Source organism: Rhopalosiphum padi, chromosome 2 (assembly GCF_020882245.1).
Source record: "Rhopalosiphum padi isolate XX-2018 chromosome 2, ASM2088224v1, whole genome shotgun sequence".
Lineage (NCBI taxonomy): Eukaryota > Metazoa > Arthropoda > Insecta > Hemiptera > Aphididae > Rhopalosiphum > Rhopalosiphum padi.
Window position 1 is genome coordinate 8534006 of NC_083598.1, and position 130889 is coordinate 8664894.

At 25.4% G+C, this 130889-nt stretch overlaps 17 protein-coding genes across 22 annotated transcripts; 7 read left to right on the forward strand and 10 right to left on the reverse strand.

Annotated features, from left to right (window-relative positions):
• Positions 1-5214: 5214 nt before the first annotated feature.
• On the reverse strand, positions 5215-7212 carry LOC132920153 (uncharacterized). The gene is made up of 3 exons (XM_060982318.1): positions 6689-7212; positions 6479-6595; positions 5215-6064 (listed from the first exon to the last, which is right to left on the reverse strand). The coding sequence occupies exons 1-3, from the start codon at positions 6971-6973 to the stop codon at positions 5786-5788; spliced, it is 681 nt and encodes a 226-aa protein (XP_060838301.1). The 5' UTR covers positions 6974-7212; the 3' UTR covers positions 5215-5785.
• Positions 7213-7356: 144 nt separating this feature from the next.
• LOC132920152 (SH3 domain-containing protein Dlish) lies at positions 7357-11546 on the reverse strand. Its single transcript, XM_060982317.1, has 7 exons — positions 11246-11546; positions 10884-11101; positions 10065-10281; positions 9844-9986; positions 9467-9656; positions 9240-9394; positions 7357-9164 (listed from the first exon to the last, which is right to left on the reverse strand). The coding sequence occupies exons 1-7, from the start codon at positions 11292-11294 to the stop codon at positions 9000-9002; spliced, it is 1137 nt and encodes a 378-aa protein (XP_060838300.1). The 5' UTR covers positions 11295-11546; the 3' UTR covers positions 7357-8999.
• A 193-nt stretch (positions 11547-11739) lies between these two features.
• On the forward strand, positions 11740-13473 carry LOC132920154 (protein transport protein Sec61 subunit gamma). Its single transcript, XM_060982319.1, has 4 exons — positions 11740-11901; positions 11967-12079; positions 12146-12248; positions 13187-13473. Exons 2-4 carry the CDS (start codon positions 11986-11988, stop codon positions 13194-13196), a joined length of 207 nt encoding a protein of 68 aa, XP_060838302.1. The 5' UTR covers positions 11740-11901; positions 11967-11985; the 3' UTR covers positions 13197-13473.
• LOC132920151 (CDK5 regulatory subunit-associated protein 3) lies at positions 12888-16247 on the reverse strand. Its single transcript, XM_060982315.1, has 10 exons — positions 15990-16247; positions 15719-15893; positions 15409-15647; positions 15044-15311; positions 14895-14986; positions 14778-14831; positions 14562-14708; positions 14301-14494; positions 13759-13930; positions 12888-13653 (listed from the first exon to the last, which is right to left on the reverse strand). The coding sequence occupies exons 1-10, from the start codon at positions 15990-15992 to the stop codon at positions 13579-13581; spliced, it is 1419 nt and encodes a 472-aa protein (XP_060838298.1). The 5' UTR covers positions 15993-16247; the 3' UTR covers positions 12888-13578.
• A 9099-nt stretch (positions 16248-25346) lies between these two features.
• LOC132922249 (uncharacterized) lies at positions 25347-28298 on the forward strand. The gene is made up of 4 exons (XM_060985662.1): positions 25347-25907; positions 25982-26124; positions 27358-27542; positions 27620-28298. Exons 1-4 carry the CDS (start codon positions 25604-25606, stop codon positions 28047-28049), a joined length of 1062 nt encoding a protein of 353 aa, XP_060841645.1. The 5' UTR covers positions 25347-25603; the 3' UTR covers positions 28050-28298.
• Positions 28299-33367: 5069 nt separating this feature from the next.
• LOC132921296 (PXMP2/4 family protein 4-like) lies at positions 33368-37680 on the forward strand. Its single transcript, XM_060984244.1, has 4 exons — positions 33368-33433; positions 34811-36065; positions 36153-36284; positions 37389-37680. The coding sequence occupies exons 2-4, from the start codon at positions 35808-35810 to the stop codon at positions 37551-37553; spliced, it is 555 nt and encodes a 184-aa protein (XP_060840227.1). The 5' UTR covers positions 33368-33433; positions 34811-35807; the 3' UTR covers positions 37554-37680.
• Positions 37564-41595, reverse strand: LOC132921295 (glutamate-rich WD repeat-containing protein 1). Its single transcript, XM_060984243.1, has 8 exons — positions 41182-41595; positions 40970-41103; positions 40702-40851; positions 40058-40310; positions 39819-39987; positions 39572-39740; positions 39338-39505; positions 37564-37827 (listed from the first exon to the last, which is right to left on the reverse strand). The coding sequence occupies exons 1-8, from the start codon at positions 41372-41374 to the stop codon at positions 37690-37692; spliced, it is 1374 nt and encodes a 457-aa protein (XP_060840226.1). The 5' UTR covers positions 41375-41595; the 3' UTR covers positions 37564-37689.
• A 203-nt stretch (positions 41596-41798) lies between these two features.
• LOC132919467 (histone deacetylase complex subunit SAP18) lies at positions 41799-45003 on the forward strand. 2 transcript variants are annotated; one of them, XM_060981105.1, is made up of 5 exons: positions 41799-42053; positions 42121-42227; positions 42384-42578; positions 43988-44067; positions 44201-44241. In XM_060981105.1, exons 1-5 carry the CDS (start codon positions 41997-41999, stop codon positions 44224-44226), a joined length of 465 nt encoding a protein of 154 aa, XP_060837088.1. In that variant the 5' UTR covers positions 41799-41996; the 3' UTR covers positions 44227-44241. The 2 variants fall into 2 exon arrangements, with proteins under 2 accessions (XP_060837088.1, XP_060837087.1); XM_060981104.1 differs by lacking the exon at positions 44201-44241 and adding an exon at positions 44733-45003 and having other exon boundaries at positions 41800-42053.
• Positions 45004-46814: 1811 nt separating this feature from the next.
• LOC132919468 (E3 ubiquitin-protein ligase Bre1) lies at positions 46815-55456 on the reverse strand. Its single transcript, XM_060981106.1, is given in 22 exon segments — positions 46815-46929; positions 46931-46975; positions 46978-47013; positions 47015-47092; positions 47094-47147; positions 47506-47600; positions 47682-47874; positions 47943-48134; positions 48193-48306; positions 48366-48389; positions 48391-48520; positions 48727-48938; positions 48996-49175; positions 49586-49843; positions 50087-50260; positions 51251-51376; positions 51764-52000; positions 52113-52234; positions 52918-53106; positions 53187-53373; positions 53460-53642; positions 55317-55456. Coding segments are annotated over 21 exon segments (2865 nt in total). The 5' UTR covers positions 53607-53642; positions 55317-55456; the 3' UTR covers positions 46815-46857.
• Positions 55457-55591: 135 nt separating this feature from the next.
• Positions 55592-60016, forward strand: LOC132919469 (guanine nucleotide-binding protein subunit alpha homolog). 4 transcript variants are annotated; one of them, XM_060981110.1, is made up of 7 exons: positions 55592-55741; positions 55972-56306; positions 56368-56627; positions 56700-56917; positions 59346-59512; positions 59636-59665; positions 59758-59892. In XM_060981110.1, coding segments are annotated over exons 2-7 (948 nt in total). In that variant the 5' UTR covers positions 55592-55741; positions 55972-56035; the 3' UTR covers positions 59760-59892. The 4 variants fall into 4 exon arrangements, with proteins under 4 accessions (XP_060837093.1, XP_060837090.1, XP_060837091.1 ...); XM_060981107.1 differs by lacking the exon at positions 59636-59665 and having other exon boundaries at positions 59758-60016; XM_060981108.1 differs by lacking the exon at positions 59636-59665 and having other exon boundaries at positions 55592-55719; positions 59758-60016.
• An 808-nt stretch (positions 60017-60824) lies between these two features.
• Positions 60825-64533, reverse strand: LOC132919470 (josephin-2). The gene is made up of 4 exons (XM_060981111.1): positions 64254-64533; positions 63957-64174; positions 61309-61489; positions 60825-61230 (listed from the first exon to the last, which is right to left on the reverse strand). Exons 1-4 carry the CDS (start codon positions 64290-64292, stop codon positions 61075-61077), a joined length of 594 nt encoding a protein of 197 aa, XP_060837094.1. The 5' UTR covers positions 64293-64533; the 3' UTR covers positions 60825-61074.
• Positions 64534-70841: 6308 nt separating this feature from the next.
• LOC132921534 (organic cation transporter protein) lies at positions 70842-84659 on the reverse strand. The gene is made up of 10 exons (XM_060984603.1): positions 84374-84659; positions 76547-76658; positions 75758-75923; positions 75426-75529; positions 73013-73170; positions 72752-72920; positions 71957-72202; positions 71546-71760; positions 71295-71482; positions 70842-71192 (listed from the first exon to the last, which is right to left on the reverse strand). Exons 1-10 carry the CDS (start codon positions 84414-84416, stop codon positions 70965-70967), a joined length of 1629 nt encoding a protein of 542 aa, XP_060840586.1. The 5' UTR covers positions 84417-84659; the 3' UTR covers positions 70842-70964.
• Positions 84660-93384: 8725 nt separating this feature from the next.
• On the forward strand, positions 93385-96522 carry LOC132918899 (probable inactive peptidyl-prolyl cis-trans isomerase-like 6). The gene is made up of 7 exons (XM_060980250.1): positions 93385-93474; positions 93534-93629; positions 93711-93893; positions 95330-95392; positions 95462-95588; positions 95658-95823; positions 95889-96522. Exons 1-7 carry the CDS (start codon positions 93409-93411, stop codon positions 96520-96522), a joined length of 1335 nt encoding a protein of 444 aa, XP_060836233.1. The 5' UTR covers positions 93385-93408.
• Positions 96523-104623: 8101 nt separating this feature from the next.
• On the reverse strand, positions 104624-108458 carry LOC132919414 (uncharacterized). The gene has a single exon (XM_060981002.1). It carries the CDS (start codon positions 108019-108021, stop codon positions 105889-105891), a length of 2133 nt encoding a protein of 710 aa, XP_060836985.1. The 5' UTR covers positions 108022-108458; the 3' UTR covers positions 104624-105888.
• A 316-nt stretch (positions 108459-108774) lies between these two features.
• Positions 108775-113655, forward strand: LOC132919415 (uncharacterized). Its single transcript, XM_060981003.1, has 14 exons — positions 108775-109156; positions 109405-109619; positions 109696-109814; positions 109867-110042; positions 110121-110224; positions 110300-110448; positions 110518-110659; positions 110729-110820; positions 110882-111018; positions 111605-111652; positions 111714-111932; positions 111995-112177; positions 112241-112462; positions 112961-113655. The coding sequence occupies exons 1-13, from the start codon at positions 109027-109029 to the stop codon at positions 112408-112410; spliced, it is 1884 nt and encodes a 627-aa protein (XP_060836986.1). The 5' UTR covers positions 108775-109026; the 3' UTR covers positions 112411-112462; positions 112961-113655.
• On the reverse strand, positions 112282-116095 carry LOC132919417 (zinc finger CCHC-type and RNA-binding motif-containing protein 1-like). Of its 2 annotated transcripts, XM_060981005.1 has the most exons (6): positions 115752-116095; positions 113208-113319; positions 112911-113129; positions 112699-112836; positions 112504-112643; positions 112282-112378 (listed from the first exon to the last, which is right to left on the reverse strand). In XM_060981005.1, the coding sequence occupies exons 1-5, from the start codon at positions 115859-115861 to the stop codon at positions 112536-112538; spliced, it is 687 nt and encodes a 228-aa protein (XP_060836988.1). In that variant the 5' UTR covers positions 115862-116095; the 3' UTR covers positions 112282-112378; positions 112504-112535. The 2 variants fall into 2 exon arrangements, with proteins under 2 accessions (XP_060836988.1, XP_060836987.1); XM_060981004.1 differs by lacking the exon at positions 112282-112378 and having other exon boundaries at positions 112435-112643.
• A 1794-nt stretch (positions 116096-117889) lies between these two features.
• LOC132921784 (ubiquitin-protein ligase E3B) lies at positions 117890-125322 on the reverse strand. Its single transcript, XM_060984988.1, has 19 exons — positions 125192-125322; positions 124962-125117; positions 124756-124887; positions 124221-124551; positions 123963-124151; positions 123682-123876; positions 122929-123215; positions 122718-122863; positions 122485-122656; positions 122294-122412; positions 122044-122222; positions 121833-121981; positions 121633-121769; positions 121407-121570; positions 121085-121347; positions 120160-120289; positions 119935-120099; positions 119751-119862; positions 117890-119677 (listed from the first exon to the last, which is right to left on the reverse strand). Exons 2-19 carry the CDS (start codon positions 125114-125116, stop codon positions 119505-119507), a joined length of 3198 nt encoding a protein of 1065 aa, XP_060840971.1. The 5' UTR covers position 125117; positions 125192-125322; the 3' UTR covers positions 117890-119504.
• Between the last annotated feature and the right edge of the window lie 5567 nt (positions 125323-130889).

Consider the following 130889-nt stretch of genomic DNA (forward strand, 5'->3'; position numbering starts at 1 on the left):
ATGCGTATTTGATGATATAGTATACTCTCAAAAAAATTCATGGGAACACCACTGTATTAACTGTAAAATACACATGTTATTATGTTAAATATACTTAAGTAGGTTTAAAAGATTCTTGTTTTTCTTTAATTATTTTTCTTTTTCTCGGTTACCTATTTTAAAAAGTAGGTACTGTGAATTTTTTAGTTTTAACTCATTGGCCTTCCAAAAAACAATTAGATCCAATTTGTAAACTTTCCACAATCGAAGTTTAAAATTATAACACTTTTATTACTTCAAAAGGTGATGATGACAGAAAAAACAACACATTGTAAAATTAATACCTACATTCATCGCTTCGTTCAGCATCTAAAATTATAGATCTTCGTTAATTATTGCTACATCCTACATATATAACAATATAACATCGATATCATGATTTTATTATTTTTAAGAAAAAATCAAAATTATCCTAACTGGAATGAAAAAAATAAAAATAAATATTATATACCATTATTATTAGCAAATGATAATAAATATATAATTATAATTATAAGTAATAATATTGTATATATTTTTTAGAAAAAATTATTGAATATTTCTGTAAATTTAAGTTGTGATCTCTGTAAAAAAAAAAAGTATTTTCTATACTATACAGTATACATTTTAGTTTAATAAATTCTCCGCTGCATAAAATTACTCGTATTTTCAAGTTATGTAAAAAAATATATACTAGGGTATTTAAGTACCTATACTATTACTACATTTTTAATAAAATTCTAATATAATAAAATTATGAATACATTTCTATAATCTAAATTTTAAATTAAAAATATACCATGTCTGCATTGTGTTATTTCCGTCTTACAAAGTTACAAACGTATATAACATGGCAAATTTTACGTTCACAATAATTCAATTTTAACGAAACAAACTATGAACATTTTAAAATAGTATATATTTTATAAATTTCATAACGTTCAGAACTTGCTTTAAAATGTAATATCAATAAAAGCTTCTGGTATGCCCCAGATCAATGGTTTTCAACCTGTGCGTCGCGGCTCCCAGGGGCGTCGTCGGTTATTATTAAAAGAGCTGCGTCTGTACTATAAACTAAAAATAAAATTGTAAACAATTTTTTTTATTATTATTATTAATCGTATGGGAGCTGTAAATTTGATTCCAAAATCAAAAGGAGCCGTGGACCCAAAAAGATTAAAAACCACTGCCCTAGATAATAATCTTACCTTTAATTTTATAGTAGGTATGTATATTAGACTGGGTACATTATAATTTATAATTCACTCTAATCTTAAAAATAACAGAGTAAAATAGATTATTGTAAACGTAACACTTACATGTTATACGATAGAGACAACACTGCAGTGGGTATAGAAAGGGTATTTAAAGATTAATTAGAAACGATATATTTATATATATATATATTTTTTTTTTATAGCAGCCGTATCTATCACAAGAGAACTCATTTTTATACATGGCACCTTAAGTGGTGTAGTCTAGAATTAATCAAGGTGAGGAAGGATTTCAAACAAATGTAGGCAAAATATAAAGGCATATGTAAATGTTTAATACTATAGCCCTTTCATACAAAACCAAAAAAACCGGGGACGTCGCTCAGCTGTATTATCTACAAGGTATTATTCCTTTTTCCAACAATAAGCATTAAAAATCTTTACAACACTGATAGATAATCAAAATCATCTGAACACATTGTTTAAAAACTTTAATAGGACTCATGTCCGTATATTTAAATAAAATAAATAAAAAATAAAAATAAAACAATCAGTGGCGTATTTGCAGAAAAGGAGATATGGAATAAAGATCACAGCGCACATGCCGTTTTTTTACAATTTGCATCCCAGAGAAATATATGTTTATGGACAAGTATTAAAAAAAAAAACTAAAACTAAAACTAAGCTTATTTCCTCCCAATTTTACGATCATAATTATATTGATTTATAAAATATTAAAATTATTAATTTTATATGTTTTGTTTGGAATTATGACACGAATTATTTAATTTGTGTTCTTATACAGTTGTACAATATCAGTATATAAGGGGAGACTAGGGGAACTATACGGTCAGTGGGTAATACCGGTCACCTCATTACCTAATAAACCACTGCATCTAAATTATGTTGACTATACAATGATTAACTAAGTTAGTTAATCATGGACTACGCATACGTTAATAATGATTACGAAACCTTATTTTTATCAGAACGATAAATTTCATTGATGTTATATTATAATCCAGTATTTTCTATTGGTATTAGTTTTCAGTAATTATCTATGAAGACTACTTTTAATTTAAATAGTTTGATTCAGTTGAATTTTTTAAAAACTATTTTATCTTTATATTTTTGCATGTTTTTATGTATGATTAGTATTCCCCGAGGGTAAGAGCAATACCGGTCATTTGCATTAAAAATAATTAAATATAACCTTATGTTTTAAAAATCTGAAGCTGTGACATAATGTAGGTATAGTCAATATTATGCTTATGGCGCTTATGCATCCACGAATAAATACATTAATTGTAATACCGTAACATTTAGAGTTAGAGTCTTAGAATCTGAGATATAATAATTCTTGCGTATAACTTCATCGTAGTTCCCCCAGTCTCCCCTATACCTATACACTGCAATAGTCACTGCTAATTTAATAATATACCTACTTTTAGCTAGGTAATTACAAAATGTACGATAATTTATATGTAATATTTTTATTTCAAGTATCATGAAAAATTTAATAAATTGTATTATAATGATTTTTAATTTTATTTTATTTCAGGCTTAATGTTTGCCTATATGCTAAAAATGTATAGATATATATTCAGATTAATTATAAAAATGTTGATAATGTAGGGAAATTGCAACGGCCGACGATACGACGTATTGCTGTATTAGATTATGTCTTCACTCATCACGCCTCAAAAATCGTTAAAATATTGCATTATAGATATGTTCTGTTATCTAGGTGTATATCAAGTACACATATTAAATTATGCTTCATTTCTGTTGCCAACCGGATTCCCAGTCATATCCCCACTTAATAATACCGTTATAGTGTTGTCAGCTTTAATAAAATATCACTATGCAGATCCAGTTACTCAGTAAATATATACTTATAGATACACAAATATACACTATACACCTGTATGTAATTGAAAATTAGTGTTTAGAACTTGAAAATAAATCATTAAAATATTATAAGCTAAAAGCCATTTTGTGAAACCGGTAAAAAACTTTTATAATTCAGAATTTTCAAACCTATCGAACAATGTTGAGGGAAGGGGCTGTATGAAGATGAAGTTGGCCTCCGGAAATAGTTTTTTAGCTAATATCTAAGTATATATTTACATAAAGTCCATTAGAATTTAAAATGTAGGTGCTATGTTGTTACTATGTAATATGTTGAGTTCACACTAAAATATATAGGTTTTAATGAATACGTGTACCTACTTGCTTAATACTATATATCTACAAATCTACAATACGGGGTGAACTATTCTATTTAACGTAAGACCGCACTTATTATTTCGGAAAATACTAACGTTTTTGAAAATATTTTTTTTACAATTATTTATCAGTATCATTTATAAAGTTCACTCTTTTGAATGACAAATACTATAAATATACATTTATAGTTTCATTTTCATATTCTGAATCAGAATTATTATAGGAGTATTTAGTTCTATAAAAATCAAATTTTGGATAAGTATTATAGGCAGCGGCGTAGCCAAGGGGGGACTAAAGGGACTATAGCCCTACCCCCCATTGGCCGTATTTTTTATATTGTTTTGAAATATTAGATTCTGAACGGAGTGAGGAATGTATTGATTTTACAATAATGTATGTTTTTTTTTTTATTTTTGTGTCTGTCATCAGGTTTTGGAGTAGAAATAATGCTTTGATTTTTGACTTCAGCTCCTCTTTGAAAAAGAAAATTAATGTACTTGGGGAGTCAAAAGTAAAAAATGTCCAGTAGTTTTCAAAAGCCTAAAAAATTAAAGTATAACGGGAATTTTTACGCATAATCAGTTTTCGAAAAAATCGATTTTTTTATTTTACTGTAACTCAAAAACGAATCATTGTAAATACTTGAAATTTTCACCAAGTCTTTATATTAATGTTATCTATTTAAGATTAAATGTTCAAAATATTTTGACTTTTTTTAAGTTTAGAATATAGGCAATTGAAATTATTGATTTTTTGAAGTTTTTTTTAAATGCGAATAAAAACAATTTGGCAATCCAAAAAATCTTTAAATTTAATAGAAGGTTTATTATAAGTTGTACTTATCGTAATAAAAAAAAATCAATATTGTTAGTCACAATTTTTGTTTATAAGCATTTAAAGTTCAAATTTTTACGAAATACGTATGTCAAAATCGCGAAAATTTGCAAGGAATTTTTAAATTGAAAATTCATAACATTTTTGTGATTTATATCTAATTTTAAAAAACTCAATACAAGGTTCTCTATAACATTTTCTTCAAATAACTGTAAAAAAAAAAAAACTCCTGCGTCAATATAGAAAAAAATTTATGAGCTTATGAAATTTATTTTTTTACAAAATCAAGTAAAATAATGATATATTACAATTTAAATATAAGTAATACTACTATAATATATCCTACTATTATCCTAGACTGACAAATCATCTCCATTCAGAATCGTTTTTCGTATACAATGATACCTGCCATGTGTTCAAATTTAACACATCTATTAAAGTGACTTACTCTCCATCTCTACTATACAGCAGAGCGACAACCAATTGCCCACCTTTTTTAAATTTAAATATGGAAATTGTCTTACAAATTGTAATTATTTAAAATATTAAATAACTAAAGGCAAATCAACATCAATATGTTATCAGTATTTTTGTTGTTGTTTTTGATTTTCAATTACAAGTTAAAATTATTCCCCCCCCCCCACCCAATAAAAAAAATCCTGGCTACGCCTCTGGTTATAGGTACTTATTGTAACAGTTATAACTCGTAACTAATGAACTACTGAGTACTGATCATAAAATGAGTTTATATGTAACCGAAATACTCCTGCAATTAATTTCAATTTTGGAATAAGGAATTAAAAACGTATAATATTGTCTTTACAAAAATGATTGTCTGGCATTAAATGAATCAACTATAATATTACAAGAATTATAATTTATGATTAAAAAACTATATGCGTATAGCTCGTAACCTAACCGCTATTTAGGCAACAACGTACCTATACACGTCCTATTGACACACTTGTTAATTATATTATTATATACTTAATACTTATACATAGAATATAAACAAAGCAATACACCATGCCATATTAAGAATTATCTACACTTAAATTTACGGCATTGTAAAATTATAACTATAATAAAGCCAGAAAGCCTATAAAGGCTTTAAACTAAACAATTTTTATGATTTTTTTCACCATCATCATATTTGCCACATCCCCGGAAATATTATAAGATATACTATATTCTATAACACTTACTACCTATCTTAACATAATTTATATAATTAGGTATCAAATTAAAATTAATTTAAAATGTTCTGTCCAAAGCAATTACCTATTCCTCTCAAAACACGCCGTTGTATATTATTATAGATAGAAGTATAAAAATATAGAATACAGATATTTATACACAGTAAAATAGTTATTATTTAATATATTACGATCAATAATATTTTTGTAAAGTAAAACGCTAAAAACCGGATTTTGAACAGAAATGTCACCACGTAGACACTAGACAATATTACTTATAATATGTGATTCGCATCACCTAAACGAATTCAATTTAATAATTTTCACACAGTCGTTATGTTTTTCAACGCAATGCTTCGCATTCCCTTTGACTCGCTGCCAGTCAGACACATTCCATGAAAGCCATTTGTGAGACGGACCGCGTCTACTCTCCTTTACCTGACGCTGCATATGGTGTATGATTGGTGACAGGCGACAAAGAAGCAATTGAACACACGGCAAGCCAGACGCCAACTGTTCGATCAACAGATCTGGTAACATTTCGTTTGTTGCATCATCCATCATCGATTTGATCTGAAATCGAGTTAAATATATTACAGGTATCTACAACATACAGGCGCAACTGGAAACAAAATATTGGAGCTGTTGAAGGGATCAGAGTTATGAAATTTTTAAAAAGCTGACTAGCTGAGACCAGCCTTTAAATATTTGTGTATAATTATTAATCAATTAAACATTTGTAACCATTTGGGAAACTCGGGGGCAGGCGCGCAGCCAAGGGGCGAGGGGGTGTTACAGGTGTAGTAACAACATTAATTTTGTCATTTAATTTTGAATAACACCCCTTTGAAATTCCTAGCTACGCGCCTGCTTGGGGGTACTACCATACCTAGTTGCGCCACTTAATGCTACTACAATAGAACAGATTTAATATATTGGTTACAATTTTGTAGTAAAAGTGAAAATAATAAGTTATAGTGTTCATACATATGGATTATTCATAATCCAGTCGATTGGACGGCCATCGGGAAAAATCTTCATTTTTTGGCTAGTAGCAGTAGTAGCTCTATAGTTGGTTGTTCCGTAATCAGAAACAGTTAAAACCTAAATAATCATTATATATAATGTATAAATATTATATTTGTATAAAAAACTATTGTCATTCCATATAATCCATAACACATAAAGATAACTTACAATTTGTGTCAGAAGCACCAATCCGTTTACTATAATAGTTTTTAGAGCATTGGAGCCATATCCGATAACTCCTGAAGCTGCACGAATCAACAGAGTTAACATGTTAGATTTTGTTTCAACTTTATTATCAACAATTGATCGACCCACTAGGTTAGCCACAAGTACAGACATTTGTTTCCAATCTTGACACTTATCTATGTTTTTATTTGAAGACAAACATTGAAATTCACTGACTGTACATTTGAGGATAATTAATAAGACACACGTTTTAAATAAAAATTGCATAATATATTCTTGCAATTATTTTAGTAAATTTCAATAAAAAAAAACTCAAGTATCTGAAAATTATATTAAAAGCATAAAAAATACAACTCTGACCATATGTCAATGCATAAATGAGGAATACTGTACATTTCTAGCTATTTGTTACATCCAATTATTTAAATCACCAAACCATATGAACAGTTATAATTCATAAAATATTTAACACTGTCAACTAATTATGATGTTCTTAAGTTCATAACACTATTTATTAAAAAAATAAATACAAATAATTTTTACATAGTTTTTGTTCTTGACAACTGTAATAATTTTTTTGGTTTAATAATAAAATAAATATTTAAAAATACATTCATTCCTGAAATGTACTATAAAAATAAAATTGCAAATTAATGTCAATAATATTTATTGTATACATTTAATGTGTATCAAAATATAATATAATATAAAAGTGATTTAGAGCAATACAGTCTTAATAAACTATTAAAGTACAATGGCAGTATGGCACAATATCAAAATGGACGGATTTGAACATATTAACCACTATTTTTTGTCTTATAAAATCGATTGTTGTGGACTATAAATCATCACAGATACATTTATTTATTTATACATTAAAAACAGTTAAAAATACTTTTAACCAGATAATTGATACAAATTAAGCAATGAAGTAATACAAAATTGGTTATACATATTATAATACTTAGTTTTTTATAATATATAACATAAAAAGCTTATAACTATTAATCCTATTGAATGGCATAATACAATAAATGTTTCCAACATTGACTTCATACAAAAACGGTTGTAATCATTAGAAAACCTATATTCAAACTAAAAATATACATAATTATTTTGTTAACAAAGTGAAAAAATATCAAGTGATATATAGTTATTTAAGATCTTGTTGCACAAAAATATAATAAATAAATGTATTGTTATTACTTTCTATAATTTTGATTTAACAATAAAATATCACATTAAAAATTATTAAGTATTTTTTTTATACAACTTAGTTAGTAAAATATTATTTTTGATTCTACAAAATTATAATTTTTTTCATTTAAAGTGCATTATTATTACAAAAATAATGTAATAAGTATGCACCATCTTATTTGAATAATAATTTCTCTAATAGAAATGTTGAAATTAAAAATATAATAGAAGTAAAAACTTTATAGTATTATTAAACATTTTAAATTCAGCTAAGAATTTTCAATTAATAAAACTAGCACATAGACTATAAAAAATGAAAAACATACAAATACAACTTTTGTTTTAGTTTTTTAAGACATTTAAGTCTCTTATGTATTTTTAGATAGTAAAATTCTGATAACTCAAATCTTGTCGAGATAACTTTTGATAACCTAAATAATAAGTCTTCAAAAAATCTTTTACACCGCAATTAGGAAAGAATATAGAAGGTTTCTGTATTCTGACCTTTTTTATTGATATATTTCATCGTTTAACTTCAACTACCATTACATTATATAATTTTTAATCACAAATGATTTTAAATAAAGGGAAGTGAAGTTTTGTGGATATTGCTTATTAACCATTTCCCTTAATCTACTTATTATATAAGTCAAAGTTAGAGCATATTATTCAAGTGTCATTTACAAGGGTAATTTAAAGTTTAAGTTACTCATTAAGATAAGATTAACAATATTTTAAATAATTTTAGTTTTATACATAACCTTTTTAAGGATTTAACTTTAAGTCTTATTTTTATTATTCATATCAATAAAACAAATCAGATTCATACTTTATAATGTTACTATTATAAAAATTTAAGTATTCTATTATTATTATAAAACTATATTAATTTGTCTAAATATTTATCATTACCAATCCCATTATCCTACAAAATATCACAGTTATTAGTTTTGAAAGATCATCGAAGGTATAAGAAGAATAGTAAACAGAAATAAAGGAGTTATGATCAGCTTACATAATATTATTGGGCTCTTATTTGATACTTAAAATAGTACTTTTATACAGAAATTATCCAACAATATCAGCTGTAATATATTTACAAACTGGTCATAGCAGGTGGATGAGCATATGCTTTAGGTATGAAACCATATTTTCTTGTTTTGGGAGCATAGGTCCATAACCACCCTTCAACCATTTGATTGTCAAGATCTGCATATATCCATTCACCACGCTTAACTGACAAATCATCTGGGGCTTGAGGCTATGAAAAATTAATAAATTGATAAGAATTGAGCAAACCAAATGTTAGTTTAAAAATAAATGAATTAAAACATACCTTATAATCATAAAGCATTACCATTTCAGTACCATGAATTGCTGGATCATCATCAGCCACGCAAGAGTTTTTACGAGGCCGTGCTCGTGTAACCGGAGGTAGTCCCGTATTAGTAGTACCAGCACATTGATTATTATTCATTTGATTTATATGCCCTATTCAACATGACTATTATAATATTGCAACACGATAAATCATAATTCATTAACATTATTTAAATTATGTACCTTGTATTATATCAGCTGGATATACAAACCCACTAGGAACAAAACCTTCCTGTCCATCACTGCGAATAATCCAATACCAATCAGGGTCTTCTCTGTTTAATACAGTCACAAATTCACCTCTCTCGACACTTACATCATTTTCATCTCTTGCTATGAAAGTGTATAACACAATGTAACGCCCTGCAGGATCCTAAATATTTGTTAAAGAAAGTATATCATATTTAATTTAATTTAATTATAAAAAATTAATGTAATAATAATTTTTGTATTTCACAGTAATACCATGTTACAAATAATTGCATTCTTAGATCTACTCATTTCTAAATGATCAAAGATTATTTTAATACTTAAATTAAAATAGATTATATTTAAGTTACTTTAAAAAATGGTCGAATCTCAGGATGTGAAGATGCACTTAATAAAGATGCTCTAGAGCTACTAATATTCTGTTTATTTTGATTTTTATGATCTTGAGTTTTATTTCCAAAACTTTCACAATCAGATAAATCACCACAATTGCCTAATAAAACAATTAAATAAGTATGAAAATAATAAATTATGTCTTAAAAATAATATTTTAAATGTCAATTACACAAACCATGTTTTTGTTGCTCATTGATTTCAACTTCAATAACAGTTTCAGTTGGCGTAGCAGCTGGCGCACGTGGTAATTTCTTTTTGACATTATTTAAAGCTATTTCACCAAGTTGTGAATTATAAGGTGTACAGTACGAATGAGGTATAAATCCTTCTTGACGACTGTCTTCAGCAATTACATATACCCAGTCATTCTCTCGGTATAGAATGTTAACCACCTAGAAAATAATAAATAATTTTTGTTTAAAGAAAGGATGAAAAAATGATTATAAATTTATAACATTTTACTACATAATATTTTAAATAAAAATTAAAAAAATATTGTTTATTAGTTATTTATACCTATTTGAGTAACATTTGAATATTTTAGTTAAAAATAGAGAAATAGTATATATTATAATTTAAAACAACTAAATCAAAAATATTAAAGGTATAAGAAAATTTTTTTATTATTATAAAAATAAATAAATATATAACTAATACAATTAATATGTTATTCTAATAAACATAATTAAACATTAAAATGTTTTTATAAAAATAAAAAGATAATATTTCAAATCTAAAATGAGTAAGTAGTTCACTAATGTGATCAGGAAAATGATTAAACTAATTAAGTATTTAGTTACTATAATTATTTAAGCTAGTGCTACCTACTTACTTCATAAATCAGAAACGCAGAGTATTTAATCTTTATTAACTAACTTAATACTTTTTAACTTATTAAAAACTAAAATGTAGTTATTGGTCCTCAAATATTAATATATTATTTGTAGTAAATATACAATTAACATCATAATACTTGTACAGTTAATATTCTTACCTGGCCTCGTTTCACAGTCAGCTCATCATCTACACAAGGTGTAAAATCGTGAAGTACAACCATTTTGCTATCAGGCGACAAACCATTTTCTTTCTCGATCCCGACACGTACTAGTGTTTCTATGGATGCACTACCAGTAATACGTCCCATGCCGGGAACCGGTCCATTAGCATTGGTTCCTCGTAACACCTCTTTGTCCAAGTCACTAGTAGAGCCACCTGCAAACAGCAATTAAAACACATATACATAAATATACTAAGAAAAATAAGCCAAAGGGCCCCAGTGAAAAGGATTAATTATGTTGTAGGTGGTGGTGGTGTAGAAAGGGTAGGATGGGTAAGTATTGTTCATCACCATCATACTTTTTTTCTTCTTGCCTCGGCGTATTCTCACGGGACACAGAAAAGCCATTATTGTTTATTGGCCACCACGCATGCTAATCGTGTACGGATTTATCGTGTAGTTGATCTCCTGAGATGTAAATCTGTTTTTCCGGCTCAGGAAAACCATATAAACACGGAAGAAAACGCAGAGCAGAAGCTTAACCAGCCAACTGGTGTCAATTATTTATTGACAATCAATCATCATTATTATTATCCGAAGGCGGCGGCGGCGGTGGCGGTCGAACAGGTTTCCGGAATGGTGATAATTATTAGTATGACCTGGGAATTGAAAGAGCTTAAGCTGCTGGTACAGCTGGACGGCGTATCAGCATTCAGCACTTATGTACGCCCCAAGGATGTTACGAACGCTTAGCCGCCAATTACATATAAGTAGTCTTTGGTTTTTAGTGTTCCAACGCTAACGATGACGTTGCATCGATCTTATGTTTACGTACACCGTTATTGATAAGAACAATCAAAACGTGTCACTACTCATTAATAAGTAAAATCCAACGAGTAATGTGAAACGATCAACGTAGCACATATTACATTGTAAACTCTTCGTGAAACGACCCCATTTATTCACATTTCACTTCTAGAATTCTCTTAGTTACTGTCACTTGCCGTTCTCATAAGTATACTAAACGCAGGTATATGATTGTTGTCCAGTATACTAACAGAAGTTTTGTTTAATTCACAGAGTACACGCAGAAAAAAATATGGATCAAGTTACAAAAGTGTTGGAACCCGGACGTCAGTTTTCCAAAGACTCAGTTAGACTGGTAAAAAGATGTACTAAACCTGACCGAAAAGGTAAAGGCGATTTTTATTCCATTCAATTGCTCTTAGTGCTTTACGTAACTAACTTTTATTTTACAGAGTTTCAAAAAATTGCAATTGCTACGGCCATTGGTTTTTGTATTATGGGTTTCATCGGTTTCTTTGTTAAACTTATTCACATACCCATCAACAATATCATTGTGTAAGTACTACTTCAAAGAATTATTCACAGTTAATTTTACATTATTATGGGTTTTTCTATTATTAAGTTAAAAAAAGCTCGCATACCTGTGATAATTTGTTATTGACCATTTGATTTCATTTAGATAATGAAAATTCCCTACAATATCGAATAGTAAAATAATGTTATTCAATATCTGCATGGGTCTTATTTGTTTTACTTATGTACAACATAATAAGTTTGCGTTCAGTAGAAATTCATTTTTTGTTATTAATTCAAATTTTATATTGACCTATTATTAAATTTAAATGTGAGAATATTATCAATGTTCTCTTTGTTTTTTTATATCTAAGTGAATTTATAAAATGTAAAGTATTAAACTGCTTTACTTTAAAATTGAAATCCAAAAAAAAGAATTATTCTAACTTTAAATTTATAGGCTAATTAAAACTAACACAAACTAAATTTTACTGAAGACTGACTCAGATTTATTAAGCTGTACGTTTGGAAGATTGAAACAATATATGTGTGTATCACATGCTCTTAATATGTATTTGTATAATAAACATGAATTAGATAGGATCATATTAAGATTTTCTCACATTTTTAGGAATTATATATATTTATATTGTTTACAATTATCAATAAATTAGAACTAGATTTGTATTATAAACCAATGTATTTATTTTTAATGAACTATCAATTAATTATTAACTAGTTTAAATCATAATTATAATTTACCCAACTTAATTTAAATTATTAGTCTGAAAATAGAGAAAAGCGAGGAATAATTTTATTTTAATGAATGCATGAAAATTAAAAATAAATAGGTATACTAACAAAGATGTTATAAATAATTATTTATTTGTTTTAGTTGTAATATATGTTAATAAAAATTATAAATATTAATATAATATTTATTACATTTCATTAATTGTTTTTTAAAATTTTTTTTACAGAGGATCATGAAGTATTAACAATTCAACTTCTCTATTTCCTGAAAACAACCCTTTTTTGATGATAAGATGTGTATAGTTCACAATTTTGTTTTTATACTGTGTATTAAATATTTGTGAACATCATTTGTGTTTCCCTTGTTCATTTTAGTACATAGAATTTATATATTTATTTAATGTTTCTAAATATGAATTTTAGCATAATTTATAATAATGTAATTGGCATGTAAAAATAAAATACTTTATTATGAACAATAAAATTTAAAAAAAAAAACATTTTCCCACTTAAATTTGTCTTACTAATTGTATAATGTAAATAGCTAAACGCTAAATAAACCATGCGTGTAACATGCATCACTTTACAACTTGCAGTTGTTTTAGTGACTTAATTATTATTAAGAACCAAATATTGAAGTTCCGATTATGTACACTGGACGGTTTTTATACTTCTTTGATATATCAAATTCAATCTGAAATAAGCATATAAAGAATAAATAATTCAAAAATAACTGAAGATTATAATATGGTAAAACAAATTGTTAAAGAAATAACAATTTATTTTTACTAAAAATTACTTCAGTTATTAGTTGTTTGTTTTTTTGTTGAATCAACTTCAGCTTTGGAACCAGTTGATCATATTCTTCAGCCAACTCTTTTTTTTTATTAGAAACGGCAATTTGAGAATTTATCATTTTTTCAATATTGCTGACTTTTTGAAGAAACATTGATTCTAGTTTATTAAGATATCTGATGGCATAAAATAAATGATTATATATATTAAAATCAAATACATAGCATAAAAAACAGGACCATACTTAATAATTTCCTATCTATAGGGGGAAGAAAATAAATTGAATTAATTTAAAAATAACTACTAATATTATACTAAAAAATAATGAAAATAAAAAATTTTAATTTTATTTTCTTCCTTGATTGACTGGAAATTTTTTTATTACATCATTGTAATAATAAATTAATGATAAGGTTAAATCACTTGATGTTTATTTGACTAAGTCATTTATGCTAATAAGATAACATTATTAAGAAAATTGCTACTCGAGGGCAAAAACGCACCACACAAATATAGCCTTAGTGGTAGATAATACATTAAATTTACCTTGGTGAATGTTTAATTTGCTGCAAATGTTGCACAACTGGATCATTAAGCTTTTGTTTCACTACTTTTATAACGTCCAACATAGACGCAATCTCAGGTTTAGATTCGTTAATTTCTCCACCAGAATGGACTGATAATGCAGAGTTTGTTTCATTTGATAATTCAAGCAATCGCATACTTAAAAATGATTCTAACTATAATACAATAGTATTAATATAATCCTATTACATGATAAAATTTTTTTAATTTGTGGTATCTTACTTCTAAAATATCATTCATAAATTCATTTTTTGTTTTAAAATTATCTAACAAAGTCAAAGCTTCATTGCCTCTGGCAATACTACCATCAGCTTGTAAATTTTCAACTACTATTCCACTTTCTTCTAGAGAAATACCATAATCAATATCCTAAATACACAAAAATTAAATATAATTTTTAAAAAGTTATGAAAAAATTAATTCATACAAATTGCAAACCTCAGATGGGTTCTCTAAGTCACCCCAATCGATTTCTTCATCAGCAGTTGTATCCTATAAATTCAATAATCTTAAAACCTTAATTCTTAATTTTTACACAAGCACAAGATTGCATACTTTAATATCTTCTTCGATTGTTAATACAGATTCTTCAATCTTACTTGGTTTTTCTCCATATAAATATTCATAATACGTAGTATTACCATTGTCTGAAAGTATAAACTATTAGATCACAATCAAACAATTAAAAAGAAAACAATAATTACTCAAAATATATTGAAGCATTGTTAAATTAATGTCTGAACCTAGAATATTTGCTACAAATAAAGAAAAATATGTATTGGCTTTCTTTAAATTTTTTACATGTTCCATAACATCATCGTAAACTTTTTGAAGTTCACATAGCCGTCCTATAAGAGTACGTTTAAAACTGCAGTTGTCATCAACAATAGAGAACTGTTTCCGCAATGTTTCCAAATCTTTTTTACATGTTTGAATAGATTTAGTGTAATCTTCAATCTTTTTATCACAATCCTATATGATATCCATAAATATAAAAATAAAATAATTAACTTGTTACTTAAAAACATTAAAATATCATATTGATAATTGCAAAATTGTAATTATTTACAGTTTGTCCAGACTGTAATTTAACTATTTGCTTCTTGACTGCAGGTATATGATATTTGATGTTTTGTACAAGAAGATCACAAGCCTCAGCCAGATAAACATTGTCTTTTAAATACAATTTTTCGATTTCTAACCAATCTTTCATCCTCTGTGAGCCATATGAGCCAAACAAATTTTTTGTATCTGCTTCAGTTTCTCTTAATATTTCAATTATACGTTTACAATAGAAATAATTAATATCTAAAAAAAATAATAACAGAATTTATAAATAATTACCTAAGATTTACAAAAATCTCAGTTTAAGTACTTACATGCCCCGGACAACAATTGTACAATCTCATTGTTTTCGGGCATATCTTGTATAGCTACATTGATTTTCTGTCTTATGGGTTGTATATGTGAATGCCAATCTTTTTTACAGTGTTTTCTGCTCATTAGCCATTCACTTAGTTTTTGAGCATGGATTTCAATTGGAATATTACTATCCTAATTGTACATAAAATAAGTATGTAATTAATTCAAAGCTTAGTAAGTAGGTCCAAAAACAATTGTTAACTATAATTTTAAAATTTGTTCACTCACCATATTTTCTGAGTTTAAAAACAACAATAGTATTTAATTATTTCAAGTTTGTAGGTCAAATTGTAAAATGAAAGGAGTAAGGACTAGAATAATTTATGATAACGTTTCAAAACTCAGACCACAAATGGATTAAATTTAAGATATACTTCCATTTGCCATCTGATACAAGTGGTGAACACTGAACTGCTGACTTGTCAGAGGCTCAGTGAGCAGTGAGCTAGTGAGCACGATTTAAGATACTATCTTAAATCGTGGCAGTGTGTCATAGAGTGTTGTCAGCACAAGATTTCTTATCAGTATTACTACATCGGTGAACGGTCACATAGATCCCTCGACAGCTAGATCTCGGTGACTAACTGACGCAAGAGGATCCAATTGATGCGAGATTAAAATGACGCATAAGGATCTAATTGACGGGGGATTAAAATAATCATAAGGATTTTACAAATTAATCAATTTTGTAATTAGTATTATTAATTTTTAATTATCATTTACGTTATTACATCGTAGTAACACTAGTATAACAGTTGTTATCTAGCATAATCCATATAACTTTTGTTTAATAGACAATTAAAAAATATTTTCTATTATAACCTAATGTTTTAATAATACACGCATAAATTATTTCATAAATAAAGCTTTCATAATGTTAGGTTTCGTTTATACATCTATTACAAAATTAAAATGTAGTAACTGAAGTTACTGAACATTTCAATTCTCAGTTAAAATAGCCATAACTCATGTCTGGTCACCATCTTATGTTTTTTTTATATTAATCAGAATAGTACCTATATAGTAACTATTAATACAACTATATAACTATAGCTACTATTATATAATTATTATTGCTTAAAAGTTTTAACTTAATTCATATTCTCACTCCCAGTCTCAGAGGTTAGTCGTAAGTCCAGTGGCGCCGATCTATATTTCATGTTAGGGGAAAAAATGCTGGTGTTAGACCCACCTACTAAAAAAATGTTTAGTTAGTTACGTTCGAATGGTACTATATTTATTTCTAACTATATACATACAAGATACTGCATAACAAACTATTTTTGATTATCACCCACCCACGCATAAATATTTCTGGGGAATTTTCTCCAGTTCATACTCGTGTTCGGCGCTACTGTTAGTACATATACCAAACTTGAATATTGACAAAACTGTATATTTTAACGAAAAATAACGATTATATAGGTATAATTATCTACTTTGTTTTAAGTTATTACAAAAATATTATTTAAAGACACCAATTCGTGTATTATTATTTAACACTAATAGAGAAGTATTCAAAATATTATAATGTAGATTAGATTTAAACTGTTTATGCCATAAATTTATTAACACCTGCAGTGGCGGCTCGTCAGGAGTCTTTGAGATGGCGGACTCACCATAAAAAAACGGTAGTAAACCAATAAAAAAGTTTGAAGAAAATTGTAGTACCTATAATTTAATATTTTTTTCTATTTGGAAAATAATTATGATGGTTTTCGATATTAATATTGATTATTGATAATATTATAATATTTTTACATTAATAATGAGAAGACGGGTGTCATTCAATAATAATACGGGCGAAAAATATCGATAACAACAACTAATTTATGCGATGCCAATGGCAGAAACTTTGAAAGAGTCTAGTCTCAATGTCCTGCACAACATTTATACAATATCTACCCCGCCCTCCGCCTTGCATATAAAATTTGTATAAGTACACAATTGAGTCTCTCGAACGGCAGACTCCGAATAAATTTAAATGTCTGGCTAATAATAATATTACAACATAATAATACAGTATATAATCTATGGATATGGATCTATCATTAATATTAATCTATCATCTATGGTAATCATCAATCTTCGCTGTTCGTCGGAGACGATTGACGGTTGTAATAATTTTAACGGAGAAAAAAATAGACGTACAAATCGTTAAACCGTACTTTAATATATATAATATTTTACACGCATATGCCGTTCTGTTCAGCTTATTTTTATGAAATATCTCAATATATCTGCAATTCGAAACGTGGTAAAGACGGTCGAGGAAAGGTGTTCCAGGGTCGGCGATGTGGTTACTGAACGTGTGGACATTAAATATGACACAACTAAGTTTCACAAAAAAAATCGACGTTTACGTGAGTTTAATTTTCTATACTTTTAGAGCTTTAATTTACTTTTTTAGACATAAAATAAATACATACTTATTGCACCGGACAATCTGCTACACGCCGGGTGACGTATACGTATGCATATTTTATTCCCGAACGCACGGTGCATAAAATACGCGAGACCAAAAATACATAATCGTCATATTAATATATTACAAGACCCATTTTATATAATAACTTATATTTATATTAATTGTATGAATAGCATTTTTCATTTTTAACTGGCCGAGTACTTGACTAATATAAGTTTTTTTTATCCCTAACAAAAATAAAAAGTTTTCTGAAAAGACGCATTAATATTTTTTTTATAATTGTCTGAATTTTGAATTTTTATGACATTATTAGATATTCATTTCATATTTCTGTGATAACTATTTCTGCTCAACCGATTTTTGTTTTTTTGTAGTAATTTAAAAACGAATAACTGTAGTTATTTGAAAATTTCACCAAATGTTAATGTTTGCATTTCTTATACATGTTATAATTTTCAAAATATTTTTATCATACACTTATAATAAAAAATAACAATAGCATAATACCATAAATAGATGCATTTATTATATATAGATATATAAATATCGCAAATTATCTGAGCATATTAGTTAAAACGTATCGATTAATTTTAAAAACAGTAAAAATAGTATGAGTATGTATTATTCCTAAACAGGACGGTACCGAAACGGAAATGATATGTGACTACTATACGTGTATAACGAGTTGAATGTGAATAACTGTTTGTATTTAGAAATTAATTTTATTAATTTTATAAGTCCTTATTTATTATATGTAATAGATTATAATCCTTTAACTATTTAGTATGTAATATCAGTTTAATGATTAAACTTTTAAATATTTTTAAAATTATTAATCATTTAGTTCTGGCAGTTCTGCCAAACCGTATAAAACCGTTAATAACCGTTATAAAATTATAATTTAAAAAAAAATTCAGGATAATATACAATTATTATGATTTTACGTATGAAATTAATTAGATACCAAAAGTTTCGTAGGCAAGAATAATGAATCCTATAAAATCACAGAGTTCTATAAAAAAAAAATTATTATTATATTTATCATCCATGGCAAACAACAATCGTTGTCATTTGTAGAAGACGATTAACAATTCTAATAATTTTATTGAACAGTCGTCAAACAACATCCATGTACATAACAAGTACTCTCATTTTCATAAAATATTTCAATAATTCCATTCCGAAACGTAAAGAAGACAAATGAAGAAATAAACTAGATATTTCTTAGGTGGCTGTGCACGTTTGAACTTTTATGGCACAGCTTGATTTCGCCGAAAAGCGTCGAAGGATACTTACGTAGGTTAATTTTCCTATAATTTTAGGGTAGTAATAAATTTCATTTTTATACTTTAAATAAATATTTATTGACTTGTAAAAGCTGCCACCCCGATTACTTAGAACTATATTTTATTTCCGATAGCCGACAACCGGCGGGTTATTGTATACGACCCGTTTTAAATTCTTAAACAATGAAATCTTTTTTTTAATATTTTATTATTTTAAAGTTCTAGATAATATTTTTTTCATAGTAAATAATTTAAGAAAATAAAATTTTTATTTTTGTCTGGTCCGCAAACTGTTTTTAATTTGTGAATATGGCATGAGAGTTCTAAAAGGTTAAAGTTAAAAAATAGCCAAGAATAAAATAAATTCGTAATTATACCTTGGATCTATTGACGTAGCAATGAATCTATATTAATTTTAAAATTATTTAGTTTTTTTTTTATCTGTTATGAATTCTTGTAGCAAATATGATATATTTAGTACTTTGGGTGATTAATAGTAAAATAACATAAAAAAAGTTTAGATCTTGTCATAATATCGGAAAAACTGAAATCATTACGCTATATACTTGTATAATTTCAACAAAATTAATTCATTTACTAAGTTTTAATTCAAAAATTCTAATCATAGAATGTTGAACATTTTACCAACTGTCTACAATTCTACATTATGATTTCCTATACATTGTATAATTATAAAAACATTTTAACAATTTTAAATAATTAATTTTTTTTTTTTTTTTTAAGCCGATATAAATTATTGATATCAAATATGATTTAAAATGTAATACAATGTTCCTCATCAGTCACTAAATTACTGCAATAAAAAATGTATTGTCACGATATTATATTTTTATAAACGTTTAAAATCAAAATTTTGTCTAAATCTATACAATTTTTAAATTATTTTTTCATCAGATATTTACATAATATTGTCTTTTTATATACAAATTTAATATACTAATTCTCATTAGTTTTTTTTAAATATAACAAATATAAAAGGTTTACTGGAAAGTCACATTATTTTTTATGACTATTTGAAGTTCAGTATTATACTTATAACTTATTAAATGTTTATTATACACCCACCCTAAAAATAAATATTTTTTCTCAAATAATTTTTATATTTTGTTATAGTTCAAAAACGAATAATCTTAGATACTTAAAACTTTAATTAAATTTTTATGAGAGTATTTCTTACAAATGGTATTTTTTCAAAATATTTTGAAATTATGTATATTTACAATATTTTGTTATTATTTAAAACATTATTTGTAGGGACATAAAAGTTTTTTGTACATGTTATACTATACGTACACAATGATATTTTTTACATACGTAGATTAATCTTAAGATATTTATTCAAATTATTTTACGAAAGGGTTGTACCTATTAACTCAAAAGTATATAACAAGAATATAATACGGTATAAATTATATTTATTATTTATAGAATATTATAATAATAATTATGATAAATGCAATGTTTACGGAAAAAATGTAGCTTGTCAAACTTTACACAAAAAAAAAATACTTAGCAATATCAAACAACATATAATATTATAAGTCATAATACATCAAAATTATACTTATTAATGAAGGTTGATTGACTGTCTCTTTCAAATTCAAATTTCACACACTAATTACAGTAATAAACTTAATCACTAATGTATAAAGCAACACTATAATAATTACTTCTTTATCTTTAATTTAATGTAATATTTGATTATTTTGTAAAATGGTACTGAAAATTGAATTCCTCAAAGCATTGACTAGGTACTATTTGTTACATAAAACCATAATAAAGGAAATATATGAATTTGTTTCTATTATGATAGGTGTCTTCAGATATATATATATGTAAGTTTACATGTAAGAATAAGTTAAAGCACTGCGCGATTAAAACCAAAAAAATGCAGAAATAATAACTCAGAAACATAACGATATTGATCATAATTCTTTTTTTTAAATATATATAATAATATAATTATTTTTGTTTAGTTCACTATTTTTATAGATTAAATTAAATAATTTGTAATCATCTTCATTAGAATAAAATATTAATACTTTGCAATATCTATAAAGATTTGGTCTATAGTTTATATGTTTCAATTTTACGTTAATATGTCAAACAGCTAAAATAGAAAAATAGATCGTATAATATCACAAAGAGTTCTATAAAAAATGGTTTTTTTTCAGATAATATACTGTACTACGGTTTTAGGTGTTCTTTTTATTTTAATAATACGTTGATAAATTACCAATTTTTTCAATTTTGTTTTGTTATCACAAAGCTAGTTCGTCTTTGTGTATGTTTAAATTTATATTTTTTTATATTTATTGTGCTGTTTAACTTTCTTATAAAAGAGATTGAGAAATTAAAAAGGTGGCCACCGAACAGAAAGTTAAACTGCAATATACTATAATCTTTTTAGTTCATGTTTACATTTTTAACTGATAAATTATGAATATAAAATTTCAAATTAATTTAAATTCAAAAATAAAAGAACACCAACATAGATTTCTTAAACATTAAAATTTTACTATAAATTTAAATTACATTTAATCAGCACATTAGTTGAAGTTTTATAGGAACCGAACATTTGGCTGGATCACCGATCATGGACTACCCACCGACGGAGAATTTGTCATTGAGCTGAAGGAAAATGTGTCAGCACTCGGCTTCGTTTCAACCCGGAGGAAGATTGGCAGCATCAATAAGAAGCTCATCTTAATTTAGTTGTCCCCCCTTTACGCATTAGCGCTCATCTCTCATCCACTCATCCAACACATTGACTATCGCCGGCCGGCAACACACATATAATATACACATTACCCGTTTTATATTATATAGTATTATTAATATCCACATAATTTAAGTTATTATATATTTTTTTTTATTATTTGAATGCATTCATATGATCAGTGGCGTATTTAGGAAATTTAGGATAAGGGCAACACATATTTTGCCGCCTCCCCCCCCATTAAAAAAAAATTTAAAAACTTCTACGCCGCGCAATAGTGGTCAAACTGTTAATACCATAGAATACCATGTTATATAAATACTATAGTATTTTATACCTCTATGGCACACATTTGTTGTGAAAATTATTAATTATTGACGTCACTGCGCCAGTACTCATAAAGTACGAAATAAAAATTTGCCGCCCCTCTAAATCTTTAAAAATTTGCCGTTCTGGACAACTGGACCCAAAGCCCCTACCTAAATACGCCCCTGCATATAATGCGTTCTCGCTTACGATGTGAATTAGGCCTACTGGGGACACCACAATAAAAAAACGCGCCTCGTGTAATACCTCATAAAGTTATTAAACAATACGGACAATGTTATAATGTTTTAATGTTGTTGTACGTCGTTTAATAATAAAGGTGGTGTGGAAAATTACCTAACACTGTTATTCTTATCTTATAGTAGTTACCTTGCATACATTTTTTTTTATTAAATACCAATTAAATAATTATTTATATCAAGAAATGAGAAATATTATAAACTTATAAATTAGTCCAATATAAATTTAACATTAAAGGAATAAGTGGCCACACAATGCTTGTAAATAAGTATAGTCACCCTGTTAGGTTAATGGTTAGGTTTTAATGTACTTACCTATTATAATAAATAGGTATTTGAGCAAGTTCTTTTAAAAATTATATATAAGTTCTACATTAACATAATCGATAATTCATATATCGTGTACCTATATTAGAATATAATGAAACGTTACTACTTATTTAAAACATCGAATCTAATATCATAATTAATGGAATTAGAGATTTTACTAACGCCATGTAACTTACTTATACTTCATACTATTTCATAATATTTTTAAAATTTAAATTGTTATTTAAGTATTTTTTTTAGACAATTTTTTTAAATTACCGCTGATTTCTGGGTACCTAAATGACGTGGGAGATTATAGTTAATATGGAATCTAAATTTTCTTTGAGGTTCTAAATGTCCAATGGGATCCAGTTGACGTACGTGAATCTACTTGTCGCGGGATCTAGGTGATACGTAACCTACTACATCTAGTAGTTTCCAAATAAAAAGCATAGAATAACATCATTACCATGGTTGTAGGGTACTCAGTGTGCACACAGAATAGATATATAATAGCAATATTATGCTGTATTTTTTGAAATAGAGGTTTCTTTCGTTCATTCAAAATTTAACCGATTTCAAATTTGTTTTTTCTCCATATATAATATTAATATATACATGTAAGTGTTAACACTGATAAATGTCTTGTATAGTATTATTAATATCTATGTATAAACTATTATATTATTAGATGATAAGGAGGGGGGACCTGATTATGATGTACCTACTATTTTATATTTATATATTAAGTTCAGTTTATTAGTTTTATATTATTATTAGTTATATTATGTATATACAACTGTACAACACATCGCTACTAAAATAACAAATAATATCTATATAAAATTAATATTTATGTATTAATAACTAAACCACTAAGCACTAGTATAACTACATTTATATTAATTATGACATTAGTGATCAGTATCATAACGTTTATTCAAAATCTAACATTTATAAGTAGGTAATAGTATTAATAATATAATATTATGCTAACCTATGCATGTGGATGAATCTATACGTTATATAGTTAATTTTCAACAATGAAATTGCAATGATATCGTAGGCTAATGGATAGGGCGCTGAAATAGATAGGTAGGATTGTAGGCATAAAAAAACAATCAAATCATCAGCCGTGGGTCGATACCAGAAGACGCTTGAATCTTTTTTTTTTTTAGCAATGTCGCGGTAAACATTTATTGTAGTTCGTCGTCCGGTTAAAAATAAATATAGTACCATTCGAACATAAACATAAACATAAACTAAACATTTTTTTAGCAGGTGGGTCTAACACCAGCATTTTTTCCCCATAACATGAAATATAGATAGTATAGAGTATATTATACTCTTTAATAGTTCTATACTAGGTACATATTTTGATATTTTGTGCACAATGTTTTAGTCAGATAAATAAATAAATAAAAATTATGTAGTGCTACATAAATATTTTTAATTTTATTTCACTATTATGACAAATACAATTTTAATGATCTGCACGAATATAATGATAGAGTTAAATATAATATACATAAATTTAAAATTTTACTATGCCCCTAAAAAGTTTCCCGTCGAGCCGGGGCTCGTTTGGATCGCCCCGTGCGCACGCCTATGTCTAGATCGATCTACAAACATATATAATCCTAAACTCAGCAATTAATATTAGAATTAATAATATAATTTACAACACTAATCCATGAATACGTCTAATCCAGTGTTGCATAAAAAATGTATTAAATTAAATGGTACACAAAAATTTAATGGACCAATCATGGGCCACTAAATCGTGTTAAGGGTCCACTATTTTTTTTTTTCCGTGACTTATTTTTCCTGTAGATTTTTTTTCTTGGCCTTTCTTTTTGTGGCTTTTTTTTCTGACTACCATCAAGGGCGCCTATCTGTTAAAGCCTAGGGGGGTGACAATCATAATCATAAGCAAATTTTAGTAATATTATCATTAAAAAAATTAATTCATTATTTATAACTAAAAAAATAACAATAATTGTTCTATTCTGGGGGGGAATGACATGTCACTCCCTTGTACCCCCTAATGGTCGCCCTTGACTACCATTGTTATTCATAGTCAATACTCAATATTATATTCGATAAAATATTAAAATTATTAATGTTATTATTATATTAAGGGACTAACATATGCAACTTATATGCGCAATATTAGATAGGCAACCACTACATTATTTTAGGACTATGGAAATGATATTCCACAGAATAACATGATTCTTCATTCTTATCTGTTATCATTATTATGCCAAGTTTATTTTTTACAACGTAAAATTGTAATTTATTAGTTTCATCATATTCATAGTTCATAGTTCATACTTCATACTGATGTCTGATTACTGCATAGTGCATGACTGATACTGAATCCTGAAGGCATAATAAAATACAGAATAATTCTGTGGCATAACTAACTCAATTAACAGTTGACATAGTCGGGCAGTTCAGTTTTTGATTTTGTGCATTCTATTAAATTGTGTTACCATTAACTCATTAACATGAATTCCGCCTCAACAGCTCGAGTAAAAGAGAAGATTCGTTATGATATAGATATCCATCGTCAACTAAACAAACAAATACTTATGAATTCGAGACGAGGAATTAAAATCGAGGATGAACATTTAAATAATGAGTTGACTGTTGAAGACATGCAAAATATGGCATTAGAAATTAAACGTGGAAAACAAATTACTGTCAAACAATTAAAATTGTTACAAAATGGTTTCCTGGATTACTTAGACTTTATTGTATTGTTTTACAATGTTCAAGGGGCCGTTGATTCCTTACTTCATCTTGCCTCTAGTAAATTAATATAATTATTATTTTAATATATTTGTTTTTATACATCTACTAAGTATAACTTTATTTAATTCCAGATAAAAATGAAGAAATACAGTTAGCAGCAATTCAATGTTTTTGTAACATGGGCTTAGGAGATAGAGAAGTATGTTCCAAATTGACAAAATTAGTTGCACCATACTTGATGATGTACATCAATCATTTGAATTTTAATATATCAGTAAGTTAATGACTTAATTATTTAAATTTTAAATATTAAAAAAATAATAAACTCCTGATTATTCATGGACTATGGTTATCTGTGAAATTACATATAACATTATTACAGTAAATATGTACAATGTACAATTTACACTGAAAGGATCTTAAAATAAATTAATTGGAGAGGAGGTAATATTAAAAATTGCAGACTAGATTTTTAAATGTCTAAGAAATTTACCAAGTGCTTTCTTAAAGTCTGATATTGCTGTTGAGTGAGATGTTTACGTACTATATTACATTGCAATATTGCAAATAGGTTTAACAAATCATTACGATAGGTTTAAAGCTATGTAATATTATATATTTTGTTTATTACTCATTTAGTCATTTATAATAATTATAGTATATTTTATTTCAGTTTGTGTTTTTAGTTATTTAAGGAATAACTTTTCCATAGATAATTAAGAGTCTATGGTATATGGTGATTTCATTAATTTGTATTTTATAACATTTAATTAACCCATTAGTTTTTCCACTTTAAATTGTTTAAATATATTTAAATAAATAAAATGATAAATATTTAATTTAAAACAATAATTATATTAATTGTAATGTTAAATGTTGAAAAAAAATAACTAGTGTTTCTATGACTCAGCTCTGAACTTTTAATATTATATATACAGAGTGTCCCGTGAGCATTTACTCATTGCGATATCCCCTGAAATAATAGAGATATCATAATTCTAGTTTTTTAATAAGATTCACAGAGACAAGAACTACAAATATTTCATGTTTTAACTATTTTCAAAATAATTTAAGATAGCCATTTCGTAGAATTCATTTTTCTGAAAATATTGACCTTTCAACATTTTAATTTTATTAATCTCCAGATTTTTAATATTTTTTCTAGTTTAAAAAAAAAAATGGAAAATTATTTTATACGATAGTGGTGTCATTGTATCAAACATATAACCCGTGTGCTAGTAGTAGACTTTTAGAAACTAGAATGAAATATTTCAATATTTGTAGTTCTTGTCTCTTATTAAAAACCAGAATTATGATATCTCCTTTATTTCAGGAGATATCGCAATGGGTAAAACCTCACGGGACACTGTATTATGCATTTTTAGTATTCTTATTAAATATTAATTTTAATTTTCCTTCAGTAAACATTTTATTTTCAAATTTATTTTTTACATTAAGGTTATTTATTTTTTTATATAATTATTAATTAATTAATTTTATGTTTTAGGCTATGTCTATCTGGACTCTAGGGAATTTGAGTGATTCTAGTCCAGATGCATGTAAATTGCTTCAAAATCAAAATTTCTTTGGTACACTGGTTGATCGCTTACAAAATTCAACCTGTGATCGAATCATTTTTGATACCTTTTATACCTTAAGACTTTTTCTTAAAACCTACATGCAATATTTACCGTAAGTAAAAATCATTTGAAAATTAAAACTATTATGTATAATATATTGTATAAAACTATTTTTTTTTATGTTATTAGGATTGATGATTTAAATAAATTGCTACATGTATGTTATAAACGATTGAGTACATGGAAAGATTCATTTTGGATAGTGTATCAAATTTCTTGTTGTCAAGACTCTGCCTTGAAAGATTCAAAATGTATAGATCATTTATTGCACGCCTTACATGAAGATATCATTGATATAACATGTTTAGTGCCTATTTTAAGAACATTCAGTAATATTATAGCTAAGGATTCAACTAATTCTTCAGCGCTTACTTTTCTTATTGGATTAAAAATCGAAGTAGGATCTATAATAAGAAATATTTTAATTAATAATAGAAATATCAATTTAAATGAGGAATGTGCTTGGTTGTTAGGTAATGCTTTTAAGGCAGTAGGATTAAATGAGTCTAATTTAACAGATAGAACCTTTGATAAAGTTTGCAATTATCTTTTGATATAAATTTGTATGTATCACAAAATGTCTATAAATATGAATTATGTATTGATTTAATTTTTTTTAATATTTAACTTTTTATACATGGTATGTTAGTTTATATATATTTTTATTTTTTATTTTTAAAACTACAATGTAATATTATGCATACATTTTATTTTATATGACTTTTTAATGTTTAATCTAGTTATAATACACTACTATTTGTAAATTGTTGCCGTTTGCAAAATAAAATAAATTATGACAATATATAAATTACAGTTTCAATGAAAAATATAAGATATGGTTAAAATCAAACTATTTTACTGAAGTCTGAAATCATAATTTACTTAAATTATTGAAAGATGATACTATTTTAATACTTATACCCTAAACTATATGGCTAGAAAAATTCTTGCCAAAACGCAGAAGTTGATAGGTAAAGTAAGCAGTGTCGCAACTATTGTTTGTGCAAGGTATGCAAACTCACGAGTCTCCAGGATCTAGCTCTAAAGGGCCCCTAAAACAAAAATCTAAAATTGAAAATTGTTTTTCAATATTTATTTTGCTTTTTTGCGCTGCGAATATTTTTTGATTTTATGTTGTTGCTTTTAAATTAAATTAGTTGTATGCATAATTATTAAGTAGAGATAAATAGTATGCAAATGCCAAACACTAAAATATAATAATACTAAGCATTTTATAATATGCATTAATAGATCTGTTGTATACATAGGCGTGTGCATACCTGAATTTTGGGGGGTGCCTACAATTTTTTTGGGCCCTTTCTTAACATGACATGTACATATTTTAATAAATTATAATATACGAATAAATATTTATTACATTATATCACATATTAATCAGTGGTATTACTAGTAGGTACCAAGTAATACAATATTTCTTTAGATAGTTGGATCTAAAATCTATTTTCAAGATAATTACAATATTTATTTATTATTTTTACTTTTGTAGTCAATAACATAATTATAGTAAGTTTTATCACGCAAATTTAAAATATTTTACGTTGTATTATTTTTTTTATCCCAAAACATGATTTTTTTTACAACATTTTAGAAAAAATATCATTTTTATTCTAGTAATATTAGTTAAAATAGGGACCCATATATTATATGCTTTAGGACTTCAATTTTAGGGCTTCAATAACATGTCGGGGGGTGCCCAGGCACACTTGGAATCCCCCGTGCGCACGCCTATGGTTGTATAAGGGTAACAATAATCGAGATCATATCATTGTTTCGTTTTTATGGAAACTCGATTTTACACATTTTGCAACGAGTGTAGCGAGTTGTTACAATAATGGTTATTTATATTCAGTTTTGTTTTAATTCTATGTTAATCTTATAGGCTATGATGTTAGCATCTAGTATAATATTATATATTTATAGTTAATAAATAAAAATTATTATTTATTTTATAAATAACGAAAATAATATTTTAATTTTTTTTAAGTGGCTTTTAATTAAACCTTAACTCTACAAAATATCATGCTTGTATTTAATTTAGAGATAATTTATGAAAATAGTTTTATTATAAAGTTTCACATTAATAATATAATAACTATAGTAAATATATATTCAATAATAAGGTAAATTTCTTGTTTAATTAGTATGATCTCTGAAACCGGAGAGCCGATTTTGTTGTTTGGGGTCTTGTTAGATTCATATTGGCTAGGAGAAGTGCAGTGAAGATTTTCAGAACTTTATCTTTTATAGTAAATTCACTACTGAGCTTCAAAAAAAATTATAACACATTTTATTGGTCGTTTTTTATGTTTTTACAGCTTTATAGCTTTGTAGTGAGTTAACCATTGAAGATAAAGTTCTGAAAATCTTCATAGCACTTCTCCTAGACAATGTGAATCTAACAAGACCCCAAATAACAAAATCCGTTCTTCAGTTTCGGTAATCTACCACGCTAAATGAAAATCTATCTAACCTAACCTAACTGAAAAATTATATAATTTTTTTTGAAAATTTTTATTCCCAAATTTTGTATCTACTTTATAATCCCTTTTTAATGAGCTTTCAACCAAGAAAAGTTAAAAGATAGAAACTTTGAGACTGTTCATGACGACGTTTTTGTGAATTCAAATCATTATACCACTAGGGTGTGATATCGGATCCCTCTCATTAATATTTTATGTTAAAGCTAGCTTAATTATCCACCTATTCATTACAACTGAGTTACATTTTTATCATTTTCCATAAAATCTTAAAGTTTTAAAAATTCAGACTTTTTTCATTTCAATTACCATACTTACTTGATTAAAAATCAATAAAGTAATTAATTATTCATCTGACATACCTAATTAAAAAATTAGAAAATATATTAATATCTTGGAATCATAATTAATCAACGTCTGAAATGCAATACTCACATAGCAAGTTTTATTATTTCAGCTCAATATTACTTCTATTGTAACGAGCTTACAAGTTGCAATTCTCACAGAACTTGGACAAACATACAATATATTATCATTTGTGACAATGATATTTTAAAAGTGTTGCCAAAATTTTAATGTATGAATAACAATCGAGATTATTGTATTCAACTACTGTCTATTTCAATTTATCCAACATGAGTAGGTAGTAAACAAGTATAATATGAGAATCATATTATGTGGTTTTATCAGACTTGGGTAAAAAAACTTTATAATAATAGTATTCCCAAGTATTTGGAATACTTCATAAAAAGTATATAAAAGTTTAAATTACATCTTTGGATGTTATGGTAAGAATGTAAGATTATGGATATAAACTATACTCTATAGGTTCTAGTATATTTTGTAAAACATTAGGCGTCAGTAATACGTCTTGATTGTTCGACGTGAATACGCAATACTTTAAGGAAATTTAATAATTAGGTAACTAAAAATAATTGACTTTTTATAATATATTTAATATCTATTTGAAATTTTAAAGTTAACTGCATTTAACGTTTTTTGTCGTGTCGTATACTATTCGATATGATATCTATATAATTTATTTATTTAAATATATATTTATTTATAAAATGTCGTTTTTTTCCTAGATTCAATAAATATAATATAAGTAGGGTTGCTACCTCTACGGGTTTCAAATTTATTTTACACATAAATATAGGAGTTACGGGTTTTGTGAATTTAATCTCCGGGTCGTCGAAAATTACTAATTAGTACTATTTATATAATTATATATATTTTGTCGATGAGCATGATTTTCATACACCATAAAAGATAGGATAAAATTGGTGACCATTTTTTTTTTGCTTATCGTCTCATCTCCGGATTTGCAATCTTTCAAAGGTGGTAACCCTAAATATATGTCTGTTATTTAAATTTCTCCCAATTTTTAGACACAATTTATAGGTATATACAAATAATAAGTATCTGCGACTTCGCCAATACATTGGAATCTGCCTCAGTACTGTTATAGTAGTCATGAAATGGTGAACAAGGCCGAGTTATAATTATAATTATTACTTACTGTAAATATTATATTATTACCTACTTGAAAATTAAATTTTTTTTTTTTTTTTAATAAATTATTCTAACTCTTAATGACAAGAATATAAACTATTGGTAAATTTAATAGACGAAAATTTAATTGTAAGTTCTTTTTTGGCACACTATTTATTAAAATTGTTTTATATTGGCAAATATTAAAACATTTATTTAGTTTTGAAATAAATTATTGTGCCTCTATTTTATATTGGCTAATGCCAAATTTGCTTTTAAAATTAGCTTTGTAAGTGTAAAACAGTAAAATTTTATATTTTCTGATTTCCAACGAAGGTCGTGTCTATAGGAAGTATTTTAGTTTTTAGCAATAAATAATATTAGGTTATCATGATTTCAAAAGATATTAAATATTAATAGACTAAAAGTATTATCACAGATTAGATTAAAATTAGAATTTAATCTATTCCGTGGTATTATTACCTAGTACTACACAGATGTCTATTTATCTCAAGGCTCAAAACATGGTCGACTTTTTAAGCATGACGATGATATGATGCTTTTTTTAATGGGTAATGGAAATTTGAAGTTAACTAGGTACAATATCTATTTTTGATCCCAATTACCAAACCTGACTATATATAATGTAGAGATTTTGTATTTCTTTGAGAAGGTACATAACTTATTGATCTGTATTAGGTAGGTAAGTCTATATTAGGTAAGTATACTATATTACTACCTATTCATAAACACATTTCACATGATGTATTTTATATAAAACAATAAATGATAATTCACCAAATAAACTCTCTTCTTTTTTCTCCTAATAACGAATTTATTCAAACAAGGATTTCTGAAATTTGTATGTTTAGAATCTAACACGTGGTACACATAATATTAGGTATTAAAAATAAAAATTTCCCAGTACTTAATTACTATAGAGTTCCGTCAAAATGTATGGTTATAAGAAATGTGCAGTGAGCATAAAAAGGTCGAGAACCACTAGTTTAGACCATACTTTTAAATACTTAGAGTTTAATAGATTCCCTGAGTTTACTGCGTGAGGTACTTAAGTCATATATAATATAATAGTATAATTATATTATAATATTATAATGCGTGAGGTACTGAGGTGTAGCGATAAACTGATATCAATCGATAGCAATCATCATATCCAAGCACCTACAAAAAGAAAAATAATTAGGTAATATTACTCTGTCCAAGTTGTAGGGGCCTCATTATACCACTGTCCAGGGTCTCAAAACGGTTAAAGACGGCCTTGATCATATCTATATTTTTTCCCTGCATATTGTTCAATAACTTAAATTATTAAAAATTTTGATTTCAAAGTTCAAATGAGTATAGCTTTTTAGTTATTAGAAAGTCATAACTCGTTATACCCGCATACGTATTGTCACTTGTCATTATCTTGGAAACGTATAACATGGACAATTTAACGTTCAGAAGAATTTGTTTTACTCTGTTATTATGTTTATTGTTTAAGAGGACGTTATACACGCATATGTAGTCTCTGTCTCATTAATGTAGATCATAGCAAATTTGCGTTCAGCAGAACACATTTTGTGATGTTAGTTTTAATATTAGAGTAAATTTACCTGTTATCAAATTTAAAGGTAAGAATATTATCTAGAAAATGTCTTATGCGTTTATTGATATTATCATTTTTAAGTGAGTTATAGCCAAGGTTTATAGATTATAGAGTTATAGCTATGTAAAATATTACAACTTCAAAATATTCATAACTCACTTTAAAATTAATATATCAACAAAATCATATGACATTTCCTTGATAATATTCTTACCTTTAAATTTGATAATAGGTAAATTTACTCTAATATTAAAGCTAACATCACAAAATGTGTTCTGCTGAACGCAAATTTGCAATGATCTACAATATTCTACATTAATGAGACAGAGACAACACATGCAAGTATAATGTCCTCTTAATATTAGAGTAAATTGACCTATTATCAAGTTGAAAATATTAAATTTTATGGTGACAAAACCTCATTCCTATAAGTTGTAGTAATTTACTATAAAATCGGTGTAATTGTAAGTAATTTATTAATCCGGTAGGTATAACCAACACATCAGTGGCGAATCTAAGATTTCTCTTTTTCTTTTTTTTTCTTTTTTTTGGGGGGGAGGCAACATTTTTCATATTATTATTATTATATTCATATCATAACATAATATTCAGGATGTGATTTTAGGCAGGCGTGGATCTAGAGGTGGGGGGGTGCTAGGGTGAATCAAATTTCATTCAACATCAACTGTCATTGCATTCAAATTTAACACATCCATCATAATGACTTAATTTCCACCTCTACTATACAGCAGAGCGATACCCACTTGCTCACCTTTTTTTTTAAAGTTGTTACTCATATTGAAAATGTTCATCCTTTTGATAATTTGAATATTAAACACTAAAGCAGATTAATTTTAAGAACTAAAAATAGGCCTTGCCTTCAGGATGGAGTATACAGAATACGAGACCTTAACCTTAGCACCTCCCATGAAAAAATCCTAGATCCATCACTGATTTTAGGCTATACATATATAATATAAATTGTCAAGACGCTAGCGAAGCAGGACCCTCAGCCCCCTTGAATTCCACTACAATACATATTACAGGGCGATTCACAAAATAGCAAACTTTCATCACATTGTTTCCTTTAATAATGAATTTAAGCTTTTTCTCTAATAAAAAATCAACTATAATACAATAACTAACTGAATTACCTGGCTTAGTTTTGTAGTTTTGCTTTTTCTCTAAATGATTTTTAAATCAATACCCAGAAGATAATTTGGAACATCTCCGTGAAAAAAAATTAGTAAAAAGTTAAATAATGTCATCACAAAATTGGAACATCAAAAAGGCCTGTTCTTTTGTATATAATATAAAGATAAATAGTACCTAAGTTTATCGTATTTTTAATTTTATCATATAATTTACCGATAATTTAAAAACGGATCTAGTATATTTTTATAACATCAATAATGATTTAATGTAGTCAATGTTGAATGTAGGTATAATTTAATAAAATAATAGAAAGAAAATGGTGTTGACAATTTTGTCTGATTTAAAGTTGAGGTAAATGATACATTTCCGCAGTCACCCATCTGATGCCACACTTATAATACTGAAGTATAAGTATAATACTTTATAAATAAATTATCAATAAAAATAAATAACGGATAGGTTGAGTTTAAATAATTAGAAATAATTAAAATAGTATCTAAGCATGATCTATAAATATAATATTCATATAAAATATATTATTTTTCAATAATTTTTTTATTTCAGAGATGATAGGTAATTTGATTTCAACTGATGGATGGTAATATTGATTATTTATTTACTATAATACTGTATACCTATTCGTATCATAAACTATAAGAACTTAAACTTGGTCAAAGCCATTAGATATGTCAAGGAAACTTGAGGTAGCAATAAACAGGCTTCGCATTGGCCATTTACAAATATTGCACAGATTCCAAACGAACAAAGAAGACCCACCCTTCATGCGGAGTCCAACTGACTATTAAAAATATCCTAATGGAATGCATCACATACAAGTAGTTAAGGGAAAAGGCTATCCTACAGAGTAAATGTCCACATCATTTAGAAATTCTCCGGACTAATTCACATCAATAGTCGACTTCATATTCTCAAACCTATAATAAATACATTTTAAAATTAATTAATTATTTATGTAACAAAATTTTTAAATTTATATTCTTCTATGTACGAGTATTTTATATTATGTATATTTCTTTTGTAAATCCCAATGGCCTTTGATCACGATAAACGTATGCTTTTAAGTAAACGTTGTTTATAATTAATATTATTCTGAATGGTTTCATCAACACGACAACACGTATCCTTTGTTATTGTTCATTGAACACTCATGCTTATTGCGGCATCGTGTACCTATGTATTAAATTATGATTGAAAAAAAATTTTTAAAAAGATATTTTATTATTTTATGCATAGACGCGTGGTTTCTGAATACTATTATACGTTTTTTCGTACCTAAACAATTTTTCCATTTTTAAAATTAAAAATAAATAATCAATAACACAGTATGTACCTATTTAATAAAACTTGTATAGTTGTATACGTACAATTTTGGCAATGGTCAGTTTCAAGGTTTGTTCAAGATCGCCCAATTTTGTAATTGGCAACCGCAATCATATCTATAAATAATAACACGCATAAAAATAATGAGAATCTCCTAACCGTCATGCAGTCACAGCTCACATTGTTGTAGGTCCCGCGTGAAAAATAACTATCTTCAAAAATGACGACCGTCTTCGCCCGAATAGTAAAGTTTTCAATCACCTACCCAGTTACTAGGGGAATGGTTTCGTATGCAGTGATATGGCCAACCGGATGTATAATACAGCAATTGGCTTTTGGAGATGACAAATTTGACTTTGCTAGAGCAGCTCGGTTTGGACTGTTTGGAGCATTTTATGTGGCCCCAACTTTGAATGCATGGCTAACTGTTGCACGTTACTTATATCCAAAGAATGATCTCCGTAGCGCAATCATTAAAGTGAGCTAACAAGATTCAACACCAACACCAAACAAACATTTAAAGAAATAAAATTATACAAATAATGTTGAAATTAATATTTATCAGGCACTTTTGGAGCAAGTAACATACTCACCGTGTGCAATGGTGAGCTTTTATTTTGGTATGTCTTTACTGGAAGGGAAGACGGTCGAGGAAGCAAAAAAAGAAGTAGAAAAAAAATTTTTACCAACATATCAGGTACAAATTTTATGATATTTGTTAATGATACCAAAAAAATAATATACCCCTAAACAATCAAATTTTAGTTAAAAATAAAAATTTAAGATTAGTAATTATAATAATTTGAGATTAATTTTGGGAACATTTTTTTTTAATTCATCACAAAAACAATGTTTAACTGAAAATCGTATAAACACTAAAAACGCCAGTTTGAAGTTATATGAAGGCGTTCCTGTATTATCTATACAACTATACCTATTAGTGATCTAAAATACAATTTTATTTATTTTACCGATATTAGTAGAAACTCGATTAACCGTCACAGTCAAGACCATGACTATTAACTGAAATTTTTTAATAGACGTGTATAATTTACAAGTGGATTATAATTTATTATTACACAATTAGGTTAAAATAAACATATTATAAAACATATATACTAAAAAAAATAATCTGTCATCTCCTTTTATTTCTATAAAGATCAAGCTTTTTGAGCGACGTTTTGTCGCTTTAACTGTTTTTTTTTCTTTGATGATAAAGGATAACAAAGAATAACGGTTAAACGAGTTTCTATTGTACCAGAATATGTACTACAGTATTTATAATAGCAATAGAATCTATAATTTCAACTATTTTTCTATGGTTTATTATAATTTATAGATATTAAGATATATGTACTTAAAATAATTTACGTTGTACAATTTTAATTATAACCATAAATATCTAGTTCAAATTCTATGAGATGGTAAGTTGCCACTTTTGTCGATTTAAATAAAATCAATAATCAATTTAGTTCTATAACATCAAAATTGTTTAGATTTATACATAAATAGTGATAATGAATTCACTAGATATAACTAAATTCTGTACAGTGTAAAACATCAACAAACAATTTCAAAATCAAACAACAAGTGACTATACAATTTTAGCCATTTTACCAAAAAATTATAATAACTTCAATTAGTTAATAGTTATCAATTGCTTATATATTTTTAGTTTTTAAAAAATGAACTTCTTTTTTTGTTGCTTTTTTATTATGGTTTTGTCTTATTTAAAAAATTATATTGATTAATGTCATTATATTATGTTGTTACAACTCTATTTTATAATATTATAAAACAGGTGGGCGTAGCAGTTTGGCCTTTACTACAAGTATTCAATTATACAATGATTCCAGAAAAAAATAGGATTCCATTTGTTAGTCTATGCAGTCTAGCTTGGAGTTCATTTTTAGCATACATGAATCACTGTAGTGTGAAAAAGGAAAACACGTTAACCATCAAATAAAGAAACAGAATCATTCCAAATACATATATATTATCATAAATATAAATTGTGTGTATTATGTTTATTATATGTTAAAAAAATTATTGTAAAATAGAAGCAAATACTAAATATATTTTTATCTGTTATACATTTTTTTTTATATACTTATGGTTCTAAAAACATTGAAACCAGTTTGTGCAGTACTAATAAGAACTCCAGTAATTTGAGGATGCCAATGAAGTTCTTTGATGTGTTCCTGTCCTTGGTGAATAAACAAAAGCTGTGGTGGAATTTCCTAGATAAAATAATTGAATATATAATACACCAAATATAATTCATAGTAGAACCTGCTAAATAATTAGTTAATTAGATTTAGAATGTTTACAACTTAAATAGTCCCCAAGGGTTATTTATCATTTATAACCATTAAGTGTTAACAGCATATTGATCATTCTATCAATGGTCTGGGCCTCATCTGCCTCGGCAATACTAAAACTGCCTAAGACTTGTTTACTTATGTCATTATAAAATGTTATAAGTAGGGAACGGATTTTATTGTAATAAAAAAATTAATATATGTATCAATTTTTCTTGAAATATAGAATAAAAAATCCAAAATAGGTACACTTAAAAATGTATTGAAAATTACAAAAAATAAATATTTCAGAACTTTAAATATTAAATAAAAGTAATATAAATGATGTAGGTATATACAATTATGAATATTATTCCCCAAAATAAAGCAATGAGAAACAACATATTGTTGTAGGTTTTGTAAATAAAAAATTACGACCGTTTGGTCGGAGAATACTTTTGTATTGGCTAAAAGACCGTTTAATATCAAAAGATGTGATAGGGGCATAATTCTTATTCACTAAATCAGAAGGAGTGAATTCAATTTATCTCTGTCAAAAATTACATATCTTGTCGTTTTAGACGAAGCAGATGATATTTACGTCGGCAAAAATCAATGAAAAAATCAAAAATGACTAAAATATGGACTTATTTACCAAATATATATAAACATGTATTTATACCTAAATATGTAAAATAAATTTGGGTTTATTTCAATTAAAATGATCTAAATTGTACACATTTTTTTATCAGATTTAAAATATCTCATTCCAATAAAAAAAGCATTTACAATAAAATCCATTCCCTAGTTATAATAAGTAATAATAAAGGAAAGAAGATGAATAGCTTTTAATTTATATTATTATTCTGTTTAATGGATTTGAATATATATATTTGGACTCGATGCAAAAATCAAAATGGCCCTGCTCTTTCCCATAAAAAATCAGTATTCTAGAAAGACATTTTTCTTTTCACTCTCGTAATCAACAGGCAGGCCTTTCAGCCAATTCATATTGCCAGCAATATTTCATTTACACTACTGATTCTTTTGGCACCTAATAAGTAATAATTACTTTACTTGGTAAAAAACTAAGTATTTTGATAATAGAACCTTTACTAATTATCAGTGAATTTTATTTTATATAAAGAAAAATAAAAATAATTGAAAATTATGTTTTTCAGGAATCAAAATAAAAAGGAATATATTAATAAATTTAATACTTGTACGAGTATGTATGGTTATTAAATGTTTTTTTTTTAAAATTAATTTGTTGCATTAAATAGGTCTAATATACTGGAATACTTTAGATTTATAGGTCTTTTTTTATAGAATAGTAATACCTGTTTACAAGGTCTGCACACTTTTATGGTATAAATATAATATAATACTATGTTAATTATTAAAATAAACATTATATTATATTAATTTTTAATTAATTTAGTTTATTTACTTTTATGTCATCTTGATCATTGGTAGTATCCCTTTCGACAGCTAAATCCCAAATTGCTATTTGATCATCATCACCACCAGAAGCAAACACAGAACTATCATCTGGACTCCATTCGACTGTTGTAATAGCACTAGTGTGATGTTTGAATACAGCTAGTTCCTTATCTTTCTAATTTAATGATTTATTATTAGAATTATATTACTTATGTGTCATAATAAATATAAAATTATATACTTTAAATTGTCTTAAGTCCCAAATCATAAGTTTTCCATCATCACCACCAGAAACAATTAATGGATCTTTTTTATTCCAATTTATGACATTAATATCATTATCATGAGCGTCAGCAATTGTCAACATATTGGCTTTGTTTGGTGCTAACCGTGTATCCCATATTCTTAGTCTGTTAAATAATAAAAAAATATTTAGCTGTAGGATCATTTACACTGTTGGTAACATAAAATATAATATATTTATTTACGATCTGTCTACAGAACAAGAAGCAAGCACATTAACTTCATTTGGAGACCATTGTAAATCCTCAACAGATTCTTTATGCCCCCCTAATGAATGTAAATTAACAACCCAACCACTTTCACTTGGTTTCCATGTATGAATATTTCCTTTGCAATCACCACTAGCTAAAAATCCTGATAAAAAAAGAAAAAAATCAATTTAGTATTTATTCAATATTATCAAAGATAAAAATTTAAATAATACCTGGAGACTTTGAAGACCAATCTAAAGCAAAACCTTCATCTCTATGTCCAGAGTATGAATATAAAGGTTTATGTTCAGACATTAATCTCTTGGGAGCAGCTTTACCAAACTTTTTTTTCTTTTCTTCACTTCCAATTTTACGATTTCTATTAGCTTTTTCGACTTCTTTCAATTTACTATTTAAATCATAAATATTGACAATACCTCTTTCTGACCATACAGCTGCAAATACTTTGTCATCAACTGTAGTATTCTAGTAAAGATAAATTTTATAAATTTTATAGAGAATATGATTAAAAAGATCGGTTTGTGATATTTTATATGAATATTATGTTAAACCATTTAAGTAGAAGGTTCAGAATATAAAGGATGTCGATCGAGGTAGAAATAGAGGAATAGAGTAGGTTATGTACCTTTAGTTTACTTTAAGTGTCAAAAAAATAAATATATTTTGTAATTGTTCATTGTTGGTAAATAGCTATTATGCTTAAAATAAACTTTACAGTGCAGTCTAATAAATATTTGCTGACTATGTGTTAATACTATATACTACATTATTTTAATAATATAGTGTACCTATGATATAATTATCACAACCCATGCCGTTAAATGTTAAAATATATATAAAAATGTGGGTAATTTACCCTAATTCGATTAACAGTGCCCAAATGAGGAATTGAAGATATCTGTAACACAGGTTGATCATTAGATTCATCGTCACTACTGTCAGACTCAACATCTGAATCATCCGATGAACTACTTTCATCGTTTTTAATTGCATTTAAGTTGGATAGCTAAAACAAACAATTATAGCATATTATAATAAATCAAATTTTCTAACAAAACACTTATAATAATTTATACAGTGTTTAAATTTAAATTTTAGAGATATTGAGAAAAGTACGTACGTACCTTCATAACAAACACACAATTGTCTTTGGGTTTTTCTGCTTGGCTTCCGGCAACCAAATACATAGAGTGTGGAAAATCACTACGGCCACAGCCCAAGTCGTCAACAATTACGTCAAAACTCAAACATGGCAAACCTAATAGTCATCATGGAAAATAGATCATTTAAAACAATAAGGATGGTATTTAACAAATTAAACAACGCCCAAATGTACCGGAATCGATGTCATGCAGCATGTGGTAGGCAGATGGATCGAATACCAAAGACTCGTCTTCCTGCATCTGATGACCAGGCAAGTAAACTTGTCGTGGTTCTTTTTTATTAACTATGCCAGACGATTCGCCGCCTTCGTCGTTTTCATCTTCAACAACCATTTCTCCTTCACTTTCATGCTCCGATTCAGACATTTTAAAAGTAACTGTTTTTACAACGTTGTTCCGACCGAAGAAAATTAAATACCAAAACTAGTCACCACAACTCACTTTGCTTACTAGTTACTATAGAGTATAGGGATTAGAATTCGAACTAATCGTTATTCGTTGTACGCTGAATGTCAGGTCTAGTGAATAGTGAATAATGAATATTGACATTTGACATGTGTTATCGTTTAAACCATGCGGACACGCGGTAGCTCGTATAATCAAAAATTACACTATCAAGTATCAATCTACATTATCAGTTCACTGAATTTATTCAGTTTAGCCATCCCTAGAAAAATTATATTGACTTTGGAACAACTATTTTGTGATATTTTATTTTGGCCTTGACGCAACACTGTACTCAAAATGTTTTGATATTTAATGTTTGTAATATGAATGTTGTATATAATACAAATAGTATAGAATATAGATTAGAAATTAGAATTAAATTCCATATTTCATAGTCCATACAGTAAAAATAAAGACTAAAATTCACGTCTTGATAAATTAATTCAGGTTTTGTGTTTTAATTTTTTTTTTGAGAATTTCAAGTAAATATTTATTGATATATGACATTTTAGTACTTAAGTTTACGCTTGATACAATAGAAATGGCCGCAGTTGAATCACTTGTAAAAGTCGAAGAAAAACCTGTTAATAGAGAAAAGGTTAATAACTAATAATACTTCGAATAATATTGACTTACTAATAAGTATAAATATTTTATCATTTCAGACTTGCCCATTATTATTAAGAGTGTTCTGTGCAATGGGACATCATAATAATTTATCAGAATACTATCGTGGCGCTGTACCTGGGAATGAACTTCAAATTTATACATGGTACATATTTCTTAGGTTCTATAGTAACAACTTCATATTTTTTTTATTTTTCTCTCCCAATATGGGGTTGCTCACTCTAGTCTTACGCTTCCATAAGACTATCTACTTCTATCTACTCTCAGGTATTAAACAATATTAATTTTAATTTGTTTTTAGGATGGATGCTACACTACGCGAATTGACTGGTTTGATAAAAGAGGTAAACATTGAGTCTCGAGTCCGTGGAACAACATTTGATTTTGTTCTAGTATCACCAGAATATAATAACCCAAGATTTAATGCATTTGAAATCGGACTTACTGTTGCTGGAAATAGATCTCCAGATGATTCGAAAACTTTAGGGAACACAAGGTATATAAAAGTTATAGTTATTATATATTTTTAAAGCTCTTAAATAGGGTCATAAAACTTTTTAATCGAGGACTATTCAATCTTTAAATTTGCAGGCCAAAGATTTTAATTTACATTTATTCACTGAGTACATACATTCAATAATTTATTTTTGAATGATTTGTTGCAGTTAGAATGCCTGTAAAAGCTATAGTTTGAAAAATCTTGCTTTAGATATATATTATATAATAGCCGATTTAATTATTGTGTTGAAAATAAAAATCCTATCCATATACAGGGTGTCCCATGAGGATTTACCCATTGCGATATCTCCCGAAAATTGAAATAATGGAGATATCATGATTTTGATTTTTAATAAGTTTCACAGGACCAAGAACTAAAAATATTTCATATTTTAATTTATTTTAATGTTTAGGTAAAAAAGTTAAAAAATATATATATTTTTTTAATTATTTAAAAAAAAATTGAAGATAGCCTTTGTAGAGTTCATTTTACTGAAAACATTGACGTTTCAACATTTTAATTTCATTAATCTCCTGATTTTTAATATTTTTTCTAGTTTCGAGAAAAATTGTGAATTACACTGAAAGCGTTTGGCGGCCGTACAAGCATGCGAGCCACGTGTTAGATACATTGATACTACTATCGTATTAAATATTTCATAGTTTATTTCGAAATTAGAAAAAATATTAAAAATCAGGAGATTAATGAAATTAAAATGTTGAAACGTCAATGTTTTCAGTAAAATGAACTCTACAAAGGCTATCTTCAATTTTTTTTTAAATAATTAAAAAAATATATATATTTTTTAACTTTTTTACCTAAACATTAAAATAAATTAAATATGAAATATTTTTAGTTCTTGGTCCTGTGAAACTTATTAAAAATCAAAATCATGATATCTCTATTATTTCAGGAGATATCGCAATAGGTAAATCTTCACGGGACACATCCTGTATTTTTATAAACATTCCAACTTAAAATATTATTTTACATTGAAAATGACTTCAACGACCACCAAAAGTACTAACATGTGTCTACTTTCTAGTATAATAGTATATTAATTAAATATATTAACAATTTGGGATTTTTGCAAGCTCTTTTCTGTATATAATTTATATAAAGTGATTGTAATAAACTAATAATTAAACTCAAAATATCAAAATCTAATGACAATACGGGAAAAAAGTAAAATTATGTTTATTTCATTACAATATAAATTAAATTAAGTACATTTCTATACAAGAATTATCCTTCAAACAATTTTTTTTTTTAAAATAGGATTTGTTTTCAAATCTTGATCCTATTGAGTTGTTATTTGAATGCATATTTTGTAATTTTAATATAATAAATAAATAGGGTATATTTTAATTAAGTAATGTATTGATTATTTAATAATTATGTTACAGATTTACTATTGGTGATTATTTGGATGTTTGCATAACTCCTCCAGAACGTTTTATGAGAAGACCAGCAACAATGCGCTACCGTAAATAATTATATTTGTAATATTGTAATTCTCTTTTTAATAAAAAGAAAAGTTTTTGAATTTATAAATTAACCTTATTTTTATTAAATATTTTTTTTTATTCTATAAATAAAATTTTAAAATTAATTTTCAGCCCGAGAAAAAATTACAAAACGTTAGTAACTTTTATGTATAATTATAATATAATAACATAATATTTAACATGTTTTTGAAGTGGAAAAACAAATATTTAATCATAGTTATAATATTAATTAATATATTTACATTATAGTAAATAAGTTAATTTATATTTTACTGTAAATTTTAAGTTGAATGAATTTTTCGATATTTAGAAAGTAAACTATATTAATGTTGGTTCTGTTATAAAATTTCTACTAGGGTATATTTGAATTTGAGAGTGACTATGTAGTTATTGTATACTAATCATTAAAATTTTAAATTAATTCGTACTAATTATTATATTTTCTCGTAGTATTTATAAGTTAAATGAACCCATTTTGACTATTGATTATTTATGTGCCTATTGTACATAATAAACCAATTTTTCATTAGAAAACCTAAACTACAAGTCATTCAAAATATTTAAATTTGATTCAGTTATATTAATCCATAAAAAAACACCAATATATCTTAATTTACATAATTAATTTTTTTTTTACTTACAGTTAAAAAAAAAAAACCTTTCAGTCATTGAACAATAATTTGGTGTACTGGATCATCTATAAGAAATCGTCTCATCATCTTAGATAAAATATCATGTTCGATTGAAGTCTACAATATTTAGAAAACACGGATTGAATTGGTCAAAATACAATTTCTGTATGAAACAACCTATATTTATTAATTATCATAATGTAAAATTTGTAAAATGTGGTTTAACAATTATATATATTTGTGTATTCACTGTGTAATATACTTATATCTATATTATTAATATATGACCAATTGAATCATTTTTAATACCAAAAATTATATAATTAATTTTTACTTTTTTAAATTTATATCATAAGTAAAATATTAAAAAAAAAATGTTTATTAATAAATGTGGTAGTCAATGTCAAACAAGTAATACTTTAATATTCCAAATATGCTTAATAAAATGTCTCAAATTCTTGCTTTTAAATTTGTTTTCATAAAATCATTTCTTCTTTTTGAGTAAAAAGAAACTTAATTTTCAGATGGTTAATTCTACGTTTCAGTGGAATTAATGCTTTTTAAATAAAAAGACCTTATATTCATGATTATCAAATAATATGTACAAAGTGTTATTGTTGTGTTATCGCACGACGTTATAGGCATCTAATGGTCAGAACGCTTATTGATGAAAACTGAATTAAAAATTTGCCTAACACTAATGTATAATTGCCAATTTCCCAAAATTATACTCCTCAGGAAACTTACTGCACTTGAAACAATTTGTGTTTATTAATATAAATATGATTATGTGTGTATGAGAACAAATACCTACAGATATGTAAACATCGTGTTTTAGTTAACCATTTGTCAGTGTACTGCTAGTCATTGAGCAACTGAATAATTGAAAAATACTGTACACTTAAAATAGGGTATACTCTGTTCAAAATGAGACCGGACCTCGGCGGCCGAGTTATGCGCATGGGCGTGGCTTATTTCTGCGGCTCGGCCTGACACGCGATCTATGGTGGGGGAGGTGCCTGACCGTTGCGAACGAAAACTGGTCGCCGCCGAGGTCCGGTCTCATTCTGAACAGAGTATAGTATAATATATTTAAAGACAAAGAAATGTAGGTACGAATATAATAACAACAATGATTTAATGATGAATTATTAAAGATATTTTTAATAATAATAATACACAAAGAACCTAACCTATGTATATTATAAATATTTAGTCAAAATTATTTACATACATATGGTTTCTATTTTTTACTTACAAATAAAATACAACTTCAGGTTTGGTTTATTATGAGTTTATGATCTATATAAACTATATTATAATAAGTAAATGATTTTAAAGTAAACATCACAATATTTCAGACATACATTGGCAATTTATTACAATATATATTAATTTTAATATGTTTAACAACCAAAGAAAAATAGTTACAGTTATTTATTAATAACAAGAGTTTTATTGATTTTTACAATTTTAGTTAATATTTATACAAATAATGTAAAAATAAAAATAATGGCTAACCATTAAAAAAAAGTAGCTGTTCCAATTGATATATAAATAACATTATATAACTACAATTTGGTCATTTCGATTGGTAATGTATAAAAAGTGTTGATCGTATAAAATATTAATTTATTTCAGTCTTTGGTTTTGAAACAAATTATTTTTATTATTTTTTTTATCATCAATAATTTACAATATAACACAGTTTTATGAAAAGATGTAATACATTTTATAGTTTTTGAATATTTTTGACAATAACATTAAATAACATGTACAATACAAACTAAATTATAGTTGTTAATCATAAGAAAAAACCATTAAAAGCATGTTGTATTTATTTGTAATTTTATTATATTACATTTATTACTATGTAAAATTCCAATAAATATTTAAAGATCCTGTTTTTTAAACTGCAACGCATTTAATTCCTAATTTCTTAAATGTAATAAATGTAGTTGAAAACCATTTGATTAGGAATAATATTTGAACTAAAATAATCTAAATAAATCTTGGAAACAATCATCAAAATATAAATTAAAAAAAATAGGACTGAAAAACGACAAAAACAATTATGTTACCAAGATTACCAATACAATAAGTTACATATTTTTACTAAATAACTCTCAAAAATAATTATGATCCAAGATAAAGCCTATGGTAATCATTTGCTCCAAATGTTGCATTGCATTTGGGACATTTTCTCTTTGTCTTGTCCTTCATAACGAGTACGTAAACAATCCCAACAAAAACACATGAAAAACATTTAGTCAGTACTGCATCTTTTCGTTTAAACTTTACATGATGGACAGGTGAGTGTTTCTTTATATTCCCTAATTTCTTCCATCATAACTTCATCTAATGTACCAGCCTTGTTCAATTTTTTTCATACGTTCAGTTTTCCGCCTTAATTGTACTATTTCTTCCTGTAATGTTTTCAATAAAATTTAGTTTTATATTATCAATGATATTTATAAACATAAATTAGGAAATTGTTTATAACATTAAAAAAAATATAAAACTTATAGCCCAATATTAAAAATACAATTTGTTTTAGCTGAAAAATGGTTTTAATTAATTTAGGCAAGATGATTATCATCTTAAACATAAGCTCTAGGTAATATTTTTACTTTTACTTTTGTCATTTGATAATACAATAATTCACGTTTAATATTAAATAAATATAATAACAGGGTAAATTAAATTATTTTGAATGTAAAATTTTCTATTCTGTAAAATAGAATAATCCATGCAGGTAAAACGTTTTCTTAATAAAGCATTTACCTGAAGTCTTTTGGTTTTGTATGCTTCAGCCTCAAGGGCACTGGTTTTTTCTGTTACTACTTGTTGTGCTTCTTTCATTTGCGCATGATATTTATCTTTAAAATCATTAATAAATATTAAATAAGATATTTTACTGTACTACATATCTATGCTAGAATGAAATAATAATTAATTACCAAGATGTAATTTTAAATCTGCTGCAGACTGAGCACTTTCAATTGCTTTTCGTTTGTGCATTTCTATAGCCTGTTGTCTAATTGTACATTCTTTTTCAACTGTTGCTAAAGAATTTTGTAATATACGCTCTTTTTCTTCTAGTTTTCGAACTACTGTATTTGTCATCTCAACTTGATTTGTTAAAGTTTTAATCTAGATTTTAAATATATAAAACTGAATTATTTTAAATATAAATTCTATGAAAATAAGTTGAAACTAACCAATTCTTTGAGAGTATCAGTTTCTTCACGAGCTAATTTATGTAATTGATTAGATTTAATACGTTCTGTCATTAATTTAAAATTAGCATCATCTTTTTCACGTAATTGTTGAATTAGTCTTGAGTTTTGTTCTTGCATATCTTCAAATGCTTGACCTGTTACTTCCATTTCACTTAGCATCGCCTCTTCTTCCTTAAAAATAAAATAATAATCTTTTGCTTTAAGTTAAAATATTTTAAATAAAACATACTTGTTTATGAGTAGCAACTTGTTTTTGGAGTTGAACAATATGTTCTTCCAACTGTTTAATTTTTCGTAAGGCATCCTCATCAGCTAGTTTCTTGCGTTCTTCACGTTTGCCTTCCTAATGTAAGTAAAAATGTTAACATAGTTATGTTTAAAAAAAATGTTGAAGTGTATTACTTGTATTTTTTTTAAAGCCTGTTTTTGCTTCTTCAAGTTCTGCTCGAAGTTTTTTTTCAGCTGCCATTAATTGAACTTTATCTCTTTGATCTTTACTAACTCCTTTATACATGTCCAATAATAATTTCATTTCTTTTTGATCATTTACAGATTTTCTGTAATATAAATATATTATTATAATATATTTGTTATTAAATACCGATCATTAAATTTAATATAGTGAATATACATGTATACAATAGAAAAAAAATACATTGTAAAAACAATACAAAAGTAGTAAAGTTCTAAATTAAGATTCCTACAGGATACTCAGGACAGGAAACTTAAGTATTAACTTTTTTTTTATATGATATATATTTACTTAAGTTGCGTTTTTAAATCTCTGAGAGCTTCACTTTCCCAATTCCTGATGACATCTTTTTGGTTAACAGTCTTTTGATCTGGAGTAGTAGTTGGACCTGTTGTTGTCTTATTAGGTGTTTGTTGTCCGTCTTTTATCTGTTCTTTTTTAACATTTTTAACGTCAATTTTTTCATCGACTTGAACATTTTCATCCATTAATTGAGATATACCCTTAAAAAGGAAATATATATAATTGATGTACACAAATTATATAATTGAATAATTTACTTCTAAATCTTCTTCTTTTTTCAATAAAACTTGAGATAATGAAAATTCTTCTTTAATATTTTCATTTACTCCACATTCATCTTCTTTACAAGATTCTAATAACCCTTCTTTTGAATCTAGTACAGGGGTTGTAATTTGTTGACCCAACTTTAGTTTAATTTCTTCTAGTTCTTTTTTTAACTGAAAAAATAAAACATAATTAATAAAATACTTTAAACAAAATATATCTAGGAGTAGTGAATAATCAAAATATTTATAATTATATTAAGTTGATAAATATTTTTATGTAAGTAAATTAGTTACTCAAATGGATTAAATTTATATTTGTCTCGCCATGTTATAAAATGTTATATTTTGTATTTTATAATCATTACATAATATAGAGGCTAACCATTAAGCTATATATACATTTAATATAACATATTATAATTAGTGTTATGTAAATATTCTTAGGTTACACACAATCCTACAACCTCCTTAACTTAACAATGTACCTACCCTTTTAAATAGATAAGCAGCTACCTCTAAAAATTCATGATTATCACATTACTAATTCTAAATTAAGTATATAGCAATAAATTAATTATTACCTTTGGTACTTCTGCATTGGCATCTTTATATTTACGTTTATATCTATGCAATTCACCCTTAAGCTGGTTATTATGGTTTTGTAACGATGATAGTAAATGTCTCATTTCTCGATTTATGGGTCCAGTTTGTTCATTAGCAGCCAAATTCTGTTCAAATTCAATACGTAACATTTCATACTCTTTACGTAATTGAGCATTAACATCTTCAGAATTCATCAATTCTGAACGTAATTTCTTTTGAGCTGATAATTCATCACTCTATCAAAATTAATATTATAATATAATATTGAGTAAAATACAAAAAATAAAAATAAATTTTTAAAACAAAATTTAGAAACTCCAGTTCTAATAGATATACAATTTTTAATTTAAATAAACAAAAAGTATTAACTGCATAGTTGTAATTATTACTATTAGATTAATCAAATTAAATTATTATTAAGTCATAAAAAATTTTAAAATTATTCAATTTTTTAGATATTTTTAGTCAGTATAACTTACCTCCATTACTTCCATTTGACGTAAATGAGTATTTTTACTGTTTTGAAGCAGTCCTGTTGATTCAAGTAGTTGATTTCTCATTAACATAAATTCACCATACAAAACAGAAAAATGTGATTGTAAACATTTATATTCTGTTGTTTCAATGATTACACTTTCAGGAAGTTGTCTTAGCTAGTATACAAACAAAAATTAATTATTTAATATTTAAATAAAATATATAGTAGAGTTTTGATAATCCAGCACCTTAACAACAATCTAGTATTTTTAAAGACTGCCAGTATTAAATATATTTTTTATTTATCATTAAAGCGCGGATTTGTATGCATTTGCATATTTATTCTAGTTGATCGTATGATATACTAAGTGAGCACAACATTTGTTTTATGACATAACGATTTAAAAAATGATACTTTTTATAACTTTTTTAGTACATATTTTTGTATATTTCAATGTTTTTTTGTTTTTTTAGACATTTTTGAAATATATACTATTGTATATTATAATAATATTTTTATAGTTTTGATTAATATCAACATAAATTAATAAGTATACTAGTAGGATATAAACGGTTTTCACAAATATGACTTTAAAATTTAAATCAATTATCGGGGAAATAAAATACGTATACCAAGATAATGAGTGACAAAAAAAAAAAATTAAGAAAACTAGATAAGTATTTATTTAATTTTTTTTTTTTAAAGATATTTCTATTTTATATCTATTGTATAAAACGATATAAAAATAAACTGTGTCTTGGGCTTGGTTCAATTCATTGTAAAATTAAATCTAACAAGTAACAATACAAATTTATTTCTAATTGCAAATTTTAATATATTATATATTTGTAATTTGTTGATATAATATGTTAGTATGGTATTCATTTTTAACAATATTGTTGGTATTTTATTAAAAATTATAAACTTGTAGGTTACAATTATTACATTGTGTAATACATTTTTTTTATGAATTATAATTTCAATAATATCATTTCAAACTACTAATATATTAAATTATTAAATAAATCAAATATGTTTCAATCGTATTAAATTGTGAAGGAAAAATTTTCTGTTTATATTTATAGTTTTATCAATAATTTGGCAGTACTAAGAGACCGTGCTAGTGATGGATTATCAAGACTTTTGTATACACACTAATACATACATCCATTTTAAATTTTTCTACTTCCATTAAAGCCTCTCTATGTTGTTGATGTAACTTATCAAGTTCTTGGAGACGGTTATTATTCAACTCTCTAAGTTCTTCATTTTCTTTTTGCAATTCTTCTACCTATTTTAAGTTATACAATGTTATATATACTATTTTATTTTAGATAAAATATGTTAAAATTATATCCTAATATATATTTAAATAATAATCACCTGATATTATTAATAGACACTGATACACAATTATTGAATTATATAATTAATATACATGGCTATAATATGGTATATTATTTTGATAAGTTATATTCTAAAATATATTTTATTATACAATAAATCAAACTAAAAAATAAATTTAGTACTTAATCCAAAAATTACTTTTTGATCTATAGTTTGATCAGTCTTTTTGAGTTTATTTAATTTACATGGTACTATTTCTTTGCAAGTTAGTGGTTTTTTTTTTTATATTGGATAATTTACATTTTAAAATAAAGTTAATTAAACAACATACCTTTTGTAATGATACGCTTGATTGTGTAATTGATGTATCTGGTTTTGAAATAACTCTGTCATCAATTTGCATTGCTTCCAATCCTTTTAACTTATCTCTTGCTTCTGCTAAATGAGTTTCTAGTTTATAATTTCGTTCCAGAATTTTTTGATATTCATATTGCAACTCTTCAATCTGATTTCGCATTTCAGCAACTTCTGTTTCTTTGCAGTTTACATTATCTTGTAAGCCTGCTAACTAAAATAATAAGAAATTGGACACAAATCTTATATAAATCAAAGTTTAAATCTATTATTTTTAAAACTATATTAAATAAATATTATATATAATTTATAATAAAGGTTATCACCTTCAATGACATTGTATGATACTTTTTATGTAAAGAGGTATTTAAAGTTTGCAACTTCTGATTCTCGGCTTGAAGTTCACTATTTGCTTGACGAACTGTTTCGTCCATACTAGGAGCTTCATCTATTAAAATTCATATTTATTTCATTTTTGGTTATTATATTAAAAAGTATAAATTATACGTGCATGTTAAATTATTATCTTCAATAATTAATTATGTTATTGAGCGCAATAAAAGAATAATGATATAACATTTTAAATTAACATCAATATTTTTTTTTCAAAATTTTTCTAGAAAAAGATTAAAGTAACGCTATATACAGTAATAAGGTCTACACTTGCCTATGAGTGTGAAATATGGAATACCATCAGTACAATCAAGAGAAAGCTTAAAACTTTTGAAAATAGAATTTAGAGGACAATATGTGGACCAATTTATATAAAGAAAAGGTAACTAGCTTCATAAGGGAACAAAAACAAAAGATAGCTGAGACACAAGTAGAACAATTATAAATTGGAAATCAATGGAAAAAAAACCATGAGGGCGTCCAGGAAAAGATGGTTGGATGTTGCGAAAGAAGACATTGATAATTGAGTGTATAGGAATGGAGGGAATCAGTTCAGGATAGAGAGAAATGGAGGGAGATTGTGATGAAAAGTATTTGTACCAGAAGAAGAATTGCCATATTTTAGAAATTAACTATATTTATTTATATTTTATAATTCAATATCAAAATTTAATTAATGTTAGTATTTAAAGATCACTAGTATATTTTAATAATTTATTAAATTCATACAATTCTTACCTCCTTCAAACTCTCCTTTTAGAGCAAGGGTAATTTTTTCATTTCTTTGCATAAGCCTATCAAAAGCTTGTATAACTTTTGCTACTGCACGTTTTGATACCTGTACTCGATTAGCTAATTTTTCATCTAATTCTTCCTTATCCCATGTTGATAATTGTACTAAAAATGAAGTTGTAGCTTCACTTTCATCTAAAAATAAATAATTTAATTAAATATAGAAATCAATAATGTATTTTCAAAAAAATTATTACACACTAAAATAAAATTACTTTTGCTCTCTAATTCATCAGCGGTCTCGGCATCAAATCTTTGTAACAGTACACGAATATCTTCATTTAATTGATTCCAATAACGATTTACAACATTTAAAACAGAATCATCTTGTGTTTGTCTTTTTTCTAACTGCTCTATTCTATTTCTTAATTCTGCTTCCAGTCTATTTCGTTGTTCTAATCTCTAAAAGTTAAAATTTTGTATAACATCATTTTTAAGACTATTTTGCCTATTTCAACTATAAATTATATTTTTAAATATTAACTAACCTGAGCTAGTTTTTTGTTTTGGTATTGTAGAACTTTCATATCTAAATCTTCCATAGTAGAAATAGGGCCAAGTCTAACAGGCTCGAACTGAACTTTTTTCATTGGTGGTTCTTCAGAGCCCCCTTCATCATTGTTTCTTTTCGACATTTTTAATTTTGAACAGTCTTATTTAAAATATAATTTCTAAAAAAATAAATTAAGTTTATTTTATTTTACTGTTGTGTATTTAATTCACATTAAATGCTAATTTATAATAAATAAATATAACAGACCACTAAATTATTATGTTTATTTCAATCACTGTTTTTTGTTTGAAATTTAGACATCGCATTTATATAGAGTACAGACTACAAACTGACCGCATTTAAATGTATCCTTAACTTCATTTTAGCCTATAGTGAATTACAGTCATGATGTTTTAAATTACATTACATTATTCCTTTCATAAGTGTTTAAATATCTACAACTTATTTGATCTGTACATATTTTATATAATAGCTCTTTAATGATACACTGCATGAATAATATTTACAATTTTACTAGATTTCTATTGTTAAGTAGTAAGTATATATTACTTTACCTATCGTCTAATGATCAATATTCAAACCAAAATTAGAACATTTTAAATGGTTGTTTATAATATTTTCACATATACAAATAAGAAAATTGAAAAAATAACTTCTTAGAACTATTGTTAAGTCCAAATTTGATCTCTTTTCAATAAGTAGTACAACACAATACTTTGCATTGATACTACTCAAAAACTCTGTTCATAGAATTAATAAAATTACAAAAAATAAAAACATTTCTTTATATACTTGGGGCTGATGTAAATCATTATAAATAGATTAAAAGATATAATTTTAGTATTTTTTTAGGCCAATTTTTGTATTTGAAAACATTTATCGTCCAATGAAAATAATAATAATTTATACGGCTTGTAGTTATTCCTAAAAGGAATATATTAGATGCAATATCTTGATGTCATTTCTAGTTTTTTTTTTTTTAAATGATATCATAAGTACTAACATGTTTAAAGGAACATTAGATCACTACTGATTCATATGTTTAGTAATTGTTTATTCAACCAGGCATTATATAGTTATTTAGCTTAAAACAAGTAATCAATATAATCTATATTCTTTTAGAATAAATACTTATATTACAACTATAATTATTATAGTTAGTACTTAGTACTATATGATAAATTGATAGAATGTTGTAGATTGTTATGTTTTCTTATTGACGACATAGGCCAGATCCAAAAGTTATTGATAATAGTATATTTATCACAGATACCTATAATTTTATATTAATGAATTCAACATATAATCAATACACAATTGTAAATATTATATTCATTTATATTTCATTCACAATTTTAATTTTGGAAAGAAATTCAATAGCATTCAATTAACTTTTAAACTCTATATTATTGGATGTAAATATATTGCCTATAGTTATTTATTACATTAAATAATCATTTACTTTTAAGTGAGTATTTCAAATTTAAACTATAGCAATTTATCTACAATAAAAATGAAATTTTTAAATACAAATAAATATTTTAATTGCAACAGCACCATTATGGTACAAATATCATGGTAGAATATGAGCTATGTAATGTAGTTAAGTATTCATTAAAGCACCTCTAAAAGTTATATTCAAGAATAAAATAACTCACTGAAAATCTTTAAATGCATAATTTGTTAGTATATAATAGTTTTGTTGCTGATGTATAGCATCCTTTAAATTGTTAATTGTTACAATATTATGTTATAGAAGCGCTAAACGCCAATTATTTTCATTTGTTAGAAACTTTATAAAATGTGTAAAATATAAGAGTTAAATACATACCGTTATTCCAATACATTTTGAATAAATATTGAGAAATGAAAATTGAAAATTTGTTTAGTACAATAATTCCAATTACTAAATTATAAACGTTGTCGGCTGTACGGCTGTTGTAGTTGTTGATATTCTACAGCTTGCGAGTGGCGATTGTTTGTGTTCTGAATTATGATAATTATTTCTCAATAGCTATTAAATAAGCCGCAAGATAGCGTTAGTACGCGGTGCCGTGGAAATATGTTATCTTCTTATCAATACAAACACACACAATAAAAGAAATTTATGATACAAGCCCTAAAAAGTAGAGTATTTAATATTTATATTATTAATTTGGAAGTTGACGTTATTACATGTTATTGCCGAGCAGAGTACAATATTCTAATTAATTGTCTAAATGATTAAATATGAGGCATGTTTTTTTTCTGAACTTTGTAAGTTATTTAAGAATATATGTTTTAAGTATTAGTTGTATAGTATGAAAGTATATTTTAAATGAATATTCTAATCCTCCTTATTTTCATATTGTTCTAATGTTATTTAATTTATATAATTAAGTAGTTATTTTTTTAAATGAGTTATTGTTTGCTTTTGTGTTAGATGTGCATGTAAATATATTTATAAGAAACAATATTATTATTAATTCACAATTTTGTATTTTTAGAAATCAAAGGAACTTCTAATCTTTGTTGATTTGTTTTATGGAAAAAGATGATAGGACCTGAAAAATGGCAAGATGTACAATTACATGTCCGTGTTGTTGGCGATTCAAGTTCAGCGCTGAAGAAATGGAACAACGGTATAGAAGTAAAGAAATTGACAAACTTATAGACAAAGATAAACACCTGTTGCGTCGACAAGTAAAGTTACTATTGTTGGGAGCCGGTGAAAGCGGTAAATCAACATTTCTCAAGCAAATGCGCATTATTCACGGTATACATTTTGAACCTGAACTTGTTATCGAATATCAGCACATAATCTATCAAAACATTTTAAGAGGTAATAATATTTTTGTCAATATAAATTGTACAAGATTAATTTAAATTTTTATTTTAAATAGGTATGAAAGTATTAGCAGATGCTAGGCAAAAGTTGGGTATACCATGGGAAAATCCTGATAATAATAAAAATGCTGAATTTATTTTGAGTTTTGACAATCGCACCACTTTGGATACACGATTATTCCTATCATATGCTCCATCAATGTACTGCTTGTGGAAAGATGCTGCTATTAAAAGAGCATTTGAACGAAGGAGAGAGTTTCAACTTAGTGATTCAGTACAATATTTTCTTGATAATATAGAAAATATTGCTCGAAGTGTAAGTTATTCTTTTATCAGATAATATAATTTATAATATTAATTTAATAACTTAAATAATTTACTATTTTAGGACTATTTACCAACAAATAAAGATATTTTACATGCTAGACGAGCTACTAAAGGCATTTATGAATTTACTATTCCAATAAATAATATTCCATTTCGATTTGTTGATGTTGGTGGACAAAGATCCCAAAGACAGAAATGGTTTCAATGTTTTGATTCTGTCACATCAATATTATTTCTAGTATCCTCTTCTGAATTTGATCAAGTTCTTGTTGAAGACAGGTATGTTTTGTGTTGATTTGAAAATTATTAAATATCTAGTACAGTAATCTTGCTAAATAGGAGTTGATAGTATCAAACTTTGTTGGGGTTACACAGAATCCGTTTCAAAATGTCTAATACTATTAGAATAAATGGGTTGATTATAAAAATGACTTTCAGTCTCTATGTTTATTATGTATGTTACATTTTTTACTTTTAGATTGGATTAGTATAAAAAAATATTATTTCAGTATAATTATCATTAGTGATCTGTATACAATATGTAATCACAATGGATAAATCAAATTGATAGCGTAAATACACTAATCAAAAATAATCTTTTCTTATGTAATGTAATGTTTTAAGTTACATCTAAAAAACAAAATCAATTTTCATTAATAATTATCTGATAAACCATTTACAGTAAAAAGAAGTTTGTTGCGGTATAAAATATTTCTTAAATAGAATAAAAATTTTAGTAAATATGAGTTTTAACTTTTAATTGTTTTTATAGAATCCTTAGAATTTTTATAAAAGCATTATTAAGGACAAAATAAGGTGACAATACTTGGTTAATCGCCCAAAAAACAAAATATTTACATGTAAACATAAAACATTGAACTATTAATTTACTCAATACTTTGTATCATATTTCCTTCTTGAAAAAAAAAAATTTAAAAAACCACCATAAATCCTTCTAATTTAGATAGTTTCTTGTATTTTTGTTATTGTGTGGGTATTAAAATTAGCATGTGTTGTCTCCGTCTTACTAATGTAAAATATATCAATTTTGCATTCAGCAGAATTAATTTGTTAATATGCTTTAATATTAGAGTAAATTTATTTATTATCAAACATAAAAGTTAGAATATAATCTAGGCCATCTAGCCCTATCTCATAAGGTTTTATTAATATCATAATTTTAAAGTTGTAAAATTGTATATAACTATAACTCATTTAATAATATCAATATAAGCCTTCAAGATGCCCTATATAATATTTTTACCTTTAATTTTAATAATAGGTAAATTTACTCTAATATTAAGGCAACACATGCATTTAGTACTTGTTTATTTTTGAGTAACGAAAAAATAATTTAACATAATTTTTAATTAAGCTCTTATAACCAAACATTATTAATAGCTACTATTTTAACAATCTTAACTTCTTCTTCTTCTTTGGCTTTTTACAGGCCTTTAAGGCCCATTGCCGCAACAACATATTGTCTCCAATGTACTCTATCTTGTGCCGTTTCTTCAGCATTCCTTACTCCCAACATCTTCAGGTCTTCTTTTATTGTATCTGTCCATCTTTGTCTAGGTCGTCCTCTGGGTCTCTTTGCATTTGGTTTCCATGCAGTTATTTGTCCGATTAGTCCTTTTGATTTCCATACATATCCAGCCCAGCCTATTCGTGCGCTTTTCAAGATCCCAACAATATTAGTTTCGTTATATAATTCTTCTAAATTTTTATTGCTACGTATTTCATATTCTCCTTCATTGTTTTTCTTTGAGCCAAATATCTTCCTCAATATCTTTCTCTCAAACACTTCTAACCTTTTTTCATTTGACTTTTTCGTCGCCCAAGTACTGCTTGCATACAAAGCTACTGGTCTGACTAGAACTTTATATAATGTTACTTTGGATTTTCTTGATTATAGTTTTAACTTGAACAATGGTAATAGTCCATAGTAACATCTGTTTGCTGCGATGAACCGTCTTTTCACTTCTCTGTGGCTATTAGCGTCTTCATTAATATCTGCACCTAAGTATTTAAAATTTCCTACCCTTTCAAATGTGTACTAATTTACTTTCAAGGAATCTGATCTGTGATTTTGTTTAGATACTATCATGTATTTTGTCTTTGTCTCATTAATTTTTAAGCCAATTTTTTTCCCCTCCTTCAGCAATATATCTGTTGTGTTTTTTAGGTTGTTATCTGTTTCGGTTAATAAGACTATGTCATCAGCGTAAGCAACTGCTGTTAGATGTTGATTGTCTTTTATTTCTATGCCCTTTGCATGGGATATTACTGCCCTCATAACTGATTTTAGGGCGATGTTGAACAGTGCCGGTCATAAAGCGTCGCCTTGTCTGAGACCATTTGTTACTGGAAACTCCTCAGATAATTCTCCTCCATAACTAATTTTACTTTTTGAATTATATATGCACGATTTTATTAATTTGGTTAACTTGGCTGGTATTCCTAACTGGTCCATGACTTCCCATAGTTTGTCTCTGTCGATTGAGTCGTACGCTGCTTAACAATCATAACAGGTGCAAATAAAATTATAATTCTTTTTTCCCTACAATCTTCATATTTTATGTGACTTATCAACTTTTTAGTCATTTTTACTAAATTTTAAGTGGTTTTAAAAATATAATCTCTTTCTCCAAATAAGTCATACATTAAATGAAACTATCTATTTAACTCTTTTTTTCTTTTTTAGAAAAACAAATAGATTAGAAGAATCAAAAGACATATTCGATTCTATTGTAAATAATGTAATATTCCGACGAGTTTCCATAATTCTTTTTATGAACAAAACTGACTTATTGGCTGACAAATTAGAAAGAAGAGAAACAAATATTAAGCATTATTTTCCACATTTTGCAGGTAATTTTTATCTATGATGAAATATACAAAATAATTGTTATAAAAAATATCCAATACTAATGTTTTATTAACATAATTAATTTTATGATAAAATATGTTTATTTATATTTAATTATTTTCAAGCTTGCCCATTATTATTTATTATGAGAATGTGTAAGTTTCATTTTATCAAAATTAAATTTTTAAATCATTTTACTTGTATGAATATTTAGTTTAATTATAAATATTATTTACATGTTTTTTAGGAGATCCTCATAGTTTGCCTGATGTACAAACATTTTTATTAGATTTCTTTCGTCAAGCGAAACGCGATCCCAGAAAATCATTGTTTCATCATTTTACAACTGCTGTAGACACAGAAAACATTAAAGTTGTATTTAATGCTGTTAAAGATACAATTTTACATAGAAACTTAGAATCATTAATGCTTCAGTAACTTTTTGATTTTATGCCGGTTTTTGTTAAATGTTTATTGTAAACAAAACTATGAACTTTTTTTTGTAATGTTTTTTTTTTTAAATTTCATCATGAATCTTTCATTGTATCTCAACTTACAGTTATCTTCCTCTATATAAGGTATATTCTGCTATCTATTCCTAAACCTTAAATCAAATTTAGTAACTATTTACATTTAATATGCTAGATATCCAAAAATAAAATAAAAGCAAACAAATTATGCCATTATCATTGTCATAACTAAATAAGATAAACAAATGTTTGATCTAAATTTCAACATAAACTATTATTATTTTTTAATCTCAATTCTTATACATATTTATTCTCAAACAATAAATTCTCATTAATGAAATATTATCTTTATTATTGTTTATATGTTAAACAAAATTGTTTAAATGCATTTATTATCCAACTCTGTATAATATTACTGTTTATTGTTATAAGCAAAATTTTTAAATTTTTATTTTTATTTTTGTACAAAATTATTACTGATATATTTATATATACATTTGATTAATGATTAGATTAGATAATATTTTTATTTTTATTATTGATTATTTATTATTCAAGCATTAATTTATTAGTTAATAAATATAGAGAGAATATTTTGTTCAATGCACTATTTTATATATAAATATTTTGATTTGTATATTAAATGTAATTCACTAAAGTTAACTTAATATTTATTAAAAATATCAACTGTTTTTGTTGAACTTAAAAATGTTTAGAATCAACATTGAACAAGACTTGTGATTTTTTTCTACAATTTGTTTTTTTTTTTTTTTAATACATTTTTTTAGTTTTTTAAGATGGAATGATAATGTTTAAGATATTTAAAAATATATATATAATAATATTGTTATTAAAATAATATTTTTATTTGAATGTGAGGTGCAATTATAAATTAAAATAACAATTAATATTATTTCAGATAAATACTGGTAACAAAATATAACAATTATAAATCACATTTTAGTATGCTATTTTTACAAAATTTACCAATCTAATGCAAAATCAAAGAATGGTTTGGTTTGGCTCATAGATTTTAGTAATACGTTGCATACATTTTATAAAAAAAAAAAATTATATTTATTAGTTATACAAGACTATCTTTTATCAAGTGTCTGTATTTGTTGTTGATCAGCTGAAGTTGAATTGTCTTCTGATGCAATCCAATTATAATTATCACCAGTAACAACAACAAATAACTGATTGTCATTTATATGAAGTTGATTTCTGAAATAATTATAAAGTTCTTCTTCCTGTAAACAAATATATTAATTTATATAAATAATATAATTTAATAGTTATAAATAAAACATAATGAAACTATGACATACATTTCCAATTTGTGATGGTTTAGGTAATTTTGAATCTAGATTGTAATAAATTCCATTAATATTTTTGATGGATATCCAATGTCTTCGTTTTAATGGCAACCATAAAAATCCTAAACGACACTCACTGGGTATGTTCATAACAAAACCAAATATTTTATCCAATTTCAACATTTTTGGGTCCCTAAAGTAAAAAACATTATTAAAAATTCTTATTTCAATTGCAAAAAAAAATGTTTTTTACATTTCTTACATATTATAATATACTTCATCTTCAGATAAACTATAATCATAATCAGGCGCAGATCTAGAAATTAAATAAGGGGGGGGCTGAATAATAAAATTTGCTTCAAGCACATAAAAGCATAGGCATTAAGTTTAAGTTTTGAAATATTTTAATTAGGTACCTTAGGCCTAAGGGTGGGGCTTCAGCCCCCATAGCCCCCCCTCGTATCTGCGCCTAATCATAATTATTATAATTATTTATTTCAATATATTTATTAAAACTAACAAAAATTATTATAAATAATTTACTCAGTATTTCTTCATAATATAATAATACAAAAGATACAAAATTATGTCACATATTCAAATGTTTAATAAATTAAAATTAAATTATTTTTTTTTTTTTTTTTTTTTTTCTTTATTAATATATATACAATCTGTACACAAGGCACAATAAGAATATAGGCTATAATATTACAGGAGGAAAATCTTGAGTGAAGAAGCCACCCACTGATGACACTTCGTCAAATTATTTAAGCTGAATATATAAATTATTAAAATCAGTATTTTTTTTTATTGAATACTAAATGTAATAGTACCAATACTATTTTTTTGTTGTAAATATTTTTTTATTAAACTGAAGTATTAAAAGATAGATATTATTATTTATAATAAGCAAATATCAGTGATGTAGTGGTAGGTATACGCGCATAAAAGGCGTGTACCCAAAACGCTAACATTTTTAAATGTGTAGGAAATAAAATAAAACAAATACACAGGTATACGATTGTATCCTGTTTGATAATTTGAAAGTCTGATTTTTTTATTCCTTTCTTATAATGGCATCAAGCAATAAAAAAAAGTATACCTACACAAATTCTTCAAAAAAATAGCAAAAGCAAAGCCAAATAGTTTTGAAGATAGTATCAAGTAGTAGTGTATTTAGGCTTATTTATATAATCATATATAAAAAAAATGCTTCAAATGACACAATGAAAGATAAAAAAAACTCAATCCAAGTATATTGGTTTATATAATAAATTATGAAGTTCACAATTTGTTTTAGATTTGGCACTTACAAAATGTTCATGGAATTATTTTATTTATCTACTTAATTGCAGTCATATAGTTACATCATAATAAGCAGATCAATTTATTAAAATGACTATTAAAGTGATGAAATAATTTAAAACTAAGGATGAATAAAACATTTCAGAAGCAAAGGTAGCGCAAATAAATATGATTTTCAAAACAATCACGTTGACCAATAATTAAAAATTAATTTGTATTAAGTCAAATCAGTTCATAACAAGTGTATGTAATAATCTATATTTCTGTTAACTAGACAACAATAAAAATGAAACATTAATATTAAATGATATACAAATTTTGAACAAAAATACATGGCCAAAAGATGTTGATATAAAACATGGTGAAAATGAAATACAACAATTGGACCGTAAATTATTATTAAATACCTACATCTGTCCTAGTTCATGGAATGAGGTATTTAATTCTTACAAACACAATGAATGAACAAATAAAAAAATTAAATATCCATATAAAACATTGCCAATTTCTACAGCAGAATGTGAACGCGGATTTAGTTTAATGAACATAATATATTTAGATTTAAGATTCAAATTAACAATAAAAAATATATCAATATAAATGGGCCACTTTTTAATGTATAGAACCCGATCAAATATGTTGGAAGCTGACAACTATAGCATAGATCTGCTAATCTTTCTGTTATAGAAAAGTGTACAATAATAAATAAATTTGCTATGATAGAACTATATATTATTATGTATTTAAATATATTTAAGTCAATTAGATTTTGGGGTTTGTGGTGGCAAAGCCTCCCATATTTTATATGATGCCCAATTTATGTGTATACCCAAAAACAATATTTACAACTATACTACTGGCTAATAGTAGACTAGAATTAAAAAAAATTCAATGTCAGAACAGCAAAATGTATTAATAAAAACATACTACTATAAACTTAATGACTAAACGTTGTAATGTTGGGTAAATTATTTTTAGAAAGTAATAAAATTAAGTTACTTTTACATTATATATTAATTTAAATTATTTTTATATTCCCTAACATTTTTGTTTTTAAAAAATAGGGTTTTGTGAATAGTATTGCTTAAATTTATAAGCAAAACCACAATTACAATTAAAAAATATATAAAACACTGTATTACAGCTTAGAAATGATTTTAATATTTACCTTTTTTTATTTTATCATTTGTCTTTGTATTTATATTCATCAAACAATTCTCTCAAAATAGTGATAAGTTAAAAAAATGATTTAGCCTTGGTTAGTTAATTAATTATTATTAACCATACATCAAAATTACAGAACTTATAAAAATAGTCGTGTATTACAAGTTATAGTATATTATTATGATACTAACTTTCTTTTATCAAACCAAAAGGCACTATAGCCTTTGTTTTGTAATGCAGCAATCAAAACGTTGACATCATAGTTACCGATACCTAAAATCGAACGATGTGGATTTATATAGTTGTTAGGCGACAGTGAAAAACATATAGCATCTAGTTCCATTTGCTTGAATGCCTCTTTTGATTGAAACAAATTGTTGAGAGCATGTAATGCACATAATTCCTTTGACTTTTCACATTAAATAAAATAGTTAAATAAATCTGTATAAGTGAAATTGTATTAAATAAAATCATTTTTTATTTATTACTTGTTTCTCATGATAAATAGAAGTAGATTCTGGTAACATGATTCATTTAGTCTAGATACTTTCTATTTTTTTTTACAGTTTTTTAAATAATTTTGATTTAATAAATTAATTATTAAAAAAAATTTTAATTACGAAATAAAACGAAACTTCAATTTTAAAGTAATAATTATTGTTGACTTATTAATGAAAAAATGCTTAAATTATACATGTAGATTGTTGTTATTTGTTTACATAAATATATATATAAAAAATATAAAATGTTATATGCGTGGTATCTATAGCCGTGGCAGTAAATGTAAATACTAGAGATATAAATTGTAATAAAAAATCATAGTCGTTGTGATAAGTGATAAGTGATATAAGCATAGACATAATATGTCAAAATACTATGTCAATGGATATTACACATATATTTACACATTAACATTGGATAATATTTATAACTTAATGTTGTTTTTATTGTTCTAATCTATATTATGTTATATAGTTATAGTCAGTTAAAGATTTAATTTAGATATAATATTTAAATTTGCGAATAGATTAGTAGTTTTTTCTTCTTTTTTTGTTGAATTTGTTTCAATTTTAGGTAAGTTTCCCACTAAAATTTAAAACATTGATCTTAAAAACACACAATTATTTTAACCTTTATATCTTAATTCATGAGTACCTAAAAAAAATGTCTTTAACTTATCCTATTCGACCTACCCCTAGTTTAAGTTTTTGTAAAATAGTTTCCCTAGCTAACTATAGTTAGTTCTAAATATGTTAAAATGTTAAATATTTACAATATTTAAATAATTAAACACTTGTGCTGAAAAAAGGTAAAAATGCTTGTTGAAATATTTTTTTCAATGATTAATATATTTTGTAAGATTTAAATTAAATAGAAATTTATAAATAGGGCAAAGATTACTTACTTTTATTGTTGTAGCTCAAATTTGATTGAGGATTAGTGAAAGTTCAAATTTATGTGTAATCATAGGCGTGTTTACGGGGAGGCACTGTGGCAGGGTGGGCAACTGCCTCCCCAGTGACTTGTTAGAGGTTTTTACCTAACCAGTACCAAACCTATGTAGTATGTAAAAACTAAAATTTTACAATTCCCTCCTCCCATCACGGAGGTCTGAAAACGCCTATATGTGTAATAATAAGTATTTAACACGCAAATATCTTATATATATTAGATTAGACAGATAGGAATTTGTCTAATAATTTTAGAAAAGTCAATAGTTATTACCATTATAAACAGATGTATGACAATAAAATGACGTTTTTATTTCCATGTTAGTATGATACGCAGGTTCCATCTTATTCAGGGAATGATGTATTAAAAAATATATCAAAGTCGACGGGACCGAGTAATTTTTCTATAAAAGAGAGGTTATCTTGGTTCCCATAAACAGGTTTTACTGTACAAGTATAAGCAATAAATAACTGCTCTTGTATAAAGTTATAACTAACTTCTTGGCGTATTATTTTCAATACTGCAAATAATAAAATAGTATGTACTATATAATAATAGTTTTGAATAAAAACCCAATACAAAATAAGTTTAAGTTATCTAAAATAAATAATCATAAAATTAATTTTACTAATAGTAGGCTGTTTTAACAAACTATAAACACAATATTTGGAAGTCATTCAATTTTATTTTTTGTTTACCAATGAGCTTTTTTTTTTTTAGATATCTAGTATTATTTCGCACTAGTATGTTGTATATTGGATCATTTGGATCTTTTTTTCTATTAATAAAAATATGATTGGGTGAGTGGAATAAAATGTTGAGTTAAGTTTTCCGTTAAAAAATGTGTTATTTGTTTTGAAGTAGATCAGTAGATGAAAATTCTGATAAAATTGTGAGTCATAATTACCTATTGATTATTTAAATTAAAATAAATTTTAATCATACGGTGTAAAAGATAACCTATTTAGTATTTTAGGTACATCACTGTCATAGATTCCATATACCATCAATTATACCCACAAACATATAAGTATACAATATGAATCTTTATTTGTCCATTGTCTTATATCACGCATGATATTAAACATTTAAAATTAACCTTTTACTAATCATCATGAACTTCTACTGTTATAAGTTCATGCTAATTAAATTAATTTTAAATTATAACTTATAAGATTTATAACGATGTATAGTTATTACTTATTAGTGTTAATATCGTTATTAATAGGTATCAAATATTAGTATATAGAAAATACATCAAATTACAGTCTGTCGGTCTAATATTATAAGAATCCAGTCACTATGTACTGCTACACGCCTCTACACGGCTACACAGTAAAGTCACATTCATTGTTTACTAGTTAATAATTTAATATCTGACTTAGATACATACACATTACATATCATTATATCAATTTTATGTTCTACATTTCCAACAAAAAGCGATATTGTTTTAAATATTAGAAGTAATTTATCAGTAACTACAATTGTTTGTTACCTATCCACCACCGGGAAACAATCCGTTGTACTATGATATTTTTTTATATACATAGTAATACAAGACTTTCAAATAGTGGTAAATAATAATTATTATTTACCTATACAGGGGTGGATCCAGACTAAAATAACAGGTAGGGGGGATTTTTAAAGGGCACACATTAATTTTGATAAAGTATTTATTTAGGTTCATACATATGTTACTTTCCACAGTCTCGTACAGAACAAAAAAAATATTTTTTATAATAATAGTAATAAAAAAATATATCACTATAATTTTGATACTCTTGCAGTATAATTACGTCAAAAACTAAAATCAGGGACTTCAATAAACTACTTTTTTTTTAGATAATGGGGAGGGCGATCGGGGCGATCGCCCCCCTGGGTCCACCACTGACCTATTATCAAAGTACCTATTAAAAATTATCCGTGCTTTAGCTCACGTCGGTTAAGTTAGTTTTTCGATATTTTATTTTTTAAACGAGAAACTTATAACTGGCTTTAAAATTAATAATATCGAAAATCTATTAGAATAACAGTAATAACTTACGAGAGAGTGAGAATAGTGTTTTTTTAAATCTTTAAGTTTGATATTTTGATAATAGTTAAATTTACAGAATTTCTATTGTATAAAAGATAACAACAAATAATTATAAATGAGGAACGTAATGTAGTATGTTATGTGTAAGCAGAGATAATAATGAATAAGTGTGTATACTGTATATTGTAAAGCATTCTCTTCAATTTTCACTTTTAAGAGGATCTCAGTCAGGACCATATTTAGAGCTTTAGACTTTGTCCTCTTTTTAAGGGGTGAATGTAGGGTTGTCATATTTTTATTTTACTTATAGTCCAGTCATTTAACGATTTTTTGAGGAATTAAATTGGAAAATTTTGAAACTTTGCAAAAGTTTGGTTATTGGCTCCTGATTAACCAAAAAAAAGTCGCCATCCCTCCGAGGTCCGGAAGTGTCCGCAATCTTGGATTGTATGTGCCATTTTTCAGTTTTTTAAAATTATCTTTGAAAATATTAATTTAATCTCAAAAATACTTCTATATAAAAATGTAGCTGACAAAATTCTGAACAAATATGTTTTCATTATTTTTTTTGTAGCTTGAATAGGTCAAGAGCAAAATTTATCCATGTGTTATAATATTAGACGCAGCGAGCTACTCGTATAATAATACTATGCTGCCTGTTGGCGCCGGGTAAGTCCTAACGTGTCGTGGGAATTAGTAAGTACTAATATTAAATGACACAAAATGTACGAACCTTGTTGATACTATATTTACAAAACTTAATAGGTATTATTCTTATTTTATTTTTATTGTGTGTCACAAATTATGAACAATTTTAAAAATATGAAACTGAAAAATGGCACATAAAATCCAAGATGGCGGACACTTCCAGACCTAGGAAGGATGGAGACTTTTTTTTGGTTAATCAGGAGCCTATAACCAAACTTTTTGCAAAGTTTCAAAACTTTCCGATTTAATTCCTCAAATCACCAATTATGGAGTTTAAATGACTGGACTATTAAACCAGGACACACATTTTTTAAAAGAAAAATTTCACTACTTGACCATGGTTCATAACATCCTATTTCGTAGGTATCTGAAATACTACACACAAATATACAGTAAGCTGTACTTTACATCATAAATTTATAAAGTAAAAATTATCTCAATATGTATAACAAATTAAAGTAGTAACTGAAACAATTATCAATTAGTGATAAGTTATAATAAATGTTGTCATTATGGAACATTGGAACGGGAAAACAATGACCAATGTTCATTCGTCAATAATAATCATTAGGTACCAAGCTGAAAAAAAAATTGAAAATATATTTGGTGACTCAATCAAGTAATTAATTTATTTATTAGGTAATATAATATTTTTTTTCTATAAGAAATTTAAAAAAATACATAAATTTATTTCATAAACAGAAACAATATTTTTTAAAAGCATAGAATCGTATTGATTTGTCTGAGAAGCTATAGATTATAATGAGTACTAATGACTTTGAGGTTAACAAAAACGTGAACGTGCGTATTTAAAAAAAAAAGTAATAGTTTTCATGTTATTATGATAATTCCAAAATATTAAAATTTAGAATTTGTTTAAAGAATAGGTATCGTGATACTTTGACATAATTTCATCGAAATATTTATATTTAAAAATAGCTAGATTAACGATTACATATAATGTCTAGACACACCTGCTCTAATTATAATAATATTATTCATACGTGTGTTTAATTTTACATCACTTACAATAAAAAATGATAAATGTATAGAATTCATTTTTAAATTTCCACCAAAAAATCAAAAATACAATATATACAAAAACAATTCACATTGTGTTATATTATATTTAAATACCAAAATGTATACACATTTACCACCCTTTAAGTTCGATTTCTGGAAGAGGTGCAATTCTCAACCCTAGCCTCCCACTATAAGTACGGGCGGGCCTGATGTTAACATTATTTTTATTATCTATCTGAACCGCGCACAGCGTAGTTAAAAATCATTAAAACTAAATCGTTTTTTAATTTTTTTTTGTCGTTCTTGAATAATCTTATATGTAAATTGTATATACACATATTACGAAAATTTACAGAATAATATTTTTCAGAGCTCGAGGTATCGGCTTTGCATTTTGTTTATTTTTTGTTAATATATAAATATATAACCTTTAAAAATCAAATAAGTATAAGAATAAATTTAAATCATTACAATTTTCATATTTTTGAGACGATATTTAGAATAAAAATTTATCAAACCCTCAAAAATATTATTGTCTATAATTATTGTTATATAAATTATAGGTGTCATTTCATTCATGATTATAGCTTTTATAATATTGTGCCCCAAGTGTTTAGTTTGTAGCCGTTGCCGTTTACCATTACATAGCCTTGAAGCGTCCAGATTTCTCATTCACAGGACCGGAACACCAACTTTCAGCCTTAACTCCTGATAATTCTAAAGAGTTGAGAAACTCTTTAGGATACGACGTTACTTGCTTAGTGTCCACAACATTGTTTACCGAGAGATATTCGACAACATCTCTCTCTACGTGTGGCATAACTTATTCGCTTATCTTATGACAGTCGAACAAATTAAAAGAATATTATTATTATAAATATGTAACATTTGATATGGATACGAATATCAGTACATAGAAGTTATGACTGTTGTAAAATGTGCAACGCGTGACTATGAACTTTTATCCCTTATTTCAACCCCTTCAAGCCTTTCATTCACGAAAAAAGGTAGACTATATAGTATATGTCCTTCTTCGAGGTATAATCTATCTCTATACCAAATTTCATCAAAATTAGTTCAGCGGTTCAAGCGTAAAAACGTGACAGACAGACAGAGTTACTTTCACATTTATATATTAGTAAGGATAGGAATATAACGTTTATTTTAAATTTAAGTTAAATCTGTAAAAAGAGTAGAGTTAAAAATTAAAATTAACAAATCCCGATCTATTTATTGTACATTTACACTTAGGCCAAGTAATTGTTCCCATATACACATCAAAATATTAGGTTTAGACAATCGATTTCATCATCTAGGACTTCTCCTTAGATATATAAACACATTGGTTACGATAATAATAAACTTCTCTTAGAGCTAATATGGTTGTATGGCGCATTCAATTCTAAGGTTTTGCTGAGTCCTTACCGAAACTTACACCAAATAACCAAAACTCTCTTCTATATTAGGTTAGGTTAGGAAGATTTAAAGATAATAATAGTTATAAAATTAAATTCATCGTTGACTCAAAAAAACTATTTGAACAAACATGAATTCAACTATTTATTGCTTATATAAAAATATAAATTAAATACGTAAATTTATATATATAAATATATAATTACTTTTAATGATATTAATATTATATTATGACTTAAAAGTAGATATTTTAAATTTGTACTTTGCTCCCACATTTTAAAATATTGAACTTTTTATTAGTAATAGTATTATAAATTATTGTGATTACGTCTAAGCTATATTTTTGTTTTATAATTTGATAGGAAACTATATTTGTTTATGAAAAATGATGTTGTAATCCTTAAATTTTAGCAGATATTGATTAATAAAAACGAATGAGTTAAAAAATAAATTATGTATAAAATGTAAATAATTATCTTCAAAATATACATTTTTAAAAATAATTTACATAAAAAAAACTCGATTACTAAAATGCTATATGTTATATTGTTTTCTTTTACAATTAGTAACTTTCTTCAGCGGGTATTTCTTTTTGTTTTGGCTGTGGTTTTTTTTTTCGTCCAAAACATCCAGTAGTAAAACATGTATCACCCTTTCCAAATTCTTCACCGTCGGCCATGGTTTGTGGCATTACTGTATTAAGTGTCTCAGGAAGTAAAGTACTAAACATTCCAGATATAAGGGTCACCAGAGCAAACGTTATTGCAGGGGCTCTTGCGTCATATGAGTCCTATAAATTATTTTTAGTATAATTAATATAATTATAAGTTACCAAAAATTTTAAAATTTAAACACATTAATTCTAAGTATTAAAATATTTATTATAACTAACCAATAAGGTAACTAAAGGAGTAAAACCTCCAGCTAGACGCGCGAACATGCTTCCAAGTCCAATAGCAGTGTTACGAACCACAGTAGGGAAACGTTCTACAGTATAATTATATATAATAGCAAAAGCTCCAGCTATGCAAAACTTCCCAAGGAACACAATACCGGTAGATATTGATTGTGATAATGGATCTAAAATCGTACATTTTTTTAATACTATTAATAGACAAAAATCAATGAATAAAATAAATTTACCCGAGGGGAAAAATGCAGAAACAAGCAAAGCAGTTCCTCCTACAATCATCATTGAGCTGCTAAGAAACCGTCTTCCCATACGATCCATTGATAATGTTACAAATATGTAACTAGGTATTTCCACAGCAGCCATCAAAAAGAGCATAAAATAAGGGTTCCCTGATAGATTTCCGGTTCGAAGTGAAATACCATAGTACCCAAAACTAGCAGCAAACCTAAATTGTTAACATAAATTTGTTAATAATTTTTAAATGCATTGAATATGTATTAATCTTGGTAAATATTTAACTACCAAGTATAACATATATTGCAATAACAAAATCGATTAATCTATCTAATACATGTAGCTCGTAGGTATTATCCACGATCTATCTAAAAGAAATATATTTTATCATAGAATAGTGACTTTACCAATAAAGACAAATGTTGATTGTATTATTTCTCAGGTTTGGTGTTTTGAATAAATCTATTATCGAATATGATTGATTTTGATTGTTTTCTTTGACAGGTTCATCATTATTTAATGACACCATTTGTTCTTTTTCTAATAATATTGGCATTGTGTTATTATTGGTCTTCAGTGCTTTTTGTATAATTTTAATTGCTTCTTCTTTTCTTCCTTGACCCCATAACCATCTTGGAGATTCATCAATCAGCCTAAATTATATTTAAAAAAATACATTTAATAATAGTAAATAGATATTATTCAATTTATAAAGTGTACTTATAATCGTGGTAAATAATTATATGTATAAAAAAAGAAAATCAGAAAATAAATCCTAGTTCAAACTACCAAAATTAAAAATTTATAATGTGATTGGCAAAATATCTCGCATCTTATTTTCGTTGGTAAACAATACCTAAATATTCTTTTTAAATGCAGCAAATCATCTTATTCAACTTACATTTATAATTGATCATAATATATAATTTATAATTTATATTTAGTTTCAAAAATTTTTAACATTTAAGAATATTTTTATTACATTGCGTCAGTGTAAATTTAATATATAATATTAAACTGTTAAATATACTTTGAATGAATAAATAAACTAACTTTTTTAATAATAATAATTAAGATTATAATTATTTATTTTATGTTCGTGATTATTAAAACTATACACTTTTTATCCTGAATTATTTTTATAATTTGTGTCGCCTCTGTTAACTTACTAAGCATAAAAATAATCAATTTAAATTACTTACCAGAAATGAGGAATTAATATTAAACTATGTAAGCCATATATAATTTGTAGTAAAAAGGTATCCCTGACGAAATATCCCCATGCTGCTACGGCCATAATACCAGAAGCAAATGTAGTTTGAAATAGAATTCCACATACTGAACGTTTTGAGGGTCCTACTAACTCCATAGCTATATAAAAAAAATATAACAAACATGAATAAAATAAATTAAATGTCAAGTTTATTGACGAAAATGTATTTTTGGTAACACATTACACATACTTAACACAAATCCAGAAATATAAGACCCTGATGAACCGAAAATTCCATATACATATGTGGTAGCTATAAATATCCAATAATGATTAATAAATGCTACTCCGATACTAAGAAACAATTGTGCTACGGCTGAAATGCAGAAAATCTTTTTACGGCCAAATCTGTTAATATATATAGATAATTCAAATTAATAAAATTATATGCTTTGTGTATTTTAATATAATATTAGGTATGATAAATAAAATGTACCATGTAACTATGTGTATAAGATTAAAACGATTACAAACTTTACAAGATATGAAACTTTAAATTGTTAGAATAGCAAAAATTGATTGTAATAAATAATAACTAATAAGAATACATTATCTATACTCAATTGCACACCGAATAACGTGTACTATGCCCGTTCATCAATACATATTATGTATGTTATATTGTTATATATCCAGCACAGCCCACGGGCATACAATTAAATTTAAAAAAACACACATTTATTTCTTAAAATTTACAATATATATTTTTCATCACATTTTTATACCTGGGAAATGGCTATATTTTTTTCTTGTTAAACAATATTAAAATATGATGAAGTTTCAATATCTATAAAGTATTAAATATACTTAATGAATCACATATTAATTTATTATTTTGATATGTGAGTATATGAAAGGTATTTGGAATTTGAATTTAATCTAATCTATCTTTAATCTATCTTAGACAATTGCACATCGGATTGAATATTATATCGTTTAGTAAATGTAAAATAATAAATATAAAATACATCATTGAATTTTTTTAGAAATATTTAGGTACATATATCTAACATTATCTAGTAATTAAACAGTATTATGCATAATTGAAATAGTTGAATTTAATTTACAAAGTTATACGCAGTAGATAATAATTTTCCATTTTTTTCTTTATTTTAGTTAAATAAAGTTGATATTATTAAATTTAATTGACTCAGACTATTTTAAGTAGGTATGGTAATTATATTTAACACTACCTAAAATATGTTATATTATTAATTATGTTATAGATATTAATTAATAATTATAATATTTATTATACTAATATTTTTACATTCTTTGATGGTTGTTTTTAAAGACTATAAAAATTTACAAAAAAGAAATAAAATACTTTATATTATTACCTATGTACGATATACTTATCTAGTTTATATAATATATTATAACGCTTAATTAGGTATGTATATAGATTATAAGTAGATTAAATTGTAGTAGGTACATACCCATTACCCATAATGGCTGTATAATTTTTATAATAATAATATGATTTTATTAGGCAGGTACCTAATTTTTAATGAAATTTATTATTTTTTAATTTTTTTTTTTTTTTGTTAAACACCTACGACGAACATTTATATTTTACGTCCAATCAAGTATTATATGATAGATATATAATTTATATCTACTTCTAAATAATATTTTATAATCCTAACTTCCAGTTATTTTATTATATTTTTACATAATTCGTGAGGTAAGGTAGACGTAGGTATTGTATATAAATTACGTTTTGGCATATTCGTGTAAAATAAATTACTATGCTATGAGTATTATTATTAACAGTAATATAATATATTAAGATACCTATATAAGTAATTTAATTATGAAAGTATTAGTATATTATGTTTAAACATTAAAACATATTTTTAAAAATATTTTTTTGTTAGTTTTTTGTTTATTAAAAAGAATATTTACAATTTGTAACAATCATTTGTATAATACGCAAATTTGTAAACTTTTTTTCTACGTGAAATTGGCATAAGGAAGGAGACTGTATAGCGTCCATATAGTAACATAATCCTTAGCAAGATATTAAATTTTGGTTATACTTACCTACGTACTATTACTATAAAAATGATTTTTTAAATTATAACACTAGGTTACCAATTGTCTATAAAATAATGATATATTATATATTAATCTACCAGTAACAAATAAGTTGTTATTTTAATCAATAATTATTGTAACCTGAAAATTTGCATTTAAACAAAACTAGCTATAGGTACTTATAATTGTATATTTATATATTATAAACATGTTGTTTTAAATAATATCTTGGTTTAATTTATTTTCAACCTTTCAACAAAACATTACACATTCAGAAATGTATGTTCGATAAAAAAAATCACTAGACTTAATTATAATAATTAATTAATCTTAGTCCACAAATGAGTTTTACCAACCGATAAAAAGGTATAATAGCTTATAATGGTTTATTATGTGGTAGCTTTTAATATTATTATTTTTCTCCTCGACCCAGCAAAAACATAATCAAAAGGTTATCAAATAACTAATATGACCGATTATTTAATGTGTACCAACTAAAACGTATATAAACCCAGTATTTTATTCATTGACGTAATTATATATTGTTTAATAAAATTGCATACTTATCAGCAAGACTTCCAAGCACAACTGAGCCGGTAAATACTCCAAACATGTAACTCATCTGTGCTAAAGATCCCATCCATCGATTATCGCAAATCATATTCCACTAGAAATCAACAGATAAACCTATACAGTTACAGTTCTAACGTTCCAATATTTTAATTTATTTTACAGATTATAATAATAAAGTTATAGTAAAAATAAATAATAACCCAACCCATAGTAAGAATTCATTTACGATATTCTCAATTGAATTAAAATAACAAATGATTTTTTAAAATACAACGGGTTTCTAAAACATACGATATAAATTGGTTTTCATTTATTATTATACCTGAGTAGCTCTAGTACTTCCGTAGTATGTTTCATTAAATATCCATTTTTCACAATTTATAGTTTTATTATAAATATTTAATGCTTGACACGAATCGTTATTATATTTTGGTGCCACAATCCAATTTGTGATATTTGATCCTGATTCCGAATCCGGTATTAAACAACTGCAGATAAAAAACACATTTGAATTATATTTCGATTTAATTTAACATAATAGGAACGAACAATTGTTTATATATCAATAATCGTTATAAATAACAACATATTATATTTTAGGTAATATTTAAAAATGATACTTAGAAAAGAAAATAATAATTTATAAATTAAAGGTTAACGATATAGACGATTTGATCAGATTAATCATTTATTAAGTTTATCATATTTCTTCTTGTAAAAAAAAATAAAAATATATATCGATAAATTACGTGATAATAGTGAAATCGAATTACTTGAAAATTAATAATTTAAATTAGCTTTTTTTATTTCTGATATTATAGGGTATTATCTAACATAAACTAATTTTACAATTTATAAACTCATTTTGAAAAATTATAATATTTTACCAGATAATACAAATTTATACTTTCTAGTTTTAATTTTATGCAATGCGTAGGAAGTTTTTGAATATTATCTGACGTAGGTGTAATAGAATAAGTATAATTAAGTGGGTTGAGAATAATTTGATTGTTTATTGTATAGGTATCTACAGCCTGAGTTTATATTTTAAAATATTTGACAATATTATTATTGTTAGTTTGAGAAAACGAGTGGATAATTTTATATATACTTGTAGTCAGGTACAGCAGCAACAGTGACTAAAACCATCATGTGTAGACCAGCTGTGAATGCTGACATTAGATTTAGTAAAAACTGCCGCAGTTGGTATGATCCGAAGTCCCCTAAAACATATGCACATAATGTATATATCTACATAAAAATACGTATAAAAATGTTTGGTATACAACAATATAAAATTAATGAGTAACACATTACAAACATATACCTAAGTATAATTTGACACCATATCTTATACATCATATTATTTTACATAGTAAAGCAGCATTTCATTTATACACATACACATTTTTATATATATATATATATATATATATATACTACCTTATTAATGAAAACTACTGAGCTACATAAATACTTCAAATAATATTTTAGAAAATGTATACAATAAATACAAGGTTTTATCATTGATTTCATAACAATTAACATTAACATAGTTATTTTCATACTTATCAAATCAATTGTTTGTCAAATAAAAATACGTTATGTCACAAAATATTAATTAACTTTAGTTGTAGGTTAACTATTACGCTGAGTAAAGTCAAGTATGAAATAAAAATTGTCTTTTAAAAGGGTTTTTAATGACGTTTTTGTAGAGTTCTTAATATAAACATGTATACATGTTTCTAACGAGAACGAATTTAGTTGTATTACCTATTGTGATTTAAATAAATCATCATAGAGAAATTAAATTTTCACCATTTGTAAGTAAAAATAGAAACTAAATTACTAATAGATGTTGAATCTTTTATTTACATGACTTAAAAGTGAAATGTTGAATACCAAGTTACAAATAACAACCTTATCCTTATTCGCGTGACTTCATGAATCAATATCTTTAAATTCTACGGATCATTATCTTATTTACCTAATGGAAATTATATTTGTTTTATACATTATATTACTATTAAAATGTTCTTGCAGACTACAAGTTGGTGATTGGCGATTGTTGAATTATAGTAAAGACGTAAAGTGTAAAAAATATTTCGATTAGATTAATTTTTTGTACATGATAATTTATCATTTCATATTGAGAGCATTACACTATGTTAAAATAAACGAAACCCAATACTTAGCTTATGTAATATTCTGTTCAGTTTTTTTATTTTATCATAATAATTTATGCATCTAAACATAATACCTACATACATTTTCCTCGTAAAAAATAATAATTAATTAAATGAATAAAATACTTAACACGAAATAAATATTACCATAATGTTATACGGTTTCAATTGTATTAACTATTAAGTACCTATGATACATTTATTTAAGATAAAAATTATTGTCAATGAAATATATTCAAGAATTCAAATAAAAATATGAAGAGCTTGAGAGTTAAGCACACATAAGTAATATGGAGGCCGTTTAATGTCTCATCTATACTCTATATATACTGTTGACTGCCTAGCAAAATAGCCTCTCAATGTTACTCTGTACTGGCCGAGATCAAGAAACTGAAAATAAACTTTTATTAATTTAATTTTATCTCAACATAGTGTAAAACTAGGTACTTATAAAAATTTATATCTTGGAGTTTTTGATAACATGAAGAGTATTTTAAGCAAATATTATTTTTATCATCTCGTAAATGATTCTTGTAGTTATAAATATCGAAATTTATATTTTATTTATATATAGTAATTAATGTTAATAAGTATTATACTAGATATTTGGTTAGTAAATTATCAACTAATAATATATTTATTTTAATATAAACATAGTTTGAAACTTTATGAAGTATATCTTATCAGAATTCAACTTTATTGTAATAGAACAATATACATTTGAATATTTCTGTAAATATCAATGAAATCACAATTAATAATTATTGATCACTTCTGTAACGCTAATAATCTAGAATTCTAAATACCTCAAAAATTAAATAAAGTGTACTACCTATCTTACAATTAGAATGTAGATAGTAGGTAGAAATGTAGAATATGAAAATTAATTTTTTATAATTTATATTTTGTATTTAGACTAAATAATTTAGTTATGATAAATGTCGAGTGTATTTTTGTTTTATAATGATTTTTGTAGTTTGGGGGATAAAAAAAAAATTATGCGTGAAAAAATGTAAAAACTAGCAAATCAATAAAAATTACGAAATAATAATGATAATAATATTTTTAATTTTTACAATTTATTGTTTTCGATATTAAATATTTAAATTTGGGCATTTAATATTAAATACAAAATAAATCTACAATAATTAAAAAAAATTAAAAATCGGTAGTAAACGAATAAATTACTGTTGTATAAATTTGAATTACATACAGCATATTATTTAAATGCATTTATAAATATTATGTTATTATTAGATTTATTTAAGTATAATTTGTAGTTTGAATATTATAATTTAATATTACAACAAATCTTTATTATAAAGTTCCCCTATGAAATAACATAATATGTTCAAATTTAAAATCTTAATTCTTAATTTTTTCAAGTTACTTAAAATTTAAAAGTAGCTCTATAAATAAAGCTAAAAAGTAAACCACATCAAGATGATGATTGATTTGAAACACACCGAAAGTTTAAGCTTTAGTTATAGAGTATTTTAGTTCTAATTTAAAATATAACTATTGTATAGAAATATAGTTCTATTGTTAATCCTGTACTGTACTATGTAACAGTGGCATAGTTTTGAAGTGCAGGGGCAAGTACTAGCCCTATCAAAATGTTTTTATTCAGAGGGTCGTAAAAGTATAATTTTGCTCCCAAATATACCAACAGTAGAAATATTTAAATCTTCTAAAACAAAGCAAAAATACACTTGATGTACATTTAGAAGTTAAAAATATTAAATTCTCAAGACATAAAGTAAACATTTATTTTATGTTTTACCTGTTATATAATATATGTTGACGTATTGTCAACGTTATCGCATTATCAGTGTATTACAAAAATAACCTAATAACATGATTTCATAAATTATGATTACAGGATTACCAATTTATCATCACATTATTTTTTTTCAAACAAGTTATAATACCTTTTTTTATGAACTCTTATGACTTGTGTGTTTTATATCATTTAACGATATGGGTGCCTACGATTTATTTTCAAATCATAAAATGAGTTTTGAGACTTGTGTAAAAACAATCGATTACCTAGGTTATAGTTTCGATTTTAGTGAACAAATTTTGCCACCTATTTTCTAACCCAATTACGCCACTAATTTTGAACTTGACTTGTCACTGTGATTACTTGAATTCAGTGGTGAATCATTGCATACAAAAAATGATTCTGAGTGGAGTCGTAACATCAGCTTCTATTTTTAAAGGTTAAGTTATAATTTATTTATTTTACTACTAGACATTTATTTTTTTAATAGTAAGACGTCGTGGTACTTAGGTTAAATTAAATTATGCTAGATACATAGCACATATTATGTTATTATTATTAACTTTTAAGCAGATGTGTACCTATTTATGTGTTTCCCGCTTGTAGGCATGTGAAAAATTTCCGCCCTTACAAAATATACCCCAGAATTAACACTTGATTACCATAAAATATAAGTAAATTAGGTTGATATCCGGACCTCATTTTTTTTTAAATGTGTTAAGTAGTTAAAAAGAAGTAGGTATAGTGAGGACAGGTATGAGGTATTGAGGTATAGTAATAGGTATGAGAGTATAGAACTAATAGTATAATATTATGAAACCATTGTCTGTTAGTACTTCAAATATTAGTATGAGCCACCAGGTAGGTACCAATATACAAAACTTTCGATATTATCTCATCAATTATTGTCGTTTAAAATTGGTTACTGTGGAGGAGGTGCCTGATCTAACTATTACATTGAGAGAAGCAGCGAGGAAATATTAAAATAGGAGGACAGGGTTATGATAGATGTATAATTGAACTCGACAATGTTCAAACAAAAAATATAAATGTAAGGCGTCAAGGAAAAAATGCCATTCTAATAATAATTGCAAAAATAAATAATTATGGTGATGATATTTATGTATTGTTTAATGTAATTGCAATCAAAAATGTAATGGTAATCGTAAAAATAAATAGTTAAGGTAATAATATTCAACTTATAAAGTAATTAGCAAGATTTATAAGATTAGAAAGGTTTATAATTTTAAAATAAAATCTTTTGGTTTATATTGCCGAAGTTTTACTGGAAAATTCTATACAGTCCAGGCAATGTAAAATTTTACCTACATCGCCCGTCATAATCGGGCAGTACCATATAATGCCCAGGCATTGAAAACATTGCCGGTAAGTCTATACTTTGCCCGTACATATTAATGTAATACCCGGTGTTTGTCAATTTCATCGATTTTTCTAGATATATATATACGAGTAAGTATACGTGTTTTATATGCCGGTAGATTTATCACAAACTAACCCTATCCTATAGGATACCTATCCTTTGTGCCACGAAAATATATTCACTTTATTTTTTAAATGTTTTATTGTAATTAAATTAAAAAAAAAAATAAAATAAATACAAAAATACAAATTTTGAAGTGTAAAATTTCTTAATTGTTATAAATTGTAATCAGTTATACGTATTGACTTATAACGTATGCGTTAACCTTATGTAACGATCAAAAACGATAGGTAAAATAACTTGTTGAGAATTATATCTTATTAAGACTCAAATACAATCAAACATAACAAAATGAATTGTAATTTATATGTAAATACCTACTTTATTTCTGGTTCAATTGACTTATACCCTCAATAGTCAATACCTACCATCAATAATAAAAACAAAAATTCCCTTCAAAAATGTGTTGCTGTGGGCACGTGTTTATGCCGTATGTTTGCATATAAATGCACCACTGTTTTTCATTCAATATACCGGCATGAATATTGTATAGACCGGTATAAATACTAGTTTGCAGTATAGATATAAATAATTAAAACATAATTGTGTTTAGTAAAATAAAATAATGCATGAAAACTAAAAATTTTAATAAAAAATATAAATAAAAATAATATTAAAATTTATAATTTAAGTGATTGTATAACTTTTCAAATTTCTACGAGACATTTTTACTAATTATAAAATAACAACAAATATTTGTAGTAAAATTTGTATTTAACGTGTGATTATCTAATAAATAATATACATTAAATGAATAGTTTCGCACAATTTTATTTTTGATACTTATAAATTATCGTATTAAAATTGTATGAACATTGTGTTACATTTTTAAGCTTTTACATACAGTTTTTTTTACCAAAATGAATCGAAAAACAAATCTTAAATTTTAAATAAATAGGTAGATCTAAAAGTCTAAATATTTTTAAAACTATATCATGTATAACATTACTTTTTGCAATAGCTGATGGTCATTTTAAGTCTGTACAGGCATTCAACTTTAATATAAAAAGAAAAAAATATAATCGATTTTGTCAAAAACTCATGTTGCGTATAATATATATGTATTCTAGATTTTTCTTGATTTTTTTAAAAAAAATTTCCGATTATTTTGAAAAGTACTATTTTTTAAATTTTTACTCCTCAAAAGTATACCAACCAGATCCAATCTATTTAATTGATCCTAAATATGACGTCATAAAATAACACATTATTGTAAATGTAAAATCGCCACACTCAAATTTAACAAGAATATAAATTAAAATTAGATTCAGGGAAGATATATCACAAACTACGTGTATATCGATCTATAATATGATAATATTTACTAGGACAGTATTTTATTTTGATACAGGTAGGTATACAAATATAATATAACATTAAACATAGGAATGTATTATTGATTTTATAATATAAATGTGTTATACTAAAAATGATAACAAATAACAGTTTAATTATAATATTCATCATTTCTACTAAATATTAAAAAATAATTTTACATTTACATAGGTAGGCGTCATATTATATACATTATACACAATGTAAAACAAGAATAAAAAGAAAATTTTAGGTAAGGAATTTATTTCTTTATATTTGTCATTCTAGTTATATGGATATCGGTCAATGAAGCCCCAAAGGGCTTTCAGAATTCTGATCAAAATAAATTAGAACTAGCTCAATACTTTGCGTCAATAAAGTATATATTATAAAACTGCGACAAATGTATTTTGAGTTAATGGTAGTTAGGGCATTTTTGGCTTCATTCCATTTAAATGAGATGAACAAAACTATTATGCACAACGATAAGATATATATTCGTTTAATGTTTAAATCATTATTATTAGTTTAAATTGTTCGATAACATGAAATAAAGTATTCGATAATTACGAAAATAATTGTCCGAGAATTATAAAAATAATTACGTGTTAGTATAATAAAACACGAGTAGTGCATATTCTAGAACCAATTTATTTTATGTTTATTATTATTGATATTTAACTTATAAACACATTACTATCGTCTATAATATTTTATGTGTGATATAAAATTTATACATTTTCAATGTTAGAAAATTTTGATTTAACAAAAAAACGTTTAAATTGACCTAATTTTTATATTTTTAATGAATAATGTACTAAAAATTATGATAATAATGTAATAATTTCTAAAAAAAAAGTTTTTAAATCCATAACACAAATCTTGATTTTAAGCTTATAAAGAAAATGTGATGATTATAAAATAACTTGATCATCAACATTTACGTTTTAAACTTTTAAAAACATAGTTATATTGTTATCTGTCCAATAATTATTTATCACTTTATCAGGTATTTACGATTTTTGGGAATTTCATATAATTTTATAAAACTATACTATAGTAGCTTTATAAGTATATTAATTATAATGAACTCAACACAATAAATTATTTTGTGCTTTTCATTAAACAAAAAGATCATTTCTATTTTTTGATAGCAAGTCTTGTAAATATAGATAAATAACACGTGTTCAATAGATTTAAAGTTCATTTTCAAATGTTTTATATAGATTACAAATTACAAGTCATTAAAATTGAGGTCTTGATAACCCGATAAATATATAAATGTAAGTATAATGTACCTATATGATATATGAGGTCATTATGTTATATTTTAGAGAAAATACACCGAAAAAATGAAATAGACTACAAATTATAATAACCTTGACCATATTTTTAATACAATAAAATTATTGATGTCGCCTATGTAATATATATATATATATATGTATATACATATAAATAAATATTATTCGATCAATTACTAACTGACTGACTAAAATTTAAATTTTTATATTAATTATAGTATATGTATTAGTAAAAATCGTTTTTAAATAAAATAAAAAAAATCATATATGTATATTATTATAAATTTATATTAGATACTAAATAATTAATTTTAAATACACAAGTTTACAATTCTATTATTTTCAATTGCATATCATAATACTAGCCAGTAGTCCATCTTAGATGAATGATACAAACTATACACAATATATTCCAAAAATAATGTATAAAAAAATCATATATGTATATTATTATAAATTTATATTAGATACTAAATAATTAATTTTAAATACACAAGTTTACAATTCTATTATTTTCAATTGCATATCATAATACTAGCCAGTAGTCCATCTTAGATGAATGATACAAACTATACACAATATATTCTAAAAATAATACATAAAACGTTACGTAAAAAAAGTTTTGTTTATGAAAAACTATTGTAATTTCAATAAAATATTATACAGCTACCTTATCTTGTTATACATTTTATTGATCAATATAAAAGAAAAATACATAGTTAGGTACTCCTTTTTTTCTAACACTTAAATTTTAAATTAAAATGTACTTTAAAAAAAGAACATCTGATATACATTTCAATTTATTTTGCTTGTATTAATAATTAATCAGTATTTAAAAATTATTTCTTACCTAAATGATCCATATAAAAATCAATATTTGTACTTTTCTCCATTTTTGATGCACTGTTTTTATTTTTAAATTAAAACTTAAAATCAACTAAATAAAAAAAAAATGACTATAGCAAACAGTTTATATTCATAAATGTATTAATGAACTCATTTTTTAATACTACACAAGGGAATGTATTTATTAAGGGAAGTGATTGAGCTGTTTTGAGCGTGGCAGTCAAATAGAAACTATAGCATCGAATACTAAGTCAGCACTGCTGCCAAAGTGCCATGCAGGATTACTTAAGAGAACACATGGTACAAGAATATACCACTACATTCAACCAACCGAGACATACAGTGTGATAACGTTTTTAATAAAATATATGTTATGGCTCTTTTGTTATGCTTACAGAGTGCATTGAACGCAAAAATTTAACTGATAATGAATGCAAGGTAAGCAGATAAATTAGCATTTAGTATGTAATACATAGGCACATATTAAAATGTTCCTTAACAAATCGTACTTGTTTTATTGTTAAAGGACATTTTTAATATTATTAAATAATAATAAAAATGTTAAAATAATTGTTTAAACTGACAATAAATGTTATATTTTATATTCATTGAATTCGATTTAAAATCACTACCAAAACCTAATATTGTCTACATAAAAAATATGTAAACTTTAATTTATTTAAATACCTTAATTAAAATAAATGATCCAAAATTATCATTACTCAAATATTTTAAATACCTATATAATTTATAGATATGAGAATTTTTTAATATTATTCATGGTAATTCACCAAGCATTTTCTCTCCGATTTTATTATAATTCTTGATTATTTGGAATTTCTAAGTATACTTAAAGAATATATTTTTAAATACATAGATATATATTTATAACAAATGTATAAAGACATATAGTTAATCTACCAATATTTTATATATTTTTTTTAAATGTAAGCATGTAATTAATACAAAATCAAATAATCCTAAACTAATACAATTAGTATAAATATTTTAATAACTAAGAAACTACTCGTTTTTCATTTAATTACAACGAAATTTTCTAAAAAAGTAATCTGTTAAAAGTGTACGTCTATCTATTGGAAAAAAGGAAGTTTTTATCGTCACAGTAAATGCATTAAAATTTAAATAGAATACTTAACAGTTTAAAAATTGAAACATGCGTCATTTTAATAATACTTACAAATTTAAATAAATCAGAATTTTATTAAACTCCATTATAAAAGAAAATGAAGAAGCATATTAGATGAATCATCCTGTATATTATATTATTTGAAATTATAATATATTTTTTCTTAAAAAAAGATATGAAAAAGTAGAAAAATACATTCAATTATTTTGAATTTTTAGTAAAACTAAATAAAAATTTTTATTTTCTAAAAAAAAAAATAACAAATTGTTTATTTTTATTTAGGTTATCCAAACTGTTTTTGGTTGAGACTTGCGGGGATAAAAAACATTAAAATCTATTATTAAAATTTAGCTACGATTTGAGTTTTATAAATAGGAATTTTTGAAAATGCCACCATTCTCACTATACTATTACATTTATAATGTTATGTATTCTTATAAAAATTGTTCTAGAGTTATTTCTATAATCTTATTAAATTAAAATATGTATCAAATGTATTAATGTGTTATAGTTAAAGTAGTTTAACTTTTTAAAAACATCGATTAAATCATAGATAGGTATTATAAGTTATTTACTGTTTATTTACTCGTAAATACTCGTTTTTTGATTACTTTTCTTCCAAATATTTTATATACGTTATAAAAATAATAATAATATACCTACTGTTTTAAATTTTTAATATAACGTGGCACAAACATTAAATTTAGTTAAAATAGAACTATATAATTATATTATAGTATATTTATCCATGTTCTATAATTATTAATAATTAAGAAAAATCGGGTTTGATAATTTAAGATTTGTGATTGCCCACAATGTCTATTATAGAACGATTTGTATACAATTTATAATATAAGTACGTACAAATAAATAAAGATAGCTAATAGGTTTTTTAAATTATGAAATATAAAATATAAAATAATTTTCAATTTATTTATCTATGTATTGCAATATGGACTAATTATAACTAAGATATACGAAAAAAGTGTAAGAGCTAAGTAAGTGAAGGAGCTGAATAATTGATTTTGAGTATGTTATAATTTATAACATATAGTTAATAAATTGTAAGACATAATGTGTAATTTTTCAACTCATACATTTTAAAATTGTTAATCACTCAAATCTGATTTATAAGTGCTTAAATTTAACTGGAAATTATTTTTAATGATTTTAATTTTTTGAAAACAGTGTTTCGTTGCTTTCAAATTCAAAATGATAACACTCTTTTAAGTTTAAGTTGTAACAACTTTTTATAAAACTATTTCTTAAGTAATTGCAAAAAATATTAGTGTTCTAATAATTAAGATTTAAACAGTAACAACTATTTTAATACGAGTATACTAAAAAAAGTTGAACGCATCATAACAAATTTAATTCTTGTGTTTACTTTGGTACATTACAAAAAATAAAACTCTATTATAATATTCTTTAAAGGTAGGACGTAGGTAGATATTTAATGATTTAATTAACTATAAAATCATACCATTAGTATAATTTTACAATTACTTATATACAAAACTATGTACTCGCAAATAAATATTTTCGGTTTAGCAAGGTAATAAACTAATAACATTTGAACATTTCTATAACTATCTTATTTTTACGTAATTAAATAATAGGATTTAAATTTATTTATTTTTATATTGAATTAGAATGTTCTATGTATATTATTTCTACCGTTATTGGACGTGGTTTATATTGACTGACTCATAATATAGTTTTTATGATTCTGATCTTCAAATTAAATCAATTCTGATTAAATTGTTTGAATCTTAATTTGAACTTTGAAGAGATTAATTGTTGCTTGTTTTCAAATATTAATAATATAACTTCATTTTTATTAGATTTAATGAATGGATTTAAATTAAATATTTTATAATATTTATCAAGTGATAATAAATTTAGACTAATTTAAACTCACTTATAAAATACTTTTTATGAATATATATTAATAATATATAAATATATATTAATATTAATTGCGTATTGAATATTTTTCTTTAGATTATTAAAATAAAATCAATATTTAAATGATTTAGAACAGTGGTTACCAAACTTTTTTTTTGTGGTGCCTTTTTTAAGCAAAATTTAGTCGCGGTGCCCTGTTGTGAATTTCATAAAAGACAGAACAAAATAATACTCATGTCTCATTTATAACGATAAATTATTTAATATGAGCCGTAAACTGCCGTGCACAGTTTGGAAACCACCGATTTTGAATAACAACATTTGTATACACTATGTTTTAAGGAATTAAAAATATGTATATTATTTAATACATTTTGCAAAACTCATCACGTATATTTTTTTAATATTAAATTATATGAATTACAAATTTGCTTTACTTAAGATATTTTTATTGCGGTGTTACCAATTTATCATACAATACAGATATCTCAAAATACCAATTAAGCGGATAATAGATATACCAACTAAATAGTAAATAATAAATATAATATAAGAAACTCAAATGTTTTACGTATATCGTGAGAGATAAACACATCTAATATATACTAACATTTTTTATTTTATAAAATTTCAAATTTTTTGTAGTAGCATTATATTTTTTATGTATATAATTTATTTAATAACAATTAATTAATTAATTTTATTTTCTCGCTGCAAGCATTTTTTGAATCTAAATGAAGACATTTATCTATATTAGATTTTTGATATTGGTATTCTTTATAAAATTAATTTATGTATATTCTCCTAATCGATAACTAAGTATGCTGTTTTACTTAAAAAATGAAAAATAACAATCACATATTATCAATTAGATTTTTTGGATAAAATAAAAATAAATCAAGTATACAGTTTAGAATATTTTAAAAATGTTTTGTATAAATTTTAAATGCAATTATTTTAAATGATATTTTATATAATTTGATCCACAATCTTCCTTTATACTTGTGTTTATTTGCTTATTTTTAATTTAAAAATATATATATAATTTATACATATAGTACAATAGTTAATAAGCCAAAATGATATTATATAAAAAAGAACCTTGTTGGCGTGAGTTTAGAAAGTTTAGCACAAGTTTTATTTGATACATTTTTTTCGCATTTTAACTTTTAAGTCACTTTGATTAGTTTGATTAACATATGATTCCTTTATTCCTAAAAGTACTCAATAAATATTAGCTTGAAATCTAAAATGTAATGATTATAACGCAGACTAATGTGAAATATAATACACGATAATAAATTAAAATACGTGATAATACGCGAATAACTTTATTAAAAATGAGATTGTTATAAGTTAAATACTAGATGTATAGCCGTATAGGTATGGTAAGTTACACGTTTAAAATATTTCAAACGGTCAAGTATTAGATATAAACATTGAAATATTCAATAGGTATACTTAACTAATATTAACTTAACACATATACATGATTAAATAAACTGATAAATCGTACTTATATTTACGTTAAAATCAAAAAGTATATCGTATTAGTTATACATAATAAAAAAAATGTGTTATTTCTAATCAAAATTTTAAAATATTAAGTTTTTTTTATTTAATATTCAATTAAATTTTTATACTGAAGAAAAAAATTGACCACTATCCACTGCAGTTTAAAAGGTATACATTATAATTACTAATAATAGTATTCATTTATAATGAATTTAACCTATACATTACAGTAAAATTAAGTATTCTTTTTAGTTCCCTTGCGTTGGAAATTTAGCTTATAATAAGTACATTTAAAACGTGATAATAGATGAATATGATTTACAGTATCATAGGTATCTTAGTAATTTATGGAAACTAAAATTTACAATAAAAATTCAAAATGTTACAGAAATAAATGTAAATCTAGATAAGGACAATTATATTATATTATTATAATAAATCTAACGAATGTCCATCATATAATTTAAAATTGATTATTAAAACATAATTAACATATTATAATAACAACATATCAACATATTAATCTACCATTAAACATTATATAAACATACTAAAATGTTATAATTTCAAAATTAAAATCAAAATATCACGAAAAACTACACATTTTCAAATTTTGAGATTTCTATTATATTATGATGTTTATAATAGGACTCAAATATGATAAATATTTTTCATTAAATACAATAAATTATAATGTATTATATTGATGTATACATGTTAAATATAATTTTTTTTTTTGTAAATTAAATAACTAGAATTCAATTTTTCATGAACCATAACAATTTGAAGTATCCAAAATATAATGTTTTCTCGCCAATGTCCGTATATTAAAATATTATGAACATTATTAGTTATTCAAAGCTAGATTATACATTTATGATTTATTACACGTGCCACACAATATTAAAATAATAAACTTTTTTTCCTAAAATATTTCTAATCGAAAAAGTACAAAACTAATTATTTAAGTGAAAAAGAGAACTCCTTAAAATGTACATATAAGCAACACAATTATGTGCCATGACCTATGTGTTTATTTACTAAGCATCTGTAAGTATCAGGTTCTAAAACACTGACAAATGTTTGAGCTTTGAGTTTCTGAGTCTAGCTTCGAGTTCTTAATTTCTTATACTTCTAATAGTAATTACTAATTTTATTGCGATAGTAAAACATTATTTGGAGTTAAGAGATTTCATTTAGTTGGTTAAATTATCTAGAGGGTTTCAATACATGCAGCATTATGTCGACTATTTATTTTAGTATTATATAAATAGAATACATACAATTGTCAATTCTAATTTTAAGATCCGAATATTAAGTACAAGGTTAAATAAACACTCTCGCACACATTACGTATACCTATATTATCTTAACTCCGTGATTACAAAATTATTTTAAAAAAACCAAAGAAGTCGCACTATTATATAGTAGGTTACCGTATGTGTTAAATTTAAATTCAAATTCAATTTCCAAGATAATTTATAATTTAATGTTATTTGAATTAGTATAAATGTTTTGAAAATGTATTAATAAAATATAGGAAATAATAATAAATGCATAATGGATAAAAATTCATTTATTGAATAATATTTTTTAAATTGAATAAAAATATCTAATTTCTAACTAATTTCTTGTTTAAACATGGCATTTTTTTAAAATATTAACTTCGATAATGTCTATGAAAAAATGTATTTTTGATATTTTTAGCTATTATTGTTGAAAAATTCATAAATTTTTAACCACTCATCAATTTGTAATAATTTTCATAATATTAACTAATTTTGTCAAAATATGATCTATTATAAACGCTTATTAAAACAGTTGTACCTATGTATTTTAAATATTTTTGAATTGTTATTATTAGCTTAACTTATTAGAAATCTTGAATTACACTATCAAGGATTTTTTATCCTCAAATAGATTAACAATAAGCTGAAATAATTTGAATACTTTATTATGTCTAGACAATATGCCTAAATATTTTGTAAAAATGTCAACTATCTACAATTATAAGCTTTTAAATGACAATAAATTTTCAAAATCGAATTTGTCAAAAATACATGTCTAATAAAAATTCTTGTATTTCAATAATTTATTTTAGTTTTTGAAAATTATTTTGTAAAGTATTGGGAATTTTTGAAATTTTATTTTCTACTTTAAAATCTTCCATCGAATGTGAATATTAGATGTTTATTTTACTGTTCCAAAGGCGAGGCATCAATCATCACTGAATACACGCATAATAGCATAGCATACATATTGTTTTGTTTTGAATCTACATTTTAACTGTCTGGACTAATGTTATAAAAACATTTAAAAACTAATCATATACACTAGTATACTACTATAAAAGAGGTAAAAAGTAACACTAAATATGAATAATTTGTTTATAATTGAGTCTTTTTTATTTTCCTCCACCATCCCAACATAAACCAAAATCATATTTACTCCACTGTTATCTACTATAGTTGGACTATACTACTACAGTCATAACTTTATATTAAGAGAATCGTATTTACATATGTGAAATGCTCAATACTTGCTTCAAAATTAAATATCAAAAAAGCCAATGTACAGTCATAATATATTAATTAAGGTTAGTATGTTTGTGCACTAAAAAATGTATGAATATGTATATATGTATAGTATACATTGTATACACTAAAAAACAGTAAAATATGCATTAAAAAATAAAGAAATGGAAAAAAAAAGCAGTAAATATACAAAGACAAATTTAATTATTAATATAATATAAACGAATAAGGTCACTATTTTTATGTGCTCGTTATATTAACTATTGTCTATTACATTTTTAATTTTCTTATTTATTTTATAAAATATAAAAAAATACATTTTAAAAAGAGTTGCATTAAATATTTATTGTTTGTTTTAAATGTTTTGTTATAAGTCTTCGTCTATTTGAGGCTAATACGTTTTTGAATCTATTAGAAGAAAAATCTTTAACACGAAATACGAAACTCACAGTATATGTACTCTACATAGGTCGTAGACTAGACAGCAACTAAATACAAATTATTAAATGTTTTGTTAAAATATTTGTAAAATTGTAATGTCTCGCAGTTAGTTTTAGAATCAGTGATACTATAGTATACAGTTTATAATTTAATATACTTTAGTACAAGGGTACCTGAAAGGGGAGCAGGGGAAGGACCACTCCCACCATAACTTTCCTGCTAGTTAAAATAATTATATCCAAATTAAATATTCTAAAATCCCAAAAATCATTATTGATACCGAGATGTATTGATATTTGATATAATAATATAGTCGGTAGATAAACTTTATGATAATAGAATTGATAATAAACGTGGACATACAAATGCTACGAGTAGTGTCAAAACAAACTTATCGCTGAAATATTGTTGCGTCTACTCCAAATAAATACTTTCGTATTTCTATGTATATACCTTATATTAACTCTTTAATTCAGTCCTTAGAAATTCGATTTAGTTCAATAAATAAAATACCATTTAAATTGGGATTTTTACATCCATCAGTTATGTTAAAAATGACAAAAATAAATTTCATCAAGATTTTACAAGAATTAGAAAAGTATTATAAAATAGAAAAAAGATAGTGTAGAAGGCCAAACATGATATGATTATTGGCAGATGAAGAAAGAGTCTTCTTCAATTAGTGAAACGGAAAATATTTCTTTTTTTTAAAAAAGATTGTGAATTTTATTCAACTTTGAAGAGAAGTATTATTATTATGACTATTCCACCAACAACTTATAGTATAGAAAGGACATTCAACGCATTAGGTACGTCGTGTACTCGTGTTAAAACCTGATTACGTTCAACAATGTGTGAAAACCGTTTATCCGGATTATGTATGTTAAGTTTACATAAAAAAAAAAAATCGAAAAACTTAATTTATCTGAAAAAGTTATTGATGAATTTGGAAAAAATAAAATAAAATTACAATTTGTGTTCAATTAGTACTAAATAATAGTTACTAAAAGTGTATAATATAATATTAATTATTATATTACCTTTAAACATTTTATTTTTAAATAAACCTAATGCATTATACATTAATAGAAGTGTTTGATTATTAATAAAAATTAAGGTTATCCCCCCTGAAATTTCACCTGCGGTTGCGGGCGCCCTATGCTCTAGTACTCTAGTATATATAGAGATAACACATGTGAACATCCTTTTAAGATAAATGAAAATTATGGATACCTAATAATAATCAACAATAACAAAAATACAATCTTAGTAATAGTATTTTTAACTAAATCTAGGTTACCTGTTACTTTTTTCCTGATTTAAAAGCAATTATACACTGTACTTTTACTGAAAATAAACAATTTTTAGGTAGCTAAGTAACAGACTACTAAACATGTATATTAATTCTCCATTTAGCTCTTAAATTTGTGTTAGACGATACTACATGCAGTTAATTGTAATACAAATAATTTTAAAATCATTACGTCAACTAAAATGAACATACAAGTTGTAGGGTGTATATTATCTAATTCTTTTCATTTAACTAAATATATATTACTTGTATGTTACATTGTACGCTTATTTAAAATGTAATCATTGAATTAATTATTACATTTTAGAATTTGGTGAAACATCGGCACGATTTAATTAATAAATATGTTATTAAAGGTGTTATGGACATTGAATGGACGAGATGTTTATGGAAAATAAATCAAGTATAAATTAAAACAAATTACAGTTAAATAGTAGGTACTTTATGACATTTTTGTAGTTATTTAAAGTAATCTTGTTTATAGATTCTCGGTGGTGTGAAACGTCAAAATACTGTAGCAATATTTATCAATGAAAACTATATAGGCAATTGTATAGAATTTCAAAATTATATGAGCTTCAAATACAATATTACTATGAGTGTGTGGTCTCTGAATTATAAACAACTTGCATTGATTGATGTTGAAAATTATTATAATAATGATAAAGTAAATATTAAGTACAATTTTAAAATCACTTAAATTACCTATACATCAACTTTAAAGTTTAAACATAATATTATAATAATATGACTATATGAGTCAATACAGACAATTGTATCTCAATATTTTTAGCATTGGATCCCCAAAATAGGTTAAAAATAGTTACAACCCTTATAATTTTTTTTACAGTCTTATCAGTTCAATTATTTTATCAATTATGAAACAAATACCTAACATATAGGTACGCTTGTTACGGAATGAAAACATTTCGAATGTGTATTTACTGTTTATAAATACCAATGTATCATTAATACATTAACAGATGGGTGAGAAAATCATTGATGGTGGAGTGTCCCGATTGTATCTATCAAAGAGATATTATTATCCACTTTTAAATGTAGTAGAACAATGTAAAGTTAGTTTTAAATGTGCTTTATTAATTTTAATTAATAATTACACAAAAAATGTTTTCTTTTACATTCATATAAGTGTTTGACTAACGTGACCTATTGTCTACGGGACGATGACCCTCTAGGGTATTGAATACACTATACCACTATACGTCTATACGGTAAATCTTACAGCATTAAATCTACTTTAATTATTTATAATTATATAATTTATAAACACATTGTCATATATTATGCAATAGCAACTATAACAACTATATCTAGCAATGTATGAGGCATGTAGCATAGTATATTATGTTAATATACCTAGTTATTAGTTATATAGTAATTAGTAATTACTATATATTAGTATATTTTTTATGGCTAAGATTTAAAAATTGACTGTTTGCAACTCTTAACTAGTTTTACTTTTCATTAGTCAGTATTTTTTTAAATATTTATAATACTTTTATTTTTACCTAATTTTCCATGAAAAAGTAATTGAACGAAAGTATATTACTATAATAAGTTCAATATTTTTATATTTGGGTGATCAAAGATAGAGCAGATCACACAACTATTATTTTAAAGGTGTGATATAATTGGCACTCCGATATCTCAAACATTAGAGAGTCAACCGTGTTCGTAATTATGCTGTAATTAATGACTCGGTATACTTCCATAATAATAATAATATTATGTAAGAATTTTAATAACAATACAGATTAATACAATTAATAATACTACTATATTATTATAATATACCTAAATAAATGTTTTATATTCATTGTCCGACATTGTGGCTTAATAGTTTCAAGTTAAACAATATATAGTACATTAGTACCTACCTATTCAATATCATGCTCTCAAGTATATAATTTCTTATTTTGACTACTAAATTCCAGTATTGCATACAGATCATACAATACCTTATTGTTTACATACTTTGTAGGTATTCATTCGTGTATTACAAAATTAATAATGTTATGTTAGTATAAATATATAATACAACCATATATGATATATATCTATGTAATACCTATCATTTTTTAGTCGACATTTGTACGTATGGTTTTTGAAGTTAACAATTGGGAAATTGGTCACGTCGTTTTTGCTGTTAGTATATATTATTACCTATTTATATTTTAACAAATATCTTTAAAAAAAATAATAATATATTTTTAGTTGTTTGATAAATTAGTTCCAAAAACATGTAAATATTTCAAACAATTATGTAATAATAAAATTGAAGGATACTTAAATAGTTCTGTTCACAGGATCGATATAAATAATGGTTTTATTCAAGCCGGGCGTAAGTAAATTATTTATTTTATTATATAATTCTTTTAAATTGTTTTATTCTTTTAATTCTCATTCGTAGGAATCATAAATCAAATTGCGTATTTAAAAAAAGAAAACTTCTTAGTCAGTCATGATAGAAGAGGTGTGCTGTCATTAGCTAGTAGACAAACATATTTCAATGGTCCGGAATTTATTATTAGTTTTCAACCAAATCCTTGGATGAATAATAAATATGTAGCGTTTGGGTAACTAAAATAAAACCATTAAGGTCAAAATCATAAATAATAAACAATAATGTTTAACGGTACAGACATGCTGTCGAGGGCGAGAAAACCTTAAAATTAATTGAGAAATTGTCGAACGCACATGAAATCTGTAACCAACAAATACGTATAACTTCCTGTGATGTACTACTAAACTGCAATACTCGTTCAGTCGTTGAAACAAAATTAGATACATTTTTATATTCTATTATTGACAAAATTATACTCAAAGCTATGTATATAAATTCATACGGCAAACCCAGACCTCTCCATAAACCCATCATCACAAATCTTCAGTACATAGAATCGATTATTCAGACCATAACAACCAATGTTATGAGTAAAATTAAAGACTTTGCACAATCTCAAGAAAATATACCATTTAAGGATTATTCAAAACTACCTGGTTCTATTCCGAGCGCGCCATCTATCTGCAAGGATGAAATAAAAAAACATTCACTCATAAAGTTGACGCCATATTATATTGGTTTCAATGGAACTACAAGTAACATACACAAAATTGATAAAACTATGTTGACAATTAAATCAAAACAGCCAAAACATACGGGAGCTTGCAGTAAAATAAAAATCGACAAAAATGTCAAGTATGGTATAAATTTACCAACAAATCATAAGGACTATTGGAAATATAAAAAAATTTATAACTGCATTGCCAATTGAATAAATCATAAATAAATAAGTCATAATTCATCAATCGCCTATTGACTATTACATTACACATGTAAAATAAATAGGTAGATTGTTATTGATTAGTTCAGGAAAACCGAGTAATTATAAAATCTAGTGGGTAGTCTCTGTAAATATGTACCTATTTAAATATTGTTTACTTGCATAGTTGCATATATCACTTATCTACTGAAGTCTGAAATAATAAGTAAATATAAGTAAATGCGAGTAAAAATAACTTTATAATACATTTTAGGAAGTTTATCCAATATTAGTAGGCGCAATAACCCACAATATTCTACCATACTATTCAGTGGCTTAACTAGAAATTGTTTAAGGGGGGGAAGGTCTAACATTTTAACTTAATTTGTTCTCTAAATATAATCATAGTAATGACTAATGGGCGATTCGTCGGGGAGGGCAAGACTAAGCTCTCCCCCTCTGGAAAAATAATATAAACTTGAAATTTAATAAGTATTACCTTTTTGAGAATATATAGCTCATAATTTGAAGAAAAAAAATTGGCTCCTCTTTAAAGTTTTACTTATGGGCATCCCGCATCCATGATCATAGTTAAATTCATAACCAACAGATTACTATAAATTATAACAAAAATAATAAGTTATAACAGTTAAATACACAGTACACACGTCATATGGATTTACTACAATAAATGGATATTAAAATTTGAAATTAATTTTTATTTGTTACATAGTTTAAAAAAAAATACATTATTTAATTAACATCAATAAATAATATAAAATAATAATTTAAGTTTAAAAATAACTATGTATGTGACCACGGGCCTGTTGTTTATAATATTTGCCACCACTAATCACTTTCATGACATAGGTACCTCCACAAAACGATAGTTATTATCACGAACTACAAATTGTAGTTTACTTCTTAAAAGTTAAACAGTCGTCGGGTTAAAGGCCACCACAGACAAAATGTCTTTTAATTAATTATGTTTAATATGATAAATACGATAACAAGTTACAAATGATTAACGTTTATAATATAAATATTATTTTATTTTAAGTTTTATTATATTAAATTTGAATCGCGTAAAAAAATGTAAACGTTGAAATTTCAATGGGAAGGGGGTACCGGACTCGAAATTCCCCCCTTGGGTATGCCACTGAATAACTATTAAATTATTATAATATAGGTAAAGAAGAAACGTTTCATAAACTTACAAGGCTATAACTTATAAGTCATTTTTATTCCGGAAATAAATCTCCGAAGGGTAGTTAACTCAAGTCTCAAGATTAAAGTTAGATACTGGTAGCGCAAATTACAAGTACTTAATAAAATTGCCGCAAATATCATCTACCAGTTTTAGAATACAAACTGGATTTTTGGTTTCCATTGATAACAAGAAAAAAAGAAGAACGCAGGTAATCGCTTTGTTGTGCAATAGGTGTTGAATTAATTGTCATTGTAATATTTGTATTAAATTTGAATTCAATTATAATCTATAATCATTGCATATGAAAAACGATTTATAGAAAATACAGTCTCACAGTCTATATTACCAAGTGTCCAAGTATATTTTATAATAAACCTATTCAGATTGCAATTATTAAAGTATATTAATACGACTATACGAGTACGGTGGGTTGAATACATTTTTTCGAAAATATTGTGTTAATAATTTAATGAAGTAAATATAATATTTATTAATATTACACAGGCCACAGAGTGAGTTGTATAACCGAATAAAACAACCATTTAGGCCAAATGGAGAAAGATATAATGATAATAAACATATTTGATTATTATTTATTTTATTTTACTTCTTTAAATTTTAATAATATTATGTATTTTAATTTTGGATATTTTACTTTTACACATTATGTATTATAAATTGTTTATTAAAAAATTTTTATTTTTATTATTTTTGATAATTCCAGCTTCTAGCAATGTACTACTGGACGCTTGTACAGTTGTACTATAGTTGTACTTGTATTACATATTAAAATTAGTGCTTAGGTGATTTACCATTTACAGCTTTCCTAAACACTTCTAAAGCCTCTATATATAAGTATATAACCTCTTTGTTTGATGCTTGGTTGAATTTAAATCATTACAGCACGAATCGGAATTATTTTTTAAAACTAATTTATTTTAAAATTTTACCCAAAATAACTACGTTTTCTATTATTTCACGGCATTTAAGCCTTTAACTGACTATTCATTTCTGTATCTATACTTACTATTGTTATATTTGTTTTTAAATTATAGTAAGAGAAGCAAATCGATTTTTTCAAAATAAAAAATTAGTTAAAATACTTAAGTACACATGATCATTAAACATGTGTTCAATATAGAAAATAATAAATACAAATGAGTATAACTATAAGCTATATAGTAGGTATATTATAGATTTATAGCCTATAGGTAGGTATAACTTATAGAAAAAATGGTTTTACTTTAATGTTTGAAAATCATAAGTATGTCAACAAAAAGAAAGCGGTTCAACCAAAAGGAACAGGATGGTGTTAACTAATCCATGTGTTGATACTTGACAGTTGACAGATTTAAGGATAGAAGTACCCAAAATGTAGTATGTATTTCAATAACAAACTATCCTGGTATACATCTGGCATACTAACGCATTTTTAACACTCCGTCATTGACCGACTGCAGTCTACGGACTATGATTTGACTTACACAATACGCATAGCTAATATATACGTACCTACGAGTATAGTTAAGTAATATATTGGAATTGACTATTATAACTTATAATTTATAAGTTGGTATACGTATAATCACAATATTGTAATATACTCAATACTCATGTAAATTATATAATATAAATTCTATAGGTAGTGTGAAAGTCAATAATATTGGCTACATTTCAATTTATCATATATATGTATAATATATATTTTATGCTTGTTGTGACAAATTAATTAGTTTTTTTTTTTTTGGAAATAGACCAAATATATTTTGGTACACTTACTTTTAATGAACACTGCTTATTATACAAGCTTGTTAACTTATTTTAGTTTCGCCGTTGACATAATATCAGCTATATCAAAAATCCATAACCCATTATTAAATTTTTATTTTTCCAAATAAATAAATATTTAAAAAATTTTCACATATTATATTAAAACTGTAATAAATAAAAATACATGACCACCACCTTCCCAAAAGTCTCAGAATAATTGTTTATAGGACATAATATAAACCACAATCATAAAATATCTCTAATTTTTGAAAATTTAAAAAGTGTATTATGTAATTCTACTATTATTTACTTACCAGTCAGCCAATGACTAAAATAGACCAAAATTGCAATTATTTTATTTAGTATCCCGCCTCCTCAAGTCCTTTCTAAAAAAACATGTTAAAGGCGAAGTCGCGAAGGCCCCCTCTAGGTTTCAGATGTAAATATATATACATTATACATATTGTATAGTAAAAATAATTAAAAAAACCATAATATAATCTTATAGTTATGGGTACCGTATACCTCATATATTTGTTTTCTTACGGATCACAGTTTAATATACGAATATCAACATTTTAGGTTTGCAAAATCCAATAATTATTTTTAGTAGGTACCTACCTACCTTATTTATTATTTAGAATATATATATTATTATTATTTATTATTTGAAATATAACCCCTAAAATAATTTCAGCAGGGGGGGGTCAAAATGGATATTGCCGCCTGTATCATATTGGTAATAACTAATAAATTGAATATTGTATAAGTATTATGGCATTAGCTACGGTAGGTGTAGTGGTTTTTTTTTTATATCAACGTATTTACGAATAAGTGAGACCTTTTGAAAATCTCCACCTGCAGCCATCAGGTCACTATGACGCTGCACTACCTATATAATAAGTTATTATTAATAACATTAACCTTCAAGGCTTCAAACACTTAAAATGCTCTGCAATCGTACCACTTAACATCATAATATATAGGTATAGTCGATTGCAATTATTGTTTGAATTTTACTTGGTGTTTCCATGCCAATAGGTATTTATTATTTATATTATTTATGCGTGTTGTGTGTACAAAAAACACAAACTTATCTACCTATACGATGTATAAAATGTTGAGAGTAAGTACGTAGTATACCTACGCATAAGTAAAACATTTTAGGGCGCCCTGGACACACGAGTTTTCCAACCCCGCCCACTTTCACGGTGCAATGGACACACGAAATAACAAAGTACCTACGTATAATACACGTATATACTGTATTGTAGACAAGACGTGTATGCCGTTGGAGTCGTTGGACGACCAACGACAACTACGGGATGCGGCACGTCGGTGTGTCTCTTTGTCCGGCGGACGCACGAAGACGACGACGGATGCCAATAATAATGTGCACAGTGCACGATTAGGCGCGATTTTATCACCACGACCGTATAAATACCGCCATGGCCGATTAACTATGTAGAATAGGTAGTCGTGTGAATGAATAATTATAAAATTATTTTTATCTAAATCATGTACTTACTATTCTAGGAAGGTACTGTACTAAATAATGATGAAATTAAATAGAATGCGCAGGCTACGGTCTTGTACTCTTGTACAAACACATTGATGATCTGATTTCCGATCCCTATTTGTTAATTGCAGTCGATAAATAGGTATCTACCTTTACATTATGTTAAAATATTATTGATATAATGATATAAATATAAATATAGTCTATACATTAAAACAAATAGCAATTCGTAAGAACTGAGTCACACTCGGGAAGCTGCGGGAACAATATACATGTAAGCAATTTTTAGGACATTCCGATGTAGGTAACAATATATTATTATGCCTTAAAGTAATATTATGTTTATTAGTCATAGAAAAAATGTCAGATCACCATTATTATTGATAAATATGATACAATTTTAAACTGGCCAATATTATTTACCTTTCGTCTGATTCACCTCATTTAGGAAACAAAAATAATTACATTTTCTCAAAGATATTCATTAAATATTAAAAAGTCAAGTAAACACATTTTGATGTTTTATTATTTAAGAAATATTATTATGTTTGATTATTATAAACTATAATTTAAAACGATGTATCATTGCTTATTGTACAATAGCTAATTAAGCAGTAGGTACCAACTACCAAGGACCTAGCCACCTAGGTAATATTTACGATGAAGAGAAAAAAGTATACAATTTTAAACAAAAAAGGAGGGAATGTGATTATTTGATTTTTTTACCATTTAAATTTTGAATGTTAACTTAATTAAGAAAAATTAAGCCCTATGGGCAATATGATAATACGTGTATTATTTTATATATTGATCATAAATAGGGCTGTGGCCTGTGATTTATATGTAACAGAAAACTAAAAATAACGTACATATACATATATTTAATTAAAATGGCCAAAATATATAATAAAAAATTTGAAAAAAATTAAAATATGTAAACGTATTGAAGTAAAATACAATTCTGAATAGTTTTTGAATGATGTAATTCTGTTTTTCATTTTTAAAAATTATAAGTACATATAACTAAAACGATTTGGTTTTAACACTGACATCTATTAAAAGAACGTTGCATCTTGCATACTTATCACAAGATGTTATTAGTGCATACACATTACACTGCATACTTCATGCCTATTATTTCAACTAGGTGAAAAATTTAACTCCGTCGTGTCTTCAATCGTAATACCACAAAGAATGTTTCCTATTTATTTAATGGTCTTCAATCCTGAATTTTTGTTTAAAACTACTTTCATTTTATTCTTTAATAATTCAGACGTTGGACCCTCAGATTAATTTTTGAAATTGACGACTCAATATTTTTTAAACGTTCACTTAATGGAATTTTGGTATTTTCTAACTTTGATATTGATTCACTTAAAAATTTAAAATTAGACACAATATATAATAAAACGAATTTTATAATAAGTCCTTAAAAAATTTATTTTACCTTGAAAATGCAGTATGCGTATGTTCCATGTTCAGAATTTAACATAGGTAAGTAATACATTTTTTACATTTTTAATTTTATAATAATATTTACAATATTAATTTAATAAATATCATTAAATGCTAAAATGCTATATGTATGCACAACATTTTTACGAGTACTATTAATGAAGTATTAAGGTAGTATTAAGGTGAGTTATGAGTATGAAAAATATTAAATATTTGAAAATGCTCATAATTCACTTAAAAATTAAAATATCGTAAAAACCAATAAGAGAACACAGAGAATGTTCTTACCTAAAAGTTTGATAATAGAACAAATTAAATAATAAAATTCATTGTAATATTAGAACTAAAAGTACACTATTGAATTTGGTAAACGAAAATTTACTATCGTCTATCTCGTAAGTGTGTAAGACAGAGACAACACATGCTGGTGCGACGTCCTCTTAATACTTCTAAACACTCTAAGTCTCTAAACCACCAATTCTGATGATTATTAGGAATGAAATAGACGAAATATGTAAAATAAAATGTCTTTATTTTATTGAAAATCACGTGAAACGAATTTATAATGTTTTAGTAACAATATTATGTATTTACATATAAATCCCAGCCCTAAAATTATAAGGCAATAATTAGTAAAACAATAACATACTTCTTTAAAATGCAAAAACAGTTTTCTAATGTATACAACACGGGTAATAAATATTTACATAAATGTGAGTTTAAATCTGTTCTATATTATCTAAAAATAAGTTTCACTTAGGTACCTCAATTATATGACCAAATCCGTTTTTAAATAGATGGTAATTTATTAGTTGTGGCTTGAATTCATTTGATTCTTGATATTCAACGACATGTCGACATTATAAAATAATTCTAATTTTGGAGAATTCTAATTTTATAGGTTAGGCATAAGGAGAATTATTCTCAATCATACAATGGGAAATCATTATAATCGTTATTATATATTTGTATACTACCACGAAATTGCATACAATTAATATATAAAATATTTCCAGTGGTATATATACAATATATAAAAACTAATAAGTACATATAAAATAGGTACTCATTACGATTTATTTACCACACGTAATTTTTTTATAGCTATCTTATTAATAAAATAATTTTATAATTAATGAAAAACGATGATAGGTATATATTATTTTATTAAACATTATAAAAGTAAAAAGTATATCTAAATTAAGTATGTACACTATAATAAAAAAGGATTATGTATTTAGTTGGTACGGGCTTTTTCCTATGAATTTTTTAGGGGCGTTTTTTCGGTGGATTTTTTCTTCCGGGGCTTAACATTTGGCTGTAATATATTAATTACCATTAAAATAGTTACATTCTACATTATTTCAAACAAATAATAAAAAATATTATTTTACATTTCCAATCTCAAACTGTCAAATTGAAGGTAACTGTTTACTAATTATATTAGTCTTTATATTAATTTAATAATAGTCAATATACATGCACCATATACATAATTAAACTTTCATAACCCACAATTTATGTTTAGTAATTAGTAATTACTATTCATAGACTGTAAAACGTAGAATGACTTCTAATAAAATAGGTTCCTCTTGAAGAAGTATTGTATGTACCTATACTCTTTTGTTTTCATTCTCTATTACAGTCTCAATATTCTATTGCACATAATATTATATTTAACAGCGATTAGGAAATAAATTAAAAAGTTGTCCAGATATGTTGATGAAGATTTGTAAATAAGCTTGAAGGATTGTGTAAAACCGGTTGTCAGATTTGGTATAGTGGCGAATTATTCAGTATATTAGTCAAAGCCCAAAGGAGGACTACACGCCCTCGCACTGCTGTTTGGCAATAAAGGTACAGCGAAAGATGCAGCGGTTCAATTTTTGCTATTAGTATCTTAACCCTCGGGCACGCGCACTTGGACACTTGTAGTACGTATCACAAGAACTATATACACTCGCACGTCTGTCTTGTACTTTCTATTACCTCCCACGCACAATGGATCGTTTATATTTTTACAAGTAACTTACAATGTCCCACTTTTACTTTTCGTCGTTTAAATAATTTGTTTTTCACCTTCGTGTTATTACCTATAAATTACATTAGGTAAATAAGGACAAGGACAGGGACAGATAATGAATAAAAATACTAAACGATTACATATACATTTATATATTTTTTCATCTCCTCTTCATCAATATTTAAAACTCTACTTAGGACAGAATATAAAAAAAAGTATTTACAAAATACAAATACAATATATACTTATATATATTTAAAAATACTATATATAAGTACACTAAATTGGATGATCACAATAAGTAAATAACAACATGATAAAGGTCGACTATATATATATATATTTTTAGTAAACATTCCTATTAAAATTAATCTATTAATGAGATTTAGTTTTGTCTGTAAGACCATGGAAATTCTTTAATTTTCTTTTTTTAACTCAAAGGAACTCATTTAAATGCAAATTGAAACTAAGGCAAGAAGCAATTCTACTAAATAAGTCATAAAATCCTAATAATAGTTGATACTCAAGTTAATAAAATATCTGAAACAAAAACAACGTTATAATTTATTTAATATAACAGTGAGTACCGCTAATATGATCATATTATCACAAAACAAAAATGGATTAATTCTATAAAAATAAAAATAAAATAATATCTATAAGACTGTAATTGTATTTCATAGAAGTAGTCTCATTACATTTTTTTTTTTTAAAGAAACATTTTAAGGGTATTATTCTATTAGCTAGTAATCATATCAAGCGGTATTTACTATAATATTAATTATTATTACATACAGTGTTGAAAATGTTAAAAATCTATGTTCAAAAATTAATATTACAGTCCATATTTTGGCTCCTTATTAATTTATCAGAAATTTATAACATGAGTACCAATATAGATGGATTTATGGAAAAATATTTAATCCGGGACGGATGACATCATTGTTTTGACAATAATAAATAGTTTTAAAAATATGAATGTTATAAAATTGTTACTAGGTAGACATTTTGTAAGTACCTATGTAAAAAAAAATGGCACAGACATGTTAGTAAAAAAATAAAGAAGCTAAACAATTTTTTTAAAGGATTAAATAAATGTGTTAAGTATAGGCCAATTATATTGTTTGTTCATTAAAAAGTATGTAATGTAAAATCAATGTTACGAGTTTTTACTTCTAAATACATAAACTGTTATACTGATACTATACTTGGCCCCTAAGAAATAAAGCAGTCTTTGAAAAAAAAAAAACCATAGGTAATAAGAAACGAAAATGTTATATAATGGAATGTTGTTTAAGCTAAAGGAACACATTAAATTTAAACAGAAAAAATTACATAAATATTCTATGTACAAAAATAAAAAAATAAAAAAGAATAGTCAACTTATTTAGGGTCTATTTATTAAGTACAACAGTTATCCCTGTGATGATGAATTTTGATCGGATACATCTGATCTTCTGAATTACGTTCATCAGCTAGTGATCTAAACCTAACAAATCCATTTTCAGCAACTAACATGGACGGTGAAGGCTGTATGGCTGCTCTCTCTGCATACGCATACATACTTCTAGAGTCATCATCCATTCGTTTTAATGATCTCCTTTCAGTAGTGTGCGCAAATAATTGATGGTTAGCCAATGGTGGTCCACCCATTGAGTATGTGTCATCATATATGTGTTTACCTGTACGTAATGTATAATTGTGTACAGCTTGATTGGCACTGCAGATGGCTGGATAAATGTCATCTGATGGTGGATCACTCCGGGAAACAGTACCACGACATGGGAATAATGTTAAGCCGGATTGATTTTGAGCTTCTTTTTCGCTAGTATATCTCAGTGGCTGTATGGATGCCCAAAATATCAAAAAACATGATGATATTTCAATCACACGTACAGAAAACTGATAACCCCACCATAACCATGGGTTTGGCTGATCTTTACCTAGCATTTCATAGACACCAACCATACCATATAATTGAACTGATGCCATAAGAAGACTCAGCATACTAGTGGCTAATGTCACACGTACAGAATGAGCCAAAGTAGGGCGATGTTCATGGAAGCTAGCTCCAAATATAGTTCCTTGTTTCCTTAAGGAAGCATTAGTCATAGATCTATATAGACATACATATGTCACTCCAAGTATCACACATAATAGAATGTAGATACATTTGGATACTAATGAAAGTATATGAGCTTCTGAATAAAACAATACAATAATACAAAATGCCATATAGCAACAAATAAATATTGCTAATAATGATGATTTTTGTAAATTATAAAAAACTGTTTTTACATCGGTGGCTCGCAACAGAAACAAAAATAAAACTGAATATACAGTCAACAAGAGTGGGAATACAATGTTCAAAGCCAACCCAGACACTTGAATAGATAATGTTCCGTTTACGTTATATGGATCATATAACAAATAAGCACTCCTTACACAGCCTATGATTATTAGTAAACCATGTATAGTGACAAAGTAACCACATGTTAATAATTTCTTAAATGCTCTTATCCTTGCTATACTAACCATTGAACAAAATACTAATATCAGGAAGAGTATAGCAATTAAATAAACATGAACATCCCAAAAAACTCCAAGAATATACCTGGCTCTTGGTTCAGGATGATCTGGCATTGATACTATTTCTGGATGTGATTCAGGTATATCAACATCATTTTTTGACTCTGTTACTTGTTGCTCCTTAAATATTGAAGGTTCATTTTCAGTTGTTTCTTCAGATGTTGTTTCATATACTTGTGATGAAGATGTGGTTTCAATTGGCTGAACAGTTCGTTGTGTGGGCTTGGGAACTTCTTGTTTAACGGTTCGAGATGGTTTAAGATCCTGGTCAAAGTTGGGCTTATCGTTACCTAATAAACCATCCATTTTCTTACCTGAATCATCAAACAATATTCTAAAAACATTTGGGGTTGACAAGTTTTGCACTTGCTGTACTACAATATTATAAGTGTCGTTAAGGCCTTTGAATCCATTAACTGCTGTAGTACTAGTTGGTTCAGAATAAGTAGATTCTGGCACTCTTAACTTATTCAAACTAGGTGTGTTAATTGTCTTCTTTTTTGTATCTGCAACTGGAACATCTACAGGTCTAATAGGTATAAATTCTTTTTCAAATTTTGCCTGCACAATTCCTGGCCGCCTAGTTTGCAATGGCTTTTCTGAATTACTACCCCTAAGTGTTGGTTTATCAGCAAATGGATTGAACCGCTCTGGGGGTAGGGGTGGAGTAAAAGTGTTTCGATCTGGAGGATTGTATGCAGGTATCAAACGATTAGTTGGACTTGTCACATGCTGCTGTTGCTGAGACGAATTAGTCCGTGAAGCCCGAGAGCTTGATCCTGGCTTTGACGCTAGTGTCTTATTGAACAGCTCATAGTCTACACTATCGGTTAATACCCGTCTGTCTAATATTCCCATGTCATGATCAATTATTTGTGCATTGCTGTCAGACACCAGGAGCCAAAGCATTGCCGCAAGCAATACCTGTGGCATGACTGGTCGCATTTGCGTGATATCAGAAACGGACTCCTTTCATTATTATAATATTGTCGTTTTAGGTTTTATTTTTAAAAAAACACTAACTCGGCCGTGTACTTAAATGTAACATGTCAACTTACAATAATACCCTGGACATTACAAAACGGCCGGGTTCACAGGTGTCGGCGGCGCACAGGATACCGATGCAATCCTTTGTCATGATACGCTGTCGACACGACCACGGTAGCTCCTAAGTGTGTCAACACATTTTTACATCAAAACTCGCGCACACCACGTCGTACTACGTTCGAACGATCACGACAGACGAATGTAAAAGATGTGTACAAACGATACGGCACCTACCAAAATCGCACTTACGAACAGTGAATATACGCCCGGAAACAATAAACATTCCTAATAAACCATTACGTCTGGTGCGCCAGCCATTTGCATTTTGTTATAATGAATTTCCCAAAGACCACATAACAATCATATGATTCATGGATGTTATAAACAAATACATTAAAATCGATATAAAAATGTTTGCATTTATCTGTTTGAAAATGTTGAATTGATGAAAATTATCTTAAATTGTATACATTGACTATAAATCTAAAATAAATAATTAGAATAATTAGATACATTCATTTTTAATTAATATTAGAATAATAATTTCTAGGTTGCTAACTTGTATATGATAAGCGAATGTGCTAGATACGATGTCTTGGTATTATTATTATTATTATTATTATTATTATTATCTTGGTTTAGTATTGATAATGGAATACATTTTACCCGCAGTCCCTAGCACTGGCACTGTTAACATAATATAAATATTGTAAATAAGATACAGTTACTGATATCAATTATTTAAAAGAAAATATTTCAATATTAAGATTTACATTATTTAGAATAATTCGTTTGGAAATAGGCAATATGATTTTGAGATTTGGGTATATAAATAATTTTTTTTATACATAATACCTTAAATCTATTTGTTTTTAATATTGATTAGCTAGAAATAAGGTAATAATGAGTAAAAGACCAAGAACGGAACCACCAACTAACGGTCCAGAAGACATTTGGGGTGATGATTTTACTTATGATGAAGTGAATTCTATAGTCAACATTGAATCAATAGCATCACAATCACATTTGTCCGGTAAGTAACTGAATTGTTAATAATCAAACACTCAAAACTATAACTAAATAATATAATAATTATTTCGTTTTTAATTTAATTCTTATCCTAACAAATCAGTTTGTAATTTTCCTTAAAATGAATATAGTTGTTTTATGGTGAATATATCTTAGTATTCAAAATAATGTTTAATCACATTTATATTTTATATGTATATGTATAATATGTTTATCTTATTATTTAATATACATATTGTAAATATGTTTTAGTTCAATCTAGACATGTCTCCCTTCATGTTCCAGTCAATTTAAATAATCTTGGTAAACAAAAGGATAATCAAATTAGAGAAGGAGAGATCAAAAATTTAAAAAATAAAATTAAGCAATTAGAAATTCAATTAAGCAATACAAAACAAGAAAATGATGATAAATTTAAAAACATGAAAAATATTATCGACTGTAAAGATACAGAGCTTAAATTCCAGGTTAGTTATTTATAAATTTAAGTGTAATCGGTAATCACTAATCATATTATACTACAATACTTATTATTTTTGATAGCAACAAGAAATGACTGCACTTAAAAATAAGATAAAGGAAATGAAGATAATTAATAAAATTATTCCTCAGAAAAATGTATCATTTAGCTGTATGAAAACTGGAAGTAACTCAACTTTATTGTAAGAAGAAAAAAAAAATTACTATAATTTTTACTAATTCAAAAATATTTAGGCACAATGCTTCAGAGCATAATTTTAAAAAAAATATATCAACACAAACAATTCAAACCATGAATAATGAACAATATCTATTAATAAAAGATCATTTTCCTGAAATAAATAAAAGTTATGAAAAGCTAAAAATATGTTTGTATCCTGAATTATTTAGTATTCAAAATAATCAAAATGGTAAAATAAATATATTTATTTATGAACTAAATATATGAATCAGCTTTCTTTAAAATGTTATTATTTTTCATTTACTAGATGTAAAAAATTTAAGTACAATACAAGATTGTCATATAATTTTAGCTAAATTGATGGTGTTGGAAACTTTTGATGAATTTCAATCTTACTCATTAATTGAAATGGTAAAGTGAAATAAACCAATCATAACTTAATTATTAAAAAATATAAATATTTTAATTTTTCTACATTTTTTTTAGTTATTTGAAAACTGTAAACATATTTTAGAATCCACAGTTGAAATTCTCCAAGAGACAATAGATGATGAAGATTTTGTCAACAGAGAAAAGCAATTAATTTATAGTTACTTAAATTTAAATAAACAATATTTCAAAAATAGATTTTCTATGTAAGATAGTTTTTTAGGTATATATTTTAATCTAGTCAATTTGATTTTTTTTATTAAATATTTTTTCAGGTTTGATCTTCAATTCTCTCATTTATTGGATTGCATATCAGTATTAACTACTATTTCTAATATTGTTCCAAGAATTGTTATGAATCAAACAAATAATTTATTTCAAACATTTGTACACTTTTTACAAATAATTGGTTCACAAGTAATATTTATTTATTTTCAATAATTTTAATTTTAACTATCTAATTATTCTGCAATTTTATTGATATAGAGTCGTACCCTGGAATATGTTTCTGTAATTATAGCACTGATAAGGTTTCTTACAAATTTATGTAGTTGTAATTGGGATATAACAAAACAAAAGTGAGTAATACAAAAATTAAAACAGAATAATTGTATTTATTTTCCATTTTATGATCACTAGGCAATTAGACATTTATGAAATAATTAAAGAAATAGTATTCTGTCGTCCATGCATTAACATTATACAAGAACTAATACAATTGTTAAGTAAAATTTCTATATATACAGAGATAACAGACAACCTATGCCAATTATCTAGTAAGTTAAACAAGTTTTAAAATTTAATTATTTATAAAAATTATTTAGAATTATATAGATAATTTTTTTAAAGATTATCATGATTTTGTGTTTATTTTTTTTTACGAGTATTGAACTATATAATCCTAAATTGCTACACAACTTTATAGTAACTGATTGCTAATAAATAAAGTATTACTATTTTATCATTTAAATATCACATATTTAATACCTTTTATATCTCATTAAATTAAATGTATTTATATGATCTTTATTAAATTTTTAAAATATAAATCACTATTTATGAGTAGTAGTTGAGTTTTTATATTAAAAATTAATATTGAATATTGATAGTTCCACAATTACATTCCATCTAGTTTATTAATTAAATTTAAAATTTTTACTTTTTATTCCAAATGATAGATAATATTAGTGTTATACATTAAAGTTGGTTATTAATTTTAAAAAAAATTACAAATATATATTGCTAATGACCTCAAAGTAAATTAAACTATACACATAATGATTATCTTTAAAAAAAAATAAGTCTTTTTGTTAAATATCATCACATTTATGATTAATACTGTATATATTTATTTATTTTTAGCTACCAAAACATTTATTCTATCTGACAGAGTTAGTACATTTACAACAGGTAGATACCGTAGATTATTTTATAATTTATTTAAAAAATAATTGTATGATTATTAATTTAGGAACATGTGTTCTTCGTGTCCTTTGTCTTCAGCTAGAACTTCTCAAACACAGTAATAATCTCATCATAAACTATTTATATTTTGTAAATATACTTTTAAATAGTACACATGTACCTAAATGGATGCATAAAATGCCAAATAAAACATGTGATTGTACTGCATCATTTATAGAATTAACTATACAATGTTTATACATTGTCTTCAACATTTATGAAAAAGGTAAATTTGGTTAGATTTTTTTTTTTTAATTAATTTTATCTATTTACATGTTTATTATTTAGAAAGAGAATCTTATGACATTGATTTATTAAAACTTGTGGAAGAAATTGTTGAAAATAGTTATTCTATATTATATCGTTTGGGAAAGTTAGATGAAGAATTTCGTACTCACATAAGTAAATGTAAGGGTCGTTATGATGTTATTGTTCGGAAAATTCAAAAGCTTGAATTTGACAAATCAAATAGTAAGAAACACTTTTTTATTTGTTGAATTAATCATAATAATATTAATATTTGTATTTATAAAGAATTTTTAGTAAAAGAATTGAAAAAATTTGAATTCAAATCATTAACGCATAGCCAATACAATTCTTCTGTAATTTATGAAGTATTTCCAATTGATAAACCAAAGTTTACACAAAAATCACAGTACCAATTTGATGAACCTAATAAACAAATTGTTGAAAATAATAAATGAAAGAAATAATTAACAATGCATAAATTAGATCATATAGAGCAATAATATGCAGGTGTGTATAATAATTATAATAAGTAATTGTAATATCTTAACAAAATATAGAATAAAAATATTTATTAAAATTATTATTCAATAAGCTCTTCCTCATCACTAAAGTATGAATTTTTACGGTATACTTTTTTATTTGTATGTGTTACTTCAACTTTGCTACTTATGTCAATATTATTCTCTTGCTGAAAAAAAAAAATATGACCAACATATATCTTTGTTTATGTTAATAATGCTTACTTCCTCATGTATAACTGCACTTAATGTCTCCATATGAGATAAATCACATTCTTCTTCTTCGCTATTTCTTTCTTTAAAATTTTTAGTTTTATCATAAAATGCTGTATCCTCTTCTGAGCTAGGATAAGATTCTTGATTCTGTAACAGAAAATCAAGAAATCATTTGAAATATATACTAATTTATTATTTGTTAAATTAAATATTTTTTTCACTTTGCTACATCCTTCATTGCTATTTAAGTTTTTCTTTTTTTTTTTTTTAGGTGGTGGCTGTCGTTCGCCCAAACAATTTTCAGGGCATTTGTAACTGAGATGGCCTTCTTTGCCACATTCGTAGCAAAAACTTTTGTCAGTATACTGACGTTTTCTGATAAATTCTGTACTACGGCCATTATCTAGTGCAATAGAGCTTTTTAATGTTCGTCCAAACATCTAAGACACAAATTATAGTAATTGTTTTTTAAGAGGTACTGATAGATTAAAAAAATAACGATGATGTGATATCATTACTTGTATGCCATTTGTAGATTTAACACAATCGTTAGCTTCATTTTGATTAAGAAATAATACAAATGCCACTCCTTTACTTTGGCGTGTTGTTTTATCTTTAACTATAGTAACTCTAATATAACAAAATTATATTAATCATAAATTCAAGTGATTTATTTAAAATGGTGCAAAATGTATGTTTAGAATTAATGCATATTTATTAATTATTGATATAATTTGTATATTAATATTTGTTTATTATTGTTTTTTTTTTAATTTATTGATTTTATAAATAAAATAAATTTATAATATTTAATTCCTTTGATTCAGCTATATAGTTACCAATTATTTGTTAGATATTTATTCATTGCTGATGGAAGTTGTTAGGGGTTAAGTTTTATAAATCTCAAAAATTCACAAAATGCATAATAATAAACATATTAATAAATTTAAATTGAATATTTAAAAATGATTTTTATCTTGTTTTATTTTTTTAATATTCCTTCAAAAATTATAATATTATAATATTCCTCCATTATAATTTTGCAAAAATGGAACAGTTTCCAACTAACTGAAGTGGATTTAGCCCAAAAATATTGGGTAGGTACAAGGCCAAATTTTCTGTGTGATTTAATAAGGAATAAAACATTTTTTTTTTTTAGTAAATTTTATATAAAATATAAACTTAAGTAATTTGTTATTAAATAGTATTTGTGTATTTGTTTTTTTTAATGTAAACTTTTTAATTTCCATAATTATATTTTTCAAGTATTAACTTATACTCAAATTGCTTTTATTTTTATTAATTTTCCTTATCATCATTTTACAGTATTTTTATATGGTCTTAAATCGCAGTAAAGTCCATTATATAATATATAATTTAATATATATACAGTAAAAACTCTTTATAATGAAATTCATTACAACGAAAAACTCTATACAATGTAAATATAACACTATAGTGGTTTGTTTGATTTATATAACCTATTATATAATTCTTATACCCTCTCTATTACAAAATCTTTTGGTCCCTTCAAATTCGTTATAATTTTCACTGTATATAGATGAAAAAAAAATATTTTTTTTCAATTTAACTTTTAACAGATTAACAAACATGTCTGAGTTAGATTTATTAAACTAAATAATTTTATATGATTATAATTTATTTACTCAGTTCTTACTACTTATATTATACTAACATATAACAACTTATGATTAAAAATATTTTATAACTTTATAATTGTAGAAAAATTTGGTATAAAGAAATATTATAAGTAAATGTAAATAAGTAAACTTAGTTTTCTATAAAGATTCATAAACAATTTCACATGGCTTGTTTATGAGGTTATGAGTATGTTCTTTTTCAATAGATAACAATGCTAAGTCCACAATCTAAAATATATCTTAGATCATAGTTAAGTCATTTAATTTTTATTATAGTTACATTATCATGGTTATTATAGTCATCTTGCATCCACCTTCTTATATAATTAAATAAACTACATATATTTATTTTAATTTTGTGTACTAAAGCCTTACTTTTTCTGAGAAATTTATTATCTAAAGAAATGAGCAAGTATCACTCTGTCATTTAGCTATACATTAATTATCGAGCAGATCATTGTAACATGTTAAATTTGAATTAAATTATAAATCATTGAAAATGAAAAACAATTCTTAGCAAATACAGTCTATCGTCCTATATTTCTATGTATAAAAATGTAATAGACTTTAATAGCATATTATGTGAAGTACGTATATATTAATGCTCCAAAATGAAAATTTGAAGTCATTGATTAATGTTAATGGATATAGACAATAACATCACTATTCACTGATTACCATAGCTTTGAATAAACAATGTTTCAACAGACTAAAATTAATAACAAAAAACCCATTTAAAAACTAAGAGTAGTTTTAGATTAAATAATTTAATTATATTAGATTCTAAAAAAGTAGTTTTGGATAATATTGAAATGACAAAAATGGGTGACGTTACAAGATAATTTCTCTGTTTAATATTTGATATAAAATATTTCTGTTGTTTGGTATGTATAATGGTAATTCTTTAAAGTTATGTTAAATAATATAATATGTATTGACAAATTAATACATTAAAATTATTTAAATATAACTGTAAGATTTGTTGATCGTTTAATAAGTATTTAGTAATTAGTATTTATATTAAAAATCATTTTTATAATAGTAAGCTTTATTCTAGAATAATTTAAAAACATAAAATCAAAGTTAAGTAATTATGAACACTGAAATTGGTTTAGTATGGCAGTATGGGGTTGTAGATACAAAAAGTTTAAAATATAATATGTTATTATATTTATTAATGAATTTAAGTTGTGAATTTAATTATCCATGATATCTCATAAATATTATATATCATTGGTCCGGTATGAAAAATCAATATAATATGTAAGATTTGATTATAAATAAGTTTAAAAAAGTTTTAGTTCATGGATAATATTTTAATATTATCCTGTATTTCAACTTTTAAGACATTTATCAGTCTCATAAGAAAAAAAATAGTTTTCATATATATTATATACCTACTTAACTACTTTTCCATATTTTTCAAATACTTTATGTAAATCGTTGTTTGTTAAATTGAATGGAAGATTCGAAACATATACTGTACATTTACTTGGAGCTAATTTATTCATAATGAATGGTAATTAAAAATCAAAATTCATATCATTTAATAGAATATTAGGACATAACACTGATAACTTAATAAGTCAAAAAAAGAAAATCTTAGATCACAAATCATAATATTATCATATACTTTAATTAACTGTTGTCTATTACTAATAATTACTAATATAATAATATATATAATATATATATAATAGTAAGAAAACTTTTAACTATTGAGTTGCGACTTTGCGAGTACAAGTGTACAACTGACAACTGTCAACTGATAACTGATAAGATACAGGAAATAGGAATCACATTTCGGAGTCCGATTCAGAATTGCAGAATGCAAACTGCACTCTGCTGTAGTACTATAAAGTACACATTACAACGGTAGGACAGTGCAGCAGCTGCAGCATCAGACTGTTATTGTTGATACACGCTGATATAAACCATTCATTAAATAAAAAATATCATTATATATTAAAAATGTATATTTAATCAATGCCTGGTTATCCTTTAAAATGTCTATAGCGATACCACGAAAAAAATACACCTATAACTACAGTGGCGTAAGGCGTAACCAGGGTGGTTGGATGTTTAACCTCCGGATTTCCTCCCAATACTTTTCCACCAAAAATATATGTATTTTTATTTATATTATATTGTTATTGTATATTAATATTTCATTCATTTTGGTAGGTACCTACTTACAGTACAAATATATGACATTCAGTGGCATAGCAAGGGTATGGCGTTATGGCAAATTGTGCCTACGCCAGGGGCGCAAATCAAATTTGTGCTTCAAAATTGACACTTAATTTCTTCTACCTTAATAACGACATTTCTTCATTATACATTTTTAAATTGAAATATGTATAGTTTTGTTTATCTCCAGCCTTAAAGCGAGAAAAGAAAATTTTTAAAATTTGAAATTTACATTGTATTAATATACCTAACTGATAATTATTATTTATTATATAATATTGTATTAATTAAATACATAAAAAGATGTTAAATAAATATCATATTGTCATTTTTTTAATCACTAAAAAGGCGCTTTTTAGTAGATTTGCCAGGGGTATTAATGAGTCTTCCTACGCCACTGATGACATTTGGCAGGCTATAAATAAAACCGATTATTATTATTATTATTATTATAGATATGCTTAAAAATTTTACCAGTTTCGCTTCTACCTTAGTCAAATTTCAAATACAAATTTGAAGAAGAGAAAATAAATTAATCGATTGAAATGTACTAAAATTATCTGGATTGCATTAAATAAGCTACAATAATAGAAATAAAAACTTGAGAACAAAAATCGGTAGACAGGTTTTTTTTAAATAATGTCCTCAACGCTTTTCTAGAATGTAATGAGACAATTTTTCCATCAATATTTAAACTGCTTCAAATCTTAGCAATCCTTCCAGTTACTACTGCTACTAGTGCTACTAGCTAGTAGTAAAAGTTCTTTTTCTACAATGCAAAGATTGAATACATATTTTTAGAATATGACTTATGAAAATAGATTAAACAGTTTGACAGTTTTGATTTTGATTTTTTATTCATAAGGAAACACAGTCGGAATTAAATACCTACATAAATTAGCCATCAAAACAAGAAAAATGTGTTTGACGTTGTTATAAACTATATATTATTAATTAATAATATTATTTGATTGTTTATATATAACACCATAAAAAAATAAAAAAAATATAAATCAACTTTCATATTGAGATGTTAATAATATAGATATTATACATTATTTTTTTTGTATATACAATATACATATTATACACCACTAAGGCACTAGCCGCCAGCCGGGTTCTTGTCGTTCTTGAATAGTTCAATTATAATTTATAAGTAACAAACCAAATAATAACAGTAAAAACCTTGATCTTACCCGGTTAGGATCCCCCGGCTCCCCCTATTTCATATCATGGCTTCATAATTGCTTATCTATAAATATTGCACATTATATCAATTTTCAACTGGAAAACAATTTGCAAATTTAGGTGAATTTCAAATGCTTATAAAAATAAATCGTACTTATACATATTTTTTTACATAATATTTATAAGAACAAGTAGGATCTTATATTACATTTTTAAGCTTTTGGATCCAGCAAAATAATTTTTACCAAAATATTAACTGCCACATAATTATATAGTTCTTCAACAATATAATATTTTTTTCAAGCAATCTAACAAATTATAATAATACAAATTACAGATAAAGTAAATTATAATATAGGTACTGATATACAACTATACAAGTACATACTATATTGAGAAAATATGCATAAATATACATACTAAATAAATACACATGCTATTATAGTTATTTAAGATATATAAATAATAAATATCAGAACCTACCTATGTATTGTTCATACAAAATAAACCACTTAAACATTAAAATATTATTTGTATTATGTCTAAACACATTTAAATTACATTATTTAAATACCTACTGAAAACTAAGTAATATTATGATTTCTACAGCAATAAATTATAATCATAAATAATGAGGTAAAAATGTTGTTTTCATTTTTTAATTTCAATGCCCACTTTGGAGTGATAAATTTTAAATGATGAGTTTTTAAATAAAATGGAACATAATACTATAACACAATAATTACAGAGTAACATACAAAACTAATATAAAATGAGAAACTATAAAAACAAAAATATTAATATTAATAATTTTATTAATTAACTACATAAATACATGTATTATTATCAGACTTACACAATAATTAAATAATTTGGTAAAAAAAAACTTTTAAACAAAAAATTGAAAAACTATTCATATGATAAAATTATAAAAAACAATATAGGTATGTACAATTAATTTTTAGTAAATAATAGTACGCTTTAAAATAAAATCAATGTTTAACGGTTTATTATAAACTAAAAACAAACATAAATTAAATGCTTCTAATTACTATTAGTGAACATTATTAATAATTATCAACAGCAAAATATTATATGATCAGTCTCAATTTTTAAGTAAATTAAATATATTCAGATAAAATAATTATGAAATGACAATTGAATAAAAAAAAATATATACATTAAATAAATGTAGGAAATAGTAAAATATTATGTCTTATAAAAAATGAAACATTTATCACAAAATATAATTTTATATTATGTAAGTTAATGAATAAAAAAAAAGAAAATAAACAAACAATTGGATTCTACAAACAAAATGATATGGAATAGAAATAATTGATATTTATTGAAAAATGTGATACTTCTGCAGTGGTAAATGTGAAAAAAATAGACATTTAAAAATATCATTCAAAATATTACTTAGTTGCCAATTTAAAATTAACTTTATGTTAAAGTAATTTACATTTAAATATGCTGGCATGTTGAGTACTTAAATACAATTTATATTATTATTATCAATATTATCTATGTAAATCAGCCTAATATTTTAACTGGTTTAAAAATTATTTTATCATTTGGAATGATAACTTGGAAACCATTCATTTCCTCATAAAACTATATAATGATAATTTTCAGTCCTTATAATAAATATAATCAATAGATTAATTAACTACATCACATACAATAATCATAATTCGTACATCTTAGTTTTATAACAGCAATTATAATACTCAAAGCTTTAAACATGAAATTATTTTGTTTCACCAAGAAAATTCACGACAATTCAAATCCAGTATTTGATGAAATTGCATACCTAAGTTTGTCTCTAAGGATACTTTTTTTCTGATAGTTTGGAAGCTTGAGCAAGTTGAAACAGGTAGAAGCTGAAGGCAGTCTAAGATTTGGATCTTTTTTACGAATAGTGAAGAATCCTCGAATAACACTTACTAAAAATAAGAAAAAAAATTATAAAGTATGAATAGAAAAAAATTTATTTTAAATAGATTTAATTGTATTTACCAAGCGTGTCACCAAAATCTTCATCGTCTGCTACTTGGACACATCTTATGGAAAATGGTGGCTCCAAATATGCAAATCCCAGTAAAGGTGGTTTTGAACAACTTGTTACAAACTGCAAGGTAAATATTTAAAACATTTATTTTCAACTTAGTTTAAATTTTTATAAATTAAGAGTAACACATACTTTTAGGAAAAGTGATCTTTCTTTTTCTGTGAAGTCTTTTTGAAGAACTTCCCACAACCACAGAATCACACGATGAGAGTCATGAAATCCTCCATAATATTGTGTAGTTCTTCGAAGATCAAGTAAATCAATAGGAGCGTTATCCCCAGATATAAGTTTTTGAAGCTAATAATAAAAATTAATTGATTAAAATTAAAAAAAATGAAATAAATAATTATCATTTACTTCAGGAGTAGAGAATAATGATAGCCATTCAGGATTTATAACATATTTAAATCCTTTGATAAAAGCTGCTGTTTGTGCTTTGATCTGTGTATGCATAACATAATGGGCCATTAAGTGTACATAATTAATCCTGAAATCATTAATTACAATAATAAACATTATGATTTATTATAATTTATAAATAAATTAATCAAAGTTTATTAATAAGTTAATAATTAAAAGATAATATATCAAAACATTTTTTTTTGTCCTTTACCTGTGATTTTTTGAGGATTAGAAATAATTCAACACCAAAATATTTAACAATATTATTAATTTTTTAAAATTTAAATATTTGTTGGTAAATTATGTATTGGGTAATTCTTTCAATAGTAAATATTTATTATTTTAAAAGTACGTTTTTTTTTATCTAATTTGAAGTGATTTATAATTTTTATAAGAATAACACAAATTACATTTTTATTTTTGTACAGAGAGATAGAATATTTTTCTAAAAATTATGTATACATATTAGCAATACATGAGCAGAGTAGACAAAATTATGTGAGGTACACCAGGAAACAGGGACATCCCACTTAGCTCATCTAAACTTTAAATATTTATAATGTATAATATATAAAGTTATAATTAATTAACTACTCATTTAAAGTTAATTTTGTATAAATTAAAATTCTCAAAAAAAAATAATTTGTTTAAGAATATGAAATTAAAATATTGTTTTAAAATAATTTCAAATTATGTAGAAAAAAAATTTATTTTAGGATAATGAGTGTTCACCGGTAAAAGAATCACAATGTATGTAAATTTAAAATAAACTACTTATCTTAAGCCATAACAGAATAACTGACAATATATATAATATATATATAACACAAATATATATTATTAAATAAGTTTATTATAAAATAAATAATAGTTATATTACTTGTTTTGATTAGTAACTGATATTACTCTTCCACCAGGTATAAGATCATGGGTAGTCAATTGACCAAGGTGATTATCAACTACAGAAAAAGTCAAATCTAATTCTGAAACATCGCCTTCATAATGTTTAACAGATGTTAAATTTCGATACAAGTCGTTGTCTAATGAAGGCAACTCATCCATTGAACTATATAGTAGCTCTTGAGTTTGTCCTAATAATTGACTCAAAAAAAATGATGCAAATGGAACTTCAACTACAATACCCTAAAAATTACGTTTCATCAAAAATTAACTAATTAAAATAGATTGTTTAAAATAATTACCTCATAAACAGCTTTACCCAAAATACGACCAACAAATTCAAATAAGTTCAGATGGTTTTCTTGAATATGTGATGAAGGTGATGGATATAATCGTTGTTCATCTGTAGTACGAAATAAATTTAATGACGGATCAAATACTCTCTTTATAGTTTCTTCAAGAAATTCTGTAAATATTAATTTATTATTATCTAAAATAATAAATATCAAACAGTTTTTGAAAATAGACCTTTGAATACACCATCTTGATCAATTCCTGCTTCATCTAATCCCTGTTCATTTATAAATTTTACTCTAATTACACCTTTGAAACGTTTCAGTGACAATTCAGATATATATGTATAACCATCTTCGATTATTCGATTCCTACACATTTATTTTAAAATATTTTAATTACATTTTTTAATTAGTTCATTAAATTAATTTTACCTTCGTATAGTAATGATAGGTGGCATGAAATTGTCGTTATCATGTAATTCATGTACACCCAAAGCAAACTTCTCTCGAGAAACATACTTTCTAAATAATCGAACACGTGTTTCATGAGAAACTATATGAGGGATTTCTTGAATTAAAGTCTAAATAGAAAATATATTAAAAATAGTTTTTAAATAAATTAAAAATTAAACAAATTCAATACCGAGTATATTTTACGACCCTTTTTGAGTTCATTAAAAAACGAAGAAGTTTTAAGATCACCAATCAGCCAGTGTCCTGGAGGTGCAAAAGATCTACGACAATCTCTGCGATAAAGAACCATTAGAAGAGTTCGGCAAGATCGAAACAAGCTATAAGATGAAGAAGCTGTATCTTGAATATCTAAGATATCCAAACATTTTTTTTTATTAAATACACATTTGTTAAAAGTAAAAATAAAATTAATATCTTACTAAATAAATTCTGAGATATTCCTTTATAAAGAAATATATTCAAAAAACTAGACATTAAAATGTAGTCACGCATAACAAATGGTTTCTGTTGCTCATACATTTCTATATCATCAAGAATACTAAAATAAATAATAAATATTTATTTTTTTTTAATTATGAATAAATTATTATCTATATAAATTCTTACTAACGTTATGTAATGTGACATACTATCACAGAATAGTTGTAACATGCGCAATTCACCTGAATTGCAATTTTTATCACATTCTAGAATATCCAACAAATTCTTCAGACCACAATGAGAATCTAAAAACGCCAAAAACCTCCACAATAAATACAATGTGTCTTCATGATAACATAAACCTAAAATGATAAAATAGTTATTAATTTAAATTTCTAAATATTTATTTAACAATATGTATACCAGTTATTATATCTAGTCTAAGTTGTGTGATTGTCTTAAGACATGTAAAGTATAAGTTGCAAGCAGCAACTACCTTTGTACCATGAATCCCAGTAAGCTTATAACTTGATTGATTAGTGCTGGATAGTCTCAAATCAAATGCCTTTCTATAATGAATAATAATAATTATTTAATGTTTTTTATGTGATAATTTTAATGACAAAAAACTAACTTAATTATTGCTATTGGATTATTTGTTTTAGGCGGAGGTGATGGTACTAGTTGATTTTCAGGTATTTGTTCTAAAGCATTAATCAGATGACATCGAAGTAACTTGGAACATAAAGTTCCACACCATAATGGAATTAATTGATTTTTCAAAGGTGGTATATTTGGAGAACATTGACAATTTAAATTTGCTGTAAACCAACCAAGTTCTGGATGCCAAACACTAGATACGTTTGAATGTTTTTTAACAACATTAACTCTAATGGTGTCCAAAAATGTTGTTAAACCAACCTGAAAATAAAAATTATCTTAGGGTTTAATGATTAAAAAGTACTAAAAATGGTTTAACAAATTTGATAGAAAATTGTATTAATAATCAGAGGGAAGCTTAAAAAAAATGATTGATGTACTTAAAGTGGTTGAATTTTTTTTTTTATAATATAAACAACTATAATTTGTTTTTGTTTTTAATATTTTTATCTGCTTCTTAATGATTTATAAGTTTAGTTAAAACAAACTTCAAATTTTCAAATGGTTACAATAATTAATATTATTTGTAAAAATTAATGTTAAATATTTATATAGTATTTTACATAACTGATTTAATATTTAAAAATATTCTAATTTAATTCAGTTTTTTTTTTAAATTATTATAATATCATAGTTGGTTTTGATGTTTACATTGTTACATAAATTATAAAACAATCATATAAATACATAAGACTAGTTTAATAAAAATATATTGTTTGTAACTTACAATAAAAACAGATGTAGAATTATTTTCAAATTGATCTGTTTTGGCGCTTAATTCTGCTAAATGCACAATATTTGCAATTAATGACAAACACCAACTTGGATGTAAACAATGAAATATTTCATCACATTGATTTTGATCATTTAATAACTGCATTATCTTCTCAAGTAGATTTACAGAATTAAATGTTTCAATAATCTAAAATATATTTTTGAGTATCATTATGATTTTTTTAGAACTATAAGAATATGATTGATTATTAAATAAAACACTAAAATACTCACTTTAGATGAGAGAGATATCAAATACTCTACTAATAAGGGTATAGAATAAATCTTTATAATAAATAATTGAAAAATATTTGTTGAAAAGTTGCTCAGAACCAAACATCTCCAACAAATAGTCATTATAGCTGTCATAGCCACAGGTTTTAATAAAATTTTGATGCCCAATAACCCAGTTATTAGCAATGTCTAAAAAATTAATTTGGTAATAAATTTGGTAATAAATTTGTAAGTTAAAATATTTTTTTATTTGAATACCTGCATAGTGTTAAACACATTTTTATTCAATAAGTGTGCTATCAAGTTTTCTGTTAAACGCTCCAATCCAGGTTTTAATCCTTGCAAAGAATTATTAGAATGTATAGCACACCATCTTGAAGTTGATGTAAAAGATACAATCATATGAAGTAAAGTGTGTAAAAAAGAAGAATCATCTAATGATTTTGGCTGAAGTTTAGTGAGATAACTAAGACAAATAGACAGAATTTCTTTGACATGACTTATCCAGTTAACTGCATGCTCACTAATTAAAGCTACTGATATGTAGCTACGTTTGATTGTATCACATTCTAGACTAAGAATTATATACCTAGAACATTAAAAAAAGGAAAACACAATAAAACTACAGATCAGTTAATAACTGCATACAATATTATGAGATGTTGATATTTAAGTAAAACTTGAAGCAAATTAGGATTTAGAATATATACATATTTTTAAATAGGTTATACAATTTTGGAAAGAAATATGAAACACATGAATCAAATTTTATAAATTACTATATGTATCTAACCTGCAAAGTTTTTCAAATCTTTGTCTATCTTGCTTTTCATCCCAATAAGTTAAAAATTTTTTCACAGATAAATAAACAGTAATAGCAGGTTTCAAATCATTGATATTCTCAAACGTTTCATCAAATTGTTGCCTATAAACATATAAAAAACAAATACCTAATAATAGTTTATTTTCATATAAAAATAAGCCAATACTAAAACTAACAATACTAAGTTTCGAGTGCGTTTGCGAACTAGCCATCCTCTGACTAATGATTGGACAAGGATAACTGATTGTTCACGTTTACGATCATTTGCTCTTTCTATTCGTGCAGCTCTTGTTTGTTCAATAAACTGCGTTTTGGAATCACCAAACATCATTCTGATTAAATAAAGGCACAAAAATACATTATATAGTTTAATTATTTATGCAATTGACTTTGATATATAACTTACTTAGTTACTTAATTAAATGTATTCTATGCTCATACTTTAATTCAAAACTTGTACTCATAAGTCACAATCACAGGTAATAGGTATGATACTATGATAATATGAAGTTTTAAGTTCGATGACTAAAGTCAGGTGATTGTTTTTTGTATAGATAATAAAGATTTATTATCTATGGTTTTCCTCGCCCGCGGATCTCCACAGTTTTTTGTATGCCTCATGATAAGAAAGGTTACGTATCACCTAGATCCCGCGACAAGTAGATCCACGTACGTCAACTGGATCCCATTGGACATTTAGAACCTCAAAGAAAATTTAGATTCCATATTAACTATAATCTCCCACGTCATTTAGGTACCCAGAAATCAGCAGTAATTTTAAAAAACTTGTCTAAAAAAAATATTTAAATAACAATTTAAATTTTAAAAATATTATGAAATAATATGAAGTATAAGTAAGTTACATGGCGTTAGTAAAATCTCTAATTCCATTAATTATGATATTAGATTCGATGTTTTAAATAAGTAGTAACGTTTCATTATATTCTAATATAGGTACACGATATATGAATTATCGATTATGTTAATGTAGAACTTATATATAATTTTTAAAAGAACTTGCTCAAATACCTATTTATTATAATAGGTAAGTAGGTACATTAAAACCTAACCATTAACCTAACAGGGTGACTATACTTATTTACAAGCATTGTGTGGCCACTTATTCCTTTAATGTTAAATTTATATTGGACTAATTTATAAGTTTATAATATTTCTCATTTCTTGATATAAATAATTATTTAATTGGTATTTAATAAAAAAAAATGTATGCAAGGTAACTATAAGATAAGAATAACAGTGTTAGGTAATTTTCCACACCACCTTTATTATTAAACGACGTACAACAACATTAAAACATTATAACATTGTCCGTATTGTTTAATAACTTTATGAGGTATTACACGAGGCGCGTTTTTTTATTGTGGTGTCCCCAGTAGGCCTAATTCACATCGTAAGCGAGAACGCATTATATGCAGGGGCGTATTTAGGTAGGGGCTTTGGGTCCAGTTGTCCAGAACGGCAAATTTTTAAAGATTTAGAGGGGCGGCAAATTTTTATTTCGTACTTTATGAGTACTGGCGCAGTGACGTCAATAATTAATAATTTTCACAACAAATGTGTGCCATAGAGGTATAAAATATTATAGTATTTATATAACATGGTATTCTATGGTATTAACAGTTTGACCATTGCGCGGCGTAGAAGTTTTTTAATTTTTTTTTATTGGTGGAGGGGAGGCGGCAAAATATGTGTTGTCCTTATCCTAAATTTCCTAAATACGCCACTGATCATATGAATGCATTCAAATAATAAAAAAAAATATATAATAACTTAAATTATGTGGAAATTAATAATACTATATAATATAAAACAGGTAATGTGTATAATATATGTGTGTTGCCGGCCGGCGATAGTCAATGTGTTGGATGAGTAGATGAGAGATGAGCGCTAATGCGTAAAGGGGGGGACAACTAAATTAGGATGAGCTTCTTATTGATGCTGCCAATCTTCCTCCGGGTTGAAACGAAGCCGAGTGCCGACACATTTCCCATCAGCTTTGTGACAAATTCTTCTTCACTAATAAATATTATATATTTATATATAGTATACTGTACCTACTACGATTCTAAAAATTATAATATAATACAAACAAATCCTTTGGACAGTTTACATTAAGATGAGCTTCTTATTGATGCTGCCAATCTTCCTCCTGGTTGAAACGAAGCCGAGTGCTGACACATTTTCCTTCAGCTCAATGACAAATTCTCCGTCGGTGGTTAGTCCATGATCCAGCCAAATGTTCGGTTCCTATAAAACTTCAACTAATGTGCTGATTAAATGTAATTTAAATTTATAGTAAAATTTTAATGTTTAAGAAATCTATGTTGGTGTTCTTTTATTTTTGAATTTAAATTAATTTGAAATTTTATATTCATAATTTATCAGTTAAAAATGTAAACATGAACTAAAAAGATTATAGTATATTGCAGTTTAACTTTCTGTTCGGTGGCCACCTTTTTAATTCCTCAATCTCTTTTATAAGAAAGTTAAACAGCACAATAACTATAAAAAAATATAAATTTAAACATACACAAAGACGAACTAGCTTTGTGATAAAAAAACAAAATTGAAAAAATTGGTAATTTATCAACGTATTATTAAAATAAAAAGAACACCTAAAACCGTAGTACAGTATATTATCTGAAAAAAAACCATAAAAATTAAATATAATTTCATAATATACTGTACTACTGTACTAGCCTTGCGACACTTATTTTTGTTATTCAGATGAGCTTCTTAATGATACTGCCAATCTTCCTCCGGGTTGACATTATACAAGGATATAGCGTAATTATTTCAGTTTTTTTGTTTTTCCGATATTATGGCAAGATCTGAAATTTTTTGTTTTATTTTACTATTTACCACCCAAAGTACCAAATTGATCCATATTTGCTACAAGAATTCATGACAAACAAAAAATAAACTACATAATTGTAAAATCATTATACATTTTTCGCTACGTCCACGTCCAGGATCTAAGGTGTACTATTCTAATCTAATATAATCGCGAATAATACAAATAATACATGGTCGTTATTTTCACAATTTTTGTCTACTATAACTAATGAGTAAAATAAGTAGGCATTGTGTACTATTTTTTCATTGGACCCTGGAGAATAAAATATGCGTCTACATCAACTACATCGTCCGACTAGCGCGGATTGTTCATATAAATTTATATATTTTATTTTAAGTTTAAAAAATAATATTAATCCCAAAAAAGAATAATAAAAAAAAACTTACTTAAGTGTCGACTGTTCCCGTGAAACCGAGTTGTGTCAATCTTTAGACTATACGTAGTAGTGCACCGCCGCCGAAGAAACTACAAATTTTCTTCATATCGATCTTCATCGTGATTCTAAATGAGAATAAAAATTCATTTTTATGAAAATAAACAGCACGAAATGAAAATGAGTGTACTTGTCATATACTCCAGTACTGTTCATTAAGACTATTATAGAATTGTTAATCGTCTTCGACGAATGTCGTCGATTGTCCTATGCCACAGATGACGAATATTATAATATGATAAATCTATGGTTTTTTTTTATAGAACTCTTTATGATATTATACGATCTATTTTTCTATTTTAGCTGTTTGACATATTAACGTAAAATTGAAACATATAAACTAGACCAAATCTTTATAGATATTGCAAAGTATTAATATTGTATTCTAATGAAGATGATTACAAATTATAATCCATAAAAATAGTGAACTAAACAAAAATAATTATATTACTAAATATATTTTAAAAAAAAAGAATTATGATTTATGATTAATATCGTTATGTTTCTGAGTTATTATTTCTGCATACTTTTGGTTTTAATCACGCAGTGCTTTAACTTAATCTTACATATTCTTACATGTAAACTTACATATACATATCTGAAGACGCCTATCATAATAAAAACAAATTCATACATTTCCTTTTTTGTGGTTTTATGTAACAAATAGTACCTAGTCAATGCTTTGAGGAATTCAATTTTCAGTACCATTTTACAAAATAATCAAAAATTACATTAAATTAAAGATAAAGAAGTAATTATTATAGTGTTGCTTTATACATTAGTGATTAAGTTTATTACTGTAATTAGTGTGTGAAATTTGAATTTGAAAGAGACAGTCAGTCAACCTTCATTAATAAGTATAATTTTGATGTATTATGACTTATAATATTATATGTTGATTGGTATTGCTAAGTATATTTTTTTTTGTGTGTTTAATGTTTGACAAGCTACATTTTTTCCGAAAACATTGCATTTATCATAATTATTATTATAATATTGTATAAATAATAAATATAATTTATACCGTATTATATTCTTGTTATATACTTTTGAGTTAATAGGTACAACCTTTTCGTAAAATAATTTGAATAAATAATATCTTAAGATTAATCTACGTATGTCAAAAATGTCATTGTGTACGTATAGTATAACATGTACAAAAAACTTTTATGTCCCTACAAATAATGTTTTAAATAATAACTAAATATTGTAAATATACATAATTTCTAAATATTTAAAAAAAATACTATTTATAAGAAATACTCTCATAAGAATTTAATTAAAGTTTTAAGTATCTAAGATTATTCGTTTTTGAACTACAACAAAATATAAAAATTATTTGAAAAAAAATATTTATTTTTAGGGTGGGTGTATAACAAACATTTAATAAGTTATAGGTATAATACTGAATTTCAAATAGTCATAAAAAATAATGTGACTTTCCAGTAAACCTTTTATATTTGTTATATTTAAAAAAAACTAATGAGAATTAGTATATTAAATTTGTATATAAAAAGACAATATTATATAAATATCTGATGAAAAAATAATTTGAAAATTGTATAGATTTAGACAAAATTTTGATTTTAAACGTTTATAAAAATATAATATCGTGACTATACATTTTTTATTGCAGTACTTTAGTGACTGATGAGGAACATTGTATTAAATTTTAAATCATATTTGCTATGAATAATTTATATCGGCTTAAAAAAAAAAAATTAATTATTTAAAATTGTTAAAATGTTTTTATAATTATACAATGTATAGGAAATCATAATGTAGATAGTTGGTAAAATTTTCAACATTCTATGATTAGAATTTTTGAATTAAAACTTAGTAAACGAATTAATTTTGTCGAAATTATACAAGTATATAGTGTAATGATTCCAGTTTTTCCGATATTATGACAAGATCTAAAATTATTTATGTTATTTAACTATTAACCACCCAAAGTACTAAATATATCATATTTGCTACAAGAATTCATAACAGATAAAAAAAAAACTAAATAATTTTTAAATCAATTTAGATTCATTGCTGCGTCCAGAATCCAAGGTATAATTAACGAATTTATTTTATTCTTGGCTATTTTTTAACTTTAACCTTTTAGAACTCTCATGCCATATTCACAAATTAAAAACAGTTTGCGGACCAGACAAAAATAAAAATTTTATATTCTTAAATTATTTACTATGAAAAAAATATTATCTAAAACTTTAAAATAATAAAATATTAAAAAAAAGATTTCATCGTTTAAGAATTTAAAACGGGTCGTATACAATAACCCGCCGGTTGCCGGCTATCGGAAATAAAATATAGTTCTAAGTAATCGGGGTGGCAGCTTGTACAAGTCAATAAATATTTATTTAAAGTATAAAAATTAAATTTATTACTACCCTAAAATTATAGGAAAATTAACCTACGTAAGTATCCTTCGACGCTTTTCGGCGAAATCAAGCTGTGCCATATTAAAGTTCAAACGTGCACACTGCACAGCCACCTATAAGAAATATCTAGTTTATTTCTTCATTTGTCTTCTTTACGCTTCGGAATGAAATCATTGAAATTTTTTATGAAAATGAGAGCACTTGTCATGTACTGAAGGCTGTTGTTTGACAACTGTTCAATAAAATTATTAGAATGGTTAATCGTCTCCTACAAATGACGACGATTGTCGATTGCCACGGATGATAAATATTGTAATAATGTGATAGATCATATGTTTTTGTTTTATAGAACTCATTGTGATTTTATAGGATTCATTATTATATTTCAACTGTCTTGCCTACG

Coding starts and splice junctions, on each gene's coding strand:
- LOC132920153 (XM_060982318.1), bottom strand. CDS start 6,973: ATGCAATTTTTATTTAAAACGTGTGTCTTATTAATTATCCTCAAATGT. Junction 6,596..6,688: donor TGGTGCTTCTGACACAAATT/GTAAGTTATCTT, acceptor ATGATTATTTAG/GTTTTAACTGTTTCTGATTA. Junction 6,065..6,478: donor GGATTATGAATAATCCATAT/GTATGAACACTA, acceptor ACTCGATTTCAG/ATCAAATCGATGATGGATGA.
- LOC132920152 (XM_060982317.1), bottom strand. CDS start 11,294: ATGGCTTTTCTGTGTCCCGTGAGAATACGCCGAGGCAAGAAGAAAAAA. Junction 9,395..9,466: donor TCCAGCTGATATAATACAAG/GTACATAATTTA, acceptor CATGTTGAATAG/GGCATATAAATCAAATGAAT. Junction 9,165..9,239: donor TAATGCTTTATGATTATAAG/GTATGTTTTAAT, acceptor AATTTTTCATAG/CCTCAAGCCCCAGATGATTT.
- LOC132920154 (XM_060982319.1), top strand. CDS start 11,986: ATGGATCAAGTTACAAAAGTGTTGGAACCCGGACGTCAGTTTTCCAAA. Junction 12,080..12,145: donor TACTAAACCTGACCGAAAAG/GTAAAGGCGATT, acceptor TTTATTTTACAG/AGTTTCAAAAAATTGCAATT.
- LOC132920151 (XM_060982315.1), bottom strand. Junction 14,709..14,777: donor ACTTAGAGAACCCATCTGAG/GTTTGCAATTTG, acceptor TTGTGTATTTAG/GATATTGATTATGGTATTTC. Junction 14,495..14,561: donor TTATGAATGATATTTTAGAA/GTAAGATACCAC, acceptor ATTGTATTATAG/TTAGAATCATTTTTAAGTAT.
- LOC132922249 (XM_060985662.1), top strand. CDS start 25,604: ATGAATTCCGCCTCAACAGCTCGAGTAAAAGAGAAGATTCGTTATGAT. Junction 25,908..25,981: donor CTTACTTCATCTTGCCTCTA/GTAAATTAATAT, acceptor ATTTAATTCCAG/ATAAAAATGAAGAAATACAG. Junction 26,125..27,357: donor ATTTGAATTTTAATATATCA/GTAAGTTAATGA, acceptor TTTATGTTTTAG/GCTATGTCTATCTGGACTCT.
- LOC132921296 (XM_060984244.1), top strand. CDS start 35,808: ATGACGACCGTCTTCGCCCGAATAGTAAAGTTTTCAATCACCTACCCA. Junction 36,066..36,152: donor TCCGTAGCGCAATCATTAAA/GTGAGCTAACAA, acceptor AATATTTATCAG/GCACTTTTGGAGCAAGTAAC. Junction 36,285..37,388: donor AATTTTTACCAACATATCAG/GTACAAATTTTA, acceptor ATTATAAAACAG/GTGGGCGTAGCAGTTTGGCC.
- LOC132921295 (XM_060984243.1), bottom strand. CDS start 41,374: ATGTCTGAATCGGAGCATGAAAGTGAAGGAGAAATGGTTGTTGAAGAT. Junction 39,988..40,057: donor TTGGTCTTCAAAGTCTCCAG/GTATTATTTAAA, acceptor TTTTTTTATCAG/GATTTTTAGCTAGTGGTGAT. Junction 39,506..39,571: donor GGGACTTAAGACAATTTAAA/GTATATAATTTT, acceptor TCATTAAATTAG/AAAGATAAGGAACTAGCTGT.
- LOC132919467 (XM_060981104.1), top strand. CDS start 41,997: ATGGCCGCAGTTGAATCACTTGTAAAAGTCGAAGAAAAACCTGTTAAT. Junction 42,579..43,987: donor AAAACTTTAGGGAACACAAG/GTATATAAAAGT, acceptor ATTATGTTACAG/ATTTACTATTGGTGATTATT. Junction 44,068..44,732: donor ACCAGCAACAATGCGCTACC/GTAAATAATTAT, acceptor TTTTACTTACAG/TTAAAAAAAAAAAACCTTTC.
- LOC132919469 (XM_060981107.1), top strand. CDS start 56,036: ATGGCAAGATGTACAATTACATGTCCGTGTTGTTGGCGATTCAAGTTC. Junction 56,628..56,699: donor TAGAAAATATTGCTCGAAGT/GTAAGTTATTCT, acceptor TTACTATTTTAG/GACTATTTACCAACAAATAA. Junction 59,513..59,757: donor TTATTTTCCACATTTTGCAG/GTAATTTTTATC, acceptor CATGTTTTTTAG/GAGATCCTCATAGTTTGCCT.
- LOC132919470 (XM_060981111.1), bottom strand. CDS start 64,292: ATGTTACCAGAATCTACTTCTATTTATCATGAGAAACAA. Junction 64,175..64,253: donor CTATTTATCATGAGAAACAA/GTAATAAATAAA, acceptor TAATGTGAAAAG/TCAAAGGAATTATGTGCATT. Junction 61,490..63,956: donor TTTTGGTTTGATAAAAGAAA/GTTAGTATCATA, acceptor TTTTTACTTTAG/GGACCCAAAAATGTTGAAAT.
- LOC132921534 (XM_060984603.1), bottom strand. CDS start 84,416: ATGGAGAAAAGTACAAATATTGATTTTTATATGGATCATTTAG. Junction 71,483..71,545: donor TTCTGCATTTTTCCCCTCGG/GTAAATTTATTT, acceptor GTACGATTTTAG/ATCCATTATCACAATCAATA. Junction 71,193..71,294: donor CTCCTTTAGTTACCTTATTG/GTTAGTTATAAT, acceptor AATAATTTATAG/GACTCATATGACGCAAGAGC.
- LOC132918899 (XM_060980250.1), top strand. CDS start 93,409: ATGAACATACAAGTTGTAGGGTGTATATTATCTAATTCTTTTCATTTA. Junction 93,894..95,329: donor ATTATTATAATAATGATAAA/GTAAATATTAAG, acceptor ATCATTTTTTAG/TCGACATTTGTACGTATGGT. Junction 95,824..95,888: donor AATAAATATGTAGCGTTTGG/GTAACTAAAATA, acceptor TTAACGGTACAG/ACATGCTGTCGAGGGCGAGA.
- LOC132919414 (XM_060981002.1), bottom strand. CDS start 108,021: ATGCGACCAGTCATGCCACAGGTATTGCTTGCGGCAATGCTTTGGCTC.
- LOC132919415 (XM_060981003.1), top strand. CDS start 109,027: ATGAGTAAAAGACCAAGAACGGAACCACCAACTAACGGTCCAGAAGAC. Junction 110,449..110,517: donor TTCAAAAATAGATTTTCTAT/GTAAGATAGTTT, acceptor ATATTTTTTCAG/GTTTGATCTTCAATTCTCTC. Junction 112,178..112,240: donor TGAATTTGACAAATCAAATA/GTAAGAAACACT, acceptor GTATTTATAAAG/AATTTTTAGTAAAAGAATTG.
- LOC132919417 (XM_060981005.1), bottom strand. CDS start 115,861: ATGAATAAATTAGCTCCAAGTAAATGTACAGTATATGTTTCGAATCTT. Junction 113,320..115,751: donor AAATATGGAAAAGTAGTTAA/GTAGGTATATAA, acceptor TTGTTATATTAG/AGTTACTATAGTTAAAGATA. Junction 112,837..112,910: donor GCAATGAAGGATGTAGCAAA/GTGAAAAAAATA, acceptor TTTCTGTTACAG/AATCAAGAATCTTATCCTAG.
- LOC132921784 (XM_060984988.1), bottom strand. CDS start 125,116: ATGATGTTTGGTGATTCCAAAACGCAGTTTATTGAACAAACAAGAGCT. Junction 122,223..122,293: donor AATATCTCAGAATTTATTTA/GTAAGATATTAA, acceptor TGGATATCTTAG/ATATTCAAGATACAGCTTCT. Junction 121,982..122,043: donor AGGGTCGTAAAATATACTCG/GTATTGAATTTG, acceptor TTTTCTATTTAG/ACTTTAATTCAAGAAATCCC.